Here is a 144,179-nt window from a genome sequence, read left to right as displayed (position 1 = left end):
TAAAGGCCAGGAGACTGCTTACAAGTTGTTGCCATGGCCAAACAAGACTTGATAGAGCAAAAATTAACTTACTTTATTGCCAGATAAAATAGATGTAGGTTGTAAGAAACAGGCAATCAACAAAACCATCTTTCTACTTTCCTTTCCCAGGCCCACATTCAGTTCTTCACTCCTGACTCCTCTATCCCACCCTGAGAGGTGCAGGGGTGTTGCAGTCAGTACACAGTAGTTGCCTTTCTGCTGCTCCTTCCTCCTTGCACTGTTTCCCTAGTCCAGCATGGTTACTCACCATGGGGTCCAGTTCTTCAGGATAAACCTGTTCCACCATGGGTTCTCCATGGACTGCAGGGATATCTAACATGGCATGGATCACCACCTCCTCCTCCTTCTCTGACCTTGGTGTTTCCCTGTGCTGTTTCTCACTCTTTTTGTTTTCTCCTTCTCTGTCTTAGGCATATTCTGCCTTTTCTTGTATATGCTTCCCAGAGGAACCATCAGGGTGGCTGAGGGTCTCAGCTGTGTCCTGTGGTGGGTTCGCTGGAGTGGGATGGAATGGCTGTGGCCAGCATGGGGCAGTTCCTTGTCTCTTGTTACAGAGGCCACCTCTGCGGCCCTGCCCTTGCAGAAACCTTGCCATGGACGCCCAGTACAAATTTACATTGTCATCTAAATAAAAACAGCAGCCAGATGTGTATGAATATGCATGTGTGTGTGCTTGTGCATACGAAAAAGAAAGGGATGAAGAAAGAAAAAGGGGAGAGTGTGAGAGCATGAGAAGAAGGAGGAAAGCTAACTTGGGAACTTGTGCACTCCTGACATTAGGAGGCAACGCACACAGCCACAGATGCACTTATTTATGGCAAAAAAAAACATATGCATTTGTGCAGACTGAGCAAGGCTGACACAGCAATCACCTGCCTAGTCAATCTGTACCGTAAAAGAGCCCTCCATTTCTCAGCTAAAGTGCCAAAGCTGAAAAGAACATAGAGGTAAAGTAAAAAGGATTAAGGGTGTTGTACTGCACTTCAGGTGTGGAAAGCAATTTATCGTGTTGGAGCTTGGCTGAAAAATGCAATCTGTTGTGGATAGTTGTGGCTAAAGCATGTCGGATTCAATCTGTTAGAACACACTACAGAAAAATCAGCATCTGTTTGAGATTACACCTATAACAAGTATTCTAAAAAAAGGAATTCTGAAGGCAACTACAGAAACCACAGACTTCAAAACAAGTTCTAAACTCTTGGGACTAATATCCTTCCTTAATACTTAATGTCCTGAGCTTTCCATGAACTATGAGCAACAAAATGCAGTGTATCATGTAGGCAAGGAAGCAGAAATATCTGCTTTTGGGAGAATTCTGAAAATTAAAAATTATTTATGTAATGCAAGCACATTGTGGCTGCACTGACCCTGAGGTATGGTGAAGTAAACAGGGAAACGCTCTCATATTTTTTCTGAAGCACATTAACATTTTCACAAAAAGTGGTTTCCAGTCTTCATCCATTTGGTTCTAGGAGATATTTATTTTTCCTAGTCTCCTATTTTCTTGCCTTTTAAGAACTTTGTTATTTCGCAAAACAGGACTACAGTAAAAATTACTGATAGGAGGAAATGAGAAAAAGGTATTTTTGAAATAGAAAAATGGGGTATTTTTAGACAATATATTTCAAGAGTGGTGCTGCCCTAGAGAAACTTGTCTGACAGTTTCCTGCTGACCCATGATTTGTGCTGGGTCACTCAATGTATATATGAAATAAAACTTCCTCCTGTTTTTAGTACTTATTGGCACACAGAGAGATGCAGTAGATCAAGTACAAACTATTTTAATTCAGTTTTAGGGAGTGCCTGAAGGTCAGGACAAGGGCAAATTGACTAAGCACTGAGAAGATGCCACTATGAATTCTTTTGCTGGACGAAAAGACAATTTATATGGCTATCAACCTTTTACAATTCATAGCAGTACAGTTGCTATTTATATGGTTTGCCAGAAGGTTTGCAATCAGAAGAATCACTTTGTTAAAATACAGTGGTGATTCTTTAGGTCCTTTGTGCTTTCAACTCTTACTGAAACCATACAGAAACACTTTCTAAACATATGCAAATAATTAAATTGCTAAGTAGTCCTTTTACTTAGCAACTGAATTCCGTCTGTTGTGTTGAATGATCATAGCATCACAGAATCATAGAATACCATATTGGAAGGGGAGCACAAAGGTCATCTGGTCCAACCTTTCTAGGCAAAAGCACAGTCCATACTATGTGGCCTATCACCATGTCCAGCTGAATCTTAAAGGTGTCCAACATTGTGGAATCTACCATTTCTCTGAGGAAATTATTCCAATGATTAGTCATTCTCAGTGTGAACAAGTTTTCTCTAGTGTCCAAACAGAATCTCCGCAGTAATAACTTGCACCCATTTATCCTTGTCTTTTCCATGTGACTCCTTCTAAAAAGCGAGTCTCCGTCTTCTTTGTAGCTACCCTTTAAATACTGAAACCTGGTGATAAGGTCTTCCCTGATCTTTCTTTTCTTCAGGCTGACCAAACCCAGGTCTCTCAGCCTTTTCTCATGAGGCTTCCCAGCCCTTGGATCATCTTTGTGGCCCTTCTCTGGATACTCTCCATCCTGTGTATCTTTTTTGTATAGCAGGGACCAAACCTGAACACAGTATTCCAGGTGTGACCTGACAAACACTGAGTAGAGTGGGACAATGACAACTTTGTCTGTGCTGGCGGTGCCCTTGTTGATGTAACCCAGCATCCTGTTGGCTTTCTTTGCTGCACACTGTTCACTCCTACTGGGCTGGTTGTACACCAGTACCCCCAGGTCCCTTTCCACAGAGCTGCTCCCCAGCCTGGTATATTCCAGACTGTACTGTACTCCTGGATTGTGCTTACCTGAAATGAGGCTAAAGTGTGCCAACTATGCTAATACAAGACTATGTGCTACAAAATTTCTTGCTTCGTGCTACATATTTGAGAGTTTCCCCAGCTCATCCTTGTAGTTCTAGCTAAAACAGGTGTGTTTTGCTTCACAAGTAAGATCTCATCTTTACTTTGACTATTAACTGCAGTAATATCTGGGAATAATATCCTTTTCCTGTAAACTAATGCTTTAGTTTGTATGTTGGAAGTGGCTCATGCTGACTAGAAGTCCTGAATAGCAGAGCCACCAAATGCAGCACCCTTCATTGTCAAATTGTGGGAAGAGAAGTGTCAGCAGAGTAGTACAGAACAGTGGAAGAATCATGTACATTTAGTTTGGAACAAAGTGGATTTGATAGGATGGCTTAACAGAGATGCACACTTGGAGTGAGTTGTTCAAAAGAGCAGCCAGAGAATGAAAAAATAAAGGAAAAAAAAAATATGCAATACCTTAATCCCTAAACTAGATGAGCAGTTCAGAGAACATTTTCATTTGGGATAACCTCAATTGAGACAGGAGCATAGAATCATCTTAAGACATCACGGACCATAAGATGGCCTGGAGCACCAAAAAAAAAAAAGAAAAATCTAAGTACCATTTACAGGTATAATTAGTCTGGTTTTGACTATATAAAAATTCTTGAATTTAATTTGGGCTGAGGATATTTCAGGGTGTAATTTTTTTGACAAAACACTATTCTGTTAAGTTATTATTTTAATTAGTTTATATAGGTGAAGAATACACAAATTATAAATAGAACTAACACGTTAGCATTTCAGAATTCTGTTTGTTCATTTATACATGATAACTATGTTGTTTTGACAAGAAATGGCAAGTAATTTTTGCTTCAATCTGTATGATGCAAGTATACAGAGGAATTTACATGGGTGCAGTTGTCACTCATTCATATTATCAGTTGGCTTGTATGCCAAGCCTAACATCCTTTCTTTCATGAACACTTCTAGATATATAGTGGCTGCAATTTATTTAAACACCAATTCTACCTTCATCTCATGTAACATACTGTACCTCAGGCAACACAGCACTCCCTACCTTTGTGCTGTACAGTAGGGTTAGTTAGCAGTGACTCAAAAGAAAGCTATCTCCCACTGAGTTATTATCACCATATAGTGCAGTGTTTCATAGCAGTATACTTTCAAAGTGTCAGAGAGACGATCATATACAGTCTAACTTCTTTTGGACTACATTTAAGATATTGCTTCTCACCTATTCCCTTGCATTGCTTTCACTAATCTCCAGCTATCCATTTAAAATAGTTTTATATTTACAATTTCCTAAATACATCTTATTGAAAGAAAAATATTTGCCATTTTTCAATTTTAATTAAATAAATCACATAACTCAGAAACGAGCATGGAGCACAAAATGCCATGGAAAAACACAATATTTTAAAAGTATAATTAAAATCTCTGTCTGAATATTATGTTTGTGCTACTATTTGAAATATCACATTAGTTGATCTTTACCGACACCCACCCTCCTGAGACTGAGAAGCAAATGACAATCTTATCAGAAAATAAATGGCACAATGGTGATGATGAAAGTCAATTTAGCTTATAAACTTTATGCACAACAGAATAAAAGTTGGAAATACATGTTAAACCACACAAAATCTTTGGATGATGAACCTGAGTCGGTTTTACAAGGGAACATTATTGTCTTGACAGAAATTAAAAGTATACCCTGAGCCTCAGAATGACTACTGTACAAACATGGAGAAAAAGTGATGCTTACCTTTCTAACAGTTTATAAGCATTAACTCTCCTTAAAACCATAAAGTTTCTCATGGTTTTGAACCTGTTCTGAACTAAGCGTGTAGGTATATAGAAAATATCTAACTGGATATTCACTTATCCACTTCTGGAATATCCCTTTATTTTCAATTTAAACTACTGAACTCGCGCATCTTGAACTTAAAAACACTCGTGCCTTAGATATTCACTCCCTGACGCATGATGTAATCTCTTAAAATCTAGTTGCAGATCTACCTAGTACAATGTAACATAAGATGCCTAGTGCATGTTACTTAGTATACTAACAGTCACTTTAATTCTTTAGCTGTAATGACAACCAAAAGTTCTAAATCTTTTTAGTGTTACCGTGTTATATAAAAGCCAGATGCCAGGATGTGGATATTTTTACTAAAACCTACCAGAATGTCTGCTAAATCTGGCAAACAAATATATTTGGGGCACTATGAAGTTATCTTAGACAAATTCTTCAGTCTAAACAGTTTCTCATCCCATCACAAGTTAAAGACTTCTCTTTCGCCTGGGAGGTCCAAGAACCACCAACATTCCTCAGGAACAATTTAGGATCTGAATAGAATTACATTCAAATGGAGAAGATTAATAAATAACATAGCTAATGGAAAAGTGAAGTTCCAAGAATGTCACAATATTCTGGCTTTCCGGACATCACTGTATCAGCATGTTTGTGAGAGTCTATGATTTTTTGAGATTCAAAACTTTGCTTAAATAATTGTAGATCTTCATGTAATTGTTCTAAGAGATCAAATAACTGGGGATTTGGCAAATTAAAAATGCCATATATAAGGAACTCAATTTTATATTGCAGAACACAGAGCCTTGCATCCAAGCAGGAAAATCTGGGATTATTCAGTACCATGTCACAGTCACACCCCAGGCCTATTGCTGATGTGACCCTTACGAAGGTGCTCTTTCAGGACACCTTCATAACCTAGCTGGCTCTGCTCCCACTTCCATGGCTGGGAGAGTCTTTCCCAAGGTGGGCTTTTAAAGTCTCTTTTAGTACTCCAGCATACTCATTTCACAGAAACAGAGAACAGCAGGCCACAGAATAACTTTTTTAATGAAATGTAGTAATTCTGTTTATATGTTTTATATATATATACATGTGTGCATGCATGGATAATACACACACAAAATATATAAACATATATACAAAAATAAGATATCCTCATAGTAGTATCTGTCTGCACTGCAGGTGGAATCAAACACCTGAAACATACAACAGTAAGTAGATTTAGTCTTTATGGGGATCCAAGAATATTTCCTTCAAATTCATGGGAAATTAGATCCCACGCTCCCACGTAAGACTGTTTATGTGTAGTCAGACTCAATGTTACTTCTCTTTTCAAAGTCTTTTCCATCGCGTACCATTAAAGTGGCACTTAATTTTTCTCATTCTTCTGGACAATAAATGGAGGTCACAGTGTTTGTAATTCAAGGTGATCCACCTGGGGAACGTGTTCCTAACTTGGAGAAGTCAGGAGACTGTAGCTGTCATGAACACAGCTGCTTTCAGATCACTGGATTTAATAGATACTTTTGATTCTGTCTTCCATTATTTTATTAACGCAGTTCACAACTCCTGCATTGTGCCTTCTGTATTAGCCAGCAGTAGTGGGTCTACAAGGTAACCATACCCTGGTGAAAAAAAAAAAAATAAAAAAAATCCCTTTTTAAAAAAAGTTTAATGCAAAATTAGCAATGATCATAGATCATAGTTTTGAGTACTAAAAATATTTTCTTCTTTTTCTCTTTCTCTACACTGGTCATTTAGCTCTATTGTTTCTCTGCCTTCATTGTTTTCCTCCTTTATGGAATGAAAGATCCTATTCTAAGGAACAAACATGAGAAGCTCTGGCATATTAAGGGAAATTAATTTACTGTAAGGGTCATAAAACGCTTGTAGAGGCCCAGAAAGCATGTGGGATCTTCACCACTGGAGTTATCCAGAACTTGTCTGGGCATTACCCTGAACAAACTGCTGAAAGTGGGCCACATGAAGAAGCATACACTTCTGGGAGATTCCTACCTGTGATGACGTGTTGCACAAGGCTGCCGTTTGTTGTTAGTGTTTAGGACAGGATGTTATCAAAAGCATTTTTAAAAAATTCAAGCATTGCCTGGACTGCCTCAAGTAGGTGTTGAAGTCAAGCACCCTAACAGCACAAGGAGTGACAGAGTTGCCCAGATCTGACCCCAGTGCTTAGCCTGTTTCCAGTACACCGACGAGAGAAGTCATCTGAACTACCTGAAAAAAACATGTTGATAAGTGATATATTGCACTGGAAAAGGAAAAAAGTCTGTCAGAGGAATGCTTAATGTTCTCAGGAGACCCGTTTTCGATATTTTAAAACCAAAAGAATTACCAGATGAAACCAGGAGGGGGCAATGAGGACACAGATATTGTTGATAGCTAGAAAGGCCGAAGCTCCTGAATGGTACGGTATTTTCCCTCTTTTAATCATGAGATAAATATTTATTTGCCTCATCATTGGCTCAAGCTGCATTTGTGAGATTAAATATCACACGGTAAGTCTAAGGGTCTCTCAAAACCAAACAAAGGTTTCCACATTGGTCTTGCTAAAATAAAAAACAATTCAGAATTGCTGCTGAGAATTTCCTCTTGGGCTAAATGGAAGAATGTGCTTAACTGGACATATTCCCAGAATTAATGCCACACAAATTTGCATTAAAAAAACCCAATGATCAGCATTTATAAATGGAAAAAACATTGCAAAGATCTGTTCTAAGAAATTGCTTTCACAACAGTCTTCACATAAATGCAGCTCTCTGAGTTGCTTCTTTCCTCATGCATATTATTTTTAAGAAGCTTATTTAGTGTATTTTGGTCTTTCTCAGAATATTTAACTTTTGGTGAACTCTGAAAAAATCTATCTGTTCATTAACAAAATGAGGACATCAGTTGTTTAGTTTTCCCAGAAAGAATGCTAGCTGCTATGTATGTTGCTGTTAGGTCCACTGCAGACATAAACAACAATAAATTGTCCTGCTGTATTGAGGCATATAATTTTCTTAGTTTTCTTTAACAAGAAACTCCCTTTCAAAGGAGAGGATAACTTCTAATTTCAAAGATGCTATAATACCAAAAAAAATAAAAAAATAAAAAAATAAAAGAGTGTTACTTTGGCTGAAACAAAAATAACCTTTTCCAAAAGCAAATGAATAAGGTACACCATTATTCTCAGGTGTAAACAAGTGCAGGTGTTTAAACTGGAAGTTTTTTTATAGCTGAAGTGGAAATATGTTCCATCAAACAAAAAATTCTCCAGAAGCTTGAGTCCTGATGCTTTATTTTTAAACCTTAGTAATTTAGGTGGTGTGTTGGGTTCTGGTTTTGTCTTAAAGGAATTGGTTTAACATTTTATAACATAATATTTGAAGTCCTGAGGAATTCAGAATATTTTCAGTATCCACAGGAGCAAACAAACGCATATTGCCTGCATACCTAATAGTCCAGAGGTTTACTGTAGTGAAAACCTGCCCACCACATTTTATGGTTTGACCTTGGTGCTTAGCTTTGTATGGTTTCAAATTAGTTGAGTTTGCATTTCTCAACGATATCATTATCTCACACTTAACATACATAATCAGTTTATTGTTTGGAACATCTTTCCAAAATAATATATTTTAAATATCTCTATAGTATATGAAAACAGGATTTCATCTGATATGAATAACAACATGACCATTTTATGTCACAGAGAATGACTGAATTAAATCATACATTCTTAAATAGAACAAACTATTATAGGAGCATTACTCTTATAATTGGGGTGCTGCCACAATGATCAAAATAAAAATTAAGGGAAATTTATCACAGTGGTATTTTAAAACCTAACGGGATAATGGATGATCTTTAAAGACATCCCTTATCCCATTTAGATCTCTTCAGCCACCAATGCTTGAAAGAAGAGGAATGAAAGTTCCAGTAGTCTCATTTTGTTTGATGGCTTCTTGGGAGAAGTGCATCTTGGTAAGGATTTGATCACCTAGAGCATGGAGGTACACCCAGAGGGTCTGGAGTGCACGGGTCTTGCTGGGACTGCACAGGTGTGACAGAACCAACTGAGTCACACTAACCACAGTGGAAATTCGTTCTTTATTTCTAGCCTCTGCTTGCTGGTTTTTAACCTCAAAGAAAGGACCCTGGCCAGTTTGTTCAGGTATGGATTATAGTTTACCTGATATATTTAAAACCTGGGCAAAGGCTGCAAATCATGGTGTAGGACTGGGTATGTGTTGCTTTGCAGCCTCCTGGCACGAGGCTTTTTTTGAGCAGTACCTCCACCACTATACCTTTTCACTAGAACATGGATCTTAAGTATAGTTTTATAAAATATGACACTGTGTTCTGAACATAAATTTTGAGTAGTGAAAGAAATTGTATTTCTTTAAGGGATGCAGTATTTATTCTGATCCCAGTGTTTAGAAAACAAAAATCATGTAACAGAAGACTTAGCAATTTCTAGTAATTAATCAGACTGCCTTCAGGTTTTTAGATATCAGAACTTCTCAAACTACTTCTGGGGGGTAAGAGGGTTTCTTCCCCTCAGCTGACACTCACTGGTGGCTCTCTCAGTCCAGTAGCACTCCATTGTTTGGCATGAAGAATGTTAGATAAATACATTTTCAACGTATCAGATGTCACATCCAAAACTGGTCCTTTACCGCAACATGCTACTTTCTCACAAATAGAAAATCATGAAGAACAGTCACTCCAAAGACCAGATAATGGCACAGCTAACTTCAACAGATGCTCCAATGCTGCTGTACTTTTCAGCACAATCCTGGCCCTCCCTCAGGAAGATGCAGCCAAAAGAGAAAAATGAGGGACCTTACAAAGGTGAGTGAACAAGGGCAGTGAACAAAACTTTGCTTTGTTTTTCTCATTTCTCCACACATCACTTTCATGCTTAAAATATATTCATGCTTGTGTTAGCAAGTGCGTTCTTACTACAGGTTCTGTCCTGAATGACAACTTCAGTGGCAGTGTTCAGTTCAAATTATAAATACAGCACAGTTTTGTTTTGTTTCTTTTTCAAGTCAGGGGAAAAAAACTATTGCATCAGCTGACTTTGGGATGTGGTGTGCTCTCTATCATTTGACTTCTTTAATCCAAGACTGTCTTTCTAAAAAAGATATCTTAGCTCAGTGACTAATTATGACCTTTATGCAGAAATTACTGGGTGAAATTCCATTGCCTGTTTTATGCGGAAGATCAGACTGTATGGGTCCTTCTTGGCTTTAAAATTTTGTAAATCCAAACTCCAGTCCAAATTCTAACAGATGTAATCTTATGTACAGTTTTCCCCAGAGGTTTCTGTAAAAGAATATTTCATTTTCTTCCTGTCCAGCACTGCTTACTAACACTACTTTAACAGGGATGACATGGATTTCCTCAGAGGTGTGCAACAAATAGTGATGGGAGAGATTTATAAAACATGGTCTTGAATATTCCATGATGCAATGCAAACTTAGAATCATAGAATAGTTAGGGTTGGAAAGGACCTTAAGATCATCTAGTTCCAGCCCCCCTGCCATGGACAGGGACACCTCACACTAAACCATGTCACCCAAGGCCTCATCCAACCTGGCCTTGGACACTGCCAAGGAGGGAGCATTCACAACCTCCCTGGGCAACCCGTTCCAGTGCCTCACCACCCTCACAGTAAAGAATTTCTTCCTTAGATCCAATCTAAACTTCCCCTGTTTAAGTTTGAGCCCATTACCCCTTGTCCTGTCACTACAGTCCCTGATGAAGAGTCCATCCCCAGCATCCCTATAACCCCCCTTCAGATACTGGAAGGCTGCTATGAGGCCTCCACGCAGCCTTCTCTTCTCCAGGCTGAACAGCCCCAACTTTCTCAGCCTATCTTCATACGGGAGGTGCTCCAGTCCCCTGATCATCCTCGTGGCCCTCCTCTGGACTTGTTCCAACAGTTCCATGTCCTTTTTATGTTGAGGACACCAGAACTGCACACAATACTCCAAGTGAGGTCTCACGAGAGCAGAGTAGAGGGGCAGGATCACCTCCTCTGACCTGCTGGTCACGCTCCTCTTGATGTAGCCCAGGATACGGTTGGCTTTCTGGGCTGCGAGCGCACACTGAAGCCAGCTCATGTTCATTTTCTCACCGACCATCACCCCCAAGTCCTTCTCCGCAGGGCTGCTCTAAATCTCTTCTCTGCCCAACCTGTAGTTGTGCCTGGGATTGCTCCGACCCAGGTGTAGGATCTTGCACTTGGCATGGTTAAACTTCATCAGGCTGGCATCAGCCCACCTCACAAGCGTGTTGAGGTCCCTCTGGATGGCATCCCTTCCCTCCAGCATATCAACTGAACCACACAGCTTGGTGTCATCGGCAAACTTGCTGAGGGCGCACTCAATCCCACTGTCCATGTCACTGACAAAGATGTTGAACAAGACCGGTCCCAACACTGATCTCTGAGGGACACCACTCGTTACTGATCTCCAGCTGGACATGAAGCCATTGACCACAACTCTTTGCATGTGGCCATCCAGCCAGATCTTTATCCACTGAATAGTCCACCCATCAAATTGATGTCTCTCCAATTTTGAGACAAGGATGTCCTGTGGGACAGTGTTGAACGCTTTGCACAAATCCGGATAGATGACATCAGCTGCTCTGCCCCTGTCCATCAGCTCTGTAGCCCCATCATAGAAGGCCACCAAATTGGTCAGGCAGAATTTCCCTTTAGTGTAGCCATGCTGGCTGTCACTAGCCACCTCCTTGTTTTTCATGTGCCTTAGCATGACTTCCAGGAGAATCTGCTCCAAGATCTTGTCAGGCACAGAGGTGAGACTGACTGGTCTGTAATTCCCCAGGTCATCCATTTTCCCCTTCTTGAAAATGGGGGTTCTATTTCCCTTTTTCCAGTTGTCAGGAACTTCATCTGACTGCCATGATTTTTCAAATATGATGGCCAGTGGCTTAGCAACTTCATTCGCCAGCTCCTTCAGGACCCGCGGATGGATTTTACCATGTCCTATGGACTTGTATATGTTTAGGTTTTTAAGATGGTCTCGAACCAGATCCTCTCCTACACATCCCTAGCCAAGCTTAATTCTAACTGGGCCTTAGCTTTCCTCACCTGGTCCCTAGCTTCCCAGACAACATCCCTCTATTATTCCCAGGCTGCCTGTCCCTGCTTCCACCTTCTATAAGCCTCTTTTTTCCTTTGAATTTTCCTGAGCAGCTCCTTATCCATCCAAGGAGGTCTCCTGGCCATCCTGCTGCACTTCCTTCTAGTTGGGATGCAACACTCCTGAGCTTGTAGCAGGTGATCCTTGAATATCAACCAACAGTCTTGGGCCCCCCTGCCCTCTAGGGCTATATCCCATGGAACCTTACTAAGCAGGTTCCTGAAGAGGCCAAAGTCTGCTTTCCTGCAGTCCAGGGCAGTGAGCTTGCTGCATGCTCTTCTCACTGTCCTGAGGATCTCGAACTCGACCATCTCATGATTGCTGCAACCAAGGCTGCCCTGGAGCGTCACATTCCCAACCAGCACCTACCTGTTGGTGAGCCCTCAAGCATGGCACCTCTCCTTGTCGGCTCCTCTATTACTTGCAGAAGGAAGTTGTCTTCCACACAATCGAGGAACCTCCTGGATTGCTTGTGCCGGGCCGTACCGTCCCTCCAACAGATGTCAGGCTGGTTGAAGTCTCCTATGAGAACAAGGGCCTGTGAGCGTGAGGCTTTTCTTATCTGTCTATAGAGCACTTCATCCACAGATTCCTCTTGATCAGGCAGTCTGTAGCAGATCCCCACAGTGATGTCCCCCATCGCTGTTCTCCCTTTAACCCTGACCCACAAACTCTCTGTCAACTGCGCACCTGTCCCCAGACACAGTTCCATACTCTCCAGCCTATCCCTAACATAAATAGCAACTCCCCTTCCCCACCTGCCGGGCCTGTCTTTTCTATACAGCCTGTAACCTTCCATTCCAACACTCCAGTCGTAGGAGCCATCCCACCATGTTTCTGTGATGCCTACTATATCATACTCCCGCAGACGTGCACACATCTCTAATTCCTCTTGTTTGTTCCCCATGCTATGGGCATTTGTATAGAGGCATCTGAGCCGAGCTCCAAATGAAGCCGGCTCATTGGCTGGAGCGGCTGGAATATCTCTGCATCGCTCCGAGCATTTATTGTAGGTGCTGGCAACTGACTGGGTGTGTTGGGATGAAACAATGCCCCCCTTCCCCAACACATCTGTTATTGTTAATCTTTGGTAAATACTAACCTGTAAGGACAGTACAATAGTGATGGAAAGGCAAATGGTAGTTTGAGAAAGACAGTATATTGCTCTTCTTAACTAATTCAGCCATTTTAAATTGTGCTCTGCTCCTACTTCCTACCACAGCCAAAATTAAACCTTAATTAGCCAAAGTTCTACAACAGGAGGGTTGTGCTGGAAACCATTCTAATTTTAATGCTAAGGGAAATGCAAAGCCAAAGCTACAATTAAAAATGTGGAAAATACAGTATCTGGAGGAATTCTCATTCTTTAAAAAATACATCACAAGACATAATACAGACATATTAAATACTCTAATCTCAGATGTAAAGTCCTACCCTGGTGTAACTTAACTGATTTTCATGGGAGTCATTCACTAGAGTTGAGTATTGTCCACAAAACTAAAGGTGAATCCAGACACACTGTATTCCTTATGTGTCAGTGGGGGAAACACCTGCTTCTGGAACCAGACATTCAGTAAGCTTCATGCTGCTCAAGGAGCATCTTTGCTTCTTAAACTTACCAAGACCTTATTCAGGTTTTCTCTTCCTACAGGGTCTATTCTGCTGGTATGATTCCAAGAGAAGCCCTATAGGAGTTCTTTCAGGCTCTTCTATTTACTCCTTAAAAGATCCATGACAGTGAGTAAAACAATGTGACCAAGTCAAGAATTTTTTATTCCTCATTGATTTCTCATGGCTTTTCTGAGAAATTCTTTCTGGCTTCTTCTACAAAGCTTGGCTTCAGTGGAGCAATCACAGTAACTTTCCAGTAGGAAAAACAGAACACCTAGAAGTAGGCACAGTTCCGTACAGTCGTTTAAGATCATTGTGCTAGAAGGTGTAATCTGTCATATTATGACTGATGAGATACCCTGTTCTGCAGAACAGCTACCTCCCTATTGAGTTCCCCATAACAAAGCATGGACGTAAGCCAGAAATAAGAAATCCCCTAAAGCATAGGACTCAAAGTATTTTTTTATGATGGCTGTTGTATTTGTATACATCCAAGAGTGTAATTTTGTTAAAGCTATGCAGGGAAATGGTACTTGTACCTAGATACATTGTTATATAGATAGACACATTTAGGAAGTTTTGTTAAACAAGAACAATTACAGAAAGAAATAAGCATGATAAGACCAGACTAAAAGAAAAACCACTGTGAGTTTAGCTATAGATTTACTGGGGAAGGTGAATAAGGGGTTTAATTGTACCTGGTTTTCCCCATCTTGTGTCTTCATGTCCTGCTCCCATGTCACCACACAGATAATGCATAGAAACCCAGCCTCTGTGTGAAACCACAGCTTTTTTCTAGTGCCTCCAAAGCTACAGAGAAGCCAGTGTTGCACCAGTCAAGAACGTCTGCCATCTATTCTCTCCCTCATACTATTGCCTATCCTCTTGTAGACCCTACTGGCAGCATCACCCCATCCGCTGATCTGATGCAGTCACATAGCCCAGATGTATCACAGGGGGACAGCACAAGTCAGCTGAAGGGATGAGGAAGGGGCTCCACTTTCTCAGATAAGGGCACCAGTGACCTCAGTCACTGCAGTATTCAGCTGAACCTAGCACAACTGAGTGCATATATTCCTAAAAAATGTATCTATCTTCACAGAAGTTGTTTTGTTTTATTTTGTTTTTTTGGCTACACGACATCAAATGTTGCAACGGGTTTGAATGCTTTGAAATGACACACATGCTGTGCAGTTTAAACCAATTTACTGTGCTAGGCTTCAACTTAGGTAAAGTAAACCCAAAGAAACCAACCTAGTATACCGTAACAGTTTGCAAACATGAAGATTGGTCTTCAGTCAGGAGCTGCTTGAGTCTATTCACTGAGAGGAGAAAATAATATTTAGCATCAACTTTTATTTCAGTTCATTAAAGCCAAACAGGCACTTTCTAATTATATCTCTTTTCTACTTAGCTGGTAAAGCAAATATTACAGTCATTGCGCTTATATACCTCCAACATCTTTTTATAAACATCCCTTTCAGTCTAACTGCATGACTCAATGTTGTACTTCAAATAATTTCTCCAATCATATGAGCAATGAAAAGACCTAAAATGAAATCTAGTAATTACATGTGGATGAAAATAGGAATTTAGTTAGGAATGTACTTCAAAAAGAATCTACTATAGAGCAGAATAGTAGAAGAGTTCATAATATTGGTATGTAAGACAAAATATTATGATGAAATTTAGACCAAAGGGAAAACCACCATGGGTGTTTTATTTGAGTCAGGATTGCTGAGTGTCAGCTTTGTTCGATAATACACACAGCTGCATGAGGGCTTTTACATGTTCTAAATGTCACATCTGTTCAATACAGCATTCTGTATTCAGTGCTGCTCTTCATATTGCAAAGGTGGCCAAAAGTAATAGTCAGACTGAGTGCCCTACTGTGAGCATCACTGAGGCCGTACATAGGAAGCCATGATCCCTGCCATGGAGAGCTTAGATTCTGGCTTGAGAAAGGACATAACTTTTGGAAAAAAACAAGAGAGTAGTAAGCAGGAAAGATAACGTGACCAAGATCATGTACTTGGAAAAGATATGAATAAGAACAAACAATTTCTCAATAGGCTTAGTGTTCTCTTCATTTTATAAGGAAGGTAAATAAATAAAGTCAGTTCTTCCCAAGACTCATTCAAATAGACACTGCTTTTTTTGATCTTCCTAGAATAGTTGTGCTTAGCTATGCCTAGAGAAAGAAATGCTTGGCAGCCAAGAAACGCTCACCAGCTCAAATCATCAGTTTCGGCAAACAGGTGTATCTCCACTGTTGTATGTAAGCTGACTTGTTTCCAGATTGGAAATGTATCTATTTTCATAGAATCACAGAATGGTTTGGCTTGGAAGGGACCTTCAAAGATCATCCAGGGCAGGGACACCTTCCACTAGCCCAGGTTGGTCAAAGCCCAGTCCGGCCTGGCCTTGAACACTGCCAAGGATGGAGCATCCGCAGCTTCTCTGGGCAACTTGTGCCAGTGTCTCGCTACCTGCCTTGTAAAAAAATGAATCCCTATGCCCTACCTAAACATCCCCTCTTTCAGTTTAAAATTATTGCCTTTGTTTTGTCACTACAGGCCCTGGTGAAAAAGTCTGTCTCCATCTTTTTTATAAAACCCCTTTAAGTATTGAAAGGTCACAGCAAGTTGTCCTCAGCTGAGCAATGCCAATTCTCTCAGCCTTTCCACCTAGCAGAAGTGCTCCAGACCTCTGATCATTTTTGTGGCACTCCTCTGGACTTGCTCCAAAAGGTCCACATCTTTCCTGTTCTGGGGGCCCCAGAGCTGGATGCAGGTCTCCAGGTGGGATCTCAGGAGAGTAGAGTAGAGGGCAGGATCACCTCCTTCGACCTGCTGGTCATGCTTCTTTTGATGCAGCCAGGATACAGTTGGTTTCTGGGCTACAAGCGCACACTGCTGGGACATCTCCAGTTTTTCATCTACCACTGTCCCTAAGTCCTTCCCTGCAGATTTACCCTAAATCCATCATCACCCTGTCTTTAGCGATACTGAGGATTGCTCCAACCCTAGCAACTGACCCTGCTAACTTCATTCAGTTCATAGGGGCCTACTCCTCAAACCTGTGAAGGCTCCTTTGGATGGCACCCCTTCCCTCAAGCAAATCAACTGCAACATTCAGCTTGGTGTCACATGAAAACTTTCTGAGGATGCACTCAATGCCACCATCTGTGTCATTAATTAAGATATCAAGCAGTACTTGTCCCAGTATGGACCCCTGAGGGACCCCTTGTTACTGATCTCCATTTGGACATTGAACTGTTGACTGCACATCTTGGGATTTTGCCCTTAGTGAAGCCATGCTGGCTGTCTCTAATTGCCTCTCTGTCATCCATGTGCCTTGTCATAGCTTCCAGGAGAATGCACCACATCTGTTTACATAATCCACACAGAAAAACTGTTTCAGGGGTCACAGATGAAACTTCTATGCATAACTATCTCACAAGTAAAAATGAGCCAATATGTCTTAATCATATCAAATATTTGCTTGCCAATACCAAGCTAGGAACCAAGATTGAGTTGCAAATATGAGGGTATTTATTTAAGAAACTTTTACTCTCTGATCAGACGTTTATATTTTTACAAAAGCTGATACAGTAGAAGACTGCTGGAAACATCTAAGAGGGATTAAGGGCTGATAGATGCCTATATTCTACTGTTTTTCTGTGGAACTTGGCTTGAAAGGTACCTTGTAAGTCTGAACCTGCATTTCTATAAGAAGGCCTTTTGTCATGTTTCTGTGTCCTGCTGAAGTAGATGTCACTGTGAAGAAGTTGTGCCATCCATCTCTTTTTATCCTTCCCTTATTTCTTTTTGAATTCAAACTGTATTTAGTGTCCTCAATACTCACCTTTAAAACATTTCCTGTAATGCAAAGATGTGAGTTTGCTGTTTAGTCTGTACATATTCTTCAGTGAAAACAAAGTAGCAATTAAAATCCTAGTCACAGGGATACTGGAGTTCCTGTACCAGTTCTTTATCACCTTCATCATTGTCCCACCTTTTATGTATTCACATTTGCATTAGAAATGGCATTATTGATTGCTATTTTAATTGAGCCTTTGTATGCTCCTTATCAGTATAACACAGAAATCTTTTCTAATGTCAGTTATGAAAATTCACCTTGGGATGTGAAGTGGGCTCGTCTGGTATTTTTCCAGCAGACACTGAAGTTCTACAAATAAGAATTTTGCCAAGCAAATTCAGGTATGGTTATGAAGACGAAGATGCTATACACTAGATGTAAAAGAACTATCAGATGCAGGTATATAAGAGATTTAAGAATTGTATCTACTTGTAAACCAAGCAATCTAGATATGAAGAATGAAATAAAATTGTTGTGGTTTAAGCCCAGTTGGCGACTAAGTATCATGCAGCCAATCGCTCACATCAGTGTGTTACTAACACAGCTCCCACGCTGAATCCAAAACACAGCACTGTAGCAGCTACTAGGAAGAAAATTAACTCTATCCCAGCAGAAACCTGGTGTCCTGGGTTCAGCAGTAGCAGTCATTTTTCTCCTTCTTAGTAGCTGGTGCAGTGCTGTGGTTTTGAGTTTCAGTCTGGGAACAGCGCTGATAACACCGATGTTTTTAGTTGTTGCTAGGTAATATTTACTCTGACCAAGGACTTTCTGAGTCTCATGCTTTACCAGGGGGGAGGCAAAGCTGGGAGGAAGCAGAGACAGGACACATGACCCAAACTAACCAAAGAGGTATTCCATACCACAGCACGTCATGCCCAGGATGTAGAACTGGGGGCAGTTACCTGGAAGGGCTGGTTCACTGCTCAGTAGGGCTGGGTATCGGTCGGCGGGTGGTGAGCGGTTGTATTCACTTCCCTTATTATTTTCCTTATCATTATTATTATTGGTGGTAGCAGTAGTGGTTTGTGTTAAACCTTAGTTACTGGACTGCTCTTATCTCAACCCATGGGAGTTATATTCTTTCGATTTTCCTCCCCATCGCTCTGAGAGCTGGGGGTGAGGAAGAGGGGAAGTGAGAGAGCGAGCTGCATGGCAGCTGGGCTTAAACCATGACACCAGGAAACATGAATCTGGAACTCCATGAAATGTTCTCTTATTGCTATTTTTACAAAGTTAGCTTTGTATTAGAGACAGCACTGCTGCCCTAGCTATCTTTGATAAGATGCATACTAAAATCATGTTCCAAAATTTCTGCCAACATGTTCTGCTCTTACCGTACACTGGACAGTGTTACATTTTGTGAAAGATTTACAAGGACTTCTTCCCCACTGAAGAGGAAAGGAAAATGAGATTTGAAATGTTATCCATTCCTCTCACTTCACACATAGTGTTCTTAATTGCAGAGCAGTCTGGTGAGCGCCTCATTTAAATACTAATTGTTTTCTCAAGTCTTCCTCAGCTTGGATTTACTAGCTGAGGTTTTTTGCTTTTGTGCAAAATCCACAGAATGGAAGATTCATTTTGGAGTCCTGCCACAACAAAGACATGCCTGTGTATGGAACACAAACATTTGCTTTTTCTGATTTTACTTAGGTCTTTCAAGTTTATCATGATAACCCCTTCACAGTATTAAAAAACTTCAATAAAATTCGGTAGTTGTGTCTCAGATGGTAGGCAGTTCTTGAGCTGTCGTGGTTTAAACCCTGTCGTCAAGTTAGCCACACAGTCTACTCCCCCCCCCCCCCCCCCGCCCTTTCTTCCCCCAGCTCCCCCGCTCCCGGAGGGACAAGGGGAAGAATGGAAAGAATGTGACTCCCATGGGCTGAGATAAGAACAGTCCAGTAACTAAGGTATAACACAAACCACTACTGCTACCACCAATAATAATAATGATAAGGGAAATAACAAGGGAAGCGAACACAATACCATGCTTTGAGAAACAGCCCTACCAAGCAGTGAGCCAGCCCTTCCGAATAACTCCCAGTTACATCCCGGGCATGACGTGCTGTGGCATGGAATACCTCTCAGATCTCACATTTTCAATATACCATCGCTCTTACATAAGTACATCCACATCCACACACAGACAGGGAGAAAAAGATCATTCCTCAGTGCATGGACCAATCCCTATAAATCTGTTGAGTCCATTCAGTCCATGATGTCAGGTTCCATCGCTTGTAACAGTCTTGTGGGGCAGGAGAGGCTGTGTGCAGTGTTGAATCATTGCCTGCTGATGCTGATCGTTCCTTTGTTGCAGAACTCGTCTGGTTCTATCAAAGTTCATTCTCTTTTGGGATGATGGTTGGAGGGAAGTCAGGGCCAGTCGCTGGTACCCTGCAGACTTCTAGTTGATGGGCTATAGCAGGCAACAGCGTACAATTGAGTTCATTGTCTGTTTTCCCCTAAAATCAAATCCCCTTGAGGTACACATCAGACTTCCCCATCTTCCTGCATTACCCACCAAGTATATCCAGGTCCCTGAGCAAAAGCAATCCCATGAGTGGGTTTGCCTTTACCTGAAGCAGGAATAACCCAGACTGTCTTCCCCAGCAAATTCTTCATGTGCACCACAGGAACTTTGTCCCCCTCTACAATATGTAAAAGTTCTGACTGGGCCGGGCCAGCCCTGTTGGCAGATCCTCTGGTGTTGACCAACCAGGTGGCCTTTGGTAAGTGTGTATGCCAATGTTTGAAAGTCCCACCACCCATTGCTCTCAGTGTAGTTTTTAAGAGCCCATTGTACTGTTCGATTTTCCCAGAGGCTGGTGCATGGTAGGGGATGTGATATACCCACTCAATGCCATGCTCTTTGGCCCAAGTGTCTATAAGGTTATTCCGGAAATGAGTCCCATTGTCTGCCTCAATTCTCTCTGGGGTGCTGTGTTGCCACAAAATCTGTTTCTCAAGGCCCAGGATAGTGTTCCGGGCAGTGGCGTGGGGCACAGCGTATGTTTCCAGCCATCCGGTGGTTGCTTCCACCATGGTAAGCACATGGCGCTTGCCTTCACAGGTTGGTGGGAGTGTGATATAATCAATCTGCCAGGCCTCCCCATATTTATACTTCAGCCATCGTCCTCCATACCAAAGAGGCTTTAACCGTTTGGCTTGTTTAATTGCAACACATGTTTCACACTCATGAATAACCTGGGCAATAGTGTCCATTGCTAAGTCCACCCCTCGATCACAAGCCCATCTGTATGTTGCATCTCTGCCCTGATGACCTGAAGTGTCATGGTCACAGAATTTACTAATTCTTCTGGATTTTGCACTTGTTCGGTGATGAAATTCCAAAGCACTGGAGGGGCCCACTGACCTAGATATTTGCCCATACTATCCCACACACCCTGCCACTCATGGCTGTCCAGCCTCGGGGAAAATCTCTCAGTCCCGCTATATGATCGTCTAATCCCAGACAAGACCCAAACCTGACTCTGCTTAACTCTTGAGATCAGACGTAATGGTTGTGGACAAAACACACTCTATATGCATGCCAACATGGGGGTCCCCATCACGATCAGCAAGCAGGTCTCAACAATATTAGAAGGCCATTCAAAGACTTCAAAACTCTCAAACGATGCTGTAAACGGTCTGGGGGGGATGCTGGGAGGGTAAGAGAATGTCTCCTTCACAGGTTGACCACCCAAGAAGGAGTAAAAAGATGTGTAATTGCTAAGCACTTCTATTATATGCCTCCCAAAGTGTAAAGGTGGTGACCACACTGGGAACATAAGCCAGATTAGTTTCATGAGCAATGATTTTATTGTATTACAAGTCATTACCATAAAGTACAATGAGACAATAGCCTTAGCCCAAGCCCCACACTTGATAAACACTAACAGAGCAAATACCGGCTGTGAGTAAGGTACAATATGCTGAAACTGTGAGATCAAGAGAAACAACCTTTACAGCCAATAAATCAGCATTGTGACGAGTGACTATTAATCCAAAATGATGAATGCTTATCACAAATACGATTAGACATACTCTGGTCAGATCTGTTGTTATCTCAACCCCTCATGCCCCATGTTGGGTGCCAGAAAGAACTGTCGTGGTTTAAACCCTGTCATCAAGTTAGCCACACAGTCCACTCCCCCGCTCCCCGCCCTTTCTTCCCCCCTCCTCCACTCCCGGAGGGACAGGGAGGAGAATGGAAAGAATGTAACTCCCACGGGTTGAGATAAGAACAGTCCAGTAACTAAGGTATAACACAAATCACTACTGCTACCACCAATAATAATAATGATAAGGGAAATAACAAAGGAAGACAATACCAAGTGTTGAAAACCAGCCCTACTAAGCAGTGAGCCAGCCCTTCCGAATAACTCCCAGTTACATCCCCTGCATGACGTGCTGTGGTATGGAATACCTCTTTGGCTAGTCTGGGTCAGGTGTCCTGTCTCTGCTTCCTTCCGGCTTCCTCTCCTCCCTGGCAGAGCACGAGACTCACAAAGTCCTTGGTCAGACTAAACATTTGAGCAATAACTGAAAATATCGGTGTTATCAGCGCTGTTCCCAGGCCGAAAGTCAAAAACACAGCACTGCAATGAGAAAAAATGACTGTTACTGCTGAACCCAGGACAGAGCACACGCTCTGCTTATGAGGAGAATTCAGGACTGAACTCCATAAACAAAAATGTACTGTTTACACATGCACTGTACAAATCTGATATGAATTTTATTAATTACCTTTGCTAAATTAAAGTAACTAGTGCTTATTACAGGTATTAGTGCACAGATAGTGGGCTCTTTACTTTGCATGTCTTGGATTTCTATTAATTTTTACATGTGATCAGACAACATATTGAAAAAAAAAACCAAAACAAACATTCCCTGGTTATATTACTGATGGTAAGTTTTGCATGACATTGCAACGAATACTTTGAAGACAACAGTTGGGGAAGCTTTCATTACAGTTGCTGACGTGTAATAAAAGAAGTAGCTTCGGTGGATTTTCAAATCTGTGATTGCATTTGCAGTAGCTGCTTGTTTATCTATTTCTTTCAACCTTTTTAGAAATCTCACTTGTTATAGAAACCTTTGGGAGACCAACAAAAAGCAAACAGAAAAGTTACAAAACAATAATCAGAGATGAAACACAGTATAAATTCAAGAAGGGATAGGCTTTTTAATTTTCACTGTTCTTTTTAAAAACCTAGATTCACATAGGAAACCATGTAACTACATTCTGTGAAACCATTCATATCCACACATCAACCCTCTAAACTTAAAGCTATTAAAATCTCATTGCAAAACCCTGACTTGACAAAAACCCCACTGACATCAGAAGGCTTTTGTCTTGAGGTCTCATGCAAGAAAAGAACAATAGCTATCTCAGGTCCTGTAGCTGCTTTTCTTGATAATGCTGTCAGATGCTGCAGAGAAATACAAGTGTGCCAAATTTCCTTCATTGTGCATAGATATGCACAATACAGTAGTTCTACCCAGATTATATAAAACTAAGAAACTACGAACTAATTTGTAATGCAGATAGAACCCCCCCAAATATTAGAAAGTGGACAGATGGCATATTGGTTGATAATTTTTAATTGAGGACATTACCTACTGATCAAATTCTAACAATTTTCTTTCTTCAACAAAATAGCAAGTCCATTGAAGCAACAAAAATCTATGTGTTCCTTTATAAATCTGGAGCACAAAAAAGCCTGAGTTTACACATGCACTTGGTTGGGGTTGTAGAAAGCTTCCTGATTAGAGACTTTAAAATCAGACCTACAAATGGTAGTTAAATTTAACAGGAAGATTAACTTTCGTGACAGTAAAGTCATACAGTCTACTTAAAAAACTGCTGTCACAAAAAGTCTATGACCCTGGTCTCTAATTAAGTTGGTTTGTTAAAAAAAGTCTTTACAGACCTGAATTGAAAATAGTCAGTGATCTTAGTTTCTAGTGAAGTTCACATGCTGTAAAGCATATTTTAACATCTTAATTCCAGCCATTAAGGAAAATTCACTGTAATTGGGAACCTTTCAATCCAATGCACTGACAAGTGAGTTTCTAAATAAAAATATCTGGACCTGCTGTAAAATGTGTTTCAGAAAAATCCAGTGTTCTACTGTTCAACAAAGTTACCCAGTTCCGAATATTTGAACGAAAAAATGGCAAGTTATAATAACTATAATTAAAACCTGCAAAACAAGACAAATTTAAATAATCTGGATGAAACTAAATGTTCACATAAACAGAAAAATCAGAGTGAGTTCACTGTCTACTCACCCATAACTCAAATGAGTAAAATAAATTTTCACAGTTACAGAAAGCTGAAACCAGCCACTACTCTTCAAGCTTTTTCTCATAGTGACTCCTCATTAATCAACCCTTCAATCACAAATATCTTTCTTCGAACATGTACTCAGACATGCCAAATTCAAATAGTTTTTCTTCTGTTTGGGGCTTTATTTTATTTTTTTTTTTTGAGGAACAGGTTTATCTTTCTTCCATTTTTAAGATTCACAACTGCTGTTTAATAGCAGTACATACATAAGGAGGACTCCAAATGCTCCACATTTACACATGGAAGACATTTTTCCTTTGAAGGAGGGGTGCAACAATCTACTAATTAAATTAAAATATAAAATACTTCCTAATCTTAGATTTTGAGAAATTACTGTGATCATTCACTGGTATCTGGTGAGGGAAAATATAATTTCTCAGCTGATATAGACTGACTTTATTTCTGTACGTGGCAGAAATCAAAGTCCCCAGTGCAACTAGTACCCCGGCATATCAGTCACTCCAGCCAAAACAGAAAGAGGTAGGCTAAGAAAGAGGTAGGTTAAGTAAATTAGCTGTGATCTAGTGTCAGAACTGGGCTTTACCATATTAACCACATGAGAAAGCTTAATACCAGACTACTTGACAGTTTTTAGGGTTTTTTTTTTTAAGCAATCACAGTACCTGATGTTGTTTACAAGTCTTTTAAGATATGGCAAAGATTTTCACCTCTGTACCTCTGGTCACAGACACCAAGTGGGCTTTTTGACAGTCTGGGCAGACTCAAGGTATTAAAGCGATGTATAGTTAGGCAACCTGTGAAGAGAGGACAGTAGTTCAATGGACATAGACACCTAATGATAAGAGAAGGACATGACTCTCTAGGGATGCTGACAGTGCTTTTCATGCTTTATGAAACCTAAATTAATTAACAAATTAAACTCGTGCTATGGAAAAAAAGGCGAACAGTGTTAACGGCTGATAAATGGTCAGGAGTAGCCTTCTCCAGTTTCATGAAAAATAGTTACTTAATCAGAAAAGAAAAACAAAACAAAAAAAAAAATAATAAAAAAAAATGGCCAGAATCCCACTGTGTGGAAACATTGTCTAATATCACACATTGGACAACAACCTTCTGTTTGTAACACTAGTAAAATTTAGGAGAAGATTAGAAAGACAGAAACCTTGTTCCTTCAGTGTTGCATTTTCCCTATCTTCAACCTTTCCACTTTACTCAGTCTTAGTCACTTATTGTTCCAGGCAAACCTTTAAGTGGAGAACAATATTTTAAAAGCCACAGTGAGAAAAAACGAGCCAAAAAGAAGCCTGCTAGTATGGTAAAAAAGAGAATCCAAACCCAACCACCTCTGTAGCAAACTGCCCAGACTAGGAGTAACTGGAATGTCAGGCACAACCCTCTTGGGAAAGACATCAGTTACTGGTCCTGCTCAGTCCAGCAGATACTCCCCACCATCATGGTGACAGCTAACAGTGATAACAAGCACCCACTTCGCTATTGGGACTATTCCCAAGTAAGAAGACTTTGTTCTCTTTGATGCATCCCTGGCCTGTGCTCCTCAGTGTTCTCCGGGCGGGGAATTTTTACAGTGAACTGCTGATTCCGCAGCGATTTTAACCCTGCAGATTGTTAGGGTGACTGCAGGGAAGCAAACAGCGCTTAAGGAAGTCCACTAGGCTGCACACTTGCCTGCAGCACAGGTCTCCCCAGATCAGGAGCAGAGTAAGCAAGCCCAGCTCGACGAGCAGCCACTGCCAGCCACCGTTCGCAGCCTCCGATCCGCTAGCACTTGAAGTAATATTCAATTACAGTAAACTACAATACAACAAAAATGACAGGAGAATGTACCAAGCACATCAAAATGCAGTGGCATCTATTTGTTCAGCCAGTAGCCTGCAGACTGTCAACCTGACCTGGGGAAGCCAGCAGCAGGAGGAAAGTGCCTTGCATCTGCCTCGGGAGGGTAAAAACTTCTTCCAGCCTGGACTGATGGCTTTTGGTAAGAATAGCTTGAGAAATACCCTCACCACCAAACTTCTGGTGAAGGAGAACTTTTGTGTATTCTCCTTCATTCCTTTGCAAGGAATCATAAGCAAACAGTCCTTGGAAAAATACACCCAAAAGGAATTCTGGCTGAAATCCATGGACCTTAATTCGTTTGTCTTGCTGGGTGATTGGACTTATCAAAATACAGGGCTAATGAACTCTTGTAAAAGCAGGAAGGGAGGAAGAGGCTTTCGGGCCACAGTGTGCTCCTCTCCTCCGTCATGGTTTTGGGGAGACGCTGCCCCAGCCAGATTTATTTGTTCTGGTGACGGGGCTAAGCCTCTCCCATGTGAAATTTCACTTTTCAATGAAATCTTACTCCGGGAGCAGCACCGCCAGCATATTTAATATGTGACTCATACGCAGAAACCCAAAAGTCAATAGTCAAGAGTTTATTTGATGGAGATTTTCTCCTAATTAAGAGGTCATTAAGGGGATCCGACTGTTACTCAGCGCTGAGACCGAGGTCCCCAGCAGCTGCTCCAGCCCGGGAGACAGTTGCCGGCCAGCACATTTTCCAGAAACATGTTTCCTCTCTCGCTAGCGGCCCCTTCCCCCTCCCCGCCACCCCGTTTCTAGTCTCTCCAGCGCTGATGAGCTAATAGCATTTTTCCTTTGCATATTTTGGCGCTGCTCCACCGCATACTCTGGCAGACTACGTGTGTCTGAGCGCGCCCGCCCGCCGCAGGCTCGGCGCGGATAGGGGCGCGGGGGGGCAGCAAGGATGGATGGATGGATGGATGGATGGATAGAAGGAGGGAGGCGGGGAGGACGGGCGGCGGGAGGATCAGGAGCCCCCGCCGCCGTCGCCGCACCATCCCGCGCCGCCCCGTCCTCCCTGTTCCCCCGCGCGGGGTGGGTGGGGGGCGGCCGTGGAAGAACTGTCAGGGCCGCACGTTTCCAGCCGCATTACGTGAACAAATGGCGGGGGCGCAGCCAGCGGGGCTTGTGTAACTTTGCGAGCGTGCCAGCGAGTTTTAAAGTCCCTGGTCTCTCCTCCTCCTCCTCCTCCTTCCCTAGCTCCAGACACTAGCGCGGGCCGGAGGATGATGAGAGGCTGATTGTTTGCTCCGGCTCCCTATTCGCATCCCCTCGCCTATAAATACTGGTGAGAAGAAAAGCCGCTCCCGCCGCCTTCCCCGGGCCGGGTTTCCTTCTGAACGGCCTGGCCTCCCCGATGGCACCGCCCGGGTGCTGCCGCTCTTGAGACCCCGCTGCCCGCCTAACCGTTCCAGAGCCGCAGCCCGTTCCCCCCGGCGTCCCCACACTCCCCCGCTCGCCTTCCTCCGCCCAGTCCCGGCCAGGAAAGCGCCCCCTTTTCTCTGCTCGCCACCTCGATTTCGCCCGTTTCTCCCCTCCGCCGGCACCCAGGAAAGAGGAGAAGATGCATTTCGCGCCGCCGGGGCTCCTGCTCGCCCAGCTCCATGCTTGCATCTACTGGAGCTGCCTGTGGCCCGCCGGCTGCCAGCAGCCGCCGCCGCGCCGGGACCCCCCGCCGCCCCCCGCAGCCTGGAGGCAGCGGATCCAGTGGGAGAACAACGGGCAGGTGTACAGCCTGCTCAGCCTCGGCTCCCAGTACCAGCCCCCCCGGCGCAGGCAGGCAGCCGAGGCTGTTGGCAGCCCCATCCTGCTGCTGCGGAACAACGGCACTCTGCCGCGGAGAGCCGCCTCTCGAGCCGCCGCCGCCGCGGAGACCCAGCCCGCCGCCGGCAGCCGGGGCAGCTCCGGCGCCCGGCACTGGTTCCAGGCGGGCTACCAGTCTCCCTCCGGGGGCCGCGCCTCCCCCGTGCCGCTGAGCCAGAGCTCCGCTATCCCGGCGGCCACGGGGGCGGCCGGGAGCGCATCGTCTGGGGCGTCGAGACCCGGCACCTCCACCAGCGCCGCCGGCGGCACCGGGACAGACGGCAGCCGGAGCAGCGCTGGGGCCGGCGACCTGCCTCCCCTCAGCAGCTTCAGATCCGGGCGGGAAGATGTCATGGTAGGAGACGACCCCTACAACCCCTACAAGTACACGGACGATAACCCCTACTACAACTACTACGACACCTACGAGCGGCCCCGTCAGGGCAGCAGGTACCGACCCGGCTATGGTACCGGCTACTTCCAGTATGGTAAGAGCCCGCCTTTGCTTTCCCTTCCCGTCCTGTCCCGTGCCCCTCGCCGGCCCCGGCTTCTCGGTGCTAGGGCGGCGCGTCCCGCAGGGACACGGTGCGGGGTCTACGGTTCTGCCAACTGCTCCCTCCGGGCAAAGCCCGATCCAGCAGGGATTTGAAGGGCTCCCGGACTGCCCGATCCCGGGAGGCAGCGGTCGCCGGGGCTAGAGGGGACGGCGAGGTGCGAGAGGGACGGTGGGGAACCCACCGCAGGGGTCCGGGCGTCGTGCTTGTGGTGCGGGCTTTGAGAAAGAGCGCGGCCCTAATGGGTGGCAGGGTCCGTAGCAAAGCGACAGCTTCTAACAATTGGGGTGGAAGCCAAGAATTTGCAGACGTGTCCTGGGTTGATCTTGCTGTTATGTGGTTGGTTTGATGAACTGCAGGTCTCCCTGACTTAGTCCCGGATCCCTATTACATCCAGGCGTCCACATATGTCCAGAGGATGTCCATGTATAACTTGAGATGTGCTGCCGAGGAGAACTGCCTGGCAAGGTAGGCATAGCCCCGGCTTTTGCCTGTTGACGGTGGGTTCTTGTGCTCCTGCACCCACCGCAGAGTGCCCGAGGACTCGGTGGAGAGTGGAGACAAGAGAGGCTGGAGGGCCCAGGAAATGTACCCCAGGTTTTAACCTTCTTATGAGCCTGTAGCAGATGATGGGATGTGCACGTAAGAAAACAATACAGCCGTACCAGAGAGACACACACCACGGAAGAACCTACGTTTTGTGAAGTTATATTGCACGTTTCTGTTATCAGACTTTTGAACATACCTGAATTTTGCAAAATGGAGGCACCTAAAAATATCCACTTGAATTTGGTGATTTTCATTCCCTTTCTCTAATCCAACGAGCTCATATTCTACTCCATTAAAAATAGGAAAAAAAGAAAAAAAAAAAAGGAAAAAAAAAGAAAACCCAAACTATTCTTACCAGCACAAGTTAAATTATAAAATGCTAATTGTTTCTGGGATTGTGCCTTGTAATGACTCTTAAGACTAAAATCTCCCTGAAAAAAATGTTTCAAAGCGTTTTAATGGGTTGAAATAATGGCTTTTCTATTATGTTGGGTCCTGTCCAGTTGGCAAAGTGGGATTTTTTCTGTTTTGATTGGAAAGAAATCAACATAGCTGTTTTTAACCATTTTAAATTGTTTGATACCTTATCATGCAAAACAGATTTACTTATTTATCAGCATCATTAATTGATGTCAGGCTGTTTCCAGGGTCATGCTCTTTCTTCACTTGATGGAAAAAGAAAACATGGCATAAGAAGCAGGTGGTTTTTTATGCTAATCTTACAGTGAAGATTAATTGAAATGTTCTTGCCTGCTATCAATTGATTAAAATATTCCAGCATTTAAAATACTGTAGATAAAGGCTATGTGAAATAAGGAAATAAAGCCTAAGGCATATGTATGTTTTTTTCAACAGAAACAAACATCTGTTGTGTGATCTTATGCACACAGTGAGTTCCTTTGGTTAGCAGCCATTAATAAAATCGTGGGTTTCGTGCCATCAGTACCACCAGTGACTTTACATCTAAGTGGTGATCTGCCTCAAAGACAGAGGTAGAGTCAGTGGTCAAACTTCCGTTTACATTATTAGAAGCAGATTTGAATCTTATTCAAGTCTTGGTCTGGCACCAGACGCTTCTGAGTATGTTATGTGGCATTCTTGTGTGTCTTCAATGTATGAGCTTTAAGGAGGCTGAAAAGATCGGTTACTTCTGAGACCACATAAGGTGTTTTCTTCATGCGTTTCTTGCATATACTTACATCTTTTTTTTTTTTTTTTGCATTATTACAGCTCAGCTTATCGAGCAGATGTTAGAGACTATGACAATCGGGTGCTCTTGAGGTTCCCCCAAAGAGTGAAGAATCAAGGCACGTCAGATTTTCTGCCCAGCAGACCCCGTTACTCATGGGAGTGGCACAGCTGTCACCAGTGAGTGAAGTGCTCAGTATGGTACCTTCTAATTGTCTTTTTCACTAGCAAATTGCCACTCTAAAGGTGACGTTTTCTAAAGCTGCAGTGAAGCAGGGGGAAGCCAGGGGGAAGCTATGTAGCCACCTGAAAACAAAATGGATAAGAAGCTTACCCATAAGTATAAAACTCTCGCAAGTATAAATTCATTATAATTACAAGGCTCAAATCAGTTTTGACAGTGGCGCCTTCTCTTCTGATTGTAGTCCAGTTACATTTAAGTGGAACCAGCAAATAGAAGTCCTAATCATGGTAAAATAACTGTGCAAACCCTAAAATGTACCTTTACTACATGTTCCCTATAATATATCATTGTAAACATTGAACCATACTTCTTGACTTATATTTAATGGGTTACTTCTTGACAACAAATGGTCTGGTCAATGTGAAAAAGAAGGTAATGAGTTGACTGTTCCCATTATCAGTATCCTTCTTGTATGATACTTTCACATGGCAGTACTGCCCTAGAAATAGCAGAACTGCTGGACACATGGCAAGGCAAATGTAGTAGGACATTTTCAGCATTTTAGGAGCAGGTTACACTGAAGACTTGCACCTTTTCAGAAAGTTCACATGCAACAGTTTGCAGGTTTGTTCCAATTTTTGCTATTTTGTAGCAGGACCAATAGAAAGCTTACCTTACTCCCACTTACTTCAAATACAATTCTGCTGTTATGGGTATTATTCTAGTTAAAAAATAATATGTAATGTGGTCTTGATCTAAAGGCACCTAAAGTCAGTGAAGTATTTCTCTCTAGCTTCAGAGGCTTTAAGCTTTGAATGAAAAATCAGGACAATTACAGAAAATTCTTTTTAAAAAAACCCCGTCAAATATTGCTAGTTTATAAATCTTGTAAGGATAAAAAAGCTAAAACTAAATCAACCCAAACAAAAAAGCTCTCATAAATACTTTAGTTAAACCCCATCCCTGAAAAAGAAACCACCACCAAAAAACCCTTTAACCCTGATGCTTACAAAATTGATAGATGAACGAGATGGATAGAGAGCAACTGAAATCTTCCATTTGTTAAAAAGCAGTTCTACTCTGCCATGATCATTATCCAGATGCAAAGTGTCCCTGATGGTGATTCAGTTCTTGGACAGAAAATACACTGCCCATAAAGAAAAAAAAAAAAAAAAAAAGGCATTTCTTGTGATCATTTCCATGAGAGTGAAACAAGCTCATTTGGAACTGAACTGTAACTGCCATTTAGCTTGGCTAGCCACCAGACTTCAGTGTTAGTCATCATCATCTGAGGACCACTTTTAGTGTTCCTGACATGCGTGCTTCATTTTAACAATATGTTTGAATTCTGTTTAATTATATCTTTCTCGTATAACTCTTCAGCTGAAGGCATTTTTAAATAACAGTAGCCAGATGTTGCACAGACATCTGTGCAGGTAGACGGTACAAATTTAGTTTTTCTTGTGTCTGAAAAAGTGAAATTAAGAGAATAATAGCCGTTCAAGTTCATAGTAGGAGCTAGAAATCTGTGTGACAGCAAGAAAAATGCATCACTGTGCCCAGATCCAAAATATACACACTTTTGAAACAGAGACTACATTGAATATAATCTACAAAAATTGACGCCAGATGAGATCTGCATTGTCAGTACGCAGAAGGTGATTTCTTTATGCAGATTTGGTTTTGCTAATGTTATGAATGTATCATATTGATTGAGGGCCATGGAAACGTGAAAGTGAATTGTTGAGTTTTTACTATCAAGTAGAAAACTTCCCTGGAATTTACAGAATATAAGGTAAGCATTCCTAGTGAAACTCTGGCTAAGGGCAGTTATAAGATGTACAATTCAAATACGAACTACTTAATACTTGTTATTGTTATTGGAAAAAAGCTGAAACAGGAAATTTTGGAAAAACAATGGTGCTATAGAGTCTTTCCCTTTAACAAATTAAAATCTATTATTTATTTATATATTTATTTTATAGTCATTGAAAATTGAAGTAAAGGAAATAAAACTTACCTGGATGTCAGGTAATAGGAAATATCCTACCACACAAGTTCTGTGCAAAAAATAAAATTTCACCACATCTAACAGAAGGTAGATCAAATAGGAATCTGTAAAATGTCATTGAGAACATCTGATCCATCTTTAATAAAGTATCTATGGTTTAACAGACATTATCACAGCATGGATGAATTCAGCCACTATGACTTGCTGGATGCAAGCTCACACAGAAAAGTTGCTGAAGGACACAAAGCAAGTTTCTGTCTTGAAGATACCTCCTGTGATTATGGGTACTATAGACGGTATGCATGTACAGCACATACACAGGTAAGAGTTGGTTTGGAGACAATCAAGTTTATTTTCCCTCTCTAATTTATCTTCAGATATTTTTTTCTACCAGTCACCTCCTGGCCTAAATTATCTGATGCCCTAACTAGCTCTGAAATTTTCCATCACAGCAACTTTAAGTCTTCACAATTTGCCCAAGTGCGGCTATGTGGGTGTCTGATTAAAATGCAGGGACACTTACTAGCCTAGCATCACTGGTAAGTGAATGGTATTAAAATACATCACAAGTTCTTGTGGTTATAGGACAGGTGAAGGGAGCTAAAGGAAACCTGAGACAGAGTCAGTGAAGAAGTCTTTTCCAGTGTGCTTGGCTGGTGGCAGAATTCACGTGTAGTATTTTCCCCCTTGCAGAGCATGAGGCTGCAAGTTGCTGAATGCCCTTAATACCTGTAGCTTCTGGCTGGCAGTCCAATACAGAAAACATACAGCATAGCTTTATGCATGTGTAGAGGGTTGTTGAAGAGAATGGCAGCCATGAGACAATTACGATGAGTTGTATACAAAGTAAACCAAGGTGTTAGAGCTCATTCAGGGAATAGATAAAAAATATAAATGTACCATTATGATATGATACAAATCCATGATAGGCTCCTACCTTAAATACTGCATGGAGTCTGGTCACCACTTCTCGAAACTGCTACAGAAAGGCTTAAAAACCCAAACCAAGCAACCCTAGGAGAACAAGGATGATCAGCAATGTAGTATAGCTACCACAGTAAGAGATTTCATAGACTAATTCCATTTGGAAAACCAGAAAAAAATACCAAATCTTGAGTGGCCCTGTATGGAAAGAGGAAATTGTTGATATTCACTGTTTCTCACAGTATAGGAATTTAAGGATATCCAAAAGAACTGTCAGACAACAGCATTAAAACAGTGAGGAGAGCTTTTTCGACACATGAATAAAGAATTAAATGCCTTGCCATGGGACGTTGCAGACAACTAAAATACCTACATGTGTTAAAAAAATTAAATAAAGTAATGGAGGCTCTTAAATAAAAAAATCTGATGGTACCCCATATCTTGAATACAGTTAAATGCCTAGTAAAAGGAATTTGCCTGGGTAAAGGACATTATACATCCCATTTCTTTTGTTCTTTTCTCCTCAGCCATCTGCTGCTGACCACTGTTAGAGACAGGACACTGAGCTTGATGGATCTGTGGTTTAACTCAATGTGGCCAAACTTACACATAAACTTCTGCAGTTTTTAATCTAGGAGGTAGTTATTTTATTGCAGAGAAAGGACAGCTATGCTTCACTGGCTGACGTGTCCACATTTGAATTTTAAATATAACGAATGATCTGTAATACATAAAGGCTTTGAAGAGGTTTTATAAATATCTTTCCTCTTTCTGGAGACTATGACATCTAACTAAGCAACATACATATTTTACAGCTGGAGTATTTGTGTCACTAGAATCACGGCTGTGTCAGCGTTTCCACTGGAAGGCCATATTTCAGGGGTTTGTAATTGTACTGTAAAACTTCCCTCCAGCCTCAGACTTGGCACATACATGTGAGAGTCTGAGCTGATCACCAGCTGGGTCAAGAGGGAATTCCTGCAGGACCTGGGTTTTGTGCACCCTGTGTGTTGCCAGAACACTTCAGCTTTGCATAGAGCAATCTGTATCAGCCATGGTTAAAAGACACCAGATTTAAACCACCAATACATTCCTATATGAGATTCTTACTGATGTTTGTAATAGCAACCAAGTTTTCAGAAAAGATTCATCTGGAAGAAAGGCTTTCAGTTCTCTCAGATTCTTGTGTCACTGTTTGTCTGAAGAGATGTTTTTTTTCTGTGCAAAACTCAATGTAAAAGTGGCCCTACACTCTACTATTCAAAGATGGCACTTTGGCAGAGTACATCCATAGCAAAAAGTTGCATCATTTCTAAGGGTAGAGATAGGATCAAACACGATGATCAAGCTGGTACTCCAGGATCTCAAAAGCTATTTACTTGTGATTTATAGATATTTAGGTCCAGCCTTTGGGCGGTTTTAATTTTATTCTTACCTTTCATAAAGAACAGTAACAGCATCCACAATATTCACATAAAAGGAGTACTGTGACAAGTGACAATATAGATAAAATACAGTTATCTCACAGATGAACAACTATCAATAGTATAGGTGTTTCTTACGCAGCAGTAGTCTAGTGCTGTCCATAAAGTGATATGTTAGACTTTCATGTTCTAGTTTAGATATTCAACTAAAATGCCAAGGACAAATAAGCCTAATTTCCTAATGTAATTTTCTTACTGAAATGTGATGGTTAAGTGAACTTCAATCTGAGTGCCCCTAATGTCTAGAATGTTACTATTCCTAATGATTTTTTTACATCCATCTTAACTTCATTTTTTTAGGGACTGAGCCCTGGCTGCTATGACACTTACAATGCTGATATAGATTGCCAGTGGATTGATATTACAGATGTAAAACCCGGAAATTACATTCTGAAGGTAAGGGTATTTGGCAGTGGGGAGGTTTTGATAATTTTATGGTGTTTTTTTTTTTTTTTTTTTCAAAGAAGCAAATGATATGCTTATGCCCTTCTGAATATAAGTTATCAGCTCAAACCTGTTAGTAGACAACACTGTGCTTTCTCCCCTTCAGGTCAGTGTAAATCCCAGCTATTTGGTACCTGAATCCGATTACTCCAACAATATTGTACGCTGCGATATACGCTATACAGGCCACCATGCATATGCCTCTGGCTGCACAATTTCACCGTAAGTACATTCCTTTCTTTTTGCAACTGCTTTATATTCATAGTACTGAAGTTCACAAACATATATAAAGCTTAGGCATTTACTTTAGATGGAAAAAATAACTTCCACCATTAATTCTAGTGACACTGGTTTCTTCAGTAAGTTGTTTCTTGGGTTTCAGGATCTAGTGTGTTAATTCAGGGTTCAGATGGTATTTTTCAAAGGTCTTTTTTGGCAGGAATGATGGGAACGGTTGCTTTGCTCTTGACAACTGCAGACCTTTCAAATCCTGACCTCTGTTAATTAAACAATTTCTGTAGGGGTAGAACTGCTTTTTAAAGATCTAGTCTAGAAAAGCAATCATAAGGGAGAATTTTGGTCTTGCCGTTGTGCCATCAGGATATATAACTCTTTCAAAACTGCTGCTGTCTGTGCTGCTAGGTAACTACCTCTGGTCCACTCTGCCTTAGTATTTGCACTAAAACCTTTCTGTGCTCATTCAGTACCCATTTATAGCACCCACACAGAACTCTTTAGCAGTTAGAGAGCTCTTACGACATTCTGCAAAGTCTCATGAGTGTGTTACTTTGCTGCTGCTGCTGACACTGCAGCCATCCTCTTTGAAACAGTTCCTCCAGACACATTCCATTTACAGCTTAGTTCTTCAAAAGTTGAAACAATGCCACAATTATGCCCTCCTTTTCCCCTCCAAAAGGTGAATTCATTTCATTAATATTCTCATAGCAGATCTGCTGTAGCTTAGTATCAGTGAAACATGCAAAGCAATCAGTCTTCTGTAACAGGATAACACATGAGGTGCTCATACAAAATATTTATCAAGTGGTTTCATTTGGATTGCATAAGAAGTATTAACATTGTATGGAGGTTCATGGGAGATAAATTCCAGAGCAGCAAATGGAAAGTAAATAAATGATCAGTATAGTCTGCTATAACAGCATCAGTGAAACAAACATACCAAATTAATGTGACTATTGCTTAATTAGCCTCATTAGGAAACCAGTAGTTAAAATGAAGCTAAAATGATAAACATTTTTTCATGCCAGTGTGGAGATCTGTATTTATAATCACGCTTTGGCCACAAATGCAACAAGTTAAATGGCTTCAGCAAGATCCTCCATTTGTTCCTGCCATGTGGTTGTCAGACTTGTAGCAAATAAAGTTAAAAAATCAGGTATCCTGCAAGTCATGAGCAATCATATGTGATAGACCTGCGGCAGGAACTTCCAAAGCATTTCTCTGTAAGAGGACTAACTGGTACTTCTAGGAGCACAGGAACAACATTTCTACTCACATTCACATGGAAGGGAAATTTTTGGTTCATGCCTCTAACTTTAGCCTCCCCATCATACCTCTGTAAATGTTATCATGTCAGGGTGAGGAAGCACAATTTCTGCTACTGTTTGTTGATCTGCGCCTCCAAGCTGAAAAAAGATATTTAGCAGAAACTCCTGCGCGCTCATCTGCCTCACATTCTTTCTTTTCTCCCAACAGATACTGAGAAAGATGCAAAAAAATGGATGAGACGATGCCAAACGTTTTGAACTGAAGTATCGTTATATAAACTTAAATAGGATGTAAACACTATACAAGCAAAACTACAGAACATACACACAAACACCCACACACCTTATGTGATTTTGAAGCACTTCAGCTGCTTCTCAACCAAAGCTGTAACTGGATTTTAAGCATTTAAATTGGCATTACTTTTATTAGTATTGAAATGTGGGGAACTGGTGATTCATGCACAGATACTTTATATTATGAAAATTCAACTCATTCATAAAAGCATAAGCATTTCTTAACTCCTGAAAATTTGGAGTTTAGATGATAATAGACTTCAGTGGGAATATTACTGATGAATGAGTTGAACGTTTTAAAAGGTAGCGAAAATTTATGTAAAATGAATTAAATAAAATGCAATAGAAAGTACTAATGTCAGCTATCTAAGAAAATACCAGAATGAAAAAAAAAAAGCTTAGGAGTAATGCTAACAGTACCATTAAAATGATTTTGCTAGGACATGTTGATTTGAATGAGAAAAGTCTGTTCAGTTTTCAAGGAATATTAACATATAGCAAAGAAATACATATAAATATATATATATCTCAGTTATACCCCTGCAAGAAAAGTTATGTTTACATTTTTAATTCATTAGAAGTGTTTCCATAAGTAAAAAAAAACAGATGGGGTTTTGAAAGAAACCTTTCATCTGTGGAAATAAATTAAAGAACTTAGCCACCTTTCTATGTTCAAGAGATTTTTCAAGGTGGGGCTTTTAAAAGAATTCTGCAAAGTTAATGTGGATACAAATAAGTACCTGTCAAGAAAAGGGCTCTTGGAGATGAAGAGTCCCTGATGCAGTTATCTGTGAAAAATACCCAACTTGAACAGGTTAACCATCAAAATAATATAGGCAACTAACTCAGGTGGCACCACCAACAGAAGTAGGTCAGAATATCTAACAGTTTTTGTTATGAAAAAGCCTACTACCTGCTTCCCCCTTAAGTACTGTATTTGACTTTAAAAATGTCAGTATTCAAACACAGAAGTTGAAACTATTATATATAGAGGGAGAATAAAAGTCAATGTATTTAGCATCCTACTTTAGGCTGTTCAGGAACCAAATTAACATTGTAAGGGGAAAAACTTCTAGCCCAAATTAAAGTTTTTGCTGAACTGCTTAACTGGTGCTGGGCACACCACTCCTCCTCCCATCCCCAAATTATTTTGCTTTCGCAGTGCACCCTGCTGTAAGCTACAGTAGCTGTGATTTTGTTTTTAAACTGTGAAATAACATATCACAAGGGGATCTGGTGGTTTGTTTTTTTTAGAAGACTTCTGATCATGTAAAGTGAAGGATCTACTTTTGAAACAAAGGGACCTAGAAATACTGATTGGCATTGGTTAAGTTTAATCAGCAGTTCAAAACACCTAATGAAATATGGAAAGCTCATTATGTTTTAAAAAAACCCTGAAAAATGTGTGTGCTGTTTGGCATGGTGAAAAAATAAAAAGTCTGAGGAGTATGGAGAGGTTTTATTGTTACTGTTGAGAATAGCTGAGGCAGTATTTGGAAGTATTATACACAATAGAACCCTATGGATTTGATAGTTTAATGAACTATCACAATACTTTTAAGATCAACTTGTTCTTTATTACGTATATTTAAGCTTATTTCATGATTATAAAGTATTTCCACTTTTATCATAATAACTTGGTTAAAAATTTGCAAAACTAGTATGCATACTTAAAAATGATCTAAGAAACAGCAACCCAGTGATCACTACCCAGCACTGGGAGTGGGTGCGGAATTAACACAATTTATACCTGCAAGTCTCTTTTTGTTCGCAGAGAGATCCATTTCAGCCATCAGTCACCAGTATGGGTAACAAACAGAAGCAAAATTTGGAAAACAGATTTATTAGAAAGCCATTTATTACAATATGTCTGCAAAAAAAAAAAAAAGAGTCTGTTTAAAGTCTAGGATTCTGAAACCTCAGCCCAGATTTTTTTAAGATTAAGAGGGGCTAAGGGATGCAAATGCATTCACCTTTCTAAAGACTTGGGTCAACATTGGGGTGAAAGTCCTGACAGCAGCTTGGGCAATGGACACAAAAGCTACTGTAATGGAAGCTAGGCTGTGGGCACCAGCTGCTTCCTGGTAAAAGGTTGTTTGCTGGTACCTCATTGTGCCTGATAATGTGCTGAATGTGGGATAAGACCTCACTAACTGGACACAGAGCAGCCACAGAAATTGAGTTTATCCCTTGACTCATGAGGCAGTAACCTGCTCACATGTCTATACCCAAACTACTTGCAGAGCTCCACTGAATTCAGCAAGGAGCCAGAGGACCTTGGGCATCTGTGCAGGCGGAGGAGATTGTAATGGTGGACTTGGTCCTTTCAGTGGGAATGGCCTGGTTCGGAAAGGTGTTGAACACCATGACTTTGAATATTGGGGATACTGGAGCTACAAAAACGTAGCGTGTTTTTTTTTTTTTTTTTTTTTTTTTTTTTTTTTTTTTTTTTTTTTTCCGTAGCAAAATATTGTATTTCTGTTGAAATATGTGTTAAGCAAGATGACATAAGTGATGTACAATAGCATAAAAATTGACTAAGATATCATGAACAGTCTATTTAGAAAAACAAGGGATTTTAGGATTAAAAAAAATGAAGGAATGCGATTTTAACTTCCCCTGTTTAACTATTGTAAATCACAATGCTGTAGAAGAGTTTATTATATAACTTGTAGAAAGTAGTTCTAAATTGGGGAGTGCCAACCAGTATTTTCAGTGTCTTGGCTCTGCAGTTTTGACCCAGCTATACTGGAATATATTTGTGGGATTATGTTTTGTGCAGTTTTGTTGAAAAACATTTATAAATGCTGTTTTGATAAAAAACTTATTTTATGAAGGAAATTATATTTTGGAATCCTTTTTACCAGACACTGGGCTTATTCTGATCATCTTCGAGAGGCTTTTTCCCTTTCATCTCAGTGGGAGTAAAATCAGATTTAAATTTTTGTGAGAATTCTAGTATAAATTTTCTGTCTTGCAGTCTCAACTTTCATTTGAAAAGCCAAATAATCAAAATGCGTGTGAAGCAATTACCTCCCACATTTCAGATCTTTAGATAAAAGCACATAAGGAACTTACTGTATGTCAGGATCATTAAAGGAGGGGTTTGTTATATATTTTTTTTAATCCTGGAATACATTGGATATATGCATATTTTTAGACAAAGTATAACGAAATGACAGACTGGTCACCAATGAAACCAACATATTGTGTAGATGATGTTTTTGTGTTAGTAAAAGTCTACTCATTTTCTCTCTGCTCCAAAGTTTGCTATGCAGTGTCGAATGAGTGCAAACACCAAATGTACCTTCCTACAGTCACTTGTGCATTGTTTGCAGTGCACTCATTCAAAACCAGCAGGGTGAATTTCATAAAGGAGACATTGAAAGGTAGTTTATCCTGTGTCTCATGCTCATGCCGATAAGGCATTTTAATTTTCTCCAAATCCTAAGAGGTGCTGAAAGTTTTTAACTTGAATTAAAACCAAAGAGTATGTTATTGGGAGGTTTTTATTATGCAACTAAGTGCTACAGATACAGTGAAATGCCACTTGTTTTTTTAACTTTTTTTGGAGATTTTTCATTACTTCCTTCACTTTTCTTCCAAGAGTCTTAATTTCAGTAACTTTGCATCTTTATCTGAAGAGCTTTAATTTATAATATTCAGGCACTAGCTTTGTATTCTTCATTGCACTTTCATATTCTTGTGTTACATGCCCGTATTATGGTTGCAAGTTTATGTGAAAATGACTTGAATAAATTGTTTCAAGCGTTCTACTTGTCGTATTATATTTAATGCATAGGCCAGATCCATCTCTCAATGAGAAACCTTTGACTTAAAGTTGTTATAACTATAGAAAGTGAGAAAGATTCTGTCATGCTGACATGGTCTCAGAAAAATTGTCAGAACTTAGAAACAAGAAAGAAAAAGTTGCATGACATGATGGATTACATCTCACACTACACAAAGGCTTAACATGTGAAAGCACAATTCATGGTTTGTCTGGATAGAGGATAGAAGATTTCTTTACCATATAGGCTATCTCTGTAGGAACAGGCACTTAGAAATCACTTTCAGAATTTCCGCTCCAAACCCTTTCTATCATGGAAATAACAGTTGATCAGCCTGTAGTAGAAAGTCCATGAACTCTAGAAAATTGACGAACATGCTTAACACTCAGTTACTCCAAAACCATTTTATTGTTATTGGTTATTCTTAGAGTATAAACCAACATCCTGCTGCCTCTTCAATCTGTATGCTTGTCCTGGTTTAGCAGCAGCAGTCAGTTTTTCTCCTTCTTAGTAGCTGGTGCAGCACTGTGTTTTTGACTTTTGGCCTGGGACAGTACTGATAAAGCCGATGTTTCCAGTTGCTGGTCAGAATGTTTAGACTGACCAAGGACTTTGTGAGCCTCATGCTCTGCCAGGGAGGAGCGGAAGCCGGGAGGAAGCAGAGATAGGACACCTGACCCAAACTAGCCAAAGAGGTATTCCATACCACAGCACATCATGCCGGGGGATGTAACCGGGAGTTACCCAAAGGGCTGGATCACTGCTGTGTGGGGGAGTAGAAACTGCGTGGCTGACTTGCCGACTGGCTTAAACCACGACAGTTCTTTTTGGCGCCCAACGTGGGGCACGAAGGGTTGAGATAACGACAGATCTGACTGAGGCACAATGCTGATTTATTGGCTCTCAAAGTTGTTTCTCTTGATGTCACAGTTTCAGTGTGCTGTAGCTTACTTAGAGCCGGTATTTGCTGTGTTAGTGTTTATCAAGTGTGGGCCTTGGGCTAAGGTTTCACTGTACTTTATGGTAATGGCTTGTAATACGGGTGGGCTCCGGCAGCAGGGCGGGATGGACGTGGCCGTGGACTTGTACCTGCCCGTCCCGCTGCTCTTCACCGTCCTGGCCCTCGTCCTCGCCTCCGTCTTTGTGAGGCTGCGGGGAGCCGAGGGGGAGCGGCCCCGGGAGCCGGCGGCGGCCGAAGCGGCCCGGGAGAGGGGCCCCAGGGACCAAGCGGCAGCGGGAGCGGGGCCGGAGGCCGGGAAGGAGGTGGCTGCCGAGGAGGGGAAGGAGGCAGCGGAGGAGCCCAGCCCCACGGCCGAGCCCAGCCCCGCGGCGGCCGAGAGCATCCCCCAGCAGCCGCCTGCCGAGCCCCGTGAGCCTGAGCCGCAGGAGGATGCAGGAGACCCCGCAGCACTTCCCAGCAAGGCAGAGGAGGAAGATCTGGACTCGGAAAAAGAGAAGCTGGTGGTGAGAGAGCCGGCAAGCACAGCAGCTACAGCCCCAGTGACAAGTACAGCAGCATCATTTGAGAGGTCTGAAGGTTTTGAATGGCCTTTGGGTACCCTTGGGGCGTGCCTGCTGATTGTGATGGGGATCACCATGTTGGCACACACACAAAGTGCGTTTTACCCACAACCATTTTGTCTGATCCCGAGAGTTAAGCAGGGTCAGGTTTGGGTCTTGTCTGGGGTTAGACGACGATATAGGGGGACCAAGAGGTTTTCCCCAAGGCTGGACAGTCATGAGTGTCACGGTGTGTGGAACAGTATGGGCGAGTATCTAGTCCACTGGGCCCCTCCAGTGCTTTGGAAGCATCGGAGATGGAAGGCAGCTGTGTGGAGTCCCCAACGACAAGTTGCAGAGACTGCTGCAGGGGAGGGTGAATTATTTTGAGCCTGATGAGTGGGTGACACTTCAGGCCATCAGGGCAGAGATGCAACACAGAGATGGATGGACTCATGATTGAGGGGTGGACTTAACAATGGACTCTATCGCCCAGGTTATTCATGAGTGTGAACACTGCACACAGCCTCTCCTGCTCTGAAAGACTGTTACAAGAGGTGGAACCTGACATCATGGACTGAATGGACTCAGCAGCTTTATAGGGATTGGTCCAGGCACTAAGATAACAGTGCACTGAGATGGGAGTGAGGGTATATGGAAAATGTGGGATCTGAGCATGACGTGAATGGTATGGAATAAGGGGTGGATACTGTCCTGGTTTAGCAGTAGCAGTCACTTTTTCTCCTTCTTAGTAGCTGGTGCAGCGCTGTGTTTTTGACTTTTGGCCTGGGACAGTACTGATAAAACCGATGTTTTCAGTTGCTGGTCAGAATGTTTACCCTGACCAAGGACTTTGTGAGTCTCATGCTCTGCCAGGGAGGAGGGGAAGCAGGAGGAAGCAGGGACAGGACACCTGACCCAAACTAGCCAAAGAGGTATTCCATACCACAGCACGTCATGCCCGGGACGTAACTGGGAGTTACCCGAAGGGCTGGATCACTGCTGGGTAGGGGGGTAGAAACTGCGTGGCTGACTTGCTGACTGGCTTAAACCACGACAATGCTAAACTGATGAAATAGGTTGAATTGTGAAGCATCTCTTGTCCCTGCACTGAGGGATTAATACAGAAGATCATGCTTAAAACTTTGGAATCTTCAGTCCAGTAAAAGGTAGTTAAACACTTAAATACCAACTAATGGCACTCTTGGCTTTGAGTAAACGGAGACAAAAATGGATGCAATATCTTTTAAAATTCATAGTGTCGAATTATTTTAGACACAATGCTGTGATGATGTTCCTATAATTTAGCTAACAAAATTATTTCTATACTACTACATCTTGGAGCTAAGAGCTTCAAACTGAAAATTCCTGTGCTATCCCTAGAGTGCAGAACTCAGTGTGGATCAGAAGCCATGCAGATACAAAAATGCTGTAAAAATTAATACAGTTACTGCAGAAATTATATTCAAATTTATTGAAAATAAAGCATCTCCTAGTTTTCAAGTATCTTCTACCTGCTATTCTACTATCTCATTTTCACATTAGATCACCTGCCTGGTATTGTAACATCACCAGTCAACAATTAGAAAGCAGCCAAGCACTTTCAATTAAGAAAAGTATTGCTGTATCTGAATTTTCAATCAAGTCTTATTTGTCCTGATCTAAACAGTCAATAAAAACTGATGAGAGAAATATTTATGTCTGTTGAGGTATCTTTAAACTGGTGTTATCAATAGTGCACCTGTCTATCTCTAAAAAAAATAAAATAAACCAAGGAACAGTGGGACTGATGCGCCCTCAGCAAGTTTGCCGATGACACCAAGCTGTGTGGTTCAGTTGATATGCTGGAGGGAAGGGATGCCATCCAGAGGGACCTCAACACGCTTGTGAGGTGGGCTGATGCCAACCTTATGAAGTTTAACCATGCCAAGTGCAAGGTCCTACACCTGGGTCAGAGCAATCCCAGGCACAGCTACAGGTTGGGCAGAGAAGAGATTCAGAGCAGCCCTGCAGAGAAGGACTTGGGGGTGTTGGTCGGAAAAATGAACATGAGCCGGCTTCAGTGTGCGCTCGCAGCCCAGAAAGCCACCTGTATCCTGGGCTGCATCAAAAGGAGCGTGACCAGCAGGTCAGAGGAGGTGATCCTGCCCCTCTACTCTGCTCTCGTGAGACCTCACTTGGAGTATTGTGTGCAGTTCTGGTGTCCTCAACATGAAAAGGACATGGAGCTGTTGGAACAAGTCCAGAGGAGGGCCACGAGGATGATCAGGGGACTGGAGCACCTCCTGTATGAAGAGAGGCTGAGAAAGTTGGGGCTGTTCAGCCTGGAGAAGAGAAGGCTGCGTGGAGACCTCATAGCAGCCTTCCAGTATCTGAAGGGGGGCTATAGGCATGTTGGGGACGGACTCTTCATTAGGGACTGTAGTGACAGGACAAGGAGTAATGGGTTAAAACTTAAACGGGAAGTTTAGATTGGATATAAGGAAGAAATTCCTTACTGTGAGGGTGGTGAGGCACTGGAACGGGTTGCTCAGGGAAGTTGCGAATGCCCCATCTCTGGCGGTGTTCAAGGCCAGGTTGGACAGAGCCTTGGGTGGCATGGTTTAGTGTGAGGTGTCCCTGTCCATGGCAGGGGGGTTGGAACTAGATGATCTTAAGGTCCTTTGCAACCCTAACTATTCTATGATTCTATGAACCAACACATTTAAATTAGTATCGACTCTCTTAAAAGACACTGAAAAATCTGATACTGTTTTGTTAGTTAAGTATGAAGGAAAAAGTCATGCACCTGAAGCAGTCTAGCACTATCTCACAGTATGTACCCTAGCTGAGAACATTTCTTCTATGGTATGGTAGTGGAAAACATGATTCTGAAGGCTTTTCAAATCTAATAATCACAGAATGAAATAACTTTCCATATCACTGTAAAAATAAACGTGTATTACTTTCTGAGAGCTCTCTGTCTAAACAGTATTTCAGATACCAGTTACATTAAAATCATGTACATACCGAAAATGTTATCTTGATATAATGAGGAAAAAAATGTTCAAAACGTTATCAGCAACCTCCAGACAAGTTCATTGGGTTTATCAGTTCACAAAAAAATTGCCCAGTTTCACATTAAAAATATTATCAAGTCTCAAGCATCACCACTTGTTTGTACAGTGCATTAATGCTGTGATCCAGGTGAGTCACTAAGCACCAGCTAGAAGTACTAATAACCCATTAAAATATGAAGCAATGCCAGTAACCTAACCTCTCTTATCTCATTCATGTTCAGTGATGTTATCTTTTTTCTTTTCTTTAAAGTAAGAGCTCAGAAGTGCTTTCGAAGATGAAAACAGAAGTTTTGGTAAGTCAGGTTTCCTTCAGGAAGAATTCTATGGCCACAAATTATAGCTGTAAGAATGGAGTAAGGAACTTGCTCAAATGCCAACATAAACCAATGCTCCTAGATCACTAAGCACATGCTAAAAAGTACTTTAGAACACAAGCTCTTCCCTTCTACCTCCCACCCCCAGACTATTTGCAATCTTCAAATTTTTGGCCTTTAATGTGAATCAACTCTTGCATTAGGGTGCTGATCAGCTAGAAGAAAGATAAGCTGTCCATGAAAAACTGTATTATAGTTGATGATGTATACCAAAAGAATTTTTTCTTGCCTTTTATTGGAACCAGGTAGAGTCACATACCAAACATTTGTTTGGCGTAGGTAAGTAAATACTTCTTTATTGAAAGCAATAAGGATTAGCATCCGGAAAACTTACAGAGTATATAGCAGGTAAATGCATGACTTTTTCTACAATATATGATCCTTCCCTACAAAACCACAGTAAAGATGTTTCCATGTTCTATTTTGAAGTTTCTGGCCTTACATCTTGTTCCATACAGTATGGTGAAAATAAAACTAACAAAAAACATGGGAAATGGAAGGTTATTTGAATTTCTGATTCCTCTGAGCAGCCATGCCATTCAGCAGGAGAGTAACACATATACTGACATCTGTTTAGGGTGCAGGAAAGAAAGCCTAACTGAGTGGGGCAAATACATGACTAGGTAATAATACAAACTGGACCTACCAGAACATTTAGCCTTCAAGAATTTAACACATGATGACAGAATGAGCAGAAATTGCTGAGCTATAAATATTGATATACAAAGTCTGCAAGGGGGAGGGATAGTGGTGGCCATACCAGCAACAGAGTAACACTTAACATTAAAACACCTAAAGTAGGTTTGGCCATTTGACTCTTACATCATCCCAAGTGGAATACACTGGGCTATTACGTAGTGACTACAAGTTTCAGACACATCCAATAACTCCCCTATGGAGCCTAACTGAGGGTTAGGGAGTCATTGCTTGACTTGGTCCTAATCCTACATATTACAAGGAGTAGATGAGGTAAGAAGAGACCTCTGGATATCATTTAGTTCAAACCCACTGTCCAAGCAAGGTCACCTCAAGACAGTTACCCAGGACTGCGTCCACTCAGGTTCCAAGTATCTCCAAGGATGGAGACACCACAATCTTTCTGGGCACCTGTGCCAGTGCTGTGTCGCCCTCACAGAGAGTTTTTCTTGTGTAAGCAGAATTTCTTGTATTTCAGTTTGTGATCAGTGCCTCTTGTCCTGCCACTCAATTGCACTGAACACAATTACACTGCTAGCTGCCCCCATATTTACACACATTGACAATATCCCCCCCGAGGCCTCTCTTCTGAACAGTCTCAGTTCTCTCAGCTTCTACTCATATGTCATATACTTGATGGGCTTAATCATCTTGGTCACCCTTTGCTGGACTTGTTCCAGTCTGTCTTTGTCCCTCGTATAATAGGGAGCTCAGAACTGGACCCAGCACTTCAGATGTGGCCTCACCAGTGCGGAGTATAGGGCAAGGATCACCTCGCTTGTCCTGCTGGCCAGACTCTTTCCAATGCAGCCGAGGAGGATGCTGGCCTTCTCTGCCAGGACATTGAAAAACACAGTTTTCCGAAGGACTTCTACACCTTCAGGGATTATAGATTCCGTAAGTTTACATGGATTTAAGAGCAGACAAATCGGCAAAAAGGAAATTCATTGATGATTAATAAACACAATAAGTTGCAATATCACAAGATGTCCCTGAACAAAACTGTAAACTTGATGAGTTGGACGTGGGTGATGTACTGTGTATTTCATCTATCTCTATGCTTAAAGCATCCCTTTTTGACTGTTGAAGCTATTAGGTTAGACAGACCTGTGGGTTTGATGCAGTTCTTAGGCACTACAGAATGCTAACACGATTTCTAAAGCATATTATCTTACACCCACTGCAGCCACTTACCAAGTTTCTGAATGTCGTGGTTTAAGCCCAGGCCGTAAATCAGAACCACGCAGTCCACTTCCCCCCCCACCTTTCTTCCCTCCGCTTCTGGAGGGACGGGGAGGAGAATCAAAAGAATGCAGCTCCCACGGGTTGAGATAAGAACAGTTTAATAACTAAGGTATAACACAAATCACTACTGCTACCACTAATAGTAATAATGATAAAGGAAATAACAAGGAAGAGAATACAACCGCTCACCAACCGGTACCTCACCCCCACCCTGCCATGATCCAGCCCTTCCGGGAACTCTCAGTTCTACATCCTCGGCATGACGTGCTGTGGTATGGAATACCTCTTTGGTTAGTTTGGGTCAGGTGTCCTGTCCCTGCTTCCTCCTGGCTTCTCCTCCTCCCTGGCCGAGCATGAGACTCACAAAGTCCTTGCTCAGGGTAAACATTCTGACCAGCAACTGAAAACATCAGCTTTATCATTATTATTCCCAGGCCAAAAGTCAAAACACAGCACTGCACCAGTAGAAAAAATGACTGCTACTGCTAAACCAGGACAGTATCCACCCCTTATTCCATACCATTCACGTCATGCTCAGATCCCACATTTTCAATATACCATCACTTTCATCTCAGTGTACTCTTATCTAAGGGCACGGACCAATCCCTATAAAGCTGCTGAGTCCATTCAGTCCATGATGGTGGGCTCCATCACTTGTAACAGTCTTTCAGAGCAGGAGAGGCCCATTGCAAAGTCCACCCCTCGATCATGAGTCCATCTCTATGTTGCATCTCTGCCCTGATGGCCTGAAGTGCCATGGGCCCATCAGGCTCAAAATAATTCACCCTCCCCTGCAGCAGTCTCTGCAACTTGTCGCTGGGGACTCCACACAGCTGCCTTCCATCTCCGATGCTTCCAAAGCACTGGAGGGGCCCAGTGGATTAGATACTCGCCCATACTGTCCCACACACCGTGACACTCATGGCTGTCCAGCCCTGGGGAAAACCTCTCGGTCCCCCTGTATTGTCTAAACCCAGATAAGACCCAAACCTGACTCTGCTTAACTCTGGGGATCAGACAAAATGGCCGTGGGTAGAACACACTCTGTGTGTGTGCCAACATGGTGATCCCCATCACAATCAGCAGGCAGGTCCCAAGGGTACCCAAAGGCCATTCAAAACCTTCAGAACTCTCAAATGCTGCTGCTGTACTTATCACTGGGGCTAGTGTAGCTGTTGTGCTTGAAGGCTCTCTCACCACCAGCTTCTCTTTTTCCGAGTCCAGATCTTCCTCCTCTGCCTTGCTGGAAAGTGCTGCGTGGTCTCCTGCATCCTCCTGCGGCTCAGGCTCATGGGGCTCGGCGGACGGCTGCTGGGGGATGCTCTCGGCCGCCGCGGGGCTGGGCTCGGCCGTGGGGCTCGGCTCCTCCGCCGCCTCCTCCCGCTGCTCGGCAGCCGCCTCCTTCCCCTCCTCGGCAGCCGCCTCCTTCCCAGCCTCCGGCCCCGCTCCCGCCGCCGCTTGGTCCCCGGGGCCGCTCTCCCGGGCCGCTTCGGCCGCCGCCGGCTCCCGGGGCCGCTCCCCCTCGGCTCCCCGCAGCCTCACAAAGACGGAGGCGAGGACGAGGGCCAGGACGGTGAAGAGCAGCGGGACGGCCAGGTACAAGTCCACGGCCACGTCCATCCCGCCCTGCTGCCGGAGCCCCCCCGTATCGCAAGCCATTACCATAAAGTACAATGAAACAAGAACCTTAGCCCAAGGCCCACACTTGATAAACACTAACACAGCAAATACCGGCTCCAAGCAAGCTACGACATACAGAAACTGTGGTATCAAAAAGAACAACTTTGAGAGCCCATAAATCAGCACTGTGCCTCAGTCAGATCTGTTGTTATCTCAACCCTTCCTGCCCCACGTTGGGCGCCAAAATGAACTGTCGTGGTTTAAGCCCAGGCCGTAAATCAGAACCACGCAGTCCACTTCCCCCCCCACCTTTCTTCCCTCCGCTTCTGGAGGGACGGGGAGGAGAATCAAAAGAATGTAGCTCCCACGGGTTGAGATAAGAACAGTTTAATAACTAAGGTATAACACAAATCACTACTGCTACCACTAATAGTAATAATGATAAAGGAAATAACAAGGAAGAGAATACAACCGCTCACCAACCGGTACCTCACCCCCACCCTGCCATGATCCAGCCCTTCCGGGAACTCTCAGTTCTACATCCTCGGCATGACGTGCTGTGGTATGGAATACCTCTTTGGTTAGTTTGGGTCAGGTGTCCTGTCCCTGCTTCCTCCTGGCTTCTCCTCCTCCCTGGCCGAGCATGAGACTCACAAAGTCCTTGCTCAGGGTAAACATTCTGACCAGCAACTGAAAACATCAGCTTTATCATTATTATTCCCAGGCCAAAAGTCAAAACACAGCACTGCACCAGTAGAAAAATGACTGCTACTGCTAAACCAGGACACTGAATTAATTTATGAAAGATAGATGCTTATAAAAGATGGAAGATTATGTAAATAAACAACACTGTTAAAAATTAATTACCAGTTCAGAACTTGTTTCAATTAAGTGGTGGGAAAAGCCCCTGAAGAAAAATACAATGAAGATCCTACCTCATATCCCAATTAAAAGAACTCCCAAACTCAGAATGGCACTTAAAGGTGAAATGCTTCTTAGTGTACAAAGACCCTTCAGTTTTTTAGCATTCTTTCAGAAACTGCAAGACAGAGATGCTGGAGTATCCAGATACATCCATCAAGGCAACAGTATTACAAACACTCTTTCAGTTCTTCAAATCAGCAATATAATCAAAGGACAGAGATGACAATTTTACAGGCCACTGTTTTATTGCTCTCCAGAAATTTTCATATCATGCATACCACTGACCAGCTTTTCCAGACACTGGATATATCCATGTTTTGTACAGTCTGTTTAAGAATCTCTTATTTTCAACTGCATCAGTTGAGAGGTACTTGATAATACAGTTCTAAGATAATCACTTAAATACTTTGTATTTTCCCCTCTCTTGACATGCAAGTCCTCGCATAGTTCAAAGTACATTTTTACACTAAGAAAAAGCTCCAGAGAAACTAGTATTCCTACAGGGCACATATGATGTTCCTAAAAAACATTCATTCATGTTAGGGTGTACTTCATAAATGGTGGCACTATGTAATGGGACTTATGAACCACCAACAAATAACCACACATTAATCAACAGTCCACTGAATAAATGAAGCAATCTTCATTATTAACAGATGATAAGTTCTAGCAGTTGCTGTTTTATAGGTTGCAAAGGATAAGGACAGTATAGCAAAAGTGTTCAAACAGTAGTTGTTATTTTATAAGAAAATACCATGGGTTGCAAATCTGCAAGAATCTTCTTTCAAAATCTCAATTTACATACAGTTTAGTCATCAAATTTAATCTTTTTCCCTTTAAATGCTGTAATTTGAGACATTTGTTCCCTGCGTCTCTTGCTTGCTTCCCATGATGGATGAAGAGGCTGCTCCAAAAATGCTTTCTTATTGTCACATTTAATACCTGCAGCTTTTGCAAATGGTTGCTTCTTGAGCTGTGGTTCCTTTTTATAAAGAGCTGTGCGAGAAGTACAAAATAAAACAGTAACTATATAATGAACCTTCACAAAAATATGCTAAAACTACCTTGGAATTGCAGATACTTTCAACAATTTCTCAATGAGCCATGGGGAACACGTTCGCCTGAATGTTCACAGCAACATTTCCTCACCTTGCAGCCCAGTAAATTGTCACTTGGTGGACTGGTGGACTGCAGATAGTTAAGATTTATTATTACTGACTACACTCAAAATTTGTGTAGACCAATATTCAGCACAGTCTCACCTCTCTTCTTCCCATAAACCAATGAGATACTACACAGCGTAACTCAATATGACTGAAATGATACCCTTCACCAAATTAATTAAAAAATGGTACCATACACTATAAATCAAATAAAATATTGAAGGAGCTACTGAAGGAATTACTCAAGAGATAAATTACTTGTTAAGTATCATAATCTGACACCTTTTCCTGTGCATGGGTAACACTAACTACACAACATGAAGTCAGACAGGAAAGGACTTTCCCGTGTAAACCCTACTTTAAGTATGTCTAATATTCAAAAACAGGTAATAGCAAATAACTCAACAGATTAAAATAAAAAGCTTACAATTTGACTATTTTAACAACAAATGTTAAAATGTGTGCTGCAAAATTGAAATGAAACAAAAACCAACCTATCATGATTAGACTGCAGAGGCAACAAAATCTCAAGATGTTTTTACTCTTACAACTTTACCAGGTTAAGTAATACATACCTGTTCTTTCATTTTTGTGAGGCTGGTCTTTTGTATGTCTAAAAATAAAAAGAGAATTTAGGATTTTTCAATAGACTTGCAACATAACAAACACTTGTGACTAAAGAATTGCCATCACCAAAACACTCATGCAATGACTTTTCCAGCATAATGTGCAAAACCCCTTATATATTATCATAGGATCATACAATGGTTTGGGTTGGAAGGGACCTTAAAGATTATCTAGTTTCCTCTTTGTTAATAAAAAAGCAAAAATAGAAGTATTTACTTCAGGTCTCTTCAGGAATCGTCCTTATTTGGGAAGGGCTACTAAAAATCACAACCATCTGTATTACTGGGAAGAAAGGAGGGAATAGAGAATGTAACAATGGGAAAAAATTACCTTCTCTTTTGAAATTTCTGATTAGAGGCCGACAAAGAACTGCAGAACACTGATTCTAGCTTGCTTGCTTTTTCATGTGGCTTTCCTTCTTCCACAATCAAATCTTGCTCTGCCCTAGCCACTGTGTTCTTTTCTTTCTTCACTATGTTCTTCTGAAGTTCATTCTTTGCTTTTGCTGAAGAAAGAGCAGTAACTGCTGCTATCTTTTTCTTTCTTTTTACTTTGCCAATGAAGAAATCATCGTTGCTGTCACTGTCAGAATCTGATGACTGGTTATAAAACCTCTCTTCAGTACTATCATCAAAGTACTCCTCTTCATTAGGATGTTTCTGGTCCCTATCATCATTAACTCTTTTTGCATTTAATTTGTTCAAGCTTGTATTTTCTTTCCTTGGTTGATAGCCAAGTTTCCTTCCCATTTTATTCTGGCCGACTGCTTGTGTTTCTACTGCCTGAAATGAAGATTTTTCTAGAACATATGCTCTCTTAATTTCTATAGCTTTCTGCTCAGATTCACTCTCACAAGGCTCTTCAGCAACTTCATCAGTTTCTACGTTCATACTATTTTTTGTTTGGTGTTCACATCCTTGCTGCTTCTGAGCTAATTTAGGAACCTGGTCATCCAAAATGCCATTGAAATGTTGTGCTGATTTAGGCTCTTCTTCTGATGTAGCCTTTTTCAAAGGAGTGGCTTTGTTTGGGTTCTTTCTTGCATCCTTAAAAGCTTTTACAGCAGCTATACAAAGGACAGAAGGAAAATCTTTTGTTGCAGCTACACATGACTTCATGTATATTATTATAATATAATAAAACAATTTTGCAAGTTAAGTATGTTGCATAAGATAAGCAGAATTGGAATTTCCTTATCAACCATTTACTGAACACATGGGACAAGAAATACCTTAGAGTCAAGCTGCATCAGGGCAGGTTTAGACTGAATATTAGGAAAAATTTCTTCACAGAGGGTGATCAGGCATTGGAACAGGCTGCCCAGGGCAGCGGTGGGGTCACTGACCCTGGAAGTGTTCACAAACCATGCAGAGGAGGCCCTCAGGGACATGGTTTAGAGGTGGACTTGGCAGGCAATGGTCGGACTTCATGATCTTAAAGATCTTTTCCAACCTACCTGATTCTATGATTGATTCTAAAGATATTCCAGGTACAGGGTTAAGAAAAGCCAGGAAGCAAATGTGAAATTATCTGCAATTGAATACACTGTTAAACTTCAGTTTAACTGTGAACTCTTCCATCAGCAAATAATCTGCAGCTGATAATCACGTTAATTTAGGGCACTTCTTTGCATGCAAAAACTCAAACAAATAAATTGCTCAGATATAATGAAATGAGTATTTGTACCTGACCCTTTTTCAACATCAATTTTAGTTGGAAAAATTTGAGTTTAAAGAGAAGAGGAGATAACCTAAAGAATCAGGATAGATTCCCATAGGATTCTGGGGACAGTTTCCAGGGAAGTTTAAGGGAGTCATTGCAAAACCTTTTAGCTGCTTTTGGGACCCCAGCTGTAATGCTCCTTTTGCCTTTTTATCTGCATGTTATTGTGATTACTGCCAATTCAGTCTTATTTAATTTAGAGATACTCTTTTATATCCACTGAATTTTTAGAATTTTTTCAGTTCACATTATAAGCCCTATTTATAAGGTCCTATACTCTTAACTGTCTTATAGCATACTGTCACGAATAAACTCATTTTAATCAGTATAAATGACTACAAGCTTGCAACACTTGGTTCACCGCAGCTAGTTATGGTAATTACTGCAGATATTAGTTATTTAGTTTTCTTTTTATACTGGTTGTTCATGTCAGGAATATATAGGAACAAGGTAACGCACTAGTAAGTTACTGAAGTCATAAACAAGTAATGTAATATTTCATACCTTTAAGTTCAACAAATCTGGGTTTCAAGGTGGGGTGTGTTGCAAGTCTTGCAATGGCTCGCTCTGTTGCAGTACAATTTGGCTTTACAAAATAAATTTAAAGGCACAAAGTCAATAAAATGGTGGATACTTATACAGGTCTATATCAGTTATGCTACAATACATACTAATGTGATTCTGGACTATTAACTAAACAAGAGGAAAGGCTTATGATACTGTAATACTTGATTTTTTTTTTTTTCATTCTAAATGAGGAATAATGTGACTGCCCAAATATTGGCAGAAGTGTAGCACACATGTAAGCAAACCTGTTATTTCTCAGGTACTGAATATGGCTAATGTGATTTTTATTTTAAAAGCATAACAGACACATCTTTCAGAGCTAACACACTGATTTTACATTCACTGTTTCTTGCACACACAAAGCAAATTCATGAACCCACTGAATAAGGAACAACATATTGGTAGAAGACATTCTGCATGAAAGAATACAAGCAGCTTGCAAAGAAGTGCAGTATGAATGCCATGCTGGAGCACATCCCGTATGAAGACAGGCTGAGAAAGTTTGGGCTGTTCAGCCTGGAGAAGAGAAGGCTGCGTGGAGACCTCATAGCAGTCTTCCAGTATCTGAAGGGGACCTATAAGGATGCTGGGGATGGACTATTCATCAGGGACTGTAGTGACAGGACAAGGGGTAATGGGTTCAAACTTAAACAGTGGGAGTTTAGATTGGATATAAGGAAGAAATTCCTTACTGTTAGGATGGTGAGGCACTGGAATGGGTTGCCCAGAGAGCTTGTGAATGCTCCATCCCTCGTGGTGTTCAAGGCCAAATTGGCCATAGCCTTGGGTGACATGGTTTAGTGTGAGGTGTCCCTGCCCATGGCAGGGTGGTTGGAACTTCATGATCTTAAGGTCCTTTCCAACCCTAACTATGATTCTATGACACAGCAGGTATTGAAGAAATATACATTAAACATGTTTAAGAGGCAATGTCTAGCCTGATCTTTTAGACAAACAATCCTGAATTTGATGTGGCAGAATACCAAAACTTTTTAGACTGATTCAAAGAACAAATTTGATCTTCATGCTTTAATTTGAAAAAAAAAAGGTGAAAAGTAGGAATTGCTTCTACATCTGACTTTTTCTTTTATATATTAGAAGTCACAGGTATGGCACATTATGAAAGCTACCTCATTTTCAGATTAGTGTCATCACTCTGCTTAAAAAACAACATGAGAGGTATTTAAGACTTTTCCAAAGACAGCTACGTTGTCTTTTTTTGAAGGGAGGGAAAGCAAGTGTAACAGGTTTGTAAAACACAAACTTAGCAGGAAGATTTCTTTAAGCTTCCAGTGGAATTCTTTTGGAAAGAGGAGAAAAGACACACCCTCCTCGTTTTCTCTTACTGGTACTATGATGGATATATTTCTCAATTGTTGCTACTTGTGATTTGAGCCATATGCTACAGTAAGTACCACAGCAGAGGCCACACGAACCAACAGCTGATGAGTCTCATCAAGAATCGGGTAAGAGCCCCATGACCCAATCTGAGCTGATTTTAGTGCCCAAAACCTCAGCAGAACATGCTGCCTCTCCTGCCGTCAACAAGCACTGCAACTGATGAGCCCAAGTCACAGGTATGTAAACAGCAGGGAATAAAGGGTGGAGATTGTACAGGCTTTGCCCTGGGAAGGAGGTAACTTTCTCCATAATGGCCAAGATGGTGCCGTGCTTTGGATTTGTGAGTAAAGCATTTTAGAGTTGATAATGTAGAGAAATGAAGGATACTGATCACTTAGCAAGATTGACAGTGTAAGTAGGTGTATGTACTCAAGCCTTAGGCTGCAGGCTATAAACTTTCACCTAGATATGCTGAACTTTAACCTAGTTAAGTAAAAGAAGGCCCTAGAGCTGGTTCATGATGGAATATAAGGAAGTGAGGAAGGCCACTACGCTTGTCAGCAGAAGGTACAATTTTCAATATAAGAAATCACCTGCCTGGAGTCAATGAAGGGACCCACTGAGGAACAGGAAGATGCCAGACCTTAATATTACCTCTGGCTGGAACTGTCAAAAGAGCAGTGGGTAGTTTAGATTATAAGGGTATAACTGCCCTTACATGGTTTTCTCTGTTTGGGGTGACTCTACGGAGGCACCCAGCTTGAGCTGTTTCTTATCAATATACTGAAGAACTGCTTGAGACTCTGCTCAGGGAATCCTAAAGTTCAGCCAAATAGGCAAAAAAGTTTGCATTGCGTGTGTGTTTGTGCCTATGGAGTCAATACGGGGCACCCATTGGTTCACTAGAGCCACCCACCACAAAGGGACTATGAGTCCTTGTGGTTAAAGTCTCAGCTGGTATGAATGTGACTCCTTGATTGTGTGATGAGTCCTTTTTCCCTAACATGTAACATACCAATGATTTAGTTATTGCTGAGTATTGCTTGAACAACACCAAGGCCTTCTTTGTTTCTCACTCTGCCCTCCCAAAAAGCAGTCAGGGGGAAGGAAACACACCTGGGATAGCTGATCCGAACTGACCAAAATGATATTCCATTCCATATCAAGTCATGCTCAGCAATAAAAGTTCAAGGCAAGGAGAAGGAAATGGGGCATGTTTGTGGTTATGGCATTTGTCTTCCCAAGTAACTGTTAGGTGAAATGAAGCCCTGCTTTCTGTGATGTGGCTAAACATCTAGCCACTGATGGGGAGTAGTGAATTAATTCCTTATTCTCCTTTGCTTGCACACACAGCTTTGCTTCACTTATTGAACTGTCTTTATCTCAAGCTACAAGTTTTCTGACTTTTGTTCTTCTGGTGCTATCCCTATCCTGCAGGAGTGGGATGAGCGAACAGCTGCTGCTGGGTGCTTAGTTGCTGGCTGGGGTCAAACCATGACACAAACACTACCTAATACATCAGCAATGCATTTAAGGTAACTGATTTGCTTGATGTAAGATTTCTCAGTAGGGATCTTACTTGTTTGCATGTGCATTTTCTTCCAGCAGAATTATGACATTTAGTATAAACTTACATATTCACTGCATAGAGACAGATGGACACTTTGTGCCAACTACTAGTTCAAGACAGTCACTTTCAGTGCACTGGTCTGAAGGAAATGGAGCAGAAGATGACACTACAGCTATACCAGAGCCAGTACTTCTAAATGTGAAACCATTTAATTTGTTTGCAAAATGTAAATCTTGTTTCTCAACCAATGCAAAGCAAATAACATTTTTATTTCTTCTGCTGTAGTTCTAAAGCCTACAAAATATACCCAGGGTGTGTCCAATCATATTTCATATTTGAAGTGCAGAGAATCTGAGAAATTTAGTACCTTCCTTTCTCCTGAACTCTCTGCTATTACTATTTCTTCAGCTCAAGAAAAACTGGAAAAATATTTTCTCTGTAGACTGTCTACAGAACTATGAACATGGGCCAGAGGAGATGGGTCAAAAGATGGGTCCATTTCCAAGGACCACAGAGTGGCTTACTTTTGGGCTAGACTAGCTCTGAGAACCTGAAATCTGAATTTTGATCCCCATGTGACAGTGCTGCAGGCTGCCACCAGATTCCTGGGACAGCAAGCTCACATTTCTAAGATCAAATGGTATTTTCTTTGGAGATCGCTCTATAGCTGGAAAATCTATTTCTGAACTTAATTAATACACTTTTTCCCTCAGCTACTTCCTGTGGGTTTTGAAAGAATATACCATGAAGTTCAGAAAGCAGCAGCAGCTTCTGTGCAACATCTGGTGTCCCTTAATTCGTATATTTATAGAAAGGCTTTAAGTATATACATGCCAATCCATATGGAATAACCACATTTTTTCCTTATAGCAAAATACAAACACTATTCACACTGACAGTAGCCAACAAACACACAATATGACACTCACATTCTTTAAAATCTCCCATTTTTCTGCTTTTTTGGCACATTCAATGCTCACTTTATTTTTCCTTAAGTATTTTCCAGTATATAAGAACCTTGGCAGAAAATAACACTTAACAGAAAAACATCAACTACATTTATAGCACATACCCTTTCTGCCTCCTACTGCCCCCATTATGTTTAATTATGAAGACACTGGAATCATACACATTCATTTTCACATGTTCCTGTTACTTCTTGTATTATTTTACACTATTATTATTTTTTTTTTTCACTCAAGAATGTCCCAGGTACCTTCCCTAGGAACTTATTCGGCGTGCAACTAAGGTGCTGCGAAGCGAACAAGGCAACTGAGCTGTACACAGCCACACTTTTCAGTGAAAAGTTGCAGGCTACATACAGAACCACCTGAAAGAGTCTCCTCAAACTTTATCTTGGTAAGTGATGCATTATTCCCTTATATAGTAGTACAAACGTCTCTCTATCATCACTGCTATGTTTCATTAAACTCCATGTAGACATTTAACTGAACTAATTTCACTGTCTGCATTTTCAAATCTCTTAAAATGAGAACGAATCAAAACTGCATAAACAGGCATTCTTCATTCTGAATAGCAGATGTGCTCAGAGAGGCATAAACCTCAAAACAGAACTTGTCAGTCATACCATTATAAAGCAGCAGCTGTATAACTTACTCATGTGCAAACACACAAAGACAAACTGTACAATGTGGCAATGACTGAGAAGAGAATGGACATTACAAGCTTGCTAAGATAAAGACAGACTCACAACGCAAGTTTTGAGATATGGAATGGCTCTGAGGGCTGGCAGAACTGGGTAAAAAACCCCAGAAAACTAAATTGAAGCAGCAGCATGATGGAAACCTCAGCAGATAGTTTGTGGATAGCACCTGTTTCATACAACCACAGGCCATAAAAGTGAGAAAAATAAACTTAAGTGTCTCAGATCGGAGCCTTGGGGCAGGAGTTGACAGAAATACCTTGTTACCTTGCTTAAGACCAGAACTTCAGGAAAAGAAAAGGTCAGAAACCTGGGATTAACTTGGGAACATGAAAAGGAGACTTCAAATCATTTGCTCATTCCAATTACTCTTCATGTTCGAATCTATTTTTGTTTATACCCTCTCTTCTATAATTGTAATAAATAATAGGAAAAAAAGGCCAGGTTAGATGGGGCTTTGAGCAACCTAGTCTACTGGCAGTGGGGTTGGATCTTTAAGATCTCTTCCAACACAAACAGTTCTAAAGAGCTCATGCTTCTGTTTTTCAATTGACTTTTGTATGAAAGGGTCTCACCAGCAACAAGACTACTACTAGAAAAGCGTACCACTACAAAGACTACTACTATAATTTCAGCTGGGAGAAAGGACAGTGCTGCTTATAATGCTTGGTGGCCCTGCATCTGTCTTTAGATCACCACTCAGTTATTTAAATTAATAACATGCAAATAGAGACATTCAGGGACCCCACTAACAAGTACTCAGTAAAAAAAAGCTATGACACAAAAAGTAACCTTGAATCAAGTCATACTCAAGTTCCTAAACTAACGGGAAGTGTAGTTTAATGTTGAGTGTAACAGCCTGATTTTAAGCAAAAAAATGGCAGGGGTAAACCAGGGTAAGCATAAAATCCCATAAAAATAAACCCCAGTTCTGGGCCAAAACAAGATGTCATCACAATACCCTTTGTAGCAGCTTAGGAGGAGAAGTGTCTCCCTACTAAAAAAAAAACAACCAAAAAACCCCCAAACAAAATGCCCAACAGAAAACCTGTTAATCCACACGTTCCTCCTAGAGCTCTAACTAGTTACAGCTGTCCTTCATAATAGCAGATGTGGTTAATGTGGAGTCACAGGGTAGCTGAAGGTGCCAAATCATGGCTGCCATCCAACTCCATCCCATGACCTCATACTGCTTTGGAATACAACCCTGGAGAAAAGTTACTTTCTGACTGTGAAATGCTGCTAGCTCTCCCCCTTCCTTTACGTCTGTGAGACATACAGCATATGATTTGTGGCTATCAGACATGAAGATTTTGTTATGAGAAGCAACTGGTTAATGCTATCACTCGTGGTAGCTCTGTTGCCTTTCTGCACCCAACAGCAAGAGATTGTTTGCTGACTGTGTCTTGCTTTGACAATAAAAGGACGGATCAACTAGTGGATGCAGGAAACTTGTCTCTGTTACATATAGCAACAGTTTACAAGTGAGCAGTTCTCCCAAATACTGAAATAACAGAGAACAATCCCATAGCATTCAAAGCAAAGAAACATCGGCACTAAATGCTTCAGACTCTGCAATGGGAATGGATAGCCCAAACCTGCCAGATTTATAATCAACTTTTACTCAACCTTCCCAATTTTCCACATAACATCAAAATGGTGGTACAGGTGTTATGAAGAAGTAGCTATACATGCCTAATTAGCAAGAAAGGTAAGAAGCTCTTACAGCAAATAATTCTCTATGGATCTTGGGAAATCATGTAAGTTGCAACATTTTTTTATTGGACTATATGCAGTTTTTAAAATAGACTGATGAAAAATTTCCAGTTGAAGCTAAAACGTATGTCGTAACAGATTCAAAGCCTTTGGAAAAAACCTCAGCAGGATAATGTCTTGTGAAAGAACAAGAGCAGAAAAAATTGAAAATTTCTTACAAAACTTCAAGATACATTAGTAAACCTGAAGTCCCCTTTGGCTTCTTCTTTATTATTTTTTTTTTCAACCATTGCTACAGCTTATATTAATTTATGTTGTTTTCTGTTACTGTGGTAATTCAACCATGAAAATATTTTTGTATTTACCTTTTTTATCTTGCAACCTGTGGTGGGTTAACCTTGGCGGGAGGTCAGGTGCCCACCAAAGCTGCCCTATCACTCCCCTTGTCAGCTGTGCAGAGGTGAGAAAATATAACAAAAGGCTCGTGGGACAAGATAAGGAAAGGGAGAGATTGTTCACTTATTACCATCACAGGCAAAACACACTTGACTTGGGGAAAACTTAATTTATTGCCAATCAAATCAGAGGCAGGTGGAGAAATAAAATCTGACTCTTAAAACACCTTGCCCCATCCCTCCCTTCTTCACTGGCTCAACTTCATTCCCAAACTCTCTACCTCCTCCCTGCCAGCAGCACATGGGAAAGGGGCATGGGGACTGTGGTCAGCTCATCACACATTATTTCTTCCAGTCCTTCCTTCTCACACTCTTCCCCTGCTCCACTGTGGGTCCCTCCCATGGCAAACAGTCCCCTATAAACTTCTTCAATGTGAGCCCTTCTCGCAAGCTGCAGTTCTTCATGAACTGTTTCAGTGTGGGTCCCTTCCACGGTATGAAGTCCTTCAGGAACAGGCTGCTCCAGTGTGGGTCCCTGTGAGGTCACAAGTCCTGCAGCAAACCTGCTCCAGCTTGGACTCCTCTCTCCACAGGGCCACATCTCCTGCCAGCACCCTGCTCCAGTGTGGGCTGCTCATGGGATCACAGCCTCCTTCAGGAATCCCCCTCCTCTGGCACAGGGTCCTCCCTGGGCTGCAGGTGGAATCTGCTTCACCATGGACCTCCATGGGCTGCAGGGGCACAGCTGCCTCACCATGGGCTGCACCATGGGCTGCAGGGGAATCTCCGCTGTGGCACCTGGAGCACCATCCCAATCTCCTTCTCTACCTGGTGAAGAAAGAGCTTGGTGTCTGCAGAGCTTCTGCTCTCACATATTCCCACTCCTTTCTCTGGCTGTGACCACTTCTGCTCAGTAACTTTCTTCTATTATTAAATATGTTATCCCAGAGGTGCTCCCACCATCGCTGATGGGCTCGGCCTTGGCCAGTGGTGGGTCCGACCTGGAGCTGGCTGGCACTGGCTCCATCGGACAAGGGAGAAGCTTCTAGCAGCTTCTCACAGAAGCCACCCTCGTAGTCCCTCTGCTACCAAAACCTTTCCATGTAAACATCATATACAGCATTATGGAAGCTGAAGACCCATAGCAACATGGTGTGTACTCTGGACAACCTCCTCAAATGCAGAACCGCACACAATAGTAGGCAGAGGTCCAGAGAATCTAGCTGACCTTGCATTGACAGCATTAGCACTGACTGTCAATTCATCACTGACCTTCCGGAGTCTTGAATCCAGCATCTGGAGACAGCATGACAGTCTTCTAAATACTATCAAGGTGCTTACACTGCTCTAAATTAATCTGTAGGTCTGGAACAAAGCTATTCTTTTCCCTATAATTTGTTCACTTGCATTTACCTACACTCCAACATCCAGTTTGGCTTGTCTTTTATCAAAAAGAAATACTAAGTATAAACTTGTTTCTATCATTGTCTCCTCTTGTTTTAAAATAAGAATTTCAAAACAGACGATAAATTCAAACAAAAAACCAATTTCTTGCTGTTCTTTGCTGCATGCATGATAAAAAATATCTACTATCCAAGCACCTGAAAAAGTTCAAAGGCTCTTTAAGAAGCCTAGCACTTTGTAAGTGTTAGAAGACCATATTTAACTGGAACATAAAAGAGTCAGTAAAGTTCTTTGGATTACCCTGTCACAACTAATTTAGCCAACCATACAAGTGTGATGCAAATTCCCCTTCTTCAGATAGGTAAATGGTCAAATTGAAATGGAGTATTTCATCCCAAACTACCACAGGGAACTACAGCATAGCTTGGCATGAACTCCAGACCTGTCCAAGTAGAGACTATGTATTTCATCTTCTACTAATTCTTTCCTTCTTCTCTTTATGCATAAAATAATTCCTATAATTGTTTCAAGAAAGAAAAGTCAGAGCAAAAAAATCCAGAATAAAGCAGGCATGGATTCTTAATTATCTCCTCATGGAGAACAGGGTAAACTCTAGGTATAAGCTGAAAAAACAAGACTGTGGGACAATTCAAATGCTAACTCTTCTTTACTTCTTCCAGGGCTAGTAAGAAAATGTGTCTACACTATTTGTATAGTTTGGCATCCCATAAAATCAACGCACACTTTTTTTAAGAAAAAAATGTTAACTTCTAAAGGTTATGCAAGAGAACATGAAAGGAGCACTGTGCCAACTCCCTTCCCCCCAGTTGTAGTCTAACTCATTTTGACTACAAGCACTGAAACCTCTGCTGGCCTTTGAGACAATCAAAGCATGCTGAACATTACTTCATGCTATGGAAAAAATATGTCTATGATGTGGACAAATCGTACTGAGAAAGTAAACTGGAAAGCTAACCATGATGAAACAGAAAACCTGACACAAAAAATGTACTTCAGGGGAACAGAAACAAAATGCATTGGATGCATTGATGGCAGTAGCTGTGAGCAATACAAAGAGAAAGGTCTTTGCTGCAAAATTCAGATAGGCTTTTTCAGAGAACATAATGAAATTTGGAGGAAAGATTGTCCATAAATTAGTTTGACAACCACTATATATCAGATCTGAAACCACAACTGACGGCTGCAGAAAAACGAAGTCGATAGATCCTTTGCTAGTAACTAGCCATCTAGAATGAGGGTCTGGAGACTCAAAATAGGCAGCTGTTTATTTATTCCAAACAGGGAATTATGCTGGCTAATCTCAAAATGAAGTTTGAAACAACTACTATTTGGGTAAACATAATTTTAAAGGTTGAGTAATTATTTGTTATAGAAATGAGAGCAGAAACACAGCACAGACCAACCACATTCAGGCAGTGCTGCAAGCTGGGCAGGAAACAGAACTCTCCAAGTTTGCTACAACCTGAATGCATCTCAGCTCCTAAGATCCAGCTGTGAATGATGGCATGTCCAAAAACTGTGTGGAAGCACATGGTTGTAAATAAATTGGAAAGACACAGGGATGAGCTCCATATTATTAAAATTATTTAGTGGGCCAAGAAGTTGACAGCATTCTGCCTTGGATGAACCTGAGAACTTTCAGAATTGAGGTATGTGCCAGTTTCTTTATGAAGCCAATCTGATGACAAAACTCTGTACCAAACTTCCAGGGATGTAATCTTGAGACATCCTTACAATATTTCACGTAAAACAGATACTCAAACCTGAAATTATCACTTGTCAGATGCAACCTGATACAGCACCATATATATATAAGCACATATGAAAGACAGTTTAGAACAGAGAAAATAGACATACTTCAGATCTTCAAATTTAAAACAGAGGCAGAGCTTCAAAACCAGCTAATATTTGAGAGCTTGAAATGAAGCTCCTATTTAATCAGGTATATTTAGGTAATTTATAACATAAAACATTTATTCCTGCCAACAAACCCTGTTTTTCTCAGAACTTTACATTTACAAACATATATACCACATATATCCATATGTAACTATCGTCAGGTGTCAGTGTCTTCAGATAAAACTCTTGGGAGAGATGTGTTTTTTAGTTCAGAGCACTGCTGAAGGATCTAAATATGAAAGCCTTGATGACTTAAAGACTTCACAAACGCCGCACACACTAACCAGGGGTAGGCCATGTTACAATATGCTATTCAAAACAAGACTGAGTTTCTTGGCATACCACATTGCAATTTGTGTGCACAACTGAAAACAGATTTCTTTTAATCTATATATTTTTCAGCCACTTTCTGAAAAAGAAAATGGAAATACAAATTCAGTTCACCAAAAAAACTATTAAAACATCTGAGATAAACATACCAGTTCTTTGGCATCAAAATTTTCCATCATTAAATCTATTGAGGGAGTATATGCATTCAAAACTCACTCTAATGATAAACACATGTCAGATATATATGGAAGCCCTGACATTACTTGAGCATATCAGCAGATGATGGATGTAAAATAAATGGAAATCCTGGATATTCACATTTTATAGCAAGTATTTCACTATATGGCACACAGTACAGTCACTTTTATGCTCAGAGGCTCTTGGTCATCATCTGGGCCATTACATTATTATTACTCAACTCTGGCATGCAGAATTTCCCTAATGTGTAACCACTCAACCATTTCAATCATTATGCAGTTATTTGAATGCCAAACCCAAGAAAAACTAGACAATCATCCTTTAAATTTAATGCTGTTACACATTCATTGAGTGATTAGATACTCATGTTTCCCATACTTTCTCTTACCTAGTAATCTTGCCATAGAGGGGCAATATGATGTAAATTTATGCTCTCATTTTACCAAGCTGTACCTTTTAATGTAGCCAGTCTTAGCAGCTACATTCATTGACAACCAAATAGGTGAGATCTTTTTTTTTTTTAAGACAATTCCAATAATGTAAGAACACCTAACTTTCTGTTTTTAAAAGTTCAAGCAATAGTGCCTGCAGCACTTTTCATCTAATTTTCCAGTGTTAACAGACTGATGGGCTTCATATTGGGCACAGTGAGCTGAAGAGAGCTGAAGAGGGGAAGAAATCAGACTAGTTTTGTACTTCATTTTTATATGATATATGATGAAAAACTGATAAGAGTTTCATTTATAAAAATAAGAGCAAAAGACAGCAACAGCTATTTCTCATTTTTAGAAATATCAGGAATGCAATTTTTTTCCATGATTTTGTAATGCAATTCTGAGTCACACTAAAAAAGCATATATGCAAAAAGAGCTTTTCCAGTTAGTAATGTGTGAGCAGCTCTCAGTCTTTAAAATAAAAGGTAAAATTGTACAATATAACATTAAAGTCATCAGGACACTTTAAGTTCTCTAAGCAACCAAAATAATGAAACTTTTAAACTCATGTATATTCTAATTTACATCCTCTCTTCTTGCACTTACATTCAGTGTACACCACTCTATGGTGCTTCTTAAAACCAGATCAAGCGGCAACGAACAATGGCCACCTTTCCCTCAGTGGTACACTGATTTCAGTTTCTCACACACACTAAAAAAATCCCTGCTACAAGTTAATGCTTTTAAAACCACCTCCAGTAGCCTTGGCTGCAATTGCTCAATAGGTACCAATACCAATACATAGAGGATTAGCAGGAAAACACTCTGCTTTCTTATTTCGTTGAGCATATCCTCCTTTCCCCTTTATGTCGATCAACTTTATAAACTGATTACTTTCCCTATGGATGCATATAAAGGATGAAATTCAAAGATTCCATCTTTAATACCTAAATGAGTTAAAGGTAACTGAAAATTCTCACTACTATTATCCATCCTAAATTTGTAGCTTCTCTAATCTCAGTTAACATTTTCTGTTTGCTATCATAATTCTCACTGGAGGCTGTAGTACATTTGTAGTACCCAATTTTTATGACAGTTGTAACTTCCACTCAAAAGGCTTCTTAGTGCTTTTCTTTTCCTGTAATATGTTTGTGCTGTTTGACTTAAAATACAGTGCTCCCCAACACAGTGTCATCATGCACATACATCCTACCTACCCCATTATCCATGTAAAGACTGCGTCTGTTGAAGACCTGGTGGAAGGAGGACACCTACTCTATCTGTGATGATGTTGTATGTCAAGTATCCTAGTTTCCCTCCACTAACTTTTTAGGTTCAAGGGTCGGTATGAAAGCATTCATAAATTACACCCTTTCTCTGTAGCTTAGCACTGGAGGTGCCGATCAGCTGGCACTGCAGGCAGTCTGATTTACCTTCACTCTTTACTAGACCAAGCTGCGTGGTACTAGTTCGACTATGATGCTCATCTTTCCCCTCCAGCTTTCTCTTGCACAAAAGGTTCCCCAGACATCTGGATCTCTCTATTTTATGCCATGCTCTCACCCATGCACTGAGATTCTGGACCTTTGCCTGCCTTTTGGCCACTGTATGCAAATCTGAACAATACTGTGGAGAAGGATACCAAGCAGATTCTGGACCTTTATTAACACCAAAACACAACCCAAACCTTGAGATCTTCTTATTATGCTACATTTTTTTTCTGGTTCCCCCTCCCCCCACCCCAGAAAGCACAAAGCGAACTGACTCCCTGTGAGCTTTACTGACAAAAATATTCCTGCCCACATTCTGGTCTGACACACCGAATTAATGAAATAAAAATATTCAAATCAAAAGCAATCACAGCACTTTTGAATTTGAGCCTTGTCTAAGCACAGGAATACATTTTAATCTTGAACAGTCAGTTCAGCCAGGCAACAAAATTAGGTAATACAGCTTCACAGGAATGCAAATGAGTGGTAAAAAGATCCCTGGACCAGTAATAGAAAATTTGATAGGAGACAGTCTTTATGTATCAGAGATAAACATAGTATCTCTGTGAACAACTGCCAAAGTTACCAGCTGTTTATTTCAATACCAAATTTTTAAAAGATTCTTTCCATAATGCACAAAATCTGAGCTGTAATTAAACTCAGATTACTGCTATTGCTATTCAGCTGTTGAAGATGATGGTAACTTTGGCCTATCTTCTTGCTTTCAATTGGTGGTACAATCCTACTGAGGCACATGTGTGGCAGCTTAGTCTGAATGCAAAGGGACTAATGGAGAGAAGACCTACATATTGGCTCAAAGAAAGTAAGGGAAAGATAGAGTGTGTGTGAGGAATGGCCACACAAAGGTGGGAGAGCAATGGACAGAACACAGTACAGACAGGAGACTGAAGTCTCCCATTGGAAGTCTGGGAAATGAATGGCACTAGCTGGATTAGCAGACAGATGGACAATTGGGTAGAGTAGTAGGTGGGAGTAGAGTGGAGAAAGATTTGTCAAAAACTGACAGTCTTACACTGATGTAAAACCTGAGTTGCAATCATAGCAATGGACTCTAGGCTCTAAAATATAGAGGAGTATACATAAAATACATGCTGAACTGCTCGCAGTTCAAGTGATCATATTTGGAAGATGAGCAACTTTCAGGAAAAGAAAACAAAAAACAATCAGTCACACAGAGAAAGTATTTACACCTGAATGTGAAATTCTTCACTTTGCCAGTAGTTTTAGGAAGACCACAGACGTTCCTGTTTAGTGTTAACATCTGGTGCTTGACATGGAAAATTCTCAGGAAACAGTGGCTTCATAGATTCAGTATAACTTCCATTCAAATAGAGTCAAAATGCTCAGGACAAAAAGAATTTAATGTTGCAACACTGATTCCCAGCATTGTATCAATTATTTTAGCCTGTGTTACAGGAAATTGTCCTATTAAATCAATGCAACAGATCTCCAAAAACTTAAGATGTTGACAGATGCAACTATTACATAGAGAAAAGTATATCTAGTATCTGAAATGCAAATGACATACCTTTATCTCCATATTGAAATAAGAAAGGAACATAACATTTTAACATGTAGGAAAATAAATACTATTCTCAGCATAAACACACAGTTGGAGAATGGGAACATCTTTGGACTTACAGGATTAATAAATTCATTTTATAGAAGTAAGTTTCCAATAATTGATACTTAGAAAGGGGCCTGAGGGGAGGAATGAGATGGAGATTGCTAACAGAGTCCAGGTATGTGACTACTAAGCTATTAAGTAACAACATTTTCTTCCTACAATTATGCTCTGATTGTCTATGCATAATTTCTAATTTAAAAAGAGTGTAACAGCAAAGGTTTAGATAGAAGTTTTTATGGGTCCTTCAAAAACACCAGCCATTCACCCCCACGTTGATAAAGTCAAATCACAAAACAGCAAAGTGAAAATAATTAATGAGAAGCATATTATACAAAGCTAATGGACTATCACATCAATATTACACAAAAAACCTGATTCATACAGTAGTTCTCTCCCTATGGTTTATGGACTGCATACAAAATATTTTAATAAACAAAGAATGTTAAAAATCCATGAGTAATTATCTAGTTATGCTACTATTAGAGGCACTAACAACAGAAGTTTTATATTAATAATAGCATCTATCCTAATCAGAAAGTTTTTGTAGTGAATAGAATTCTTCAGGGGGAACTTGGGGGAGAGAAGGAAGGAGGTTGCAAAAAAAAATCCCCCAAAGCCCAGATGAAAGACAGCAACGATTCTTGTGCTTGATCCAAAGCCTTTGAAGTTAATGGAAAGTCTTTAATTAAACTGCAAGAGACTTCGCATCAGGCCCCTTTTATAATTTTGTGCATTTCTTCAGATCAAATCCACAGAGAAAACTGAGGTTTTGTTTTTATGTATTTTCCAATAGAAGGTACATTTTAAAGGTGAAGATCACAAGTATACATTTAGGATTGCCAGCTAAAATAGAAACCTTTGTATTTTTAAATTTAGAAAATGCAGATATGACTGTTCCTCCATGGATGCAGATGTGATTAAATCAAAAGCTCTACTCAGTTCAGAAGACATTCCTTTTTTTCCCCTGTCACACAGTTAAAAAGTAGCAGTATCATGTTTAAAATTTCTTTAATAAGGAAGTGTATTCATTAGAATAAATGTTCTTCATTTATTACTTGTGTAACCATGTCTGGTATGGGTTAGCATCTTACAACCAATGATTACTATCTAGTGATATACATAATTACTGACTGCTAATTAGTGCCGTGAAGTTAGCAGACTTTAATAAACTGCCTTTCATAGACTGTTGGTGTGAAATATGATTTCAGTGTAAATCTACAAAGAACATCATAAACCAGCACAAGCATGGTGACTACCCTGTCCTTGATCTTCTTTTGGTTGCTGATTTGAGAGAGATTTTGGACTGATAAAGAGACCAATCTCACGCCATCACCTGCAGAGTTTAAAAAGGTGATATGAATCTGAGAAATGCTAATTTGATAGTGCGTTTTAAACACTCTTTTGGAAGATATAAAGGTAATGCATAATCACCTCTGTCATCCTTTTTATCTTTGCCTGTCCTGGGCAGAAATACCCTTCTACCTCTTTCTCAAGTCCTTCTTGCTGAAGGACTTTCTAAGTCCTGCACCGGAGATCCAGCAAACTCATCGAGGAATTTAGGAGGTAAACAGGGTGCTCTCACATGTATCAAATGAGAGTTCTACTGTGTCACATCACAGAAAACACTTCTTATTACTGTTAGTATTTTAGCTGGTTCCCTGATCCAAATTCATCTGAGACATGTAGATAAAGAGACATGAGTATTAAATTCACTCACTCCTGAACTAATCCCCAGAACTTTAAGTGTAGCATAACAGCCTCTGGGTATCCATTAAAAATACATGGACCTGGGACTAGACAGCACTAATATTATCACTCCAAAATCATGTTAAGTCCAGCTGTCCTTATTAGGCAGCTTATACTTTTGATGACCAACTACTCAGTCAAATCCTGACACATTATGCATGAGCATAAGCTGCCTGAGATCCTATTTCTAAAGCCTTCAAATTCCTTTTAAATTCAAAACAAGACAAAGTTGGTTCTTGAAAATGAAGCAATACAAAATAAGCTCACCAGGCCTTATATTAGCAAGAAAAGAAAGGAAAAAAAAAAAAAAAAAAAAAAAAAAAAGAGAAAGGAAAAAAAGAAGCGCTCTTAAGAGCTACTAATGGCTTACATTTCCAGATTTCTGGTCTGGAAGAATTTCTCAACACACTTAGAAATTGTGGGAAGCTTTTCAGTAATCTTGAGCCACAGAGGGATGTGGAATGGCCCCAACAACCTTTGAAGCTCAGAATATATTCAGAATTTGCTCTGCAAAATCCTTTTTTCAGACAAGCATCTGCATGATTCAAACATGACAAGACTGGAGTAACAGGTGAAAATACAAGTCTTAGCAGGAAAAGGTGGTGCACTTCTCAAGGACCACAGATTACAGCTTAGTGCAAAAAAAGGAAAACTATGCTACTAAGGTTATGTGAAGATTACATCTGGAAGCAAAAAACTGAGGATGTATTTATCATCTGGAAATGTTTGTTGGTATTTCTGCAAGTCAGAAGCATGTGCTCAATTCAAGCTTGGATAGTAATGTACACTGCTACTCTATTCTTCACATAAAGAAAAAATACAATAATCCTTTACAGTTTCAATCTCTCCCTCATTCTTCCCCAAATCTGAAAGTTGATAATTTTGAAGTACACAGACTTTACTATCTAGAAAAAAATAAGAAGTATTTTGGCTTAAGGCAAGATGGCACCCCAGATCATTGCTTGTATTAGGCAGTTTCTTTATGTTGGAGCAGAAATTTATCATTCTCAGTGTTTAGAACACAGGGTTGTTTTTGTTTTGTTTTTTTTAACTCATGCCCTATAAAGACTTATCTGAAAAAAAACCTAAAGATGCTACATTAAGTTAGTCAAGATCTGTTAGAATAGTGCAAAGGCAGCACAATCAACTGCAGTTATGATGAAGGTATTCTCAGGTAGACCAACATCCCCTTTTCTGGAGAAACAGCACAGATGATACACATAATTTCTCTAATACCGTAAAAATATTAATACATATTAACCTATCTATCCTATTTTAATGTATCCAAGTTACTTTAAACCTATGTTAGCAATAAGTTGAAGATAACAGTTAAGACCTTTGTCAGTTCCCAAGTCAGTTTCCTGCTTGTAACGAACAGCAATTTTAGGATTAGCTTCCAATTTGTAATTTTGGTGTGTTGGAGCATAACACTAATGAATCAAGCCTCCTGCAACACTGCAGGTATACATGCTGTAAGGAACACTTAAAAGTGTAAGCACAGCTAGAAATACCAGTTTAAATGAACATTAGACAACAGACCTGCCAAGTTTTTGATTTTATTAATGGCTGGCAAAATGTATTTGTTGTAGACAGTACAGAAAGTGCACAAAACCTTAGTCAAAACCTAAAAAATACAGGATCTGCTGCTCAACAGCTGTAACTAAGCACCAACAATGTAAAGTCTAGATAAAGTTGCATGACAACATTCATTACAATTTTTACAATGGAATTTATCACACGTTGATAGCAATGGTGCCAGCCGCAGCAGTATTTAATTGGATTAAAAATATTTCAGCAGAAGTGAACAACTGTTCACCTTCTCCTTCTTGCCTTACAGTAACATCGTAAGCCCTATAACATTTATAAAATTAGAAAAAAAAGAAGTCTTCTTGTTATGCGGCTGATGACTCTTGCCAACTCATACTGCAACTATCATAAATCTGGTTTTCTTATTAGCAACCATCAATATAGCAATATTGACAGCTAAATCATACAAACTTAAGTTAGAGTGCCACTTGCTAAACACTTAGCACAATTTTATTCTATCTGACTGAAATCTATGTAAACTTTTTCTAAATAGAAAAATATGCTTATCTTATTCTGAAAAGTGCTGGAGAAACATAGCAATGGAACATAAAATCTCAGTGGGCAGAAGGAATTAAATAAATATCTTGACTACGTGTCCACTATGCAAAACTAATATTCAGCATTCCACAGTGAATTAAAAGCAGACTGCCTTTTATCAATGAAAACAAACTGTTCCTGAAAATGAAAACAGCCACAGGATGTTTTCCTTTAAATATTTTGAAACTCAAGTTAATAAAAAGGTAAACAGTGTGGTCTGCGTTTGATGTGACCTACAGAATATTGCTAGGTATAGGAAATCAATTTTTTTTTTTTAAATTGTATGTTTAATAACTAGCTGTGGGAAAAGAGGAAATTATATATTGAAAAATTAACTTTTGTTAAAGCATAGAAGGGATGCCGCCTTCATCTGGGGGTATGCTACGGCCAACCAATAAAGTTATGATCACTTAGCCACCACTCGTCAACAGCACTGTAATAATTACATGATTTTCTACTGCAGTAAGGTTAAAAACCCAGTATGGGTTTAAAAAAGCATCAGCGCCCATCCATAAACCTGATTTTAAACATGAGACACATTCCCTATAAAATACGAGATTAACAGAGTTTCATACCACTGGAAAAAAGGGCCAGCAGCAGGAAATACCAGAAGTAACAGTTCTAAAACCAAAACCAATTCCATGAAGATATCTGTATTATTTGTTTACAAGTCTTATAGCTAAATGAAAACGTACATTAAGAAAACATAGAAAACATACAGTCAGCCAGAATTTTGAATACATCACAAATAATGGGATAAAATAAACTAGTAAGATTAGTAATACGTTTTGTTTTGGGTTTTTTTATGTTCTTGGGAATACAGTGTCCTTTTAGAAAATAACATTCCAACTGTAAACCTGTTAACTCCTTTAAAACAAAAGCATCAATTATTTCATTTTAGAGCTCCTATGCTTTATGTAACCAGCATAAGCCTGATGTATTCAAGTTCTTGCCAGAAGGAACTCCTACAGGAAGCGACAAAAAGTTTACTTGAATTTAGCACCCCTCCTCAAGCAAGAAATACCTCTCTATGCGTCCTTCCACATACAGAATCTTCACTTCTGCACCATTTCCAACATGACAGTAACCAGTTTCTAACTAGCCCACTTACAGACTTGAAAATTCTGGTCAAATAAATTTAGAGAAGAATGCTGCTTTTTTAGCTCCATGTTAGCATATCTGTGACCTTTTTCTTACTCTCTTCTAACATTAAGAGAAGGAAAAGCAGTAAGATGCTTCCATCCATATTTTGCTCCAGAAATACCAAATTCCTATGATATTTTCCTATTAATTTGATTTTGCTTACATGAAGCATGGAAATCCTGCTAAGTGCTATACTAATTGCTGAACTACATCACACATGCCTCTGCTTTGCAACAGCAGTTATATAATGATGCCATTATAGAAAGAAATTACCCAGTTCTACACCAAAAAATGGTCTATGGACTATAAGGAATACAGACTCCCTCAGTGGAGGACTCACTAGAGTCCTCATTCCCACAGAAATTTAGGATAATGTGGAGGAAAAATACACAGTTTCATCTGCTGATATTTTCTGATTCAGAGTTGCTTTCTGGCATAATTTCTGCAGCACATCCCTTAAAACAGTACTTATTTCTGCTCTTCTTCACTTTTAGTATGTCCAGTAGCACTTAACTACTGCTTATTCCATCAAGCATCTTCTCACTTGTACGTCTTCATTTAATTTCTTATAGATATCACTAGTTAGACAGTAAATATTTAATGATCTACCATCAGTAGGCTTTAGGAGAAACATCACACTGAAGTTAATGAGCCACAGGGATGTTAAAATTCCACCTTTATTTCAAGCTAACATTTGTCACGTTTTGCTAACATGTGGAAACTTCTCTCTGCATCTAAAAGTATTTATAGCCTTTTTCCAAATGTTTTTGAAAGCCTAGATTACTTATACTAAAAGAACCATGTATATGTACTATATAAACAAAACAGATTTATTTATAAAGACTCAAACTCCGCTATTATGTTTCCTGGTATTCTATTTCAGTTAGTAAGGATTAGCCCACCAGCCTAGTTGACAAGCCACTTTTATTAAAGAGATATACAATTTTTTGTAGATATGTCCTAGTGGATAAATTTCTTTAGAAAAGAAAGGCCTATAATGAAGATGCAATATCACATACAGAACACACTGCGCTAATGCATGTACTCCAACCCACATACGTACCATTTCCTAAGGAGTGCTCTCACATTCAGAGAAGCAGGGGACCAAAAATACACCAAAAGCCTTACCTTTCTGCAGACGCTTTCAAAATTAATTTCTGTCCTAAGTGCAAGTCTGGTAACTTCATCTGGCTTTAATTCCTGTAGACAAAAGATATATTTATTCTTATGATCAGACTTTACGAAATATCTTCTACTACTGAGGGTAACAGAGATTTTTAACAGCAAAATATGCAGAAGGGTGATTTCATTTACAGAAATATTTACATTGCCTGTGTTGTTGTGCTACAAATAAACTTCCAAATGCCCCACAGCTTCGACTCTGAAGCTAGATCAGAAATCATCAACATATGTGAATATACAAGTTTAAGACACTAAAAAAGATTTTGAGAAGGAAAAAAAAAACCCCAACTCTTTTCTGCAGTGACTACACATGCAGTTTTCATTCCCAGACTTTACCATTTCCATTGGCAGCTGGAACAGAGGACTGAAAAGTCTGGACAAGCACATTTTGTTAAAAAGTTGGTATTTTACAAAACATGTCCCCATGACTGATTTCTTGCTATTCTAAAATAAATAGTTTATATATGTTGTATTACAAAATACCCTATTAACCTTATCAAATTGAACTCACTGAATATTGTTTTTAATTCCTAGGGCACTGCATCAAATAAATCATGTTACATACCAGTTGTTCGCCAGATGGCTATTTTAAAAGCAGCTTAACTACAGTTACGAAGAGCCCAAATCACTTCCACACATTCATAGTTCTGAAAAATCAAAAACTTTGCGCAAACTTTGTACAAAGAAACCTAGTTACTCTGATAGCTTTCACCTAGATCTAGCCTATATCACAGTGATGTTGATACTTCTTCAACACCTCAAGAAAATTATGTTTGCTGAATTTCTAAAACTCCAGGAAAGCAGTGAACACTTAAATATAAAATATGGAGCAGTCTGCGCACTTCTGTAGATGTAATTTTAGGAAAATTTTAGGAAAAACTAAGGTGCTTACTTTCTTATAGATGGTCATACCTTGCATTTCAAAATCTCATGTTGTTCTTCCTTCTCTATGTTAGATACCATACAGAGAGTCTGCATCATACCTACATCTTTAAGGTGTGGCATAAATTGCATGTCTTAAAGCTATAAGCAAGCATGTCACAATAGGAATAAAGGAACAGTTGAAATCAAATTAACAGACAAAAAAAAAAATTATTTTTGTGAATGTCAGAAGAGTTTTCTCATAATGAGTTCTAAAAGTCTGCAAAATCATCTCCCAAATGTACTGGTGGAAGCCCAATCACTTGAAGGACAGAATCCAGACTGGAAAAACACTGGTGGATGTAGGAAACAATCTCCCACTGGCAGATGGACAGTTGGATGACCTAACAGAATCTAGAGATGGAAAAGACCTATGATTCAGTTTTCCATGACTTCCCAAAGCATTTCACAGATGGTGAAAGCAGGACACTGTAGTTAAGTGACATGCTTACTGTCACATAGTTGGTTATGTTGGCAGCTATGAATAGAGCTTTGGAACCCAGCACTAGTCATTAAATCAAGCTGTTGCTTTATTTATTTATTCATTTAAAAGATAATTTATATAATCTTCATCCCAAATTAAACTATTTCCTGTCTCTTTAGGATTTAAATGCAACAACCTGTTTCAGATTGAAGGCAGGCAAACTTCAGCAATACCTACACTGGAATGTCAAAGATTTAATATTTGCATGACAGTATTACAGAATTCCATTAACACTGCAGGACCATGCATAATAATGGAGAAAGAATTACAATCTGGAATGTGCAGTCATGAATGGAGCTTCACTGAAATGCCTGGTACACAGAACAAGGCCAAGAACCTCCTGTTAAGGCTTAAACCCCCACATTTATAAAGCATCTCCTTTACTTCTCTTAGATTTAAGGCAATACAAGCATTTTTGATTTATATATAGACTATAGCAGCACCCTGGTTTTGTAAAAGCAGCCATATAAGCCCAGTTACTGGAATAAATGGACCTTTCCCTGACTCACAAAAAGAACCCTTGTACTGAATATATATTATGAAATCTTCTTTCACATATTATGTTAAGGGACGGTTTAAGTGGCTGCCACCTGCAGCATCTCTAGGACCAGTCCAGGGATTCTTCCAGTCCTGCTGCTGGATCCCTGTCTCGTGCATTCAAGGACTTGGAGGTCTCCAGCTCAGCTCTGTAGATGTGGCAGTTGCTTTCTCATTGGCAGGTTCAAACAGCTGTGAAGCTTAGCTATGCAGCTAGCTGCCACAGACGAGGCACTGGCTTTGACAGCACCCACATGTAACACACCCAGGACTCACAAGAACTAATTAGGTACAGCCAGCCAAGCCCTCTTTCTCCTTTTCATGTGGTGGGGATTGAAAGTATGCCCCGTCTCATCCCCTCCAGATTCACAAGCACATGCACATTTATGGATCCCTCAAGTATCAGCACAGCATATACCTCTGTCCATCTAATACCCCTCTGCCTGGGTCCAGAGCCCTTTCACTCATTTCTTGGGCCTCCTACTTGATGGCTGGAAGCAAGCTGCTACCAGGCAGATAACAGCTCTCACACTTCCAGCTACTCTTGTCACTGTCTCTGTTATCCTCTGTCTGCTACCTCTGCTCCTCTGCATTTTTGTTCACTCCTTCCCCCTTCACTTATCCCCTCAGCACTGAAAGGTCCACTACTGGAGGCTAATAATAATGACTAATCTTAGCACCTTTCACATGCTGTCATGTATCATAGCTGCTTTCTGAAATCGTTAATACTTGGTATCATAACATCCTGCGTCAGTACGACTCCAAGCTCAATGAGATGTTACATTCCAAGAGAAGAGGGAATACAAGGTACCAGGTAAGTATGCTACTTTATGAAGTATCCAGTCCACAATAATCCAAGATAAGGTCAATACAGACAAAGCCCCCCTGCCAACCAACACACACAAACTCATCTCTGGCAAACATTTTAAACAGCCCTCAATTTTTTTTTTCCTTTGCTTAAAAAGCAATCAAAATAAAGTCCTGACTGCCCTTAAGGCTTGATGAAAAACAAGTACTGGGAATAACAGTCACTTTTCCCCTATATGCTGACAATGTTTTCTTTGTGGGAAAAAAGACTACAATTACAAGTGCTACTGACGGTCAGATATGCTACCAGCACTGATGGCACCAGTGCCCTAGCTGGCAAATGCTGGTACACTTACAGATAATGTGTAGTAAGTAAAATGGGGCACAGATTGTTTTCTGAAATGCCAGTGCTATGTGTCATGTATAGCTGGTAACTATGGGCTATACTGAGTTGGGAAAAAGGAGTGCTGTGGCACGAGAAGGGTGGCATGCAGAAGAGGTAGCTGTGGGCAACCATGCAGCTCTACACCACCATCTAGTACCAAAGGCAGTAAGCTCACTCCACTACTTAAAGAAACTTAGAAGAGCAGAGGTTTTTTGTTGTGGTTGTTACCTCTTTTTTAATGATGAACTTCTTATATAAACTGTAGCCTTAAACAGAAACGCAAGGCTATATTGGACAGAAATATGCCAAACATAAATGGCATCTGAAAATACGATTTCATGCCAATATTGATCATGGTTGCTAAGATGACATTACCTATGAGATCCTGAGGAAGATACAAAAAACCTCCTGCCGGATGAGGCTTTGACACACCTCAGAAATGAAGATTATTCATATAAAATGTATTCCCAGCTATGGTGTCTAATGCAGCTTTAGATGAGTCAGGGGAAAAACAAAAAAAAAGTTTGCCAGTAGTGGCCTGTGGAAGTAATTTAGGAGTCCTCACACTATTAAAAATCACCCAGTTTCAATTTTGTTTTGACTAGTATTTTCCTTCTACCTTTATCACACAATTTAATTCATTGTCCTCCTTATTTTTCACATTCTCTTAGCTGTGTGTTAAGCGTTTCCTTACAAAATCACTCCACATACACCATCTTTATAACATGATTTCTGTCTTTAAAAAAAGAGGGATTTCCATAAAAACAGGTAGTAGAATCAGGGTATATACAAGCAGAAAACAATACCCATACCGAAAAATCATAATTTGTACCCTTGGTGTTTGAAACTACTTTCTCACAAAGTTTCTTATATTTTTTTCTACAGCATTCAGTCTGACTCTGCTGTTTCCTGTCATTTTTCTAGGTTCCTTAGTGAGGAGAAAGGCATAGGAAAAAACCCAAAACCTTGCCAGGAAGAATGGGAGTCAACCTGGGCAAGGCAGAGATCTGACACGCTGAGTAGGTTCAGCATATCTCATCTCTCATTTTTTTACCTACGCATTTTAGAAATTTTTGTGTATCTGTTTCAAGTGTTACAGCTAAATGCTTTTAATTGCATTTTATTTAAATTTAGCATTAACTGAGTACGGCTTGCGAGGCACAGCAAGGCCCTTCTGTGTAGTATGGGCAGGATTCTGTAAACTGGAGGTGCTGACATACTGAATTTTCATAGCACATCCTCTGTCCTAAGCTCCAAGTGTAGTTCACCCAAAAGAAAGTCCTCATTTAAGCTGCATGGGCCAGTGGGTGAATGGACCTATTTCTAGGATTGGTGGGTGTAAGGTTTTTTGGGGTTTCTTAGCAACTGTTTTTAAAGGAAAAAAAAAAAAAAGGTCAGGAAAGCTTTTAGCATTGAGGAATGACTCCTGAAGGGCACTAATATTCTGAACAAGTGACTTGGCAGTCTGTATACCTTCTTAAATTCTGGTCATCAGTCAAATTCAGACCTGTGACAGGATTGGCCCCAACAGCACTGGTCCTACACTCCCTCAAAATCAATCTAATTCTGATGTATGTAAAGTATCTGAAGTCTGCTGCAACAGGAGGTGATGGCAGGTGTCTTTAGACATGAAATGCTGGGTCAAATTCCAGATGAAAAAAATACGGTTTTTACTTGCTACGCTTTCAGATTGTGCTGTATTTTTAGTAGAAATGTATGGGCACAGAGACTAAAGGTTTCTAGGAGCAGATAGCAAGCGAATTTTTAGTATCTAGCAGTGTTGCTATATCCATTTAAATTAATGTATCATTATTATTATTGGAACATTTTAATGATTATCCAATCTATTTCCTAGCACTAAGTAAAATAAATTGTGTAGTTACATCATTCACGCGTTCTCATGACATCATTCAGCCAGAAGAGATAAATAGGATTTGGGGATTGTTGCAATCAACAAAGCAGGAACTCATTAAAACGGAAGTCTGAATCCTTAGGTGTCAAAAGCTTTACTGCAGAAGATGCTGTCACAAACAAGTAGCAAATACAGTGTTCTGAGCTTACCAAACATCAGGTTACAGTTAGAGAAATTTGAGACAAATCAGTAGACCTCTCTGGCAGAATTTCATGCAATTTAAAGGTGATGGATAAAGATGAGAGTGACCTGGATTGCCTGGCTTCCGTTGAGGGGAAAAAGGTAAAGCCAAATGGAAGATTAAATTTCCAGGAGCAAGAAAGGCTATAGGCTCTTTGTCTAGAATGAGAGTTCTCTTCCTTTATGATATTACCAAGACAGACAACACTGCATCCCATTTTACTCCTATGTTAAAAATCATGGTTATAAAATGAGAACAAACACAGAAAAGACTTTAAAAGGTTACATAGAGACAAATTTTCATTCTGTGGTAGAAGTCTGGGACATTTAATTACTCAAACGGGGCTTAAGAGGTGACCAGTTAATAGTTGGTAAGTCCTGGCAGAAAGGCAGCCAGCTACTCGAAAGTGCTTAACTTTTTCTGTTAGTAAAATCAGGTATTTTATAATAAAACAGACATCTTGGTATAGCACTAATCTGTTTAATAAGCTTATTAATAAGTTTAAGTCACACTTAACTAGACAATATCAGATCTTCTTACTTACCAGTTTAAATTTTCTGTCCTGCTGTTTTGTGTATTAATTTTATCCAAATTCCTCTCCTGGCAATACTATTAATCTTGGTTTCTCATCTGGTAAAATGGGAGCTTAGAAAGATACGGCTTGGGGGGTGGATAGCTGGTTTTGTGTTTCGTTTTTCTTACATTGGCAGAGTGCCATTTAGTTTGTTATGGTGGTCCACTAATGAGACTTACATCTGTACAAATTCTTGTGTCTGTATGTGTGTGTATATATATAACTGACAAACGATTTAGATTTATAAACTGTCAGGGGAAAAGTGTGTCACTTTTTCTTTATAATCAGTTTGATATAACCAGTTAAGAGTACTGCATTTCTTGAAAACAGGCCTTCATAGCTGAAACAAACTTGTACTCTTATCATGGATTTAGTTTCTTTTTGAAAAGCATATAAACTTTCAGGTAAACCATGGCTGATTTATTTCGCTGCTTTGAAGATACCACATTTTTGTGTACTTTCATAATGGTATTATTTACAGTAAGACTCAAAGACTACTTATGCTCAGAATGATCTTCTGCAGACTTAGGAGAACAAATTAGTTATGACAGGAAGCCACCCAGTGATTAAATTATAGAGTAAAAAAAAAAAAAAAAAAGAAGCTAAAGACCTGTTCTTCCTGGCAAGATAACACTGAAGATTTTCAATGTTTGTGCATATTTACACCACAGCCTGCACCTTCCAGATAGAGAAAGTGAGGAAATCTATTTGGGAGCTACTGTCATGACTTCTTTGGTGACTCGCTGGCACCTCACTGGCATAAACCCTTGCTTTTAAAACTACAGATGGACACAAAAATCTAAGTCACGCAAACATGTAAAGCTTAAAAAAAAATACATAGTACTCTACTGGGTGCTAACAGAGATGACAGAAGATAGTAATTGACCACTGTAGTGATGTGGTTTGATAAAATTTCAAAGTATATGGAGGCACAGATTTAGCTTTCCATAGAAGTAAAGTTTTACTGTAAATACCTGTGTCATAAAGAACAGACAACTACAGGAAAGCAAAACCACAACAAAACCCGATTCCATAGATCTTTTTTTGTTCTATCATTCTTGCCAACAAAGCTTTTCCCGGAAACCTGACTGGATGACTCGATTCTATATCATCACATACTGAACCAGAGGTTTTATCCAGTGGAAATGAAGATATTTTCTCTTTAATTGCAGACAAATAAAGTGAATTATAATTTAAATACATTCCCCTGTATCATTAGGGTTTAAGATTATTATTATGTCCTACAGTAATTATAGTATTTTTCACTTATCGAATACCTAGATTCTGTATTACAAAGAGGAAGGAAAGCATAAAAAGAAAGGGTTGTATGGTTGCTCATTTTCCTAAGTATACACTGAAGAAAACTTCATGTATTTTTTTAATGACTTTGCATGTTTTATCAATTGCCTTACATTTTTCAAAAGCTTTATAGAATTTAATACTGTTTTATCCTGCCTTTTATTTTAGTAAATGACTTCTGAAAATAAAAAAATAACCTTCCTTAAAATCATTAATTATCAGCCCTGTTGGATTAATAACAACTTGGGCAGGAATACTACAGAACAGATTAAAGAAAAATAGTAAAACTTAATTCTCATTTTAAAACAACAAAACCAAGTAAGTCACTAGAGGAAATGATCAGAACTTTCCCCAGAAATGAAAGCTGTAGAAATATCTTATTTTAAAGGAATATATGGCATTTGGTTTTGATACGAATTAACTATTACTATCCTATTAAAAAAAAAGGTCACTCCAACATTTAATCACTGGGAACATAAGAATGTATTTCGAGTGGAACTTGCCTAGCAATTGTTCTTTTGTAAAATATACTGGTGTCAGGTTTTTGCTGGCACCAATTTTAAACATTACTAAATGTCTACAGTATTGCTGTCTCAGTTTAGATCCAAGTGAAATTCAATGTCAACCTATGAGTTTTCATCTACTAAGTTTCACACTACAAACCTTTATAGTTTCCTGCTTTTTATTATTCCTTGGAAAATCAGAGTTATTAAAGTACTCATCAAACAAAACTACACAATATTTCTTTAAACATAATTTTGTCCAAATGGTTATCTTCCTCTAGCTAAATATCCTTACTCTGCTATGCTGTACAATCTCTCTTAAAAGCAGAGCACACAGCTGAGGCAAAGACCACTTATTCATGCAGTATAATAACAAAACTAAAGGAAAAAACAATTCCCCAAAAGAAGACTTAACATTGCTAGTTTAAGCTGATGTAAAATACTCAAACTTTATTCGGCAAGTATAGACTGCTCTTTTCTGCCACGTTTATAAACTAATTTAATATTTCAAGAGGTATGCAAGTCAAATGCCAGCAATTACATCAGTCTACTGAGATGAACACTGTGAACTCGGCATTTTATTTAGTCAATTAGATTAAATGAATTGTTTAATTTTGGAGGTTCTCATCTGATTCAGTAGCCACATTCAGGAAGCAACAGTCACTGCTTTCATCACAGGACATATTTAAAAAAAAAAGTTAGCAAACCTGTAATCTTGTGACAATTTCAGAAGTAGAAGGTACTATGAAAGTAAATGTCAATTACAAGCATTCGAAAGAAAAGTTACAAAAAAGGAAAGAACAAGCTCACTGGATTATTCAGTACAGCAAGCATGATGATGCCAAAATTACCGTTATTTGAACATTCTTTTTTCTTCAAACATCTTCTAGCTCTGAATGTCAGTGTTCACTTGCACTAGTACAATCTGTAATTTCACTCTGTACTGGCAATTTGTTCCACACTGCTCTTCTAATATTAAAATAACAACCACATGCAATTTCAGGGTTAACATATTTCCAAGCAGTCCTGTGTTGGCTGGAACTGTCTTTGGTCTGGAATTACTATCCCCGGTATTCACAACCATTGCCAGTATAGCTGGTTGCCAGATGAACTGTTTTCGTAAAAATTTAAAGAAAAACAGCATTACTTGCCAGAAGGGGACGCTATGCACAATTAACAGAAAGCTGCCTCCTCCATCTGGCCTCGTTTCTTCCAGCAGGAGCTTAAGCCAGCAAGACTGCCACCAAAGCAATCAGGAAAAAGATGTGCTGTATTCTCACAGTGTTCCTAATGAACACAGTGACTGACAAATGGGTGCGATCCAGCTAATAATCTCCACCACTAGATTCTGGTTTGAAATAGATACGGAAATGGAAATGAATAATGAAAATAGAAGAACACAGAGAGATGTAGGAAGAGGTAGAAGAGCATGAATACACAAAGTCATACATATACACAGCCCCTTTTTGTCTGCTTCCAGAGAGGGTAAAGTTCTAGGATTAGACACAATGGAGAAAAAATTTCCCTCCTCCATTCCCTTTCCTGCTATGCACTTATCTCCAGGAAAAGTACTCCTCCTGCAGTCTTTTCTTAAAAGTGTCATTGGAAATAAATACATTACTTTTTGTCCTTTCCCAGAGATCTTGAAACTTGAGCAAGACAAACCTGCGACCTTATTTGTTCAAGGTGAGGGGTAAAGTTGGAAAGAACAGATCTGGCAACAAAACAGGAAAAAATGATTTTTTCTTTTGCTTCAGTACCTGCAGATTTCCAAAATGGCTGCTAAAAGCAAAGTATTGGTATACAAAGTGCAAAAGAACTATCCAGGACAAATACATGAGTCTTGTAAACATCCAACATCAATAGTCCACCTTGTATCCTGGGGAATCCTACTGCAATTTTGTTACACTGTCTGTAGATGCTATGCCGTATCTCTGATCATTTTTGACACTTTCCTGTATACTTTTACTAACTTTTCTTTTCCTTCCCCTTTTTTTTTTTTTCCAAATACACTAAAAAGACTTTTGCAGTGTATGATAATCAATTTAAATAGGAACAGACTGTCTTCTGTCTGAAGACACAACATACCAATATAGCATTTTCATACAGGTTATCTGTGGCAATCGCAATAACCACCTCCTTGCTGGTAGCAGCGAATTTGATCCAGTGAAAATGAACCATTGGAAATGTAATTCTCACCACCACCACATGCGTTACTTTGCATTTATCACTACTGAATTTCTTTAGTCATTTTATTGTCCAGTTAGTCAGCTTCATAATATCATTTTGCGGTGTCTTGGTGTTAGCATTTACACTATCCTAAAATTCTGGGTGGTCAAGCTCTGTCATTCATTCTCTTTTACTGGGTAATTTCCAGCACTGATCTCCAGAGAACTCCACTGTTAGCTTCCCAGCACTATGAAAGCTAACCATCTACACCTCTCTTAGGACCTATTATGTTTAACTCTGTGACTAAAAGAAGATAATTCCTATCCATGAACAGCTTTGAAAAAAGCCCGAAGAGAACAGAACAACCAACCCAAACTAAACCACAGAAAAATCCTGCCACAGGCTTTGGTGAAAGCTAGACAATGGCTTTTTGGAAATAAACCAAGATACAGATTCAATGAGCAACATCCATTATGTACTTATACCTTCAAAGAACTCCCGCTGATTTCCAAGGCATGGCTTTCATCTCCTAAAGGTACAATTATTCTGCCTCATCCTATTCATCCATGTGCTCACTAAATCCATTCTTTAGTAAAAGTGCCAATGAGTCTGTCCAGCACTGAAGTCATATTTACATTAGTATTACATTCGCAGAACCGATTTAATGTATTTTCATTTTTCTTTTTTGTAAGCAGGGGGCAACCAGGGGGAAAGAAGATTTTACACACAAAAGCATTAAGTGGAACAAGAAGCCATAGCAGCTGCAGTCACTATCCTGAATTAATTAGTTTCCAAGTGTCTATAAGGATATTTACAGTAGGTCTCCAATCTTTTTCCCCGCAACCTCTCTAATTAGAAGTAAGTTTAAAACATTTACTACAGTATAAAGAATAACTTCTTTTCTATCTGTGAAGAACAAAAGACCCCATTGCTGTGACATATTTCTTTGGAATAAAGAGTCCCCAAAAGAACAGCTGATTAACAATCCTGAGACAGTTTAATATCAATCCACCACACCAAGCAGATCTACTGTAACTGGAGATACTCTTTTTAGCTTATTCAGAATAAATTAAGTACAAAGACTAGTTAGTTATACAGCAAGAAATTAACTAGAACTGCCTCACAGATCTCTCACAAGGACCATTGTATTTAGCAGCTGTTAGTACACCTCAGCATGGGATGGCCAAAATGTAAAGAAAGGGTATGCAGTGCTTACAGAAACATTCTTTTCTATCTCAGGTTCAGATGAATGATGGAGAAGGTTAATGAAGAGGCCCAAGGTTGTGTGCTGAAGTTAAATATATGTTGGGATGATGAAAGAAGTCAATGACAAACTATCTACTTGGAATATGCATAAATATTTTCAAAATGAGAACAAAACATGCTGATATTTCTGTCATTACTTTGAATAATAAAACAATAACTGTTTTGGTTTGCTGTCACTGCTCAATTTTCAAATAAATTAAGGCATATGGGCCGCATTAATTTGGTTTTTGGTACTACTGCAAAGGTTGCATCTTTATTAAAACAAACAAAAATACGCAGAATTCAGAAAGGAATCTCATCTGCAAGCCAGCTTTTTTTTAAAAAAGTGGAAATAGCTAATTTTGCATCCAACACAAGACTCAAGAGCAAAAAGCTTCATCTGCAAGCAGTCTTTTTAAGGCAGTTGACAACCTTTACTTAAAACCTACTTTAGTATTTTCCTTCAGTTGTCTTAAATCCAATAAAAAGTTGTCTTTGTTTTCTGGTTTCATTTTGTAGCTTAGAATTTAGTGCATAAGAAAAAACCCTACATGGTAACTGCTTCTATTGAAGTATCTTGTCAACAATGAAGTCTTGAAAATGAAGCTAGTGATATTTCTACTGACTTTTATATTTACCAAATGCAGCCCATTTTTTTTCATGCAATCCAAAGGAGTATCTGGTATTTAAAAAATCATTACGTCTGCTATCATAATGAAATGAAAGAGTAGGAATGGCTGCCAGTTGTTTTCTCATTCCAAACTAAAACTGTACAGTATGGGATTCTACCCCCCTCCATTTTTCTCTCAGGTTTCCTTACAGTTATAAGTATTTTTTTTTATGCTCCCTATCTATAAAAAAAAAAAATCATATTGTATAGCTTTCTCATGCTGAGATTGTTAAGCTTTCTCAGTTAAGATATTTTGACCACACAGGAGGAGAAAATGAGAGACTGACTTGGGAAATGAGTTGTATTAAATATGAGGTTTCTCATTTTAGCATAAACATGAAAGGAAGCAATGTATCAGTGAAAATCTTAAGAAATGCTATGAAGAATAAGAACAGAACTCAAGTCACTGAGTATACTAACCTGCCTTATCACTATTTTAAGAATCCTGTGAGAAAATGTGGCAGGTAAGAATATTCGAGGAAAATGGGCAAAACGAGGAGACACAGTCATGTAGTCTCCTGACTAACCATTCCTCCCTCATTCAGACAATCTGAAAGTCCAGACCTCATAAATACTGAAAAAGACATCCCAATAAGCTGTCTGTCATTTGGCTCATCACTCCTTCCTCAGCCATGAAGACCAAAACATTTGTGCTTTGATAAAAAAGTTGTCATCATTTGCTTCTAAGGATAAGAACATGTACATATTGGAAGACAGGTGTACGTGAAATTTCCAGGAAATAAATTCCATTTAGAAGCAACATCCTTACTGTGTTGACTTGGGGGCAATTACATACACAAGCATTTGCTCCAGAAGTAATTTATATTTGTTCAGACTCTCTCATTTCTCTTTGAAGTATAACCTTGTCTTTGCTCGTTATTTTTATGTTAATGGAATGCTTTTCATTTCAGAGGCAGAAGAACTTTTTTCAAGTAGGAATTTGTTCAGTATCAAAAAAATCATAATCATCATCATCATGGCTTGACTTCACGAACGAAGATTTGGGAAGGGCTTTACCCACGCTTACTACAAGCGTGCTAATGACTAAAAAGACCAATGTGGGATAGGCAAATCTAGTTGCAAAAAGCACAGTGAAAGGTCTCCTTCGGTGGTATAAGCAGGGCGCGATTCTTTCTATGTTGTCATTTCTCCTCGAGACTAGTTCTGCGTGTGTTCTCAAAGGAGACAATGGCGTTGTGTGTCTCCAAGTCTCCCCATTGGAGGCCAAGGTGGACCACTGGTGGTAGTCAATATGGCCAAGGCTGAGGTATTGTTTCAGGGAGTCCTTATATCTCTTCTTTGGGGCACTTCTCTTGCGGTAACCAGTGGCGACTTCACTGTAAAACACAATCTTAGGGAGGCGGTGATCCTTCATCCTAGAGATGTGCCCTGCCCAGCACAGCTGCGATTTCAGCAATAAGGCCTCGATACTGGTGACACCTACCTGTTCAAGGACAGTAACATTTGACACATAGTCAGTCCAATGGATGTTTAGAATTGTACAGAGGCAGTGCTGATGGAAGCGTTCGAGGAGTCGCAGGTGATGGCGGTAGATAAACCATGATTCAGACCCATACAAAAGATTAGACAGTACAATAATACTTCTGAAACAAAATGCTCATGAATTATTGAGGAATTATCTCCTACAAGGATATCACAGCAAAGGAACTTCATGATTAGAAAAAAAAGGTTCAGTAAGCAAATCCAGCCACCTATAACAATAGTCTTGATCGATGAGCCAGAGAGAGAGCATATTGAAAAATGAAAGAGACCTTTGAAGATACAATCCACCAACTCTTTTTCCCTTCTAATCCAATGCCCCAATGCTGTAATATTCATATAGAAAGGATGATAAAACACTATGCTGCAGCCAATTCAATACAGAAATACATGATACTTTCTTCCCCTCCTCCAGTCAGGAGCCACTGATTGTCATAAAACTATCTTTGCCATTTTTGCATGGAAAATGTACAAGGGACCACCTGTTTACATCTTCTTTGAAACATGTCTATTCAAGGGTAGTACTAGTTCAGTAATACAAACTAGCACAGAACAGAACATCCATTAGTTTATGAAATAAACAGTACTAAAGCACTAACAGTAAAAATAAACAGTACCAAGCACTTGATCTAGGTACCTATATTCAATACTGCTTATGATGCTCTTCCACATGCTCTTTGAAAGGTAAGTCTACAATGTAGCACAGTTATTAATATATGTCAAAACACGGGCATGCAACTCTACTGATTTATTCCCAAAGCTACTTCTTAAAGAGGAAAAGTAAAAACTGACCAAATAAGATGGCTTTCACTCCTAACTAAAGCTGAAATATTTTGTTGTACATCATTTTACTGTTTCTAACTTTAAAATCCTTCCTACTTATGATTGTGTAAACATAGAGTTATGTAGGCTGGAAGAGACTTCCAGATTGAGTGCAATTTTCTGCCCAAAGCAGCTCTAGACAGCAAAGGCTTTTCAAGGCCCCTGCATTTTGAACATCACCACAGACTGAGATCCCACACCCTCTCTTTGCTACCTGTTTAAGTATTCTACCACCCCAGTGGTGAATCCCTCTTTTACCCACACAGCAAGTCAGAATTCTCCAGGATGCAACTTATGCCATTTTTTCCCTGGAGACCTCTGAAGAAAGAATAGCTCCATCTTCCTAGGCCACCTTATGTAGCAACAGGCAATAATAAGGTTTACCTTTTCCCTTTTTTCAACAAAGGTGAACAAACCCAGTTCTCTCACTGTGCACATCATATGCTCCAGTCCCCCGATCAGCTTGGTGGTCAGCTCTCTGCTGGACTTGCTCCAGTATGTCTATGTATTCCTTATACTGGGAAGCCTAGAAACAGACACAGCACTCTCGCTACAGCGCTTCTACAACCAAATAGAAGGAAATGACCACTGCCTTGGACCACAATGCAGTTAGCATTCCTTTCCACAAGGGGCATTTTTTGGCTTAAGTTCAACTTCTTTTCCACCAGGACACTCAGGACCTTTTCCAGAAAGCTGCTTCCTAACCAATGGTTCCCAGCCTGCTTCCTATTATTCTTTCAAAAACCTTTAAAGGTTAAAGATTCTGTAACAGCAATATGAAAGTCAGCTACCTATTATGAATATGTAACACCACTGCTGGAAACATATGCTAGGAGAAAGAAACAGAAAAATTAGTACTGAAATAAAGTACATTAGTCTTCAATCTTAAGTATGACAATTCTATGATGAGGTGTTAACCAAAACCAAGGCTACAGAAGATGAACGCATTAACAACAACAAAAAAAAAAAAAAAAAAAAAAAAGAAGAAACCACTGCTGTTAGAAAAAAATTAAACTTTTTGAAAAAACCTGGTATTTCAGGATACAAAAATTCCATGCAAAAAGACCATACTAAAAGGAACATTCATCAAGCTCCTTAGGATGACTTATTCAAAAATCATCAGCTTCCCAGTCCTGTACAAAAGCCCTTTCATGAAAGTAAGTGATATGGGTGAGAAATTGCATGATTTTTGTTCCAAGGACAAAGGTTGTGAAAACATCCTGCATACTGAATCTCTACCTTGAAAACACATTTTGGCGTTCAAAATCTTGACAGTAATACTGGTGTTTACACTTAACTCTACTTCTGTTCCTATCTTGCTAAAATATAAAGTTGAGATAAAATAATTGAGAGTAAGGCATTATTTTTTCCTGTATCTCTTGTACTAAACTCCTTATTCTGGGACTGTAGTGACAGGACAAGGGGTAACGGGTTCAAACTTAAACAGGAGAAGTTTAGATTGGATATAAGGAAGAAATTCTTTACTGAGAGGGTGGTGAGGCACTGGAATGGGTTGCCCAGGGAGGTTGTGAATGCTCCATCCTTGGCGGTGCTCAAGGCCAGGTTGGATGAGGGCTTGGGTGACATGGTTTAGTGTGGGGTGTCCCTGCCCATGGCAGGGGGGTTGGAACTAGATGATCTCAAGGTCCTTTCCAACCCTAACTATTCTATGATTCTATGATAAATATTGTGTTTTAAGTATATTAAAATCAAAACCATTGTACTGACTTATCTGTTTCTCCTGTGGCAATTTTCAGGATAGGGAACATATCTTCCCAACCATTTAACAATGGTTGTTAATTAAATGCTGCTCATTCCCAATAACTGGCAGACATTTTTCCCTTCGAGCACTGCAAATAGCATTTCTTCCATATTTCATTTATGGCCATCCTCTGAACATGACATTGCGGTAGCAACACCTGCCATAATACCAAGGTTTTCATTGTAAGATAAAGGGAGTAACTACCCTTGAATACACAGCAAAGCAACCACATGAAGTTGTATTAAGACTTGATTTTAGCCAAGAAATTTAAATAATCCAAGATAAGCTACATGTTGCTAAGAAATCACAGGACAATAGGTTATTTTTGTGTAAATAAATTTTTTAAAATATCATTGATTCCTCAATATGGTAAGAAGTATCTTACAATGGATAATTAATACACTTTGACAGTACCATCAAGCCTGACAAACAACTAAAAAAATCCTGCAAGTTTTTTTATTATAAAAAAGTAGTACCATAGTAGAAGGACTAGAAAGGATCATACTGTTCTTTTTCTCCATTTTTCATGAATTGTTAAATAAATATTTTATATGGTTTTGGCAAAACAAAGTCTGAAGAACTCAGAAAACAGTGTACTATTCCAACAGCTTCGAGAAATCCTGCAAACAATTAACCCAGTTCCTGCATCCACGTAGCTGGAATTTTTAACTATTCTGAAGCCCCACAGTGTTTACTTCTAATTGTTGTGTTTGACACAGTACTAATTGTATTCGCCAATTAAGTTATTTCAGATCTCCAGTTCTAACAATGAAGACATATAGAATCAAAATTTAAATGTCGCTCCAACAATAACACAACAATATATGCTATTTGCAAATTTAAATAACAAAAGGTTTCTTAATACAGCCCAGCACCAAAACTTCTCAGGTTTTCAATATATGCAGAACTGTACTTGTGTGATTATGTAAAGACCATAAAACAAAAGTAGACACAGACACGGCTTTTTAATCTGACAAGTAAGTATCTAATTGTATCCCACTCCTAGGAAACAGTGTATTTACCATGAAATTAAGTGAGTGGGGTGTGTTTACAGTCCACTTGAAGACAGGAAAAAAACATCCCCCAGAGCTAATGACAAGACAGAGTTATCAAATAATAGCAAATATTTTCTCCTTCCTATGAGATCAAATTGTCATTAGTAAAGATCTACACTAAAAAGAGAAGTTAAAATCTTGTACCTGAAAGTTCACATTTGTCTCATTCAGAAGGGCAGCAGGTCTTACAAGTCCTGCTGAGCTGCAGGCAGTTCACCTTTAAAAGCAGTCGCACTATCAGGCAACTGATTTATTGATTTTCCTTTCTTTCTGGGGGGGGTGTGTGTTAACGTTCTGGATGAAAGATTACAGTTGTTCCACAAAGTGGCAGCAACCATACTGAAACACTGTGCTAACCAAGAAACAGATCCCCTGAGTAAATGACTAGTACAAAAGACCTGCAGGTTCACAGGCAGCTGAATACAGATAAGTAGTTCTTAAGAAGGAAAAGAATTCTTCCTTACTGTGATTTCAACCCCTCCGATATTTTTCTTGAGTAAGAGAAACTTCAGTCATCACATTAAAAACTTCATTAAGACAGACAACTGTGTCCAGGTCCCAGAATTTCAGTCTCATTTCTCTGAGCTTGAAACAAATTCCCTGTGAAATGCAATCCTACTGTAGTACCTTCTAAGGTCATCAGAATACATGAAGTCCTTCACAGAAGAGCCTGTTCATGCCAGGAGCACCCAAAGTGGTTTGTTTGTTTTTCCTGGGTATGTGGTAGGGGAAAGGTGGCCTGGGTCTGTTTTTGACTAATGGAAGAAAAATGCACCTTCAGGTGTGCAGTCTCTGGCAACTGTGAAAAGCTCAGGAAAAAAACCTGTACTATTTCCTTTTCTTTCAAAGATGCATTTTCTTCAACCTACAGGAACCCTTCAAGTCTTTCTCCAATCAATAAAGAAGTTCTAGAAGTTGTACAGAGCCATCTCAAGAAATCTTTTAATCTGAAAATACACATGCTGTCAGACTCTGGTGCAAAATCCACTTTCTGGCTCCAAACCAGTTTGGCTGGTGTAAGTACTTTCGTTTTTGTCTTTCAACTCAACTTCTCTTTGCAGCTTGCTATACTCCTCAAGACTAAACATTCAATAATAGATAAAGCAGATATTTTTTCTTACATAAAACATGTGAGTAGAAGTCTATGGACTATTTCTGCATGTTACATGGAAAATGACCAATTCCTGCATGTATACTATCAGTTTTGAAAGGAATTTGCATCTTCTCTGACAAGTGTTTTGGACCCACACACTAAAACTGCTAGAATAGTCTGGATAACACAATCCTGATCTAAGTTGCACCTTTACAGGCTGCTTACCAATTTATCTTATTAGCCATTTCTATTCTTTCAATTCTTTCCTAAAAATTCTAAAATATGCATTCAGGTTATGCAAAGAGTTCCTATGATGAATAACTTAAAAGGTTGTTGAAAGTGACATCATATCAGCATAAAACCCCCCACTATCTCAAATATGATTTCTGCAAAAGCTGTCTTGTAACTTTTCCATCCTGAGTGAGAAATATTTCTATGCTGCCTCTAAAAAGTTCTCTTAGTCTTGAAATAATATGTAAACAACTAGTGCTTTTTAGGCTGTGGTTCATAAGAAACAGTAATTTTTCTTTTGTGTAAGGAACAAATACACTGTAGAGCTAGTAAGTGTCTGTTCATTTTAAAAGACTAAAAAGCCCCATGTAAACCAACCATTCTGCTATAAAAATATTGTTACTATTATTATAAGGGTGCATTTTTTAACAATAAAGATCACTTACAGCATAATTTCAGATAACTGAGCATATTTACTAGGTATTTGCCTGAGAAGTGGTAGAGCTTTCCCTCCTTCTCAGTTGCTCACTTTGAAGACTCTTCCATTTCTATGAACTATTTCAAAGCAAAATTTGTTTGCCTTTGGCTCTTTGGACCACAAATGCACATCCCTTGACAATCACTCTGAAAGTTAACACTCACACGTCCTGCACCCATTAACGCAAACTGAAGAAACAGTCTGAATGTACTTGGCCAATATGGTCCTAAGGGCAGGCAGCATTTAAGACGTCTGCATGAGCCAATCCTGGAAGGATTTTGTCTACATCTGGACAAAGGAAATACTTCTGGGAGATGTGTACAGAATGGATCTTGCAGTCAGACGCTCTCTGGAGCGCTCACAGAAGCCGTATAAAACATGGGCTTGTAAGATCAGCGCTGTACCACTCCTGATCACATGATGCATACTCTAATGATTTGAGAGATTTCCAGAACTCTCATCATGCTCTAACAAATAAATGTGACACAAATGTGCCATAAAAAACCCCAAACAAGTCAATCACATGACCAAGACTGAACACAAGCCAGAAAAACAGAATGCCTCAATACAACTGTCATGTTGCTTGACCAGTGCCTTATCCTTCAGTAAAGTGCTGCACAGTTTCTTTTCCCCTTTAAGCAGTGTACTGAAAATCCCCATGATTCTACCTAATGAATATGGCACAAAGCACATTTAAATGGGTCAGTGAAGCCTTTCCAGTTAGCAGCTTTTCTGAAGACTAAGGTCCGTGTAAGGGTCAGGAAAGAAAAAAGAAAGGGGAAAAAAAAAAAGAGAAAGGTGGAAAGAGAAAACCAACACACAACAGTAATGGTGACTTAATCACTACAGTCATCAAGGAAAAATAAACATGTATTTATGTGACAACAATTTCCTTAGCCTATACAGGACTTTTATACTTGAGCCTTACGACTGGAATTTGTACCTCATTTCAACATACACAATTTTCAGCAGTATCAATCAAAACTGAGATATGACGGTACAAAACACTACAAGGTTACAAAATTTCTGAAGCACTTGCTGACATAACATCAAAGATACAAAAACTCTGTCAGCAAGGCTGAAGATAAAAAAACATCTGACTCAAGTGTTACCAGTCCTCTGCAGCTAAAATTTCATGCTACTACAGAATTTTGAAGTTGAGAGTAAAAAGTAAATAGAATCATGTGTGGAGATAAGAAAACTAACAATGAGGACACCATACTGTCAGGCATACAAAATGCCTTCCATACTCTTGAGCAGCAGGAGAACTTTAATTTCTGCACTTTAACTGTAACAATAAAAACTTAAAGCACCACGCATTTATAGACAAATTCATGTTTAGCCTGCAAATATTAAGACTTAATCTGTCTTAACACCTTGACAGACATAGCAAACATGGACATATGCAAATATTCACAATTTTCCTTCAGTGTTACAGTAATGACCAACCTGACTCTTGAAATATTTTCGTTAAGTTTCAGTAATGCAGTCCTAGAAGACAAAGCTTTTGGTAACAAAAATTAATTGCCTTTAATATTTAAATATCTAAACATGGTATTACCTTCATGGCATGGATTTCTTCTATTAATCTATCAACTCGTTTTTGGTTCTTTACTTTCAAGTCTTCAGAACCCCTGCAAATAAAATCTGTCTTTGGTAAAAAAAAATAAAACCTTTTTTGCTCACTTTATTTCCCTGTGGGTTAAATGGCAAAATTAAAATATCACAACAGTGAGCATAAACACATTCCCCTGTTGTTAAATGAATATTCTAGCAAAGAGTTGAGCACAATTTAATGTTTCTGCTGTTCTGAACAGAGAAAAAAATACTGAGGATTTACCTGAAGAAGACAGACAAATGTTACTCTGTTGGAAAACACAGCAACAATAATTCCTATCAACAATACACAGGAGAAACTGATGTCTCAAATACAATAATGGTTTAAGTTCTGTAATATTTAAATACAGAAGATCACTGGGCTTGCTTCGTATTTTGCAAAATTTGCTAAAGTTGTGGGAGAAAAGTAGGCTCAATTTAAACTTTGAACAGAGTAACAGATGTATTTTTATTGTGTCAGTAAGACATGTCATACGTTACTTCAGGCCAGCTATCTTTAAAAACAATCTACAAAATTTTGTTTTAACTATTTGCTTAATATATTAATACTAATTATTAAAAATTAAGTATGACTTGCATATCTGTGCAAACTGAACAATATTTTTCACTTATAGAGCCTTTCAGAAAACTGCAATGATAAAAGGTTGCACAATTTGCAGAACTGCACAACAGCAGAAAACCCTAAAAGATCAGGTCTGACACCTTTAAAAGTGCTGTAAAAGGTTCAGTTTTTCGAATTACCTCCCAGTACACTAAATCCCTTTAAAAAATGTTATCCCAGTTCTGCCTAATGAAACTGCTTTTTAGTTAGCATTTTTAATTAACCTAAAGTGACATAAATAAGACAAACAGAATTTATGCATTGCAGAGCCTTGAGTTTTAAATGTAATACATGTTTCTCCCACTTCTCCATTTTTGGGAAAACAATTAAGATGCTGTCTCATTTATGAGCACACAAACAAGAACACTGATATTTAAAACTGACCTTTTTAACTTTAACTTCCCGATGTGTCTGGTTAGTTTACGAATAGTCAAGACTCTGGCCTTCTTCACATCTTTTCTCATCTTCACAACCTGTCAGAAAGATGGAAGACATTATAAACCTTGTTTTCCTTGATTTCCATATACAATACATTCATTACCTTGACTTAAATATTAGAAATTAGTTCAACAAAAAGAACTATTTTTGAAAACAGACTGCATTCCCCTGCTAACCAAATCCCAGTTCAAATTAATTCAGATTTTAAAATCAAAGTGCTTCCATAAACACCACAGGAAGAACAACCAACAGTCTAAAAATGTGTCTGAGGTCTAAACAGAAGACCAAGACATTCCTAAGTAGCCATACTTTAATATTATTCTTAGAACTAGACTGAGCTGGAGATTTGAAAAGACTTACCTTTTGCTTTCACTTTGTTTATTTTTGTCCCAGTGAAGCAGCACCAGTACTTTTCCATTAGGATATAATACATAAAAGCATTTTCATTATGAAACACTTCAAAGGTTAATGAAAGAATCCCAAACTAAACATATTATTTGTTATAGGGTAGAATTTAAGATGTGAAAATCTTTTTACATATTTGAATTGATTTTTGTTGAACACAAAATCAATGCGATTTCCAACTCACTACAGACTATTTCAACTTCCTACCCTACCCATTAGTGTGTTCTCAAAATTTATTTTAAAGTAGACAGTACTAAGTGAAACTTGACAGTGATGTTTTGGTCTTATTTCTCACCCCCAAATAAAAGAATACTAATTATTATTAGAAAGATGGTACACATAGACAAATCTTTGGAATCTTTTGCTATTACATTCCATCATGGAAAACCTCAGGCCTAGGCATCTTCTTGTCAATGACACACATTTTGGAGATACAGAGAATCAAAAGTGACTTACTCCCTCGTATTTATTCAGCTGTATCTTACTTTAACTATTAAGATTTTGCATTCAACAGTTAAACAGAAAATATGAAATATTAAAGCAAACAAAGAATCAGTCTTCCCGACAAAAGGCCAAATTTCGCTAAGTTTATTCAGTGGGTTAAGTTTCAAAATAAGTTGGTACCTAATTCTCAAGGAAGTTCTTTACTTCAGATTTCTATTTCATTTCCTAATTACTCAGAGAGAACATCAAAATGATTGCTTGCTGGTGACTCAACCATCAAGTTAGTTGTATCAGGAATATAAGTATTATAAACCTGCACCAAGCTTGACCAAAACTGAGAAAAAATAAATCTTCAGATCTCACAGAGGAGTATTGCAAACCTAAAATGGGAAGCTTGTCTAGTATGTATGACTGTGCAGAGACCATGAAGGTGAGAGTGTATTATTTAATTAAAAACAAACAAACAAACAACAACAAAACAAAAAAAAACCAGAACAAACAAACAAAACACCACATTTTGCACACCTGATTATGCCTGTAGCTAGGTTACCAACACAAGCAATGTACCTTGTGTACTTTGAACTGTACTCAGCAGGCTCTACTGAAAGCTGAATCTGTCAGAGCAAAACAATTTCTAGAAAGGGGCACACACCAATTGCCAGCCTCACCTCTGCCAGTGCAGAGAAATAACTAGTTGAGCATTGCTCTCCTGAAAGACAGGAAGCGGAATTGTACTGGGGCAGCATTACTGGCGCTTGCCCAGAGAGAAAGGAAAAGGCAAAAAGGGTTTTGGGGAGAAGAGCGCCTGAGTTAAAATTAGTCTCCTGTTCGAAAATTGGTACAGCAAAGGTTACCCTAGTGAAAATAACTGCATACAGGTCTACCTACAAGCATTTCTACTGCAGTTAACAGCAGAAGCCACATGCTAAAAAGCACCTGTGCCAATTCTCTGCTAGACTGCAGCACTCCTCAAGCCTCTATACTAAAGAAAAAATTCCTGACATCACCATCTGCCACCTGAGCATCTAAAACATTTCTTTTTGTAAGTGTCCTAGGTTCAGCAGCAGCAGTCATTTTTTCTCCTTCTTAGTAGCTGGTGCAGTGCTGTGTTTTTGATTTTCGGCCTGGGAACAGAGCTGATAACACTGATGTTTTTAGTTACTGCTCAAATGTTTAGCCTGACCAAGGACTTTGTGAGTCTCATGCTCTGCCAGGGAGGAGGAGAAACCGGGAGGAAGCAGGGACAGGACACCTGACCCAAACTAGCCAAAGAGGTATTCCATACCACAGCACGTCATGCCCAGGATGTAGAACTGAGAGTTCCCGGAAGGGCTGGATCACTGCCGGGTGGAGGTGAGGTACCGGTTGGTGAGCGGTTGTATTCTCTTCCTTGTTATTTCCTTTATCATTATTATTATTGGTGGTAGCAGTAGTGGTTTGTGTTATACCTTAGTTATTAAACTGTTCTTATCTCAACCCGTGGGAGTTGCATTCTTTTGATTCTCCTCCCCGTCCCTCCAGGAGCAGGGGGAAGAAAGGTTGGGGGGGAAGTAGACTGCATGGTTCTCATTTACGGCCTGGGCTTAAACCACAACAATAAGATACTAAATAGAATTTTCACAGCTCTCTGTATGACACATTCTTCCAAATGGAAGAAATAGAATAAAGCATCTTTTGGTCGAATACCTCTCAGATATTATGTATGTTTAAAGACTCTGGCAGTTCAGATGCAAACTGGATATGCCTTCTTAGAAAGTTTAGGAGGAGGGGAGTGTTTGTTTTGGTTTGTGGTGGGCTTTTTTTGTTTGGTTGTTTTTTTTTTTTTTTTTTTGTTTTTTTCCCAATAACAATTAAAAACATCCACAAGCTACAAACGTATTTGAATTTAAATAACTCATTTTTTACATATTAGTTACTGTATATCCAAATATGAAGTATATTTAACTTTCAAAAAATACTGTCATTTTTTAATAGAAATATTTTAACAAAGACACAGCATGTTTCCGGGGCCTACAAGAGCCAAACCCCAGCCACGCCTGCTGCCAGCCAACAAAGGCCATATAGACATATGACAGCAGGAATGAGGGACGGTATTCACTCTTTGGCAGACTGGGAATATCAATTTATGTAATCTGCAGTCACTTCTTTCACATGGGACAGTATGCATCAGCTGTGTTCTTGGAAGTACTCAAAGTTCTCAAGAAAGCAGTCAGGTCTTTGGGACAGAAATCAAAAAAGTTCTGCTTTAGATTTACAGTGTGCCTGAAACAATGAGGCTTAAACCACGAGGGTGGCTCCTAGGACTCACTGAACTATCCACCTCTAGTATTACAAAGCCAGATAGGCAACTTCCTCTTGAGTTGGGGGAAAAAAAAAAACAAACCCCAAACAAAACCACCAAAACCCCAAAAAAACCCAAAAAGAAACCCAGTAACAAAAAAACCCAACCCACCAAAACCACTGGTAGATTTTGAAAAATAATAACAAATATTTACTCATAATAGGTATTTTATTATAAACAGGTTAATAAAAGATAAGAGAAGAAGTCTTTGCACTGAAACTTAGAAAGGCTGCAGTGTAAGTCAAGATAAGACCAATGCTTTCAGACTGGACAATAAGGATTTTTAATCACCTTAAGCGGTTGCAGTAAATACAAAAGAATAATTATAAACACAGGCAAACCTCAAAGTAAGCAATCTCTTCTATCAATAGGAATGCAGTCTAGGATTCCTGGAAATTCAGGAAACCTGCAATTTTAAATGGAAATAACCACCTCAAGGACTCCTTGCAACAAGAGATGTTTTCCTTTGTTGAAGTCACTTCTTTATTTTGTAGGAAAACACTATCTGCAAGCTAATCAAGCCACTACTGTTTATTAATGCAAACAAATATCTGTGTTTATAGATGATTAATACATATTTATTAACTAAAATTCTTAAACAGGATAATATAAAATAATAGAAAATATATAAATTATTACATCTGAAAGAAATCATAGAGGAAATTAACTCACTTTTAAAAAACAAGCCTAGGTAGTAACACATACAAGCCATGTGCATGTTTCAAAAGCTATGGTTAGGAACAAAAATCACTTCCATTCTGCTCTGTGCATTTCACTATATACTACAATTGTTTATATAGATCATAAACAAAGATGAACTGCAAAAAAAAAAGTTCCATAGCTGCAGGTATACACAAAGAGAGGCCTCCATCACCTCAACAGCTTACAACCTACAGTAAGCACTGCCACAAAACATGGCATGAACTGGCCATTTCAAGCCATACAGACACAGTAGCTGCTGCTGCTTCAAGAGAGAAAGGTAAAACAAAGAGCATAGCATGGGACAGCAGATTATGAGACAGACAAGGACTAGAAACCACCTCCTGCAATTTGCCTTTGCCCAAGCAGTGTACATTACTGAGACGGATTATAACAGGAAATGCTGTTACCTACACTAAAGTGATATTTGCTCATACCTCTTGGTACTCACTGCTGTCAAACCAAGGTGATTTCCAGAAAACAATGTACCTAACAAGTGTGTGTTTGAAGGCATCAAAAGAACTGTATTTAACCCAGAATTTACAGCTGAGGAAAGGAGAAACCAACAACTTCAGCCACTTTTCCTTCCTATTCCAGGTTGCTCTGGCTCCTGAAGGGTGAATAACCATTTCCAGAGGTTGTTCCCTTTGTGTGACAGTTCAATCAAGCCCTCCCCAACCCTCATCATGTCCAAGCCTTTCGCATGCCCAAGCAGGTGGAATAAAGGGAGAGGAACTGACACACAGGATTGTTTGATCGTATCTTTGATCTCTAAGTTCACACCCTTCTCTGACCTCCTCCTTCCCCTTTAGAAAAAAAAAAAAAAAGCTTGAACGCTGGTATTTCAATCATAGATATAGAATACTTAATTTCGACTTACAAAAATCTTTGGAGAGGCTGAATCAGGTCTAACTCAGTGGTAGACTTACTGGAAAGGGTTTCTGATTACTAACATTACTCCTTTAAAATTAGTATGACATTGTTACTGTGTATGATACACGACAAACACGTGTAATAGAACACAAAGTCATTTTAAGAGTTCCCACACAATTAAGCTGTTGCAAAAAAACCTTTTGTGAATATTTTCAAGTTTCTTGAAGAGAAACCTAATCTATTTTTAGATGAAATAATAAAAAAAAAAAAAATTGGTTTAGGTTCCAAAACCCTATATCACTATGAATGGTCCACATATTGGTGATGACAACAAAAACACACAACACAATGCGGACATAACAGTATAGGCACAATATTACATTAGAATCCACATGACTGGTCAGAGGTATTTGCCTTCACATTTTTAACGCAACAGCAGCAGTGTTCTCAAAGGAACACTACATTAGAATAAAATGTTATACTTGGCCACTTCTGAAACTTGTTTTCAGGTCTGTACAGGCAACATGCCTCCAAACCAAGCTAGTGTTCAGCCAATTAAAAAAAAAAATATAAAGTGTGACTAAAGATTTGTAGATGTAACAAGAAAGGTACGTGCCTGAACTATAGTACCAACTATATTTAACCAAAAAACTCATAACCGAAAAACAAATACCACACCAATCTTCAAAAAATATTAATCCAACAGATTAAGAGAAAAAATAAGAAACAACATGTTTCTTCCCATTACTTGTTTTATATATTCTATGCAAAAACCCTGAAATACTAGAACCGTATACATTTACAGTATGAAAAGTTTTTTTTTCATGCTGCTACGTACAAAAACTAGTACTGTGCATGAAAATACCTGAAAGACACAGAATGTCTTAAATTCTTCTTAACTCAAAGTTAATAAAAGTTTACTTATGCAGGTGGCCCCAGCTATCCAAAATGCATAAAAGCCAATAAACTGATGGTCATGTCTTTTTCCTCTGAGCAGCATGAAGCACATACAACTGTTCTCCCTGGGCTTCAGCCCATGAGGTGCTGAACATTTTGGTCCTGATCCAATAATGCACTTAAACAAATTATTACATCTTTAAACAACCAGCACTAGACAGACCAGAGTTTCTTCATCGACTTCTGCTTCATGCCAGCACACAGTCTAGTCCTAGTTCTTGTACAAGTAACCAGAAAAGACAAACCATTTTGCTCTCCTCAAGGAACAATGCTGCACCTAACCTTATCCAGATAATCTTATCACTGTAAGAGTTCAAAGCATTATGAAATATCCATAACATTATTCAAACACACACCCACTAAATAGAGGCCTCCCTCCTTTTCCCCAATATGGTGATGCCTTTCCTAGTGGAGCCCTGTCATGGCAAGTAAACACTAGCAGGTTGAAATGAGTCTGATCCCTTAAGATCAAAACAGCTGAAAGCAAAAGAAGAAAGTATTTATATGTGCTTGAAGATACACAACTGATTTCTGATTTTATCACATTAAGAAACTTGCTTCTGAACACCCCCAAGTTTAAGCACCACAGCTAAAGAAGAAAGGGAAAAAGTTACTAAAAGCACACCCAAACCATTTGCGCACGTTTCTTCAATTACACACCAACAAAAGTTAAAGCAAGAAATGCAGTTAAAAAAAAAAAAAGTGAAATGTATTTAAGTAGAGTATTCAAGGCCTCTCCAATACCTGTAAGAAACCCATGGTACTAAGTAATGTTTCAGTTCTCGGTGGATTTTCCCTTCTCCTTTTGTCATTTTAGGGCACATCAATAGCACTGGTTTCATTTTATAGTTCCTTGGCAATCTTCTAACCAAGAAATTACCATGGCAACAGAGCATTCTAAATGTTAGTTTTTGGTGCTATTTGGCAACAGAGAATTTAAAAATTCAGAACACCTGCAGCTGGATCACATATTAGCCAGAACTAACAATAATACATAATCTTTTGAGTTAATAATCTAAGTGAAAAAACTGTTTCTGGAACTTCATTACAAATATTTCTCTTTATTATCTGGAATGTCAGCTTGAAAGATCTAACAATTTTTAGATTCTTCGGGAAAGCTAGGAATTGCTAAGGTTTTTTTGGTGGTTGTTTTTTTTTTTTTAATAGAAAAGAATCACTATATTACAGTATGTATTTTAGACATGTCAAGATATCTGGAAATAGCCAGTCAGACTTATTACAGCATCATATATTTGCATTATAAAAAAATAATTATGGAGGTAAAGGCAGGAAGAACAAAAATTCACCTATGTGTAGTATCACAGTTCAGCTGTTCTTTTCCAGGGCTGTTTTACACAAATATGTAACTACAAAATAGGAAAACCCCCACACCTTACACTTATAAAAACGACATGAGTTTTCAGCCAGATCAGCTTCCTGAGCTGCTTCCCCTTTAGTCAAGTGAATGCTACCTATTTGCTAGGCAAAAGATTAAAATGAGAATGTACACAAGGACACAGGGAGATGGGCTACTACAAACCAGAATACAATAAATGAGCTATGCCTGTATTCACTATAAAGATCAAATCCCAGCACAGGAAGTGCTAAGGAGCACACAGTTTCTTCAGCTAGTCTGTGCTATACCAATGTAGCACTGGTCTTATCTTTGCCATCTTAAGCTACATACAAACAGGCTTGAACTAAGTGCACTGAATTATATCACAATACATCTAACAAATGATATTGTAGCCAAGCTTACGGAACATGAGGCAACTTCTTCTGGATTAAAATATAGCACCCTGCAGCCCAAAGCAGGCTGAAGCACTATCACTCACTGGAGGTACCCACAAAGCAAAACACCTGCATTCTCTCAACCCTCTGGGCACCTATACTGTCAGGTTCCTTAGGGTTACTAAAGATGAATGGGGAAAAGCACAGTGCCCACTTGGGCACATTTCCATGTTTCTCATGGGGAAAATTAATGCACATGCTCCTTGTGAGTTACTGTCAAACCCTTCCCGCTTTTTTTGTACTTTCTCAACTGAAGCACTGAAATACAAGTTTCTTCCGTCAATATAGCACTGTATTTCCTCCTGCACAGAGAACAGTTGTCATTTCCGGCATAATTTTTCCAAGTGAAAACCACAATGAGTACCCAGACAGCTAGCAAAGATAATTTTCATCTAAAGATTTTGAAAAGCAGTTTCAAATATCTCAGGTAGCTGGGATGGAGAAAGGCTACTCTAGAATTGCTTGTTACCAAAGACCAAAATTTAATGGGTTTACTGCTTCACAGTCAGTGTCTCACTGTATGGAGTCAGGCTCTATGTAATATTTCAGGCAGCATTTGAGCTTTCAAGTCCAAACCAGATCATGAGCTGGCTAGACACATTTCTAAACTCTAAATAAACAGCAGTAGTTGTAAATGTCCAGATTAGAAATAACTCTAATAAACTAGCCCAAAGATGCTGTATTACACAAATTGGCACATAGGGCATTACATGGAAATAAAAATTACACAAGTCTTCCAAAACAGAGGGCAACCTAAAGGCGATTCCTAACCCTGTTCAGCTGGACATGAGTTTGGAAACCCCCAGCTAGCGCTTTGCTAAAAATATTTCCTTGGAATGTTGCAGGGGACAGTGGGAATAAAGGCAGTCAACAGAGTCAAGCTCACATCAATGGATTTCTGTTTCTAGGGTTTCTTAATTAGACCAGAGCTCTAGCTAGAAACCACATGTGAGTTTCATGCCCCCTTATGCTTTGATTTCACAGGAAGACAGTAATAGCAGAAGCTACACTAGTGACGTAAGAATTATCAGGATTAACACACATGAATAAGTAACATGAGTGGTGTGTATTTTCTGTATTAATTATTCAAATCACAAACACTATCTGAACCAGTAGAGTTGACTGCTACCATGAAAAAAAATGTTGGCAAAACTGGATATGACACCTTTCACATAAAACCAGACAGCAGTGTTTTCATATTAATTTGGGGTGGGGGTGGAGGGGTGGGAGTCATGTGATTGCTTTTGCTTGGGATACATTTTTTATTATTGGGATATATTTTTTTCCTTCCTCCTTTAAAGATGCACTGTCAGATTGCTACTTCCTCTTCCTCACATAAGATAGGCACCTTTCTATAGGAACAGTCAAGGTACAGTTAAAACAGATTTACCTACACCACTATTGTGAGGGTATTTTAAAAAATATGACTCTGGTTAACATATATTTTCTAAAGATTAACCTCTTTTTACCTAAAAATGAGCTTGAGTAATGCTGTTGAGCACTCACCAACTCTTCATTTACCACAACTCACAAACCACATTAGCCTACAGACCAGCAAGGAGCTAGAACTCTCTTCTCACTGCTTGTTACCATATTAGCAAGCCCTTTAAATGCAAGTTAAATTCAATCTGTCTGCCTAACTCCAAAAACATCAAGGGATGGTTTTGTCTGACACAACTAAAGAACAACGAGCTGCAGCTCAGCTGCGAGGACAAACCAGCGCAGCGCACCAGATCGTTTTTCCTTATTCTACCTCAGTTTTATTGTCTCAATCATAGGGTATCAGTCACTTGAAAACATGCCGAGTAGAAATATTTACAACAGGGGAATAGTTAAGAGTGAATAACACTGGTGTCCTGGGTTCAGCAGTAGCAGTCAGTTTTTCATGTGTTTTAGCATGCCTTCCAGGAGAACCTGCTCCAAGAGTTTGCCAGGCACAGAGGTGAGACTGACTGGTCTGTAATTCCCTGGGTCATCCATTTTCCCCTTCCTGAAAATGGGGGTTATATTTCCCTTTTTCCAATTGTCGTGGTTTGAGTAGCAACAGTACTTGTCGCTGGGGGTGGTGTAGCTGCTGTGGTTGGAGCTGGGGTAGCTGCACTGTCTGTTGCAGTCGAAGTTTGAGTAGCAGCTGTACTTGTCGCTGGGGTAGCTGCACTGTCTGTTGCTTCGCCCTCAGATCCAGGGACATTTTTTCTCTTTTGAAGGTGCTGGATAGCGTTGAACAAGGCCCGGTAAGCATAGGCCAAGCCCCAGCACGTTGACATGATTTGTCCCTCTCTGGTATGACCAGGATGACAGCACACCTCATTTAAGTGTTTTACTAATTCTTCTGGATTTTGCAGTTGTTCGGTGGTGAAATTCCAAAACACTGGAGGGGCCCACTGACCTAGGTACTTGCCCATACTATCCCACACACCCTGCCACTCATGGCTGTCCAGCCTCGGGGAAAATCTCTCGGTCCCCCTATTTTGTCGTCTAACCCCAGACAAGACCCAAACCCGACTCTGCTTAACTCTTGAGATCAGACGTAATGGTTGTGGACAAAACACACTCTGTATGCGTGCCAACATGGTGACCCCCATCACAATCAGCAAACAGGTCTCAACAATATTAAAAGGCCACTCAAAAATTTCAAAACTCTCAAACGATGCTGTAAACGGTCTGGGAGGGGCACTGGGAGGGTAAAAGAATGTCTCCTTCATAGGTTGACCACCCAGGAAGGAGAAAAAAGATGTATAGTTGCTAAGCATTTGTATTATATACCTCCCAAAGTATAAAGGTGGTGACCACACTGGGAACACAAGCCAGATCAGTTTCATGATCAATCCTTCTATTGTATTACAAGTCATTGCCACAAAATACAACGAGACAACAACCTTAGCCCAAGCCCCACACTTGAAAAACACCAACACAGCAAATACCGGCTCTAAGTAACCTACGGCATATTGAGACTGTGAGATCAAAAACAACAACTTTGAGAGCCAATAAATCAGCATTGTGACGAGTGACTATTAATCTAAAACACTGAATGCTTATCACAAATACGATTAGACACACTCCGGTCAGATCTGTCGTTATCTCAACCCTTCGTGCCCCACGTTGGGCGCCAAAAAGAACTGTCGTGGTTTAAGCCCCGGCTGTAAATTAGAACCACGCAGTCTACTCCCCCCCCCCCCCACTCCCCAGAGGGATGGGGAGGAGAATCGAAAGAATGTAACTCCCACGGGTTGAGATAAGAACAGTCCAGTAACTCAGGTATAACACAAATCACTACTGCTGCCACCAATAATAATAATGATAAGAGAAATAACAAGGGAAGAAAATATGATACCGCTCGCCGGAAAAGAGCCCGACCGAAAAGAGGACGTGCCCTTCCGGGTAGCTCCCAGTTACATCCCCGGGCATGACGTGCTGTGGTATGGAATACCTCTTTGGCTAGTTTGGGTCAGGCGTCCTGTCCCTGCTTCCTCCCGGCCCCTCCTCCTCCCTGGCAGAGCATGAGACTCACAAAGTCCTTGGTCAGTCTAAACATCGGTGTTATCAGCTCTGTTTCGAGGCTAAAAGTCAAAAACACAGCACTGCACCAGCTACTAAGAAGGAGAAAAACTGACTGCTACTGCTGAACCCAGGACAACTGGCAAACTGTAAATACATGCTGTTTTCTTTATATTCTTCTCTGCCTTCCCTCATTTACATTCACTTCCATGTAGCACTTGACAGTTTAATATTCACAGAATCATAGGACAGTTTGGGTTGGAAAAGACCTTTAGAGGTCATGTAGTCCACCCCCTCTGCAATAAGCCAGCACATCTTCAACTAGGTCAGGCTGCTCAGAGCCCCATCCAACCAGACGGTGAATATTTCCAGGGATGAGTCTACCACCTCTGAGCAACCTGTTCCAGTGTTTCAGCAACCTCATTGTAAAAAATGTCTTCCTTACATCTAATTTAAATCTATCCTCTTTCAGTTCAGTTTAAAACCATTACCCCTTTCCCTATCTCTACAGGCCCTACTAAAAAGTCTGTCACTAGCTTTCTCATAAGCCCCACTTACATACTTAAAGGCTGCAATAAGGTCTCCCTGGAGCCTTCTCTTCTCCAGGCTGAACAACCCCAACTCTCTCAGTCCTTCTTTATAGCAGAAGTGCTTCAATACTCTGGTCATTTCTGTGGCTCTCCTCAGGACCCTCCCTAACAGGTCCATGTATTTCATGTGCCAAGTACATCAGAGCTGGGATGCTGTACTCCATGTGGGATCTCACCACAGCAGAGTAGAGAGGCAGAATCACCTCCCCCAGCCTGCTGGTCACGCTCCTTTTGATACAGCCGAGGCTACAGTTGGCTTTCTAGGCTGCAACGCCACATTGCCAGCTCATGTTCAGTTTTCATTCACCAGTGTCCCCAAGGCCTTTTCCTCTGGGGTACTCTCAATTCCTTCACCTCCCAGCCTGCATTGGTATTGGGGCTTGCCCTGACCAAGGTGCAGGACCTTGCACTTGGCCTTGCTGAGCCCCATGAGGGTCAAAATAACAGGCTAGTAAATTGCACTTGATCAAATGTGCATTTCAAGGATCTGTGTGTCAGTCTTCAGGCCAACTACTTGTCCTTTGCATGCTGCAGTTCACTTTAAAGGAACTACATGACTTTGGCATTCATGGATGATTCATACCTCCCCAACATGCCTCCAATATCATACAGTCAGACAGCATGTCAACTCCCATACTCAGATTAGCACTCAAGCATGCTTTGGCATATACTAAAACATCAAGATTAATTTTCAAATGACAACAAAGATGCTCATCTCCAGCTTTAAGAAGGTCAGCCTGCTGCACTAGGGTACTCTTATGGAAGATGGAGGTGGGAATGGGGAAATAGGGACAATGGCAGTTGTATATCAATTAGCCCTATAAGACTGCATGCTGCCCCCCCTTTTTGCACATACTATTCATGCATTCGTTTTGGAAGTGCTGTTGACAACATCCATTGAAAGCAATTGCTTGCATCCAGAAAGGTGGCACAGCTTTAAAAGCAAGCAGAAAATCAGCACCTGAGCTGACTCAAAGCTTAAGACAGAAATTCTCAGGACTGCGAGCCAAGCTTAGCCCCAGTGTAGGAGAGGATCAGGTTCAGGACCATCTTAAGAACCTGAACATGCACAAGTCCATGGGACTTGATGAAATCCATCCACGGGTCCTGAAGGAGCTGGCAAACAAAGTTGCTAAGCCACTGGCCATCATATTTGAAAAATCATGGCAGTCAGGTGAAGTTCCCGATGACTGGAAAAAGGGAAATATAACCCCCATTTACAAGAAAGGGAAAATGGATGACCCAGGAAATTACAGACCAGTCAGTCTCACCTCTGTGCCTGGCAAAATCTTGGAGCAGATTCTCCTGGAAGGCATGCTAAAGCACATGAGAAACAAGGAGATGGTTGGTGACAGCCAGCATGGCTACACTAAGGGGAAATCCTGCCTGACCAATTTGGTGGCCTTCTATGATGGGGCTACGAAACCGATGGACAGGGGCAGAGCAGTTGGCATCATCTACATGGATTTGTGCAAAGCGTTTGACACTGTCCCACGCAACATCCTTGTCTCTAAATTGGAGAGACATCAATTTGATGGGTGGACCACTTGGTGGATAATGAACTGGCTGGATGGCTGCACACAAACAGTTGTGGTCAATGGCTCAATAACCAGGTGGAGAGCAGTAATGAGTGGTGTCCCTCAGGGATCAGTGTTAGGAACAGTCTTGTTCGAGATCTTTGTGGGTGACACGGACAGTGGAATTGAGTGCGCCCTCAGCAAGTTTGCCGATGACACCAAGCTGTGTGGTTCGGTTGATACGCTGGAAGGAAGGGATGCCATCCAGAGGGACCTCGACATGCTTGTGAGGTGGGCTGATGCCAACCTTATGAAGTTTAACCATGCCAAGTGCAAGGTTCTACACCTGGGTCGGAGCTATCCCAGGCACGGCTACAGGTTGGGCAGAGAAGAGATTCAGAACAGCCCTGCGGAGAAGGACTTGGGGGTATTGGCTGATGCGAAAATGAACACGAGCCAGCTTCAGTGTGCGCTCGCAGCCCAGAAAGCCAAATGTTTCCTGGGCTTCATCAAAAGCAGAGTGACCAGCAGATTGAAAGAGGTGATCCTGCCCCTCTACTCTGCTCTCGTGAGACCTCACTTGGAGTATTGGGTGCAGTTCTGGTGTCCTCAACATAAAAAGGACATGGAACTGTTGGAACAAGTCCAGAGGAGGGCCACGAGGATGATCAGGGGACTGGAGCACCTCCTGTATGAAGACAGGCTGAGAAAGTTGGGGCTGTTCAGCCTGGAGATGAGAAGGCTGCGTGGAGACCTCATAGCAGCCTTCCAGTATCTGAAGGGGGGTTATAGGGATGCTGGGGAGGGACTATTCATTAGGGACTGTAGTGATAGGACAATGGGCAATAGGTTAAAACTTAAACAGTGGGAGTTTAGATTGGATATAAGGAGGAAGTTCTTTACTGTGAGGGTGGTGAAGCACTGGAATGGGTTGCCCAGGGAAGCTGTGAATGCTCCATCCTTGGCAGTGTTCAAGGCCAGGTTGGACAGAGCCTTGGGTGGCATGGTTTAGTGCGAGGTGTCCCTGTCCATGGCAGGGGGGTTGGAACTAGATGATCTTAAGGTCCTTTCCAACCCTAACTATTCTATGATTGTACGATTAATGTTCTGGGTAGGATCCATACAATATTTTTATCTTCTTCCAAAATGGATGCAAACAGATATCTGAAACATGACAGCACTCTAGCTGTTCTGCTTTACCTACATGAAATTGCAGAATGACATTAAGGATAGTATGCTTTCTTTTGGAATGCCCCATTTCCTCACCTTCCTTCCAAAATTATTTGTATAATTTGTATAATATATAATATTTGTATAATTTGGATAATATATGATTCTATGTATAATTTTGCTTTTTAATAGTTTATTGAGACTTGAAATTCTTTAAATATTACATCAATCTTTATAACTACTTTTATGTAACACTCATCATAAATTAATTTAAATGATTAAAAATTAAGGAAAACATATCCTTCCCCTACATTTAAAACATACTGTGTTAGAAGTCCTACTTTCTCAACTTTGTTTCAAAATTTAGATTTTCAAAATGTTTGCTGCTCAGCATTTCCAACTGTGTTTAAATAATTTTTGCAAAGAGATGGTGGCATTTGCCTCTCAAGTCACCAGAGAAAAACCTCAAGAGTCCTGACATCCAATACATTACAACTTCTCAGCTGTACTGATAGAGTGGACTATTAAAACTGTGTGTATTCTGGAATTGCTTTTTTTAACCTGGTTTCTGAGAAAATTAAATTTGTCAGCACATTGTTTGCCCATCAGTATCCCTCACAAGTAACTTTAGGGCCTACTAAACAGAAATCAAGTCTGACAAATTAGCACATGCCAGAGCTCCTACACATTTTGTGAAAACTGGTAGCCAAGTAAGAGATAAGGACTAAAATTGGCATGCCTAGCATGGAAGAAATACACAAGCAGAACTAATACTTTTTCCATTTTGGCTGCCAATTAGAACTTGCATATTCATTCGTAGCACATGTGGCTCTGAACCAGTCATAAACATCAGTCACATATTCTTATTTGCCAAACGGGTGGTTAACATGGGCCGTAACTACAGTTACTGATTAAAGCTCAAAGACAGCAACTCCAAGGATAATACAGAAAACAACTGTAGGGACAGAGGAAACTGGACTCAGAAGTCTAAGATGCCAAGCATTATTGGTTCTGCAACTTGAACTTACAGGGCATTTTATTCTTAGCAGTTCTTTCGACTGATATTTTTAATTTGGGGATTGAAGCTTCAAGGGAAATTACAACACTGACAACTTGCTGGATAGAAGGGCAGGTTCTTCTGTGCAAGATACTTCAAGTGAAACAATACATTTTATAGTTACTTCAATTACCTTTATCTTACACTAGTCTCCTAGCAAGTGAAAGAACAGGAAGCCAGTGCAGCATCACAGCAGCACAATCTTCATATCTTAGTACTAACAGAAAATGCATTTTTTTTTCTGTGAATCTGTCATTCAACACAACCACTCACTTTGTACTAGGACTCATCCACTTCTAGATTTCTATTTCAATGTCACTATGCATTTGTTATTATGCAGACATAAAGGAATCATAAAGAAAAAAAGGTTTCAAGCTTGTTAACATGAAATTCAGCATCATCTGAGAAGTGATCAAGTTGGAGAAATAACTATTAAATCATTCATCCACCTCTCTGTGAATCTGAAGGATAAAGAAATGAACTAAATACCACAATTCTTACATTGCCTATTAAATATATGTATAGCTTGTTTTTTGTGAAAACTGAAAACCAAAAGTATTTAATCTTACTATGACATGAAAAATAAAGATTTTGTTTTAAAGTCTGACTTACTTTCCTTCAAACTCCTCCTCAGTAAAATTCATCTCTGTACATACATGTAAGAGGAGTAATAAGTACTAGGAAAGCCAAAAAGCAGGAAGGTTCTTTAGGTATTTGAAAACTCCTACCAAAAAAAGGAAAGATCTCAACTATCAACTCCCACTGCTGAAGTGAAACTCAGCATTAACTTTTGGATAGAAGTAAACCACACATCAAATTAAATCTTCCAACAGTTTAAGCTAATTTTCATCATAGGATTATGTATCACCAGTACTGATGCATTTTGAAGGAATAAACAACTCTTCCTATACTACTTCACAAGCTGAAACAATTTCCATTAAGGTGATTTCTGCTACCCTGTCTCCACAACTTGTCTTGTGAGAACTCTTTCTCTCACACAACAAAAAACCCAAAAAAGATCTTTAAAAGTGAGTCATTTTAACAGCACAACCATATAACTTACTTTTCAGTCTTTCTGGATGGACAGAGAGAATTCTTTCTAGAGAGAATAGAGAATTACCTTGTTACACCAGTTAGTGTTCTTTATTCCCTAAGAACAGCTAAAAAAGGAAAATCAATTTCATGAAGAGAATTTTTCATAAACACAAACACAAGCGAAAGTCAATGCTTGGGGAAAAAAAATAGAGAGGAATATCTAATAATCTGCATTCTTCCAGGAAGTTTCTTCATGACATAAAATAGAAACTAGGGAAAAGGACAAGGATGAAAAGTAGGAGTAGGGAGTTTAAATATCCCTCTCAGATGTCTGACAGATACTACTCTTTGTTAGTCTTTTGTTTAAAAACTGTACCTTCATGCAGTTAGTTCTCAACCAGGCAGTTGCCAAGACATCAGATCTACAAAAGGTTGTGTAACCTATCCCAGTATTAGTTACTAACAAAGCAGCGCTCAAAGGTTCCTACAAAATTTTCTTTGTTGTAACAGAACAAGTGCTCTCGCATTACCCATCTATTTTAGGCATGGTATATTTATTGTTCAGCCATTTGGAACCTCTCACCACACCAAGCAGTGGTTCTACTGGGGGAATTCCCTTCTTCTGAAGCTCATATTTTTACACCAAACACAAGTTTCCCCTTGTAATGAGCCCTTCTCATTCTGCATTCAATTTCCTCTTGTCCAACACACCTCATTACCCACCCACCATTTCTGATGGCTGCAATATTTAATTATCAGCTATCTTGCTCATCCCTTCCTTCCATCAATCTCATTTCTGAACTGCTCCACGAGCAAACAATCACCTTAACTGCCCTTTTGTTTTATATCATCTGAATTCCTATTATATTATGCAACTAAATTTAACTTACGCTTTCCTGCTCCCATGCTACTCATTTCCTTTGTAGCAGTCCCCCAGTGATTTTTGTCTTGAATGAAATCACTTATTCTTTGAACCAGTTGCCATTTAAAACAGTTCTTACCAGCTTCTCATGCAACTAGTCTCTATTCACTCATCCCTCCCTACATTTAGCATATCTGTACACAACCTCAGACTTTTTGTAATGTGGTCTCATAAAACAGTGAACAGGAATCATAGAATCATTTAGGCTGGAAAAGATGCTTAAGGTCATTGAGTCCAACCGTTATCCTAGAACTGTCAAGTCCACTACTAAACCAACTGCCACATCTACACATCTTTCAAACACCTCCAGGAATGGTGACTCTACCACTTCCCTGGGCAGCCTGTTCCAATGCTTGACAACCCTTTCAGTGTAGAATTTTTTCCTAATATCCAGTCTAAACCTCGAATGGTCCAACTTGAGGCCTTTTCCTCTCCTCCTATCACCTGATTCTTGGGAATGGACACCAACACCAATGTCCTTGTTGTAGTGAGAGGCATAGAACTGAACACAGGATTTGAGATGCTGCCCCACCAGTGCCCAGTACAGGCAGATGATCACTGCCCTGGCCCTGCTGGCCACACTACTGCTGATACAGGCCAGGATGCTGTTGGCCTTCTTGGCTAACTGGACACAAGCTGGCTCATGTTCAGCTCCGTCAATCAGCACCCCTGGGTCCAGTGCAGCTTTCTAGGCACTCTTCCCCAAGCTCTTTGTGTTGCATGCGGTTGTAGCGGCCCAAGGGCAGGACCTGGCACTTTGCCTTGTTGAACCTCACACCACTGGCCACAGCTCATTGATCCAGCCTGCCCAGATCCCTCTGCAGAGCCTTCCTCTCCTTCAGCAGATCAACACTCCTGCTCGAATGTGCCGCCTTACTGAGGGTGCATTTGATTCCCTCCTCCAGACCACTGATACAGATATTAAACAGAACTGGCCGCAGTACTGAGCCCTAGGTAACACCACTTGTGAGCAGCCACCAACTGGATTTAACTCCATTCACCACCACTCTTTGGGCCAGGCCATCCAGACAGTTTTTACCCAGCAAAGAGTACGTCTGTCCAAGCCATGAACAGCCAGTTTCTCCAGGAGGATGCTGTGGGAAATAGTGTCAGAGACTTTACTAAAGTCTAGGTAGACAACATCCACAGCATTTCCTTCATCTAATAAGCAGGTCACCTGCTCACAAAAGGAGACCAGGTTAGCGAAGCAGGACCTGCTTTCATAAGCCCATGTTGACATGGCTGATCACCTGGCTGCCATGTACGTGTTGTGTGATGACACTCAAGATGATCTGCACCATGACCTTCCCCAGCACAGAGTCCAGACTGACAGTCCTGTAGTTCCCCAGATCCTCCTTCCAGCCCTTTTGGTAAATGGGTTGTCACATTTGGTAACTTTTAGTCAAGTGGAACCTTCCTGGTTAGCCAGGGCTGCTGATAAATGATTGAAAGTGGCTCTGCAAGCACTTCTGCCAGCTTCCTCAGTACCCGTAGGTAGGACCCAAGGATATAAATGATTCAGAAAATAATGAGTAGCCTGTTACCACAGTAAGAATTGTGATGCCATCTACCAGACACATTGTAATGGCTACAAATTCAAAGGAAAATGTTCTCCCAACCACTCAGAGACTCAGATACTCATACTCAGCATTTACTGGTATCTATATGCCAGTGACATACTGCATATATTGCTCAAAAATCTCATTTCTGCTTGCCTTCCTACACCATTAGCTTTAAATAATTTATTTTCTTTAAATGGGGTGGGCTTTCTTGTGAACTTTTTTTTTCAAGACAGAATAAATGCTATTTCAATATTTTTAGTTTAAAGTGTACTAAGAGTTATACCCTGACGAGTAAGCTTTGATTTCCATTGGAATATTTTATTTTTCTAGCTAGTTTTCATTCTGTATTGAAATTACCAAGGTCAGAATCTAGGGAAATGAATTTCCGAACTGCACAAAAAAAATATTAAGGAATGTACATAATTTTATAGTAATATTAAGCCATATTCAGAGATTTTTATGTGAAACTGGCTTATTCTCATTATAATGTTTATTTGGACACTGAGTAAGCCAAATCATAAGATGGCACTCTTTTTCTAAAATAGCTTCCAAACAAAGAGCTATTCCAGATTCACTGCTTACATTTGCACATTACCTTAACACACAGTACTTTTTAGGAGGAAAAACAAGCCCTAATTCCAACATTTGATTCATTAAAACATTACATATATCAAATTACAATATTATATATATCTCATGAAAAATATGAAACTATAAGTCCCTCGCATTTTACTCCTCAGTCTGAGCTCCTGCTCCTACTGGAATATTACTCATTTCTGCTCATAGTCAGGTAAAAGAATTTTTGAGATTCAACTCTTTTTTGTTGTATCAATTTTAAAGATGTTGCAATCTAACTTCTCACTCTACCAAGCTGCTATATAACACTATCTTAAAATGATAGTTATCCAATTCAGCTGCTGAGAGCTACTTCAAATCCAGTGTTTGCTTGACCACAGACAAAAAGAATTCAAACAAGTCTACGAACATACAATAAAGTAGCTTCCAACACAACTGAATGTATCCAACCAGATCTCTAGATAGTACATCCAAATTTAAAACTTGTGAATTACTCCTGCTGGCTTATTTTTGCTGTCATGGAGATCTTGATATCAAGCTTAGTGGTGACTTAAACGGAAGTTCTCTGAGATGCATTACACAAATACTCTGATGGACCCAATTTTGACCTGTTTACTCAACACAAAAATTAAAGTCACGCTTTTCTGTTGTCAGTCAGGCGACCACATGATAGAAAATATACCAGAATAAAAAAGAACAGAATATCTACATTCTAAAAAAAATGGTAATTGATTTACATTCTATGTAGTTAGTTTTGTATGGTATTAAATGCCATATGAACAAACATGTATCATTGTGGCCCATCTTTGCAACAGAAATAATGTAATGCTGTTTTTGTTTTTCATATAAAAACAGTATGACAATTTTAAATCTCTCTCTTATATCCTTTAATGGATAATCAAAAAAGTCTCTGAATTTAATAAATGGACACTTTTGTGCTAAAAACAGTAACTAAAAAACTTTTCCCTTAACTGCTTTTCACTACTAACCTCCACATCAAAGATAACTGAAAGAAACTTTATCATTTTTATACCAACTGGTAATTCTCAATGAATCCACAACTGATTACTATTCTCTTTCTAGAAGTCACAGTCCCCAGGCACTCAAATTCTATTAGGAAAAAATCCAGCACCACTCCTTCCCTTTTACACTCATTTCAGCCTTGCCTCCTTCTTCATTTAGCAGCAAGCTCCAGGCCCTGCAATGCAAATGTGTGCAATGACAGCAGTAAGAAATTAAGCGTGTTTACCCTACCAAAACTATTTTTAAAAACTGAATTTTAATGCATGGATATATACCCATAAGTTACATCTGATAAAGCACTACACTGTGTATGGCAAGTATCTCATAGTTCTTTTAAAATAAAAGTTGCAAAGTTTCCCATGACCGTGTTTGCATGTTTTTTTCATTACTGTACACTACCACACCAAGGAACCACAGATGTTTTGTTTTATGAGAGCAAGCATCTTACTAGTCTACGTGGCCTACCACACACACTTTATAAAAACCACTCGAGCTAAGGAAAAGTTTTCATTTCTGTCCTGAAGTCCTAAAGTACAGTAGTTTGACAATGGCTGTATGCAATATTGTCAGAGGCAAAAAAATGCATAGTTTGACATGTTTAATTGCTTCAGCAATGTGCTGAAACAAAATCTGTGTGAATAGGAGATCAGAATTTGCTGTTCAAATTAGTATAAGTGATGATGTGGCAACTCTAGAAACTTTAGAAACAGCTGCTGGCACAGTTCCTAGGGAAAAAAAAAAAAAAAAAGAAAAACCACAATTCCTCAGAATTCTATCTCACAGAGTATAAGTTTGGAAATCTCATAAGCTTGCAAAAGACCTTTTCCTTAGGACATTTATATGGTCTGTAAAAGAATGTCAGTAATTTAACACTCAAACTGTTTTAAGCAGAATTCAAGCTCAATCTAGGACAATCTTCTTCTCCGTCAAGAAACTGTTGTGCTTAGAATTATTAGTAACACAAGTAATGCAAGAATTTTTACATGCATTTCCATACAGCTAAAGCAACTGCTGCCAAGTATTCCAGAGTTCAAAGTCCTGTTTGCTTTCTAACTTTGTACAGATTTGTAATTTACAGAAGAAAAAAAAAAAAAAGTTATTTACCAGCATACTCAGAAATAAAATGATGGAAAAGATCAGCTATTTGGTTTTGAATTGTGTACAATTTTTTCTTTTACTCAGTTCTCAGAACTTGTTTATATGCCTTTCCAAAGACTTTAGATTGATTTCAGTGACATAATAACAGACTGCACGACTAGCTTCAAGGAAGTTTGTAAGAGCATGTGCAAGTCAGGGATATACAGACCTCGGCAGGGCCAGAATTCAGACACAGCTTCAATTCTGACCACAGATCATCCTAGGCACCTGTACTTCTTCAAAAGCATCAAAGTGCTAACCGCTTTACCTAAAGAATAACTTTGAAGTGGTCACAGATGAATCAAAGCTGACTTAAGCTGCTTGAGAGAGAGAACATGTCTCTCAGAGTTTAACCATACTGGCAGATAGCTCAGAACAGTGCTAGAACTAGTGTCCACCAGGGAAAAGGGTACATGAAGAATAGTCTAGAGGTTGGGGCACTTACCGGGACTGAAAAGCCTAACATTACAGACCTTCTTCAACCTCAGGGAGTCTGGACAAATGCTTCCACTTCAAGAGAATAGCTTAACCCACATGCTGGATAGGTGCTGGAATAAACGAGGCTCATTAAGTCCGAGACAAAATAACAAAAGGGAACTGTAGACCAGTAAGAAGAGTTTCTCAGGGGTAAAGAGTTCTGAGTTCCAGTATTTCCTTTGAGGAAACTCATGCATTTTATGTTAATTGATGGATAAGCAGCCTTTGGAGCACTGCCAAGGACTTTTCCTACGGAAATGCTCCCACTGGTGAAATACATGATCAGGCTCGCCTGATCCCATAAAATCTCCCTTCTTTGCCGGACAGTAGCCCAGCATTAGTGTTAGTATTTGTGATTAGTGCACTCTGCTGGTCATTCAGGATTCAACTCACCTCAGACTGAGGGAACCCATACACTGCTAGGAACTAATACTAGAAAGTTTCCCAACTACCAGAGAGTTTTTTAACAACTAAACCATTAAACAAAAACTGAAGCATTTTTCCCATCAGACAGAAGTATGCCTTGAAAGTCAGCATGATATTTTGAATTATGAGCAGCAAGACATCTCACAGCTCAGTTCAATATCAGACAACTGGTCAAACGTCTCATCTCTCCAGAGAAGCCTGGATCACTTCACTGGGCTACCAGCCTAGCATTTCAAACTGCTTTAAACACCATAATGCCTACAGCACTCAGTCACTGTTATTTTGGAAGTTTCCATCTAGGATTCTTTATCAATGGTAAAGAATATCCAGGAATGCACTTAAAAATACCAAAACATAGCTTAGGTAATGTTAGCCATTTGGACATGATGCACTAAAATATTAATGCTCACATCTGCTTGTTCATGATAGTGAAATGCAATTTTAAAGAAAATCGAGGAAAGAAGACCTAAGTATTCATTTCTTTAATTCATGTGGGAAATACAACTCCTGAAAAATTACATTTTGCTTTACTCATTCCTGGACTACAACTTATTTTAAGGGCTCTTTTGAAACAGGTAAGAGACCAGTTGTGTTTTTCCCTTGGTCACATTTTCAAAAAATAAACATAAACTTATTTAAGTCTAACAGTGAAACTATTAGATTTTTTTTCCAAGCTGATTTGCAGTCACTCTCCAATGAACTCATTATGTAACATTATCAAGATCAGGCAAATAAAAGGCTCCTTTGGTTTCCTCTTTCAACTCTCTAGTTCTCCTGCCCTTATAGCTGTGACGAACAGCTAACTTACGTAACATAAACAGCTGGTGGACAACATAGCTGCACATCATATATTCATCCTATTTTGGGTTTTGCTGGTTGCATACCCTCCCCAAGTATTATTTCAGAGAAAAGCCACTATTTTAAGATAAACATTTAAGTAGCGAAGAACACCACAGTACTACCAGTGCCACAAACCAACTGAACAACTCACTGAGGTGGAAGAGGGACAATCTGTCTATACCCCTTCTCCAAGCCTCTCCCATGCATCCCTGGTCCCTTGTTTCTGCTGCTCTCACAGTCTGTTAGACCCTGCTACCTTAAATCAGTTGCAGAAATCTACTCTACCAAAAACCTCACTCTGCTCACAGAAGAGGGAGGCAGCACTATGTGGTGGGAATGTGTGAGGAGCAAAGAGATTGAGAAGCCCCAGCTTCAGAAGCAGTAAGTCCAACTGCCAGTCAGAGAATCACAGTCCTTTGGGGGAATGCTGCATGTGTCTAATACACCACAAACCAACCAGCTCTTCACAAAAAGCTTTATATGAAAGGCCTTTCAGTGTTAAAAAATGCAGTTGGCCTTTCAGCAGTTTGTGAGTGAAGGCATGTATAAATCCAAGTTCAGTAACTGTTTTCTATTTACTTTTGTTATCTTAGCTGTGTTTGACCACCTAATGACAAACACAACACCTACCCATGCTACACCAGGCCAACCCAAGCTTTATACAAGCATCTACAAATACACATTTACTTCTGGTTGCACTATGGTAAGTTTCACAGTTACAGATAAAACCTGGACTGCCATTTCAGACTTTAAGAGACTGTACGTCAGTTTTCTTCATAAGTTAAGGTTATTTCCCATGGCTTTCTTCTGTTTTTTTTTTTTTCCATAATCAGCCATACAATTCATCTTTGACTTTGCTGTACGCAAGCCTAAATCCTCAGCCACATGTCCAGATTGCTTTCTGATTATGTCATTCATCTAAATTGCAAACTGGGTCAGGATGCAGTGCTAAATCTGAAGAGTAAAAGGGCCTGAGCATCACAACACAAAGTGTCAGGACCCAAACCACTACCTGATTGGAATCCCCCACCCTTAGCTTCATTATTAAGCTCCCCACATTTTTGAAATCTGCGCTTTGTTTAGTCAACTGAAAAATGTGTGTGCGCACATACTGCTCTGAAGATAAAATGTATCTTCACTCTACCTTTTAGGGGAAAAAAAAAAAACCAAACAAAACCAGAGAATACTCTAATTGTGGCTGACAAGCATTTTGTAGACTTCAGTTTTAATTTTCTCAACCCCAAAGCTTTGTAAATAAAGTTCAATTTTTTCTAATTCTGCAAGAGATCCATACATCTTTTATAGAGAGAAATTAATCTGGATGCATGCAACTGACTATTAAATATAAATTCAAGAGAAAAATTCATCTGATACCAATTCCATTCCCGAACAAGTTTAGCAAACTGAATTTGTATGTCCACACACACAAAAAACTCTGAAAATTTAAATTTGCTTTACATAATATGATACCTTACTAATATTCAGCTTCAGCCGTTACAGCACTTAGGTAGACACACATTAGAACACTTATTTTTAGAACAATTCATACAGGTATAATTTGCATTAGCTTCATGGGCTTCTGCAGCTTAATTCCCTGAGTTAGTCACAAGCAGAATTTAATTAAAACAAAGAAATGAAAAAAGCAGGGCAGAGAGGTAACTGTTGTAAACATATAATATTGGTGGCAGAGTATGACTGTAAAAACAGAACAACATCATTTAAGAAGTACAGGTTCTAAAATTAACAAAAAAAAACAAACCAAAAAACCAACCCAACCAAACCCTGCCCCCCAACTGTATATTGCTGATCAACAACAATCATTTTTCACATTAAACATGAACTGAGCTAACTCCCTTTACACTTCCCTTATCCATGGCAGCTGATGATTATGTGCTGCCACCTAGCATTTCCAGAAAAGTTTAACTTCCAAAGCTATTCCGTGACAAGACACCTGAAAATTTAGAAAGCTTTTTAAAATAGGAAACATATACAAAAATAGTTTAAAAAAAAAAAAAATCCTTCAGCCTAAATTATAAAATTGAATACCAGATGACAATACAATTAGGCTCAATACAAACCCTGCAAAATCACTGATCATATGCAGTGAACCCCTGGCAGCATGGAAAGGCCAGGCTGGACAGAGCCTTGGGGGACACGGTCTACCGTGAGGCCTCCCTGCCCATGGCAGGCGGGTTGGAACTAGATTATCTTCAGGTCCTTTCCAACCCTAACTATTCTATGATTCTATGATCTTAAGATCCCTTACAACTCAAACCAGTCTATGATTCTATGAATACATAATAATTGCAAAATCAAACATTTTTATTCCACAAGTTATGCTTCCTTTGTAGAAAAGAACGTGATAAGTAGAAAATGGTAAAAAATACTGCATTTTCCTCTTCCTTTTCAAAAACTCTAGTCTTCACTATTCCACTTTGTTCTAGCTTAGTGTGGTCTTTACTTTTCCCCACCTCTCATCCCACTCTTCCTTGGGTACAGAAATAAAAATGCAGTAATGCCATACAGGAATTGGGATGTCCAAATTACAAAAACATTTGCGCTTTTTAACTCTTTTCCAATCCTAATTTTTCAGTCTTGCAGTCAAACTGAAACTGTACCACATTATTTGCCAGCAGGAAGATGATGGCTTCTTAAAATTACTGGACCTTGCCAAACACTGGTACTGTCAAAGTCTTGCTTTTTTCTGTTATCACCTAGCTATACATGCAACTAGAGAAAAGGAAGATTCATGCACTTTTGGCACAATACATTTTGTTAAAATGGAGATAATGTGAGTTTCTGAAGCTGTTACACCAATATAAGCAACTTTTCATGGAAAGATAAATTATGAACAGAATGCCTAAACTAATTATTCTGAGAACAGCAGAATAATTATTAATGATTTCTTATACTTTTTTGGTTTATTTTACCTCATCACAACAACTGCAATTCACTCTTATTTTTATCCAGTATGCTTACCACTGTACAGGAATTTCAGATCCCATTCATACAGCCACCTAAAGAGTATGACATTTTCAGTCTTTGCATTAGATCACTACAGTTGGGAGCACGCTGCTTCATGGAGGCACTACTCTTTAATCAAACGATAATTTTTCATAATATTCAACTCTGAAGTTTCATTGGTGGCAAGTTAAAGCATCACCCTTTTAAGTGTCCATTAATTTCAAAACACATATGCACTCTACTTCATTATAATACTGGAATCAAAGGCTTGATTTTTACATTGTACTAACAAAACTTTCCATTAAGAGTGTGAGAGGTTTTTTTGCTTGTTTTTACCAGGACAGTAACACCAGAACAACTCCTGCCATTGATTTAAACTGAACTGATGCTACCTACTCAAATGGTAAGTAATTATCCTTCCCCTTCAGAAATAAGCTAAGTATATCTTACCTGTACAAAGCAGACGCTGTGCAACTTTTTCCTAGGACAATACAGATTATAGGAATGCTGTACACACTCTGGAACAAGTAAGTTTTGGACACTTGTAACTATTTGTTTTCTTAGTTACTGGTATCAAATACATAACAGGAAGTAAGGAAAATGAAGGTAATTTGACTTAAAAGATTTATCAAGACAACGGTTTGTTACTGAGAAACGCTGGTCTCAAGCTATTTGTTCTTCCTGTAAACAAAATATGAACTGGTAAAAAAATCTTGAAACCTGTCATCCTCATACAACAGACCATTATAGCTCATTATATTAGTTAAGTGCAGAAGTATGCTTTTGCCAGAATTAAAACCTGAATTAAAACCAGAATTAAAATATAATACAGATGAATTTACAAGGCCTGACACAGAACTACCGTAAATCCAGCTAAGACAAACAAGTTATCAGCTATACAAGGGTGACGAAGTTCCTCCTGCAACAAGTACCATCATGCCTATTTTATATGGCCTAATGGGGTAAGAAATCTGTAGGGTGCCTAGTATTGGTTGACTGCAGAATGCTAAAAGTGCACCTTAATAGGGCCACTTTATAATTACAGTAAATCTTCCCTTTAGCAAACTGGAAGAACACTAAATAAAATTGTTTAAAACATTAGACTTTCTAAAATCCCTACTTTATTTATGCTCAAATTCCATTTCACCTTTATCAGAAGAAGATAAATATTTCTTAGCAGTAAGTCCTGGGTTCAGCAGTAGCACTCATTTTTCTCCTCAGTAGCTGGTGCAGTGTTGTGTTTTCGACTTTAGCCTGAGAACAATGCTGATAACACCGATGTTTTTAGTTATTGCTTCGTAATATTTACTCCAACCACAGACGTTGTCAGTCTCATGCTCTGCCAGTGAGGAGGGGCACAGGAAGCCAGGAGGAAGCAGAGACAGGACACCTGACCCAAACTACCCAAAAAGGTATCCTATACCACAGCACGTAATGCCCAGTATATAAACTGGGGGGAGTTATCCAGAAGGCTCGGATCGCTGCTCAGGTCAGGCTGCTTATTGGTGGGCAGGTGGTGAGCAATTGTATTCTTTCCCCTTGTTATTTCCATTATCATTACTATTATGGGTGGTAGCAGTAGTAGTTTTGAGTTATACCTTAGTTACTGGACTGTACAAGTGGGAGTTACATGCTTTTGATTCTCCTCCCCATCCCTCTAGAAGCATGGTGGGGAAAAAAGGGGGGCGTGAGCAAGCAGCTGCATGATTCTGAGTTATCAGGTGGGCTTAAACCACAACACAGTAAAATATATTCTTTAAAGGCATCTCACTAATAAATAAACAGCAGATATCCAGGTATTTGTAAAGAAAGTATTTTATGTATTATGACTAATCACTGTAGTAATTAATACAGCTGTGGTGCTTATGAGAAGATATAGGTGTGAAATTGTTTAACCTAGTCACATGAGGCCTCCATCATACTCTTAGCCAGCCTGACCTTCTGTCTTTCTCGATGAGGTGGCATCCATAATTTCAGTCTCTGTACTACCTTACACATCTCAGATGGACTTCTTATTAGAGAGTGCCTACTTTTTAACCAAGCTCTGATGAAAACTTCCACCTCCAGAAAACCTAAGAACTTACTTTCAGTTTCCTCTTAGGATAAGGTGGTGCTTGAACTATGAGAAGGAACAGCGTCCTCACTGTCCTTACCAATTTTTTCAGTCTTTTGTACAGAAACTCATTGTATTCTATCTCTTTCTGAAAGACTGTTTGGTCACTCCTCAGTCAAATAATACTCCTGTCCTAATCCCTTGTTACCCGAGTATCTCTTTGGTGAAAGACCATGAATCACCACCTGAACGTGGTCAATAAAAAAAATAAAATCTCAGCTTCAACAACAAATGTTTTTTTATGGAAAAAGACAAAAATGCCTTTTTCTTTGATGATTCACTGGCGCACTTCAATATTAAATCACTCACATTTGACCTTACACTTCTAATAGCAAGTACCAAAAGTTTATAATATACCTGTATTTTATGTAATATCAAACTACATTTTTTTCTGACAAACAGGCTACCTCTCACTTAATCCTTGACTAGCAAGTCAATCTCTCTTCGAGTTATTACATGCCTAGAATATGAAACTTACCTTAAAAATAAGTAGAAACCGAGCATGCTTGTATAATCTGTCATTTTGATTCTGCTGATGACAAACAGCAACTTTAACCATACAATAAATTATCTAGGAATCCTGGAAGTCCACAATGCCATCTGCAGAAATTGATACAACACATACTCAACATGACTGAAATCTACTCTTCAGGTATCGCAGCAACAGTTTAAAGAGGCTGGTTTAGTTGTGTCAGACTTACCATACACTATTATTTGCAAATGTGTAGTCAAAACCCATCACAAGTTAAATACACCTAACTAATTCACAGTATAGAGCAGGATAAAAAAATCTGAAAGAAATATGAAACATCAGACTTCTAACAGAAATGGAAAAAGGTAACTCTAATCCGTTCATTTGCCATTAACAGCACCTCCAAAGCAATAGGGCAACACCGTATGTTTGCTATCCAGGAGACAGGCTACTGAGACTTTGGTAGGTCTACTAGAATCACCTGCAAAACTTCAGTGAGAACGCGGTAAGACGTGACACGATACGATAACGATACCATACTCAATTTCAGGATGCTGAAGCGAAGCACACATGTCGACCAGTGGGTAGCGCCTCTCTAAAGGTAGTTTATCTTCGTAAGGCAGATCTTTACTCTTATCACACAGACCTGCCGCCGAGAGCCAGCACACTGCGCAGGCCTTCCCAGGGGTAGGCGGCAGCCAGCTTAGGCCACATGGCGACAGCAGCGGCAGGGACCGCACCGGTGCCTTCCTCCCCGCTCCAGGCAGCCACGCGGGCTCTGGGGAGGGTCGGCCCGGCCCGGCTCACTCGCACACACCGCCGCCCAGCTCTGCCTCTACCTCCCCCTCCCAGTGCCCCGGGCCCCTCCACGCGCCGCAGCCTCCACCTGGGCAGCGCCTCCCCTCCCGGCAGGCGCACCAGAGGAGGCGGGGAAAGGTGTCTCACTCACCTCGTTGTTGAGGTTCAGCACGGTGGCCATAGCACCAGCCGCTACCCACCCAGCTTCCACCACCCCGCCACGCTTCCCACACGCAGTCGCACCGGCTGCGCCAAGCGAAACTATGCGCATGCGCCGCGAAGGCAGCAGCGACGCCCCTCCAAGCAGAAACTCGATGGTGAAACCGCCGCTCTAGGCGACGTCTCGGAGACCTCGGTCCTCCGACCCCGCCTCCGCGGTCGGCCCTGGGGCGGCCGCCCCGCGCCCCGCCCCAGTGCCCGGCTGAGGCGGCCGGCGGAGATCGCAGCGGCAATTGTCAGTCCATTCTGCCGGCGCGTCGGCTCGCCTGAGAGCGGCAGCCAAATCTGGCGTCCATCAGCAGGAGCCCGGGATCGCCGTTTTCTCGCCTTGCAGCTGCCGCCGCGGGACCAGCTTGGAAAAGAGCGCAGGAGGATTCGGGAAATGGTGCCGCGCTTCCAGGCTTCTTCCCTAGTAGCCCCCTTTTCCCCGTGACACGAGGCAGCTTCCCTTTCCAAACCGCTTTAGAGTTTCCAGACTGATTTTTCCGTCCGTGCAGAAGGCAGGGCCCGCTTGGCGCAGAAAGAAAGGTTTAGCTCTGTAAAATTCGACACGTACAGCTCATTTTAAGTAGCTGTGGTGAATAGGGGCTGAGGTTGGGCTCGGTCGAAGTCTGAGAAGTTTGGCGAAGTTTCATCAGGGCGTTTCCTCGTTATTTCCAGTTTGTTGTGCTAGAAGGACCTGTTGAGCAACCATGGCAGGGGGTTGGAACTAGGTAATTTTTAAGGTGCCTTCCAACCCAAGCCCAATTCTATGACTCTGATTTAAACTCTTACAGGTGTTTTTTTATCTTGTAGAACTCATGGCTAAATGTAAACAGGTCTTGGCATCTCTAGAGAATGAATCAGTTATTGTTTAAAGTTTCTAATTATTGCAGTGTTCACAAGAACTGAGATAATATTTAAAAATATTTGATGAAATCGTTTTAAATGTAAACCCATTTTGTTTTAATAAAATCAGTTTCAGGGAATTCTTCGGTTGTGCACCAACGATGAGCTGGTCCCTGGGTGGCACTGTTGTGCTTGGAATGATTCTGCTTTGAAATCTGAGTATAAACGAATACAGCTGTCGTCAGCTGCCTCTGTGGTGCATTTTGTCTGCAGGATCTAGCATTTAGATCTTGTTATATGTTAATGTTTGATTTCTAAGTGGTGCTCGGGCATCTCCTGTAAATTAATTGCAGCTAAATCACGTTTGGCTGTGACTTTTATCCAGTCTCGCATGCAAGTGGGATCAGGCCAAACTAGTCCATCAAGGTAAAACTTCTAAGTTCTGAAACATTGAGGATGTTTCAAAAAGTGGTATTGATTGCTTGGTAGCTGTCTGGGTTTCATTTGGATCGATAAAGAGCTAACAGGAACTACTTTGAACCCATCCCTTCATAATGTAGTACTGCTGTTTTCAACTGGAGCTGTATTTCAGGTTAACAGAATTTCAGTTGACGGGAACGCTTTGGCTCTAATGGAAGGTAAAGGATATTTATGACAGCTGCTGATTTGGAAAAACTCTGACTTGAGCAGTTGTGCCCAACCTACCTACTCAGCAGACCACCACTGTAGTACCACTGGTGGTAAGCAGCTATAGTGTTCTACATGAGAAGTAGCATCTTTTGATTATGTCTGCATATGCTGCAGTATTGGATGTGATACACTCAATACCATCAGTATATTTTAAAATAATTAAGAATATTATATCTAGATTGTATTTGTACACACTGAGTGTAAAATTGGAATCAGAAACTCAGTAAGGAAAGATCTTGCAAGGAAAATAAAGAGGTGCTTCCCTTTGTCTTAATGTTTCGTGCAAAACTAATTCCTAGATATGCAAGTCTTAAATTCTGTTGCACACTTTAACAAAGACAAAGACAAAAGCAGGGCCAGGGAGCCAGCTGCGGTTCTGACTCCAACCAGTGTCAGCCTGGCCTCGTATCAATTAGAGTTGTTCTCTGTCTGTGCAGCCTGTTGGGTCCTAACTTCAATTTTTCTTTCCATTTCCTCTGGACACTGAAATTACTTGGTTTGGAAGTTTCTCATGGACTCTGATGAGATACTTGTGACCTTTCTTCATCCAACAGTTTTGGTTTTTTGTTACTTAGTCACTGATGAAAATGCGTATTTTTTTGGCTTCACGTTTTTAAACTTCAGTGGCTTCCAGAGTTTAGAATCACTGTGCGCCATGGCTGTTTCATATGCTTTTTCTCGTACTGCATTTTAGACTTAAATTCATTCTAAGATTTTCTTGTCACCTTGTCACAGCCAGTATGCTCTGAGGCATTGCCCCATATAACACTTTCATACTTTGATGCTTTGTTCTGACCTTTCTTCCTTTCATGTCAGTATTTCACTCAGATATTTTGGCATGCTTTTTCAGTGTTTGAACTTATTTTTCCGGACCGTCTTCTCCGCTTTGAGAATAGCTGCTTGTGTGTGCACGTGGCAGGGCAGCATGTATTTATAGGACATAATATGTTGCAGAACAATACAGAGGAGTCAGAGTGGTAAGCTATTCAAGGAAAATGGGGGTTATGACAGGGTCCCATTTCTCTTCCTTGGACTTGGCACTCTCCAGGCTTATGTGATGTAGCAGCAGCTGTGCACACTCTCTTGCAGCTATGTCTGGCCTTGATCCCAGAGGGCGTGCATATAAGTCATATTGACAAAACCTGCCCCAGGGAGCGCGAGCGACCAGGAGCGCAGTGAGCAGGGCAGGTCGAGGCAGTTTGCACGGGCAGGTGAGCAGGATGGTGAGTACTCATTGCATGACCAGGGCCCGGGCTGGGAGCTCTGCCCTGACTGCCCCGGCGGTGGCCAGCATAGGCACCCAGACAGAGCCGATGAGAGGGGAGGCTGCAGTGCAGAGCTCGGAGTGTAGAGAGTGCCTGCACTGGTCTCCTGAGGAGAGGGTGCCCAATGGGCAGGGCTGCACTCAGTGCTCCCTGGTGGAGGTCCTCCTGCAGCAGGTGGCTGAGCTGCAGGATGCTGTTAATAGGCTGCAAGATGTCAGGGAAGCTGAGAGGAAGCAGCACTGCTTGCTCCAGGCCTAAACTGTGCAGGGGCCTTAAGCGTCCCCTGAAGCTCATGGAGGAGAGAAGGAGGCTGTTAACCCAGGAAGCTGGGAAACAGTAACAAAAAAACCCAACAAAAAAAGGAGGAAGAGGACAATTAAAAGCAAGGGGTCCTCCTAAATCTGTTGTCCCCATCCAGAATCACTTTGCTGTCCTGCAGGGGGCTAAGGAGGAAACACACTCGCACCAGAAACAACCAGCGGATGCACTGCTAAAGAGGATCTCTACTGGTGCTGCCAGGAAGAAGTGACGGATCATAGTGGTAGGGGACTCTGCTTTGAAAGGGACAGAAGCACTCATTTGACAGCAGTCTCAAGGGAGGTGTGTTGCCTACCTGGGGCACGGATCAGGGATGTTGCAGAGAGGCTGCCTGCTCTAGTGAGTCCCACTAGCTATTATCCACTTCTAGTGATCCACGTGAGTGCTAGTGATGTTGATAGCAGTAGCCTGGAGAACATAAAGAAGGACTACAGAGGCCTAGGAGAGGTGGTTAGGGGCTCTGGACCTCAGATAGTCTTTTCGTCAATTCTCCAGGATACAGGGGAGGACCTTCAAAAAGCTAGGAGGATTGGCCAGGTTAATAAATGGTTAAAAGGGTGGTGCCATAGTCAGGGGTTTGGGTGTATTGAACACGGGACCCAAGTTTGTAGGCCAGGTCTACTGGGGTCTGGTGGAGCTGCTCTGATAAAGAAGGGGGAGAGCGGTTTTGGTAGGAGGCTTGCCAGGCTGGTCAAGGTTGCTTTAAACAAGATGTGTTGGGGGAGGGGGGCATTGTTCCATCCCAACACACCCAGTCAGTTGCCAGCACCTACAATAAATGCTCGGAGCGATGCAGAGATATTCCTGCCGCTCCAGCCAACGAGCCGGCTTCATTTGGAGCTCGGCTCAGATGCCTCTATACAAACGCCCATAGCATGGAGAGCAAACGAGGAATTAGAGATGTGTGCACGACTGCGGGAGTATGATATAATAGGCATCACAGAAACATGGTGGGATGGCTCCTACGACTGGAGTGTTGGAGTGGAAGGTTACAGGCTCTTTAGAAAAGACAGGCCCGGCAGATGGGGAGGGGGAGTTGCTATTTATGTTAGGGATAGGCTGGAGAGTATGGAACTGTGTCTGGGGACAGGTGAGCAGTCAACAGAGCGTATGTGGGTCAAGGGTTAAAGGGAGAACAGCGATGGGAGACATTACTGTGGGGATCTGTTATAGAGCGCCTGATCAAGAGGAATCTGCAGATGAAGCACTCTACAAACAGATAGGAAAAGCCTCACGCTCACAGGCCCTTGTTCTCATAGGAGACTTCAACCAGCCTGACATCTGTTGGAGGGACGGTACGGCCCAGCACAAGCAATCCAGGAGGTTCCTCGATTGTGTGGAAGACAACTTCCTTCTGCAAGTAATAGAGGAGCCGACAAGGAGAGGTGCCATGCTTGACCTCGTGCTCACCAACAGGGAAGGGCTGGTTGGAAATGTGACACTCCAAGGCAGCCTTGGTTGCAGCGATCACGAGATGGTCGAATTCGAGATCCTCAGGACAGTGAGAAGAGCGTGCAGCAAGCTCACTGCCCTGGACTGCAAGAGAGCAGACTTTGGCCTCTTCAGGAGCCTGCTTAGTAAGGTTCCATGGGATATAGCCCTAGAGGGCAAGGGGGGCCCAAGACTGTTGGTTGATATTCAAGGATCACCTGCTACAAGCTCAGGAGTGTTGCATCCCAGCTAGAAGGAAGTGCAGCAGGATGGCCAGGAGACCTCCTTGGATGGATAAGGAGCTGCTCAGGAAAATTTGAAGGAAAAAAGAGGCTTATAGAAGGTGGAAGCAGGGACAGGCGGCCTGAGAATAATAGAGGGATGTTGTCTGGGAAGCTAGGGACCAGGTTAGGAAAGCTAAGGCCCAGTTAGAATTAAACTTGGCTAGGGATGTGAAGGATAACAGGAAGGGATTCTATAGGTACATAGTGAATAAAAGACAAACTAGGGACAACGTAGGACCCCTCCAGAAGCTATCAGGAGAACTGGCTACCCTGGATTTGGAGAAGGCTGAGGTTCTTAATGACTTCTTTGTGTCAGTCTTCTCTGGCAAATGGTCTGACCTCGCCACCCAAGTCTTGGAAGGCAGACGCAGGGACTGTGAGCATGAAGACCCTAGGCCTGCTGTAGAAGAAGATCTGGTTTGAGAGCATATTAAGAACCTGAAAGTACGGAAGTCCATGGGACCTGATGAAATCCATCCACGGGTCCTGAAGGAGCTGTCAAATGAAGTTGCTAAGCCACTGGCCATCATATTTGAAAAATCATGGCAGTCAGGTGAAGTTCCTGACAGCTGGAAAAAGGGAAATATAACCCCCATTTTCAAGAAGTGGAAAATGGATGACCCAGGAAATTACAGACCAGTCAGTCTCACTTCTGTGCCTGGCAAAATCTTGGAGCAGATTCTCCTAGAAGGCATGCTAAGGCACATGAAAAACAAGGAGGTGGTTGGTGACAGCCAGTATGGCTACACTAAGGGGAAATCCTGCCTGACCAATTTGGTGGCCTTCTATGATGGGGCTACGAAACCGATGGGACAGGGGCAGAGCAGTTGACATCATCTACCTGGACTTGTGCAAAGCCTTTGACACTGTCCCACACGACATCCTTGTCTCAAAATTGGAGAGACATCAATTTGATAGATGGACCACTCGGTGGATAAAGATCTGGCTGGATGGCCGCACGCAAAGAGTTGTGGTCAATGGCTCCATGTCCGGTTGGAGAGCAGTAATGAGTGGTGTCCCTCAGGGATCGGTATTGGGAACAGTCTTGCTCAACATCTTCGTGGGTGACATGGACAGTAGGATTGAGTGCACCCTCAGCAAGTTTGCCGATGACACCAAGCTGTGTGGTTCAGTTGACACACTGGAAGGAAGGAATGCTATCCAGAGGGACCTCGACATGCTTGTGAGGTGGGCTGATGCCAACCTTATGAAGTTTAACCATGCCAAGTGCAAGGTCCTACACCTGGGTCAGAGCAATCCCAGGCACGGCTACAGGTTGGGCAAAGAAGAGATTAAGAGCAGCCCTGCGGAGTAGGACTTGGGGGTGTTGGTCGATGAGAAAATGAACATGAGCCAGCAGTGTGCGCTCGCAGCCCAGAAAGCCAACCATATCCTGGGCTGCATCAAGAGGAGCGTGACCAGCAGGTTGAAGGAGGTGATCCTGCCCCTCTACTCTGCTCTCGTGAGACCTCACTTGGAGTATTGGGTGCAGTTCTGGTGTCCTCAACATAGAAAGGACATGGAACTGTTGGAGCAAGTCCCAGAGGAGGGCCACGAGGATGATCAGGGGACTGGAGCACCTCCCATATGAAAAGAGGCTGAGAAAGTTTGGGCTGTTCAGCCTGGAGAGGAGAAGGCTGCATGGAGACCTCATAGCAGTCTTCCAGTATCTGAAGGGGGCCTACAAGGATTCTGGGGATGGACTCTTCATTAGGGACTGTAGTGACAGGGCAAGGGATAATGGGTTCAAACTTAAACAAAGGAAGTTTAGATTGGATCTAAGGAAGAAATTCTTTACTGTGAGGGTGTTGAGGCACTGGAATGGGTTGCCCAGGGAAGCTGTGAATGCTCCATCCCTGACGGTGTTCAAGGTTAGGTTGGATGAAGCTTTGGGTGACATGGTTTAGTGTGAGGTGTCCCTGCCCATGGCAGGGGGGTTGAAACTTGATGATCTTAAGGTCCTTTCCAACCCTAACTATTCTATGATTCTGTTTTTGGAGTACTTACTGAAATGTGTGATTGTTGCAGACACTTGCACTCATATGCACAGTACAGATTTAATGAAATATGCGTTAAGTGAGTTTTGTGTTGAAAATGCCAATAAGTATATCCTAGGAATTTCAATTAATTGTTCATGTTTTGTGAACCAATTTTAAGAATTTTAGAAGTTTCACAGAATGCAAGTGCTGATAATGTTTACTAGACATTGAGGACCACAAAGCCAGAAGATGTTCTATGATTTGTAGCAGCTTGTCATCTGACTTTTCTCAGAGGTGTTTCTTTTTGCTGATACCAAGGCATCTGTTCAGGACTTGCTCCTTTCTTTTATTGGAAATTATTTTTTTTTTTAATTATAATAAAGCTTCAAAGATCTAGCTGACATTACCATCGTGTTTTTTACTTAGCTCTCTACATATGTAAGAGAAAAATTCAGCATCACACAACAAGCAACTGAAATAGCCAGGTGAAGTACTGAAACTGCATCTTATAAAAGGAAAATGTAGGATATAGGTATTATTAAGTGATGGGTTGCAGAAGAAAACAGTGTGCATTACACATTCAAATTTCATGTTCCAGGCTGGAGTTCACCACAAGATCATCTTTTTAGGCTGCTTTTCATATACATTAAAATATTAACCCAAAAATATTTTTGAAATTTAAGTGCTTGCAGTGTGGCTGAATATTGAAGGAATGCTAAGTAGGAAGCAACATCAAAGTTAATTCTGCTTCTTTAGTAACAGGGTGATGTGATCACTTAGGATTGAAGCATGTTGAATTTCAGTGAAGAGCATAACTAAGGCAGTAGCCATTAAGCATGTAGGAAGACACAACAGTTTTTAGAAGTGAGGAAGTAAGAAAAATAAGTCTGCAATAACAAGGACCAGTTTTTCTATTCTGTTGTAGTAGTCAAAATAACTAATTTCATGAACAGTTTTATGGACTACCAAGGATTTTTTAAATAGATATATTTCAATATTTTTGTTATGTAAATGATTCACATTTTGATATGAAAATTCAATTATTAACCAGGTTCACTGTGTGTGGTTTGTTAACATGTTAAAACCAAGGTCAGTTGTATTTTCTGGCATCTTTTCCTGAAGAGCATATTCACTGGATTTTTGGTGTGAATTAATATCATTAAATCACCCCTACTGTAGCAACTACATGGCATTCACAAAATACATGCTTATGGAAATAATAACACTAGCATTCTGCAGCATGTTGCCTTCACTGGAATAAGATGCAGCTATAACTGGGCTCAGACATAACATACTGTGTGTTAAGAATATGTACACAAAACTTAAATGGGAAGCATTTTGCAAGTTAAGTGTAATCCTTTTTATATGGTGTGCTAAGACTTCGTAAAAGTTTAAAATCTTAAATACAGGAGAGTCTAGAAACACTCTACAGAAGGAATAACATTGTCAGATATAGCAGGTTTTGCAACTGCTTTACAAGCAGTTGATCCTGATAACTTACTCGACTGAACTTGCTATTGAAAGGTATTCCAGAATGGTGGGAGTAATCACAAAAGCATAGAGCAAAACTTCTTGAGAGAAAGGTGTCAGCATTTTAATAACCTTTCTAAGGCAGTAAAAAAGCCTATTTCAAAATACATTTGATATGGGGTTTTTTTCAAATAACACTAAGAAATTGAAATTCTTCAAAGTATTAAGGTAATTCTGACATCATTCTGACAGAGAAAGAAGAGCATATAATAGTTGGTTTTCCACACAGGATTATTGCCTTCTTGTGTTTCCTAGTTTAATGCATTTTAGTGTATTGTTGGTCTCCTTTTTATACTACCTTGTAAATACACAGTATGGACACAAAAGTGCTGTTCTCCCATTTCAAATGCTGTTTGCCCATATTTGAAACAGGCTCTGGCTTGTTTTGCTTTGAGTTGTCCAGCAGCCATGTGAATGTGATCTTTATGGCACGGTTGCTTGCATTTGTGAGCAGCAGCGAGAAGCAGACCTCAGGTTTCACACTGCTTGCTCCCTCACCTCAATGTGATCCTGTTGATATGCAGTTTTCTGTTGACGCCAGTAGTATCTAGGAAAGTATATTAAGATCTTGAAAGTAAAAAAACTCATATTTAATGCAGAAGGAGGGCTGCAAAGTGAAAGCTGTTAAGGTGAAAATTATCTAGGAAGATAATCTATGCGTACAGTGCCAATGCACACAACTGTGTAAGTCAAGGCCACATGCTACAGTGTGGCACAAGTTGTAATACAGAAGTGGGAACAGAAACCTTGAGAAGAATATTGGCTCCATGGGTGATTATGAGAGACTACTTTCAAGGCAAAATCAGTATGCCTTAGACAGCAAGGCATATTATCTGAATATTCAAGGCCCAGTATATGGGCTGTAATGCCCAGTGTATTTCTTTTGAAAGGATGGCGTTTGATTGACTGTTGATTAATTGTTGATTCAGGGAGGATGTGGGAGAAATGGCTGAAGAGTAGAATTAGTGTAGTAGCCTAATTGATGATTAGACTGGAAAAGATAGCAGGCAGACAGGCTGAAACAGGAGTCTTACTGAGGGGTGAGTTTGGAATAGAAAGCAACACCTGTATTTTTCACTCCTGAGAGGACTGCTGAATTTATTATAGCAGGAAAGATTACTCAGAGATAAGGTAATATTAATTGCTTATGTGAAAATGTAAAGCAAAGCATTATAGTTTAATTGTACTCTGACAATTCATAAATAATTTTATTCTAGAATTTGATTTTCTTAAGCACGATTTTTTCTGTATTGAGAAGTCTGAAGGCCAAAGTTCATCACACCCAATGCTAGGCTTTTAGGCAAGTTGTTTCATCAGGAGTCAAATCAGCATGAATTGCCCCTTCCATTTCCTTCAGAGAGCGACAGAGGGATACTTCCAGAAAGCAATAGAGCTTATCTAAGATCTTCTGCTGAGGATAATAGAAGTCTAGGGTAACTGGATTCTTAACTTAAATGCCTCAATTAAAAATTCATTTGGTAGTATAAATCTTGGCATGGATACTGTTGTGGTGGTTTTGAAGAAAAGCTCAGAAATGTGAAGAGTGTAGTTAGTATTTACTGTCTACCTAAGTCAGAAATCATAACCAGGTGTGATTTATTCCAGATATCACAATGTGTTTCTTGAATGCTCTGTGTTGTAGTTAAAAGCCAATGTTTAAGTCAATGTCATCTTTCATCAGGTTCATGTACAAAAATAGTTGGGGGGTTGGATTCCCGTAGTCTATTCCAAGAGGCTTCTGAATAATCAGCCTCTCAGGTTTTTTTCTCCTTTAGAACTGATCCTAGGAGTTAAGTCTGTGAGCTGAGCAGAATTCAGAAAGGATTCCTCCCTTGTAGGAGTGGAGTCAAAAGGACTTGTCAAACTCCACAGGCAAGAAGGTGATCTGGTGGAACCTGCTCACTTTAGGTGAAGTCTTAGTTTGTTAACTCAGATAATTAGTTCTTTATAATCAGAATTTGGAAGAGTGCTGCTTTGGAATTACATATTTGTGCAATATTGTTAGATGGTGATTATTGAGAATCCTGTTTCAGTGTTGATACTAATGATAGTTTTGATGTTTCGAGAAGGTAACAGACATACTAGAATAAATTTGTGTTGGTGCAAGTTTTCTGAATTTCTTTCTGGTATTTTTACCAGAATGTGCAAAGGATTGTTGCACTTTAACCCAAGCTTCTTAAAAGGGTTGTTTACTCATATCCTGGTCTGAAAGTAAATGAAATTTATATTGAGAAAAGAAAATCACAGTTTTGGTTTGTTTTGGTTTTTTGTTTGGGGTTTTTTTTTTTTTTTTCTTCCCCAAAGAAAATAGAAAAATGCAAACAGAAGTCTAGAATGCACTATAAGTCGTCTTAAGGTGGTTACTTGTTCATAGTAGTTCTTGGAACTTTTACATTTTCTTTCACTGGTCTGGCTTAAAAGAAACAGCTGCTGATATTTATGAGCATAATCATTTACATAACTAAGGGAGGTTCTAAAAAAAGTTTGGGTAGCTAAGAATATGAGTAGAAGTGGCAATATTAGATGCATTCTGGATTTTATGTTCTCATACATATTTCATAAAATGCCTTTGTGTGTCTTCACCTGCCATCTGTTACAATACTGAATAAGAAAGTACATTAACAGTCAATTTGGAGATACATATAACAGATGGATTGTAGAAACTTCATAGTAATTAGTTCTACCTGTAGGCATGCGGGTGCAGTCAATGAATACTCATTTGTAATAAGTTCCAAAGGTGAGTGCATCATTTCTTTGGGTTTTTGTGGGGGTTTGTTTTTTTTTGGTGGTTTTTGGTTTGTTTTTTTTTTGGAGGGGTTGATTTGGTTTGTTTGGGTTTTTTTATGTAGTTCTGGCTAGAAATAGTTTGCAATTGGTCTTAGAAAGCAATCTGAAGCTAATGTTTATACCTAAACACAATTTTATAAGGTAGCTTCGAGAGTAAGTGTCTGTAGTGGAAATTCTGCCTGATGAATCTGTAACTGCAGCAGCATTAGCAGAATTGTGTTTTGATATTTTTGTAAATGGAGTTGAAAAATACAGATGAAAAATTAATGAGTCTAATAATTTATGAGTTTGTAGAACCAGCACAACTGGCAAAAATGGTTTCACTTAAAAGCACTTTGTATCATTGCAAAAGAGTACATTATGTGATATACCCAGAGTTTACGTAACGTGATCCTTTGGCAAAGACTGAATATACTGAGCTTTCAAGACTAAGAATGACAGAAAAACATAGTGTCTTTCAAATGGCAGAGCAATTGTTGAATGTTTGCTGTGAAACTAGTAAAAATAGGACATAATTTTCTGATTTCTGAAGACTTTATATATAAAATTTTTAACTTCAAATACATTTTTATTGCAGTGATAAAGTAACATCAGTGCTACACACTATTTTCTATGTTTAATTTGTAGAAAATGGGTTTGGTGTGAAAGTGATGATAAAGGAATCACAGCTGTAAAATTTATGTTACAGACACAGATATTCCTTATTTTTGAGCTTCTAGGAAACTTATGGTGTGCTGACTTTATGCCTCAATTTTGTTGTGTTTTCAGAGAAAACAATAATCCTTTCTGGAAATTTATATACAAATTTTCTATCAATAAATAACTTGTATTTCTTAATCTGTTCCACTGGTGATTACTTCTAATTTGTGAGATAATGAAATCATTTGATTATAATTTTCTTTGGGATTTGACTCATTTTGAAAATCTAGCAAAATCGCACATTAACAAACTCCTTTAACTTTTAATTCAGTATGGTAAAACAGGACACAGTATTACCATCAGAATAAAAGAAATACAGAGTTGTTTTAAAAAGAATATCTCAGAAATTTCCAGTTAGGAAAATAACCTTTATATATAAATATATATATATAACAAAGAGACAAGTGTTCTAGGATTCATGAATATTGGAGTGTGGATTCTCAATTTGTAGATTCTCTAAGTGACCAGTGAGGTCAGACAAAGCATGTGCATAAGTTTTCAGGAGGTAAAAACTTGGGAAGAGTACACCTGGTTGCCTTTCAGAGGCACATGGGCAGGCTGGAGAAAGGGACAGAGAGGAAATCTCATGAAGTTTAGTGATTTTTCATTCTCTGACATGGAATTTTCTCAGAACATAGACTTCCTTTTCTGTATAAACTGAGTGGAGGAATATGCTAGAACATGTGAAACTCATGGATGGCATTACAGCATAAATAGTTTCGGTACCTGTGTGTCCTCTTCTGAGTTTTTTCTGGGTTTTTCTGTTTGTTTGTTTGTTTCTGGTTTTTTTCTGACAGTTTTCTGTCAAGTTTGTTTTTCTGGGGTTTTTTGGTGGGTTTTTTTTTTTTTTGTTTTTTTTTTTTTCAAATTGCTTAAGTTACATATATCTGATCTCAGTTCTAACTTGGTCTAGCTTTCATTTTGGCAATAAAAGCCTGTCTACGATGCAATAAACTGGAAACAGAATGTATAAGAATATAACAGAATGGCTGGTGGTTTGTTCGTTTGTTGTGGTTTGTTTTATTTGTTGGGTTTTTTTTTTTTCATTTTCTCTTGCAAATGCATTGAAGTTTCTATTAATATATCAATTTTATTAACATGTGCATTTTAACTTATATAACCATAGGGAGAATATTCTATTTTCTTATTTGCTCTCTTCCTTGATTTTTTAGCATTATTGAATTTGTTAAGCCTGCTAATAAATCAGTTATCATACATTAGCATTTCTTTTTTTATCACTGACTTTGTGTGTGCGCATGTACACTCTGGACCTGTGACTTTGTTTTGATACTACATAAGAGAATAAACAGAAGTCTTTTGTACTAAAAAAAAAATTACACAGACTCATTCACAAGGTCTTCATAAGGCTGTTGCTGCAGAACCTTCACAGCTGAGTTAGTGCAGACATAGCTCTGCGTAGATTTTCTTTCTTTTGAAGCAAATAGAAAAGGAGAGGAGCGAAGTTAATTACTTGGCCTCTCTGTTGCTTCTGTTGCAACAGAAAATTCCCAAGGCATTGACAACTGTGGCAGGCAATCATTCAGTCGCAGTATTTTTGACTGGTTATAGGCTCTCAGTTTTTATTAGTTTTGGAAAGTGATGACTGGCTTGATGCAGTAAGTAAATATGCATATGAGTTCTGCTGAAATTGGTCACTGAAAGTGAATATCCCTAAGTGGCTGTCAGTTATGGTGCTATGAGGCTCTGAATGAATAGCAGTTATTTTATGAAAAAATGCATGCACGTGGTGATCTTGTCTGGTTCTCTGCCAATGAACGTACAAAATCCCTACAACCTGTAGTAGTATCTTGATTAATACCTGATCATATTTTTTCCATTCATGGCAGTCATGCCTGGAAAATGAACAAGTATATTCACTTTGTTCCAATCAGAATGAGGCATATTTCAAGGGGAATTATCAAATGACTATATGAATAAGAAATACTGTGAAATTATTTCACATCCTCCAGTATCTTGCCGTCCAGTGATGCGCACTGACTTCTGGGATGATTTTAGAGAGAAGGACAGTCATAGCAGAAATATTAAGACTGCTCAGGATCTAAGAATTTACCTTGCTAAGGTTCTAAGTGGCTTGCTTAATTTGTGATCAACCCAAGGAAAGAAATATGATTTCTGCTTTTCAGCTTCATGGCCTATCTACTTCATCAGCAAAATTTTAACCACTGGCCTCTAAAGGGAGGTTATGTCAGTCCTTCTTCTGGTTCCTCATTCATTTATTTATAGGTGAAATGCCAGACGCTGCGTGACTGCTCTGAAGTGCAATAGTTTTGGAAAGTAGATACAAAGTTGATAGCTCAGCTTCCATATGACTTCTCTGCAAAGCTTCTAGGGGGGATAAAAGGTGATAATGGATTCTGATTGTGCTCCTCACTCTGACATGGAAGCTTCCGGGGAAAGGAAGCAAGGTCGAGATAGTCCTTAGCCACTGAATTGTTCTCTGCAGTTACTGGCAGCAGGCTATCAGAATGCTTTAATTTATGTGAGGGTCAAGTAAAGCAATTGCAGGGCTGCTGGAAGTTCTAAACTGGCAAATCTCATTGCTGAGTGTAGCATAACTGGGAACCAGAAAATCTAAACTGAAATTGGTGTATTAAAAATCTGTAGTACATAAGCACCCTTGTGCATAAGGCTTCCCACATAAAGAGTTTGGCCTCAGCTCATGTAAGTAATTAGTCTACTTAGCCAGACCTTTTTATACAAATTAATTTCAAGTCTCTTGTTAAAACTCACTAATAAATTTTACTTTAGAATCCTGAGTGATTTGGTAGGGGCAGAGGATTAGTCTCATTATAATGATCTGACCAATAGGAATTTTCCTGCTACCTCTGGAAGGTATTTCTTTTAGAGATGATGAGTTTGTTTATGATATCATTAAAATGCAAAATCAGTGAAAAAGTCCAGAAGGCAATTTCCACGCTGTTTTTTGAATGATTATACAGTCATCAAAGTGATACATGAGCCTCCGTGGACCATCCAACAAAAGGAATGAGGAGATTCAGCTTGCATACATAACCTGAAAAATGCTGTGTGAATAATTTATTTTTGTGACCTGGTGTCAGACCTGGAAACTTGAAGGAAAAAAAGTTGTCCTGGGTTTAGCAGTAGCAGTCATTTTTTTATCCTTCTTAGTAGCTGGTGCAGCGCTGTGGTTTTGACTTTCGGCCTGGGAACAACGCTGATAACACCGATGTTTTTGGTTGCCAGTCAGAACGTTTAGCCTGACCAAGGACTTTCTGAGCCTCATGCTGTGCCAGGGAGGAGGGGAAGCCTGGAGGAAGCAGGGACAGGACACCTGACCCGAACTAGCCAAAGAGGTATTCCATACCACAGCACGTCATGCCCAGGGTGTAACTGGGAGTAACCCGGAAGGGCTGGATCACTGCTGGGTGGGGGTGAGTTATCGGTCGGTGGGTGGTGAGGTGTTGTATTCTCTTTCCTTGTTATTTCCTTTATCATTATTATTATTGGTGATAGCAATAGTGATTTGTGTTATACTTTAGTTACTAAACTGTTCTTATCTCAGCCTGTGGGAGTTATATTCTTTCAATTCTCCTTCCCATCTCTCCGGGAGTGGGGGGAGGAAGGGGGGAAGTGATTGAACGAGCTGCCTGGCTGGGTTTAAACCACGACAAAAGTTCAAAATGATCTGATTATAAACTCAAAATAGTGGTCATTTACACCAGTTTTGCACTTCCCATTTAAACCACACCTTTCCTACTCTGTAGAAAATTATTTGAATGAGCATCTAGAAAAGAAAAATTTTTCCTGTTGAAAAGTTATCAGTAAATTACCACTCCTTTATTCAAAGAAGTAGCCTTTTTTTTTTTTTTTTTCAAGTGATGTCTGAATGGTTAAAAATCCCCAGGTGCTGCCATGTGTGATGCTTTGGATAACTTTGTTGTCAGTTCACAAGATGCCTACTCCACCTGAGGTCCCTGGTTTGGATTGCTTGTGGTATATTGCTCTTGTAACATTATCACTGCTAAGCAATAAATTATAATTTTCTGATTTAATGAAAATCTAGATATATTTAACAGGTTTCCACTCTCCACTCTGGATATTAGAGAAAACATATAGGTTCTCGATACATGAGAAGGGATCTACTCACATTATTAATGTGAACAACATCAATAATCCAGGTATTTGAATATTTCCATCAAGTCTGTTTTAGCAGCTTAATTTTAAATTTGATCATGCATTAGGAATGGAGGTTTCTTTTGGTTTGTTGTTGTAGATTTTGTGTGTGAACTTCTAAATTATGCTATGAATTGATCTCATATCTGCCTTCTGAAGTTATACAAATTTACTGTTCAGTACACAAGGCCTAGAGTCCAGGTTTTGGTATTTTCTGTGTTTTATTCCTTAAGGAAGAGGTTATAGAGTTTTTCTTAGTTTCTCTGTCTCTCTGGTGCATTAAAAACATTCATGGAGCTACTTAAAAAAGAAAAAATCCACCTTGGAAAATACCCCAACATGATGTTTAGAATATTGTAATAGGAAATACTGTTCTGGTGCCTGTGGTGAAAGATGAAGTAGGAATAGTCCTAACCATTGAACTTTGAGTAAATGATAAAATCTCTTCTCGCTTTGTTTCTGAATTACAGTTTCTTTTCCTCCATTTTTCTTCTCTGAAATGAGTAAGTTTAGCATAATCTTTTTGATGGGTCTAAGTTAGCTACAGCTGTATTTGTCATTAAATAATTTATTAAAATTTGCTCTTCCCTGCAGCATATAATTTAGAGCTTCTGTAACTAAACCTTTTTCATTGTTATGTTTGTCAGTTCAATGTCAAGAATTGTTAAACGTTTTTTGAACATGTTCAGTAAATTGAGGAATCATGCTACTGGCAGCAGAAGTCACTGCTTCCCCTAATGATTTGAAAGCTGAAAAAATCTTGCAAAAACTTATATTACTTTCAGAAGGCTGATTTAAAATTAGGAAAATGCATCTCTATGAAGAAATTCTACAGTGTTTGTTACTAGCTATTATTAGTTGGCAGTCCAAAAATCTTCAACATTCATTTACATGGATGTTCAGATACATATTGTAGCATATTTTTAAAGGTCTAAATAAAACGGATCTTCAGTCTGTGTAAGTCAGCAGAGTGAAAGTAGTATTTGAAAGTAATTTTAAATTTTTAAGTAATAGTGGCCAAATTCTGTCTGCTTTATGAATAAAATCAATGAAAGTGCTAGTTAAAATGTGGTAAGCAGGTTTTATGTTGTGTGTCTGAAGTGTGGTTATTCTACATGATAGCAATAGTAGCCTGTGAAAATAGCCCCATGTTATGGGTCATAGGGTATATCATATAGATTGGAACAGTATGTGTTTTCTTTCTCTTACAAGAAAGAGTGAAAATGTAAAGTTGATATTTGTAACTTTCTGTTGTACAACTACTAACTAAGGTGGATATGTATATGGATATACAACACTAAATAAGGGAGATATTATCCAGCTTTTAATATCACTGAACAATGCTTTCAGACATCACTCAGCAGTCAGATCTAATCATGTATTATAGTTGTTCTTACAAATTTTGCCCACTAACATATAAATAGCCTGTTTTCTACCACCAAAACCTGGAAGCACCTTTGGGAAGGAGATATTTACTGATTGAAGGAGATTTTAAGTGTTTGTAAGCACACGTCCCATCTTGTGTTGATACTGAAATCCTTTTATTTATAAGAAAGAAAATTAAGACTACTGCTGGAGTTATTCAAGGACTTGGCACTGCTAGAAAGGATAGCCTTCTAAAAGTTCGCACTATTTTTCTCAAAGTTCACACTGCTTAAGGGGAGATACTTCTTTTTAAATCTTCGAGGGAAATCCTGACAGTGACGCCAAGATGCAGAAATGCTCAGATCATGAGAGTTCCTTTATTCAAGACAACAAAACATTTAACACTTGTGTATCATTAGCTGATGTTACTGCCCTGGATTTCTTTTCTCTTAGCTGAGTTTAATATCTGAGATCCAGACAATATCTGAGTAAATTAAAAATCTATGAATGCTTTTTTGAAAATTGAATTAAATCACAACATCTGTGATATTATTTAAAGTTATAAGAAACCAGTGAGGTGTTTTATCTTTGTTTGGAAAGTAAATATTCACTAGCACTGCAAGTTTAACATCTGTTCTTCCAAAACTTAGGCTCTGGTTTATTTAGGATGTATGATATTTATATATAATATATAAGCTCATACATATAAAATACACATGCATATAATGTAATGCTTAGATAGAATCTTGACTTAAGCGTGTATTTCACAGTTTTTATGAATAGGGAGGAACTTAGTTGTAAAACTGCTTTCTTTCATGAAGAACTTGTAGCTTTGTATATTGGTAGAAAGCAGTTTTATATATATATCCTTAAATCCTGTGCTTCCTTGGGAATATAAAACTTCTCTTTGAGAAGTCCACCAAGGTTTTTCTAAAGGTTACTTTAGTATTCACGTCCTCATAAGTAAAAATAAATTACAGTTAGAACTTTGGAATTTTAAAAAATATGTAAAATCAATCCTTCTATGTACAAGCCACTGCTACTCAGGTTTTGATGTGAACACCAGCTCACATCTGTAATCTCTGGTTCTTGACAGAACAAGAAATGTAAGGAACAGAATTGTACTGACAATAATATTACCATTGATTCACTCTGATTTACTTGGTCCCAGGGTGATCATTGCAGAAGTCTTTTGTAGGAGATCTGTCATTACAAATGTTTTTGCCATGATGGGCAGTAGCTGAAAGCAAAATTGCAACATCAGATTACAGCAGCTGAAGTTAGAAAGTAGAGTTTAAAAATTTGGTTTAAAAAGAGATTAAAAATTTTTGAGCTTTTTTAGAAAAGGCCTCTTACTTCCTGCAGAGAAGATGGCAAAACTTAAGATTTGTAATATATGAAGTAGTGAGATATATACCCTAATACAGTTCACCTAATGTAATAAATATATTACATATGTAGATATGAAATAGATATATATTTGGATACAGCTCAACTAAGGTATGAAATTTGTTTCTTCTGTTGTTCCTTTTGACTGTTTTACAAGGTATGATA

General features: G+C 39.8%; 2 protein-coding genes across 3 annotated transcripts; one reads left to right on the top strand and one right to left on the bottom strand.

The window, feature by feature from the left end:
- Nucleotides 1-27,136: 27,136 nt before the first annotated feature.
- LOX (lysyl oxidase) lies at nt 27,137-34,985 on the top strand (the record flags this gene model as incomplete). Its single annotated transcript, XM_080637211.1, has 6 exons — nt 27,137-27,863; nt 28,289-28,397; nt 29,709-29,846; nt 32,026-32,182; nt 34,570-34,665; nt 34,820-34,985. 6 exons carry the CDS (start codon nt 27,137-27,139, stop codon nt 34,937-34,939), a joined length of 1,347 nt encoding a protein of 448 aa, XP_080493337.1. The 3' UTR covers nt 34,940-34,985.
- Nucleotides 34,986-50,051: 15,066 nt separating this feature from the next.
- SRFBP1 (serum response factor binding protein 1) lies at nt 50,052-125,325 on the bottom strand. 2 transcript variants are annotated; one of them, XM_080637303.1, is made up of 8 exons: nt 125,227-125,325; nt 95,335-95,423; nt 94,294-94,366; nt 74,051-74,122; nt 53,738-53,819; nt 51,842-52,577; nt 51,460-51,497; nt 50,052-50,717 (listed from the first exon to the last, which is right to left on the bottom strand). In XM_080637303.1, exons 1-8 carry the CDS (start codon nt 125,254-125,256, stop codon nt 50,530-50,532), a joined length of 1,308 nt encoding a protein of 435 aa, XP_080493429.1. In that variant the 5' UTR covers nt 125,257-125,325; the 3' UTR covers nt 50,052-50,529. The 2 variants fall into 2 exon arrangements, with proteins under 2 accessions (XP_080493429.1, XP_080493428.1); XM_080637302.1 differs by lacking the exon at nt 125,227-125,325 and adding an exon at nt 124,284-124,398.
- Nucleotides 125,326-144,179: the final 18,854 nt, after the last annotated feature.

Source organism: Psittacula echo (assembly GCF_963264785.1).
Source record: "Psittacula echo genome assembly, chromosome: Z".
NCBI classification, from domain to species: Eukaryota; Metazoa; Chordata; class Aves; order Psittaciformes; family Psittacidae; genus Psittacula; species Psittacula echo.
The sequence above is the reverse complement of the archived record's forward strand: the minus strand, read 5'-3'. Positions and strand labels throughout refer to the sequence as shown.

Excerpts from the sequence above, each read along its gene's own strand:
- SRFBP1 (XM_080637302.1), bottom strand. The coding sequence starts at position 124,364 with ATGGTTAAAGTTGCTGTTTGTCATCAGCAGAATCAAAATGACAGATTA. Across the intron at positions 53,820-74,050 it reads TTGAAAGCGTCTGCAGAAAG|CCAAATTGTACTGCAACAGA; the intron begins GTAAGGCTTTTG and ends TATTTTGTAAAG. Across the intron at positions 51,498-51,841 it reads CAGAAATTTCAAAAGAGAAG|ACATACAAAAGACCAGCCTC; the intron begins GTAATTTTTTCC and ends TTTTATTTTTAG.